At 41.2% G+C, this 132868-nt stretch overlaps 3 protein-coding genes across 8 annotated transcripts; all 3 read left to right on the top strand.

Annotated features, from left to right (window-relative positions):
- Window positions 1-42532: 42532 nt before the first annotated feature.
- Window positions 42533-79900, top strand: CPSF6 (cleavage and polyadenylation specific factor 6). 5 transcript variants are annotated; one of them, XM_084810527.1, is made up of 11 exons: window positions 42533-42611; window positions 46187-46396; window positions 47293-47396; window positions 47963-48108; window positions 50295-50468; window positions 51410-51914; window positions 53615-53707; window positions 54713-54828; window positions 56288-56441; window positions 57139-57331; window positions 79885-79900. In XM_084810527.1, the coding sequence occupies exons 1-10, from the start codon at window positions 42552-42554 to the stop codon at window positions 57326-57328; spliced, it is 1752 nt and encodes a 583-aa protein (XP_084666653.1). In that variant the 5' UTR covers window positions 42533-42551; the 3' UTR covers window positions 57329-57331; window positions 79885-79900. The 5 variants fall into 5 exon arrangements, with proteins under 5 accessions (XP_084666653.1, XP_084666654.1, XP_084666652.1 ...); XM_084810528.1 differs by lacking the exon at window positions 79885-79900 and adding an exon at window positions 68228-72243 and having other exon boundaries at window positions 57142-57331; XM_084810526.1 differs by lacking the exon at window positions 79885-79900 and adding an exon at window positions 68228-70480.
- On the top strand, window positions 77741-84651 carry YEATS4 (YEATS domain containing 4). Its single transcript, XM_084810531.1, has 7 exons — window positions 77741-77965; window positions 79249-79368; window positions 79885-79951; window positions 80040-80134; window positions 81691-81783; window positions 81858-81945; window positions 82638-84651. The coding sequence occupies exons 1-7, from the start codon at window positions 77915-77917 to the stop codon at window positions 82805-82807; spliced, it is 684 nt and encodes a 227-aa protein (XP_084666657.1). The 5' UTR covers window positions 77741-77914; the 3' UTR covers window positions 82808-84651.
- An 8078-nt stretch (window positions 84652-92729) lies between these two features.
- FRS2 (fibroblast growth factor receptor substrate 2) lies at window positions 92730-130766 on the top strand. Of its 2 annotated transcripts, XM_084810521.1 has the most exons (7): window positions 92730-92893; window positions 114609-114705; window positions 116318-116409; window positions 117036-117222; window positions 122651-122809; window positions 123644-123807; window positions 124078-130766. In XM_084810521.1, exons 3-7 carry the CDS (start codon window positions 116344-116346, stop codon window positions 125065-125067), a joined length of 1566 nt encoding a protein of 521 aa, XP_084666647.1. In that variant the 5' UTR covers window positions 92730-92893; window positions 114609-114705; window positions 116318-116343; the 3' UTR covers window positions 125068-130766. The 2 variants fall into 2 exon arrangements, with proteins under 2 accessions (XP_084666647.1, XP_084666646.1); XM_084810520.1 differs by having other exon boundaries at window positions 92730-114705.
- Window positions 130767-132868: the final 2102 nt, after the last annotated feature.

The raw sequence follows: 132868 nt of genomic DNA, 5'->3' as shown, positions 1-132868 counted from the left end.
TCCGCTGGACATTTTCCCACTGATTGCTGGGCAACCTCTGCTGACGAAGCCAAGCAGGCCTAGACCCGCGCGAGCCCCACTCACGACGCCCCGTTCTTTTGCACAGCAATGGCAACAGCGACGCCAGCCAGAGATCACCATTCAGATGAGAGGGGAAAGGAGCGGTACAAGCCATCAATTAAGTGCAATCTATGGGACTGACTTGTGCAGAAGGAGGTAACTTTACGCCAAGGGTGTTGAACCTCTTTCAGCACAAGGGCTGAATTCCAATTCAGAGGAGCTGCGGGGAGAGGGGAGTGCATTCCGGTGGTGGGTGGAGCCACAGGCAAAAGGGGAGGGGCCCAGCATATTTTAGCTTAAAGCGCTTATTCCCAGTAGCTAAGCCTTAGGAGAGCATTTCAACCTTTTAGAATGAAGGGGAAAACTGCACAAATCCGGGAAATCACCCAATGCCCAGTGGTCAGGGAAAAGGAAGCGGGGCAGGGGAAAGGAGGCATAGCCTTCTGGGGAAAGCTGGAAGGCCAGATTAGCAACCCAGGAGGGCCGTATTTGGCCCCCAGGCCTGAGGTTCTGCACCCCTGCTTTATATGTGTGTATGTATGATACCACCCTAATTGCAGAAAGCGAAGAGGATCTCAAGAGCCTCTTGTTGAGGGTGAAAGAGGAGAGTGCAAAAGCTGGTTTGAAACTCAACATTAAAAAAACGAAGATCATGGCATCTGGCCCCATCACTTCCTGGCATATGGAAGGGGAAGAAATGGAAGCAGTGACAGATGTTATTTTCTTGGGCTCCAAGATCACCGCAGACGGTGACTGTAGCCATGGAATTAAAAAGACGCTTGCTCCTTGGGAGGAAAGCTATGGCAAACCTAAACAGCATAGTAAGAAGCAGAGACATCACCCTGCCGACAAAGGTCCGTCTAATCAAAGCTATGGTTTTCCCAGTAGTAATGTATGGCTGTGAGAGCTGGACTATAAGGAAGGCTGAGCGCCAAATAATCGATGGTTTCAAACTGTGGTGCTGGAGAGTCCCCTGGACTGCAAGGAGGTCAAATCAGTCAATCCTAAAGGAAATCAACCCTGAGTGCTCATTGGAAGGACAGATACTGAAGCTGAAGCTCAAATATTTTGGCCACCTAATGCGAAGAGAAAACTCTCTGGAAAAGACCCTGATGCTGGGAAAGACTGAAGGCAAAAGGAGAAGGGGACGGCAGAGGATGAGATGGCTAGTATCACTAACAGCATCATTGTTATTGCAGATGCAATGAATATGGACTTGAGCACGATCCGGGAGAGAGCAGAGGACAAGAAGGCCTGCCATGCTATGGTCCATGGGGTCAAGAAAAGTCGGACACGACTGAACGACTGAACAACAACAAATGTATCTATGTATGTATGAATGTGAAAACATAGGCAAAAATATGCCTCAAATATGGAAACTCTTAGCTTTTACAGCTGCTCACAGTGATTGATTGTGTGGTGGCGGTTGGCTGAGCATGCTCTGCTGACCACCATCCTCAAATCCATCGCATGGCTTGGAGGAAAGTCCCCACAATGGATTTCAGGGTAGCAGTTGTCCAGATGTGTTGAACCAACCCAAACCCTTCACTGGAGCTTGGCAGACTTGGGGAAGATTATGCCAAGCTGTCCCCCTTCACAGCTGAGCCCACTTCTCCAAGAAATCAGCACTCTGCAAGTGATGTCTAGTGTCAAGTTCTTATCACACTGTTCCCAGCTTACCCATTGGTGACTGCACTATCTGTTGAGCCACTGATTTCATGAAGGAATCAGGGGCAGGGAGTTCAGTGTAATCTTTAACCCTCCTCCTCCTCCTCCTCCTTCTTCTGCAAGTGCCTAGCCTAAGCCATCCTACCCTCCCCCTGCAATTTCTGTCCCTGGTCAGCCACCTGTGGGATGACGAAGTTAAGAAATAGGATATAGGTATTTAAAACAAAACAATATTTTTATGGCTCCAAGAATAAACCATCTGGTGCACAATACATTGTGCAAAGAACATGAACACCAATCCTACTTGCATTTCATTGCACAAGAGTGATCACATAATCTCTCTTTTGTTTTCTTCTGGAGTTGTAACACCTGCAAAAATTGAATTTAGAATACTGAGGTATTATTCCTCAGTTGCTAGGAAACTTGGGCGGCAGGGTGCTGTTGCACTCGTGTTCTGCTTCTGGGTTTCCTGTGGGCAGCTGGTCGGACACTGTGTGAACAGAATGCTGGAGTAGACGGACGCTTGGTCTGAAACAGCATGGCTCTTCTTATGTTCGTATTATCATAATAGTATGTTACTGTTGTTCATAGTAGCTCTGAGGCTTAGAAATACTAGCCTAGTATCCAGCAAAGCAAAAATTGCCAGAGTATGGAATTTTCAAAATAAGGCTGTCATCCTATAGTCATTTACCTGGGAGTAGCGGTGCTGGAGAAATCTGCCGCAGACACAAGTGAGGCCAGATTCCAAAGAGTCCGCAGCGGACAGGATGCACTCACCTCCACATCCAGAAGAATTCCCATGGGGCAGCTCTCCAGCTTTCTAAAAAACACGATACACTAATGGCGGCTGCCATTAGCTTATCACAGGAAAATTATGGACATAAATGGTGTATTGTACGTCATTTGCAGCCATAAAGCACTTACTTTTATGTAAATACTGCTGTAAACAGCTGCAATTTAGTTAAAAGTAAGTGCTTTATTGCCACAAATGGTGTAAAATATGACATTTACGGCTGTAATTTTCCTGCATAGGATAATACCACCACCATTAGCATATCATGTTTTTCAGAAAGCTGGAGAGGCGCTCCGCCAATTCTGGTGGACGTGGCAGGGCTCTGGAGGAATCCATGGGGAACCAAGTGGCCCGAATTGCCCCACGGTGGACTCCCCCCAGACCAAACATTGGGGGGTTCATACATCCCTACCTGGGAGTAAGCTCTAGTGAACTCAGTGGAACTTACTTCTGTGTAGAGATTGAGTATGATTGTGCAGCAAGTAATTTTGTTATCCACAGAGACCAGTATGTGTGAGGCTGATTCTCTGTCACCATGTGGTAAGAATAGACAGAATAGAGCCATAGGCTAAGAATGAGGGAGTCTGAAGAAGAGACAAGACAACCCATTGGTCCTGTTTTGCTGGTGGTTGCTATTTCATATCTATAACAGCCTTATGTGGCATAATATAGCAGTAAAAATAAGAGGTAATGCAACAACACCAAAACCCATTCCTGCAATGACCATGGCAAGTCCATCACAACTCACCAATCACAACATTGTTCACTGATGATGTCCTCATATAACCGTGCTAGGGAGCACACCAATCAGCTCTTGGCAACTGCAGAATTCTCCCCATGATGTCATAGAAGAAGGCTGTGCTATTCCACTCCCAACAGACAGACAAGCCCTGTGACCAGTCCGGAGGTGACCTGCGTGGAGAAGCCACAGGAGGAGGGCCTGAGGCCAGCTGTGGGGACTATGCTCCAGTGCAGACAGCTATCAGAAAATGCCACCCAGTCAATGGGTTCACACGACACGACAACCCACCATGGGCAGCCAGCCATGGTGGATTGTCATGTCGTCCATACCCAGCGTGTTTTCCACTGGGTGGCTTATATTTCTGAAACAAGCCACTCAGAGAAGCCATGGCTTGTTGTAGGGTTGTTCATACACAGGGTGGGTTGTGTCATCTGAACCTGGGAGACTGATTTTATGTTAGGTTACCATGATTGGCTACAGAGCTGCTCGGCAAGAACGGAAAAGAAGCCCATGCCACTCTCTCTTCACAATCTCACCAGTGACTGCCCTTCCACTGATGCCAAAATGGCATTTCGAAAGGACCGTCACTCATTCCTGGGCTTTTTATTTTTTGGTGCCTTAAAAATGTGCAATTGGAGTCATTATTATTATTAGTTGTAGTAGTAATTTCTTTTATGTTTCAGCTGTCAAAGGGACCAGTGAAGTAGAGTAGGTAACCTACAAGGAAACTGACAAGACGAGGTTGCATATGGGCTAATTTGCACACAGTTGCAAAAAAAGAAGTAAAAGACAGGAGGGACCCAGTAGGACAATTCAGTAAGGACAAAGAAGTAAGTGCACCAAAAGAGGGGTGGGGGACACACACGACACATACAATATCGCCCTCTTGGCAATGAGATCCTCTTGTCTTTAAGTGTTGAACTGACACTTCTCAGTGTCCTCCACCTTTTCAGAACTTCTCCATTACTGCAAGTGTACAAATTTCCCCTCCATTTATTCCCCAGTCCTAAAATTTGGGCAAATATCCCCAACAGTTAAAAAAACAACAACAACACCCTTAGAGGGTGGCAGAATGGGACAGAGGAAATGGGTTGCTGGCACCAGCAGTACATACACAAACACCCCAATGGGGCCACATTCACTCTGTCCCATGCAGTTGCCTTCTCAGTAACCATAGCAGTAACTACTCCAAAAAAGAGCTGCAAAAGTGGGGGGAATTAATATCTCCTGTTTCTGGAGTAGCTGGAGAGTCAGGGAAGCGAAGTGTTGAAAATGTGGAGGACACTGAGAAGAGTCAGTTTAATACTTAAAAGTGAGAGGATCACATTGCCAACAGGGACATATTGTCCCCACCCCCTTTTGGTGCATTTACTCCTTTGGCTCCCCCCTCCCCATTTTTGGTTCTTCTGAATTGCCCTACTCTGTCCCTCCTTTCTCTTACTATTATTTGTCCCCCAGCCCTTCACAACTGTGCACAAACTAGCCTATATGCAATCTCATCCTGTCATTTTCTTTGTATGTTACCTACTCCACTTCTCCACTCCCTTTGACAGCTGAAACATACAAGGAAATTGACCAGGCAAGACTACACAAGTCGGACAGCCATAAGTGTAGTTGTGAAAGACCGACAATAATTATTAATAATAATAATAATAATAAAAAATTGTGCATTTTGAGGCACTGAAAAATAATAATACAAAATTTGGAGAACAAGAAAGGGTAGCGATCGGAGCATGGAGGGGCAGACAAAACTTCTTTGCCACAAAGTCTCCTGAGATATGTGTTGGAGCCAGCCGGAGGACTGAGGGGGAAGGAGGGGGAGAACAAGCCATGGCAATCCTGATCATCTGTTGGGAATACCATGGGTTGTTCCCTGAACAACCAAACCACTGTGGCTTATTAACAGGGTGGCTTAGTGTGACATGTGAACCTGCACAATATGTGCTCTGCTCCCATCCCGCTCTGTAGTACCTTTTTCAGCAATCACCATTGACCGCTGGTGCTGCTGCTAATGTAGAGGAGAAGTATTCCAGAGTCTAGGAGTGAAGATCCACCTGACTCCTGGGCAGAACTGCTGAGACACCCATTTAACTTATTCTTGCAGCACTTCTATAACAAGGAGGCACTGAGCAGATGTCTGCCTGCAAAAAGCATTATTCTTCAGCTGGCACTTTTTGACTAGTTATTTATGGGGTGGTGTGGGTGTTTTGGTTTGTTTGTTTTAAATAGATTTTAGGTTGGATCCAGACCTAGGCAGGCTTAGAATAGGCCCATTGAAATCAGTGGGGCATAAGTTAGTCATAACTCAAATCTCCCATTGATTTCAACATGTCTGCTCTATGCATGACTAAGTCTAGATCCAACTCTTTATGTTTACTATGTCATTTTAATTTGGCTTCTTTTTTCACCCCCAAACCATCTGATTGCTTTAGATGTTGCCCTCCAGATGTTGGACTCCAACTCTCATCAGTCTTAGCCAGCATGGCTAATAGTCAATGATGATTATAGGAGTTGTAATCTGACAACATCTGGAGGGCCACAGGTTCCTCACCCCTGCCTTAGATTTTGTGTCCCTAAGGGACGGGAATAGTCACATTTAGGAAGAACTGCAGTAAGCTGTTCTGAGCCCATTAGTAGGTTATAAATCTAATAAATGACTGAATAAATATGTGTACTGATGTCTCTGTGAGGGGACAAACATTTTTCAAGGAGAGAGTCACATGCAGAAAAGGAAGAAGAGACACAACAGTGAGCTCACAGTAAGGGTGCACCAAGAACTGCCTAGTAGTTCAGTGCAAAGGAGCATTGGCTTGGCCATAGCTCAGTGGTAGAGCACATGCTTTGCATACTGAAGGTCCCAAGTTCAATAGGGTTCAGAAAACCTCCTGCCTGAAACCCTGGAGAGCAGCTGCCAGTCAGTGTCAACAATACTGAGCTAGATGGACCAATAGTCTGACTCAGTATAAGGCACCTTCCTATGTTCCTCTGGTGATGGGAGACAAGGCAGGATAAAAGTTCACATGGAACCTTTATCCTGCTATTGAGATTGGTTACTCACAGACATTTGCAGGTCCTTTAGATGACATCATCAACTTCCAGGGCATCTCCGGCACTAAATGACATTTATTCCATTTTTTTAAAAGATCGGAGAGAGCTTGAGTTCCGTGAAAAAGCAAAACCCGCAATAAGAGGAGCTAGACCACAGTGCCATCTAGTGGCTATATAATGAAACACATGGAAGACTTGGATAAGGGGGGAAGGGTGGAGCAAGCGTGTGTAAAGGGAGTCTGTCGTGAGCCTGCATTTAAAATGGAAGCAGGGAGCCCCATTTTAAGTGTGGGATTTTAGGCTGGTGTAGAGATGCTCAAGACATGGGAAGGAGTTTGTTCCAGAAGAGATGGTGAGATCACAATTACAACTCTTAGCCTTCCTTTTGGGGGTCCTGTCAGCTAAAATAATATTGGAACAAGTTGGCCAGGCAGAATTCACCATCTGTATCGACTCTCCTTCCCATTGTACTATCACACTTGGAGAATGGCAATGTAAGCTAGGGTGTGTAGACCCAATTTTGCATTGATTAACCCAATAAACATCCTTGGCATTCTTTGGAAAAAGGTTCCCTTCATTCCTTCATGCTCATTCCTCTTAAACTGAACTCATACACAAGAAAAGACAGCCATAAATTCCTTTGCAGCATGTACTATGAGAAAGGCACACAGATTAACACATGACAATGAGGAGCAAACAAATACAAGCAAACAATGTTCCCACACCGATACTCTAATGATCAGAAAAGATAATACTGATAATGGAAGTAGAACTTCTTCATTTCAATCCAGCACTGAACAATTAACTTTTATATTGTGTCATCCTTTGCTGTGGCTGGGATAGTGCTGAAGAAATGACTTGCTACTGAAAGTATCTGGTATTGAGGAAAAAAGTATTTTTTTTCAAATTTTTGGAATGATGGATCGCTATTGTGCCATGTACCAACGAGTTAAGGCAAGCAAATCTGCTTGGAGTTATGTGAATGACACGCACAACACAAAAGGAAGCCTAACAAATCATCCTCCAGATGAACAGCCACAAATGCACAGAGCACAAAGACTTATGTGCATACACTTTGTTCCAAGAAAATAATGTAATGTTGCTAAATCTAGACAAGGAGCTGTTGGAGGGCCATGGGCCATGAGTCACTTAACCTAAACTTGACAGCTTAATATGCACCTGAGTGAGGTGGGAGGGGATCTCTGGGAGGTCATTCTGCCTTTTCCTTGTCTCCTCCCTCTACTTACCTATGGTTTTCCTTCTTCCTCCTGCAAGGGGTGCTGACCATGGGGCCAACCTCAGCCAACTTACCTTGAGATGTAAGTTTGCTATATCCCCAGTAAAAGTGTGTTCCTAACCCACCACTCAAGTGTGTTTTGTCTATGTGGCTACTGACGGGTGGGGGGGGGGCTGATTCGGACTTCAGGAGCTTGAGGAGTTCCACCCTGTCCTTGTGACAGTGAATTTTCTCATCTAATTAATGAAATGTGGTTGGGATGGGAAGAGAGGGCAATCTGCCACACCTGCTTGGCTGGTTAGCAACATGGAGTTAGGTAGACTGCCTGGATAGAACTGCATCTGAAGATCCCAGCACAGTCGCCTGATATGCGGAAGTAAATACTAACAGATGTCTTCCCCAATCCCCAAAGTTGGAGTAAGTTTGGAAGGATCGGCCTGAGTTCAAAAAGTGTGAGAAACATAGAAACACCTGGGTGTGGAGGGCAAACACAGCAACATGGGATGATCCTGGAGAAGATGATGACACCTTACAATCTGGAGGCAAAGGCTGGTTAAGAGAAGTCTATGGGCTTCTGACCTTGCCAGACTCCGGCCCTTTCAACAATTCTGCTGAAGAACTAGCACTGCTTTTCCCAGCAGCAGCACCTGTACCTGCTCTTCCTTTGGATGTGCAAATAGCATTTGCAGAGCCCTTGCAAGATTTCCCAAGAATTGCAATCTATGTCAGTTTCTGTTCTCGAGGCAGGAGGCTTTAATCACTGGTTTCCTGTCATTGGCTTTTGTCTATTGAAACAGTACTATTTCATTATAAAAACAAAGGGAGCATAAAAGCTGGAGAGCCCCAACTTCACATGCAGATGTATGTGTGGGCCTCAGCTCTCAGGACTGCAGCATTTGTCATCATTAGGGTACAATCCTATGCATGTTTAGGCAGAAAAAGGGTCATACAACTCCCATCATGCCCCAGCCAGGACTTTTTTTCTGTCTAAAAATGTGTAGGATTGCACACTTAATTCCTTGAAGTGGGTTTAGGGCACAATCCTATTGGGATAGTTGGTTGCCTCTGAACTTGGAGAACTTGCAGCCAATTATCCAATGCAGGGTGGATAGAGCACAGAGGGGATCCTCTCCTCCACAGTCTGGCCACCCTGAATTTGCAGCTAGACAGCTGATTTTGGCTATCTAGCTGGGGACCTTGGAGCAGGGGGGGAGGCCACGCAGCGCATAGGAAGTGTTGTAAGGATGCTTCCGCGATCTCCTCCCCTCCCTGCCCCTGGGAACACCCCCTTTTCACCCGCTCCATGCTGCAGTTAAGAGCGTGGAGACAGGGAAGAACCGTGCCACCTACAAGGTGGCTGGGGAGGGGGCAGGGAGCACAGTTTCTGGGAACTGAGCTTGGAGCCCTGGCTCCAAGCCTGGTTCCCAGAAACTGAAAAATCCTGTGGCTGTCTAAACATTATCTCACGGCCATAAGAGTGCTCTCCTCATGTAAATGTAAAAGAAACATACCAAAAGCCAAGTGTCTTAAAATTATTTTTACATTGAAATGCACAGTCCAAATGGCTTGAATATATTGAATGCTGCAACTTGTTTACATAATGGATTTTGTTCTTGAATTTTCTGTTCATCAGAAATATTTCTCAACCCCATTTCTTTGTTCTGCTATCTGAAAGTACTCAGTATTGAAATATTTTCGCATGAAGAATGCATGACATATAGTATTTGTAGCTCCAATGTTTCAGTTTAAATATATAGAGAACATTGTGTTTTTTTAGATGTTTTGTTTAATTTTTGTACTCTGTGGGTACATAGAGTAAGTTCCCAATCTAGACAAAACTGAGTCTCATTTATCTCAGGTGAAGAGATAGAACATGGGATTTTAAAGTGTTTTACTTTACCTGCTGCATGACGCTGAAATCCTATGCATATCTACACAGATTACTATTGAGTTTGATAGGATTTACTCCCGGATAAGTGTATATGGGATTGCAGTCTGAATTATGCTTTTACTTTGTTGCTTTGTAGTTAAGACTGGCATTTTATAGATGTTACACAACCATAACCCAGTTAAGTCATCTGGGTGTAAACCAATTTGATCCCTTTGAATTTCATATTGTAGTACCAAACTAACATGAACCATGCCTGAACAAAACTACAATCCATATTGCTACGGCAGGAGTGCAGAACCTCTGGCCCATGGGCCTAATGCATCCCATGGAAGCTTGTGGCACCTTCGTGGGCCCCATTCCTTGGCACTTTAAGCCCCACCCCTCCATAAGCCCTGCTCCTACTAGGGGGTGGGGAGAAAGTGGAGAGGAGTCCCCAAAGCTGTGTATCTGTGTGCAAATGAGAATGTATGAATGTGTGTTTGCTTGTGCGCTCACTAGTACAGCCTCTGGCCCACCATTGGACACCCTTAGGGCCAAAACATTTGTGCACTTCTGACATTCAGCTGCTTTTCCACCAATGTATCGTGGTGTCTCTCTCTCTCACTCCACTATAATTGGAGTATAGGATTGCTCTGCCCGAAAAGATCCCAAATTGTAATGTCATTATCTATGAGAAACTTTTGCTGGTTTCAGAGATTTAAAAAAGTTATTGTCTTCCACTGCAGTCGTTAAAAGTCAGGATAAAAGGAAGCTGTTAAAAAGAAAGCAAAGAGTTTCTCATGCAACCTACTCTAGTGTCATTCAGTTGCTTTTCAGTTAAGTAACGTGTTCATAACTTATCCTAGTACAAACAGCAGGAAGCACCTGATAAGATCAGATCTGATACGTTTTAGGCCCGATTTTTTCCAGGGTGAGATAAGAGGAGAATGACTACCATGGGGACTCCCAAAACTGATCAGTGGCAGGTACTCTAGTGTAGGAACAGCAGAAACCAGCTGGAGGAGAGAGAACCCTTCGTTTTTAATAATTAAGAATCTGCCAACATTTGAATGCATGCAGATTTCACCTCTGTTATTTATTGTGTTTGGGACTGAAGTGTAAGCTGTAAGGTACGACCCAGAAGATCCGGTTTCTGTCAATGACCAGAGCTCCGCTTGCTCACAAAGCTTTGTCTTTCCTGGCAATGGTAATCCGTGTGCTCATTCTCACTGGCGTCACAGACTACTTGTTAAGTACTCCCGCCTCCCCAACAAGCCAGGCATTGTACCTAGTAGAGGTGAGTTCACGCGTTGGAAATTAATGACATTGCAAATTGTGCCACCTTCATAACCCGTTCGCTCTGCATCATAACCTGTATTGAACACAGAGGTGCAGCTCCCCTGCCACTGTCCCCATTGTCTGTGGGCACATCTGTGGGATGCTGATTGGGTGGGAAATACCCGTGCATTTGGCTCTTGCTTACGTGACTGCCTAGTTTACATACGCTCCAGAGTAGGGCCACACCATAGGGAAGCAGTGGACTCCCCCTGCTGCTGTGTGCATATGAGTGGGGCCTGCTGCCACTGTACAGTTACCCTGCCTCTGGACTCCAGACACAGGCACCCACCATGAATCCTGACTCCACGGCTGCAGCTAGGATACCTCATGCAGACGAGCCAGGATTCTCAAAGGACCTGCACAACCCCAAGGAAAGAGATGGGTGTGCAGGGCCTCAAATACCTATGGCCACAAAATGTCTCTCCCCCACCCCTCCCATCCCGCCCAGAATATGATAAAATGATGTACTAACAACCCTTCATTACTCAATAGGCTGTAGCAGTGTGTAGCAGTGTATCCCACATAGGGCACAGAGAACAAAGATACACTGTGCAGCAAGTGAGGGCCCTGTTAGCCTACACATCGCCCAAATCCAGCTAAGCTTACACCATGCACAAAGGAAAGGAATGGAGACTGCAGCCACTTCTGCTAGTGAACAAGTTTGTTTGCCAGCTGCAGTAGCAGCAGCAGCTGCTGCTGCCTTTTCCTATAGCTGACTGTTTTGGGGCTTCCAGGAGGTTCAAATCCCTTTTTGAAGGGAGATCTAGCGAATGCGTGGTTGCAAGAATCCATTGTTACTCTTATCCCCTGACGTAGTCATCTCTGACATAGGAGGCAAGGGAGTTCCATGTGCTTGGGAGTGTGGACTGAGAATGGTGACATCATCATGGCTTTCATGCTGTTGATACATTTTGACTAGTACCTTCTATACATTGCCAAACTGTGGCATTGTACGTATGGAACACTGTGCCTGGTACATGCGCAGAGTTGCCAGGGATGCTGTGAGAGTCTATTGTCTGTTGTCACTGGGGGCTTTTCTGCATGAGGCTTTTAACCCGCACTTTTACCAAAGCTTCTGCTTCCAGATTCTTTGCGGGATTAAGACCAGCTCCTTTACACATGCTTTTTCCAGGGTTTTTCCTTCTCTGCCTTTCTATATGTTCCATTATACAACCACTGGGTGGCACTGTGGTATAGCAGAATTGCACAATTACATGAGGGTGCTATAACGTGATTCATAAAAAATACCACACTTTCCTTGTTAGGAAAAAGCCCTGGAGAATGATGACATCATGTAAAGGGCCCACAAACTACTGTGAGCGAGCAATCACAAGTGCACAATAAACGCCTCCTGTAGAAAGGCTTAATATTGTCTTTTTCCTCTGCAGCTAATCTTGTGTTTTCTACTTTGTTGCTGGGGGAGTGTAGGATTGTGGTTACATTACACTGGCACTAGTGAGTCCATAGGATCAGTCCAACAGCTCTTTCAGGGAAGCTAAAAATGCAAACAGGGCGGAGTGGGGGTGGAGCGGCATGACTAACATGCATTCAGGATGGGTAAACACAATTTATCTGCTTACTACATTTAGCTTAAAAGGAGTACTAGTTTAAAAATTTTGCCCTTCAAAGATCATTTGTTAACGCTTCCCATAAACTTAAATTACAATGTGTGCTGCACATATATAAAAAAGGATAGCTTTACAAGCCATCAATAAAACAAAGAATGTATTTATCCTATGTTTTGGGCATTCTAATTAGTTTAATGACACATAACAGAAAGAACGCACCAAAGGAGAATGCAGAAACAATAACTATAATTGCAATAATTATTGAAGAGTTGCTCATACCTTTTCAAGCTTTAACTAACACCTCAATTTGATCCACACCTTCTCATAATAATATATGCAAACACAACATACTTTATTCCTATTGACTTTTACCATCTCATATAAGTATAAATATATAGAAGAATTTTGGTGCTTGTACAATATTGGTTCCCATCATGCAGTTTAAAAATCCACGTGAGTCAGAAATGAGGGCAGGGTTTGTAGAAAACACAGAGGCACGGGGTTTATTCACACTAAAAATCTAGAACGATACTATGAGCATTAAATTCCCTGTTGGGGTGGGAGATAACTTTGCTTTTCATAATGCTGAGGACATTTTTAAAAAAGGGAATTTTAACCACTTCTGGAATGAGAAAGGGGAATGCTAAACTATACAAATGCTCATGACATGCTCCTCCAGACCTGCCTTCCCCAACCTGGTGCCGTCCAAATGTTTTGGACTATAATTCCCAGCATCCCTGACCATGAGCCATGCTGGCTGGGGTTGATGGGAGTTGAAGTCCAAAACATATGCAGGGCACGAGGTCGGAGAAGGCTGCTTTAGAATACAGCCTCATGTATATTCTCTGTCTGTACTCTGGTTCCCTTTCCTCCCTCCCTCCTCTCTAGATGCATTTTGCAATGATTTCCCCTATGCTTCTCTATCTGCCAATCTCTCTCTCTCTCTCTCTCTCCCCCTCCCTCCCTCCTCCTTAATAGCCTCCATAAGGGTAGCTGTGTGAGTCTCTTGCAGCAAAAACAACTTAAGGGTGCAATCCTCTGCTGCAGATCTGCTGGCTGGGGGGCTACAGCATTTGGTGGAAGCTCCACTATGTCGGTGGGATGACAATGCCACTGCCACACACACACACACACCAGCAGAACACGTCATATATGCCCATGAAATGTGTTGCCAGCAGAGCCATTCTGCTGCTGAAGATATGCTGGTGGAACAACTGAAATGGGTGAGAGTCATGGGTGACACAGGGGGCATCTCTACACCAGCCTAAAATCCTGCATTTGAAATGGGGCTTTCTGCTTCCGTTTTAAATGCAGGATCACAACCAAGGATGCAGACAAGCTGGAGAAGGTTCAGAGGAGGGCAACAAAGGTTATCAGGGGACTGGAAACAAAGCCAGGGAGACTGAAGGAACTGGGCATGTTTAGCCTTGAGAAGAGAAGACTGAGGGGAAAGATGATCGTGCTCTTCAGGTACTTGAAAGCTTCTCACAGAGAGGAAGGCCAGGATCTCTTCTCGATCATCCCAGAATGCAGGACATGGAATAATGGGCTCAAACTACAGGAAGCCAGATTCCAGCTGAACATCAGGAAAAAATTCCTGACTGTTAGAGCAATACGACAATGAAGCCAATTCCCTAGGGAGGTAGTGGGCTCTCCCACACTGGAGACATTCAAGATGAGGCTGGACAGCCATCTGTCGGGGATGCTCTGACTTGGATTCCTGCATTGAGCAGGGGGTTGGACTCGATGGCCTTGTAGACCCCTTCCAACCCTACTATTCTATGATTCTATGACTCCCTTTTTCATGTGCTTCCTTTGCCCCACACCCCCTTCCCCCTCCTTCTCCCTGTATCTGAGTCTTCCATTATCTTGCATTGATCCCACTCCTCTTCTTGCCACTTTTAGTCTTTTCACGGAGGAAACTGAAGCGGAACACAACAGGGTAATTTGATAGCTCATTATCTGCGATCTGTTTAAAAACGTAACAAAGGGCATTTAGTGCAGGAGACGCCTTGAATGATCACGGCGTCATGTAAAGAGCCAATGTTGCGTGGCATGTGTTTGCATTATAAACATGGAGGATACTGAGCCCTATTCATTAATGTGTGCCTCAATAGAAACCATTGCATTTTGAAGAAATACTGCCACAGCACTGACCTGCACATGGAAGGAGCTCTAGGGTATATCCCCACCCCAGGACAAGGACAAAAACACATGAAAACCCAGCAACAACGATCACAAGCTCGATCCCTTCTTTTAACCACTTCCACTTCCTGTTTTAAAGCTAAAGTTGCTTGGCAAGCACAGGATCATTTCTATCGCTGCCCTCTTTTGCCTGCTGAGTGTGCGTTTTCTTGAAAGGTTGCTTTATCTCTCTGCCTCTGTATTTTGCATTGCGGCGTTGTAAATGAATGTATGATATTATATGGTTTTAAATTGCTGTGGTGGGCACACAAATGTCAGCCCATATCACATCATAGTTTTCCAAGTGACCTGTTGAACATAGTCCCAGGGTGGGAAGGTACAGGATGCAGCAAATTTGCTGAAGCCAAGCAGGGCTAGGTCTGGTCAGCACTTGAGGGGAGACTATCTGGACACCCTAGCTCAGCCTTCCCCAACCTGGTGCCCTCCAGATGTTTTGCAATACAGCTCCCAGAATTCCTGACCACTGGCCATGCTGGCTGGGGCTGATGGAAGTAGAAGCCCAACACATCTGGAGGGCACCAGGTTGGGGAAGGCTGCTCTTGGTACACTGGTCTGATTTCTTCTATGATAGAAGAACTGTGAGATAGAAGTGCTTCCTTACTGCCCCTTATGCCCCCCTAGAACAACTGCACAATGCCAATTCCCTTCCTCCCTTCCTTCAAATCCTGGGCCAGCCCTGCCATTAGGTAGAGTGGGGTGGCTGCCTTAGGCAGCAGATTCTGGGGCATGCAGGAGGGCAGCAGTGGCAGCATGCCCACCTGTTCTTCTGCTGCTCCTGGCCATTCCCCTCTGAGGCGGACTGAGCTGTATGTGCTCCACAGCCTGCCCTCCACTGCTCCCCCCGCCCCCGCATCAGCCAGCTTGCTGCTCTCAAGTGCACTGAGGGAATCTGTCCTGTCTCCAGTGTGGAAGTATAATTCAGCTGATAGTCTAGCCAGCTTCAACAAATGTGGAATGTGGGATGGGGTGGGATGGCAGAAGGTGTCATCTTGTCCTTTGCCTCAGGCAACAAAATGTCTTGGGCCAGCCCAGTTCAAATCCTTCTTCAAGACCCAGCCTTTCCATGAGGCCTCTGAGTCAACGCCCTAGTTCAGCCTTCCCTAACCTGGTGCCCTCCAGATCTTTTGGACTACTTCCTGGAATTCCTGACCATTGGCTATGATGGCTAGGGCTGATGGGAGTTGAAGTCCAAAACATCTAGAGGGCACCAGGTTGGGGAGGACTGCCCCCATTATCATGGTATACTGCAAATTAGTGCTTTTCTACATGAGGCATTTACTGCGCACTCGTCATTCCCTGTTCACGGTTGTTTATGGGTTCTTTAGACAATGACGTGACCCTCCAGTTTCGCTTCAGTGTCTAACCAGCATTTATGGTGGGTTTTTTAGAGCAGGGAAAATGCAGGATTTAATTGTGAAAGCAAATAAAGGGCGGGGGGTTCCTCTTGTGCATTTGTGCTGTGCCACACTGCCACCTATAGGTTATGTAGTGGAAAAGCAGGAAAGGAAACATTCCTCATGTAGTGCTCGGATCTCAGTTCTGCGATGAAACCAAAAGGAGATACAGTGGATTAACATCCAATTAACAGCCTTGTGTAGAAAAGCTCTAAGTCTATAACCAAGTCTAAGTGCATATAACTGAAACAATGTTTTATTGATGTACTATGAAATCTGAATTAGTCTCTTCTAATAAAGAAAAAGAAATAAGTGTAATGGTACTTAGGGTGCAAGCCTGTGGGGATAATGGGCCGCCTCTGAACTCAGATGCGGCCGACTATCCAATGCAGGGCAGGTGGAGTGCAAAGGGGATCCTCCCTCCATGTTCTGTTGCCTTGCATTTGTGGCTAGACAGCCGATTTCGACCAACCACGCCTCCTATGAGGCAGCAGGGGAGGGAGCAGGGAGTCAGATTTCTGGGAACTGACCTTGGAGTGCTGGCTCCGAGCTCAGTTCCCAGAAATGGAAAATCCTATGGCTGTCTAGACATACGCATAGGCATAGGATTGCGCCCTAGAAACTAATTATTAAGAAGCATCTTATTATGAAATGGAATAAATAGGCAAAACTCACTTCATCAGATGCTGAGGTGAAACTGGTGAAAGCAAGGTGGAAAAGTCAATTAAAAACTGACTTTGTTAGGATCTACATTGGAGCCCCTTTCGTTTGTGAGGCACCGCTGTGCCGGTATTATTTTTCAGATGCAATTGCTGTTCTGTGGACAAGTGTCAATGAATCTAGCACTACATCTGTGTTTATAACATGATCAAGTGCCACACATCAGTGCAGAGTGATGTAATTGTGGGAGAAGGAGGAGCTTGAAAGATTACGTGAGCAGCGTTGTATCACTTCGTAAAGTAAATGTGTGCAACCTGTCACTTTGTGGGACTTGCACTGAATTAGAAGAGGCAAGGTGTCCTGACCCCCAGCCATTGGACCTTCCAGTGTGCAGCAGAGGATTCTGATGAGGACAAGGCACAGGCAACTTCCTTGGGGATAGGATAACCAGTGCTGTATTCAGGGTCCTTCTGGCCCGAGGACTGAGGGCCTTTCTACATGAAGCTTTTATTGTGTGCTTGTAATTGCTCACTGACAGTAGTCTGCAGGTTCTCTACACAACATCCTCCTCCCCCAGGGCCTCTCCTGTGATTGGCAAACATTATCATGTTTTTTTCCTAACAAGGAAAGTCTGGTATTCTTTAGAATCGGCACAATGAGAGTGTCATGTAATTGCTCAATTCTGCTTTACCACAGCACCATGTAGTGGCTGTATAATGAAACATATAGAAAGGCAGAGAAAGAAAACTCCCAGGAAAAAAAGCATGTGTAAAGGAGCCAATCTAAATCCCGCAAAGAATCTGGAAGCAGAAGCCTTGGTAAAGGTGCGGGATAAAAGCCTCATGTAAAAACTGCCCAAAGCCTCTGTCTCAGAAGATGAGTCCCTGGCAGAACCCCCATCTCCCCAGCTTTGCAGAAGTCACAGAAAGAACCAGGTGAGGATTAAACCTTAGTGTAGACGCAATATCTCACATGCATAAAATTATGCTCTTCCTCCTCTGAGGGATCTTCCAGCAGGGGCATGACAGGTGTTCCTGAAGATTGCCTGTGGTGTGGCAGCACAGGCGATCTCCAAGGCCACCTCCCTGCCAGTGCCAAGGTGCCAAGGCCATTTCCCTGCCAATGCCTTGCTCTCACAAAGGGCCCCTCAGAGAGGGGGGCAGAGCAGCTGCCACTGCCCGCCCTATGCCTCACTCTGAGCAAGGCATTGGGTGGCCAGTGCTCCGGGGAGCTGCTGGGCACTCTCTTGCTGTGGCTGTTGCCAAAGTGAGGGGGAATGGTCATCCACTTATGCCTTACTCAGAGAGATGTACAGGGTGGGCAGTAGCAGCAGCTGCTCCAGGGAACAGCTGCTTTCCTTCTGCAGCATTTATCACAGCAGGAAAGTGGTCTGCAGTCTCACCCAAGCAGGCCCACCCAAGCCGCCTGCCCTATGCCTCACTTTGAGAGGCACAGAGTAGTGGTGGCATCCCAGTGGCAGGGCACGTGGGATCTCCTGCCCTTCCAGATCCACCGCCTGGGGCAGGGGATTCTCCCTGATGAGACCCTCAGAAGGGATGCTTTGCCCAGGCCTGGCATCAGCACCCAGCACTTTTGGGCTGGGCAGCTCCCAGGGCCCAATGGTACTGATGCCTGCCCTGGGCTCCCAGGTGTGGGCTTACCTGGCAGCAGCAAGCAGAGATATGCTTGTGCTTGGCATGTGGAAGTAAAGATGGAACTTTACTATCAGGTGCCTTCCAGGCATGGGTAATGGAGAGGTGTTGTCAGAGCAATGTTGAGACTGGTGGGTGCTGATGGAGTTGCTATGGCTGCTATGGGAGCGGCTGTCACCGTTGCTAGATCCTTTTTCTTCTCAGTGATTATTATGGTGCTTTTGACCTTGACCCTGGGCCGCACAGGATATCAACAAGCTGCAATGGTCTATGCTCCTGTGTATACCTCCTTGAGCTTGCAGGATACTGTGGGATATAAATAACCTTGATATTTGATCACCACTAATAACTGATTTGCAGAACTGACTTAAGGATTTTACATTTACTACAGTTGGAAGGGGAAAGAAATGTACATTGCAAAACCTGGAGACAGCAAGGTGGCTCTACTCATGCCACCATTCCGATTATAATCACACCATCCTATACACAGTGAGACTTACTTCTGAGTAAACATGAATATGATTGCATCGTAAATTATCACATATCGGTACACAAAAATGTGATGTGAAATGGAGGGAGCTATTGATCTATGTGGATCAATGGTCGCCTCTGAGCCTGGGGGCGACCACCTATCCAGTGCAGGGCAGGAGGAGTGGTGAGGAGTGGATCTCCTCCTCATTCTCCCTGCCCGGCTTTCATGGCTAGGCAGCCAATTTTGTCTGTCTAGCCGCGGGACCTCAGACTGCTGGAAGCAGTGGCCGGACGACACATAAGATGGGAGTGGGATGCACTGTATTGCAGTGGTTTCACTCCTACTTGGATGGTCAGCTCCAGACAGTGGTGCTTGGGGAATATTGCTCAGCTCTGTATGGGGTTCCACAGGGGTCAGTTCTGTCCCCCAATGCTGTTTAACATCTATATGAAACCATTGAGTGCGGTCATCGGGAGTTTGGGGGCACATTGTCATCAGTATGCTGATGACATGCAGCTCTATTTCTCCTTTTCGTCTTCTTCAGGTGCTAAATTGGTGCCTGGCTGCAACAATGGACTGGATGAGGGCTAATAAAGTGAAGTTCAATCCAGACAAGACTGAGATGCTGTTGGTGGGTGGTTCTTCTGACCAGATGGAGGGTGCTCAACCTGTTCTGGATGGGGTTGCACTCCCCCTGAAGGAGCAGGTCCGTAGTTTGGGGGTTCTCCTTGAGCCATCTTTGTCACTTGAAGCTCAAATGGCCTCAGTGGCACAGAGTGCCTTCTACCAGCTTTGGTTGGTGGCCCAGCTACGCCCTTATCTGGACAGGGATAACCTGGCTTCAGTTGTCTATGCTCCGGTAATCTCCAAGTTAGATTACTGCAATGCACTCTATGTGAGGCTGCCTTTGAAGATGGTTCAGAAGCTGCAGCTCATGCAAAATGCAGTGACCAGATTGATAACAGGGACCACAAGGTCCGAACATATAAGACCAACTCTGGCCTGCTTGCACTGGCTGCCTGTATGTTTCTGAGCCCAATTCAAGGTGCTGGTTTTAACCTATAAAGCCTTCCACAGCTTGGGACCACAATACCTGACGGAGTGCCTCTTCCGACATGAACCTACCCATATACTACACTCAACATCTAAGGCCCTCCTCCAGCTGCCTACACTGAGGGAAGCTTGGAAGACAGCAACAAGGGAGAGGGCCTTCTTGGTGGTGGCCTCCAAATTGTGGAATTATCTCCCCAACGAGGTCTGCCTGGCATCAACATTGTTATCTTTTCGGCACCAGGTTAAGACCTTTCTCTTCTCCCAGGCATACGGCAGCATATGATAAGTTTTCATTGATCCTGGAATGTCTTATGGTTATGGTTGTTTGCTTTTGAGAGTGTTTGTTTGAAGTTGTCTTAGATATATGTTTCTTTTCTGTATATTGTCTGTTCATGTGTTAGTGTTTGTAATGTAAATGGTTTTAAATCTCTGTATATTGTATTTTTAATGTTTTTAATCTTTGTAAACTGCCCAGAGAGCTTCAGCTATTGGGCGGTATAGAAATGTGAAGAAGAAGAAGAAGAGGAAGAGGAGTTGTACTGGCATTTCTGACCTCCCTGCACCACCCCGCCCCGGGAAATGCCCTGTATTCGCTGCTCCGCAGTGCTTTTATGAGCGTGGGGCCAATCCGTGCTACCTACAAGGTGGTGTGGGAGGGGGTGGGGGTCGGGTCTCTGGGAACTGATCTTGGAGCATGGGCTCCAAGGTCAGTTCCCAGGAAGCGACCTATCCTATGGCCGTCTAGCCACTGACTAGTGGCCATAGGATTGCACCCTTAGTGTATCTGCAAATGTCTGTTTAAATTGTTTGCAGTGCAGTCCCATGAATATATATACTCATAAGTTCTATTGTGCTCAGTGGGACATATTAGATTGCAGTCACTTTTAGTTAACTGTCATACCATCTGCTACGGTTAATGTTAATGTTCGATCACTCCTCAGTGCCTAATATTTCATTGCACTATGGGCTTTTCTACATGAAGGTTTTAATCCGCTGCATCTACCTTTGGTTTTGTCACAGAATTGAGATCCAAGCATTATGTGAAGAGCATTTCCTTTCCTGCTTTTCTGCTATATAGCCTATAGGTGGCACTGTGGTATAGCAGAATAGAATAGAATAGAATAGAATAGAATAGAATAGAATAGAATAGAATAGAATAGAATAGAATAGAATAGAATAGTAGTGGGGTTGGAAGGGGCCTACAAGGCCATCGAGTCCAACCCCCTGCTCAATGCAGGCATCCAAGTCAGAGCATCCGTGACAGATGGCTGTCCAGCCTCGTCTTGAACGCCTCCAGTGTGGGAGAGCCCACCACCTCCCTAGGTAATTGGTTCCATTGTCGTACTGCTCTAACAGTCAGGAAGTTTTTCCTGATGTTCAGCCGGAATCTGGCTTCCTGTAACTTGAGCCCATGATTCCGTGTCCTGCACTCTGGGATGATCAAGAAGAGATCCTGGCCTTCTTCTCTGTGACAACCTTTCAAGTACTTGAAGAGTGCTATCATATCTCCCCTCAGTCTTCTCTTCTGAAGGCTAAACATGCCCAGTTCTTTCAGTCTCTCTTCATAGGGCTTTGTTTCCAGTCCCCTGATCATCTTTGTTGCCCTCCTCTGAACCCTCTCCAGTTTGTCTGCATCCTTCTTAAAGTGTGGTGCCCAGAACTGGACACAGTACTCCAGATGAGGCCTAACCAGTGCATAGTAGAGGAGAACTAATACTTCCCGGGATTTGGAAGCTATGCTTCTATGAATGCAGCCCAAAATAGCATTTGCCTTTTTTGCAGCCACATCACATTGTTGGCTCATATTCAGCTTGTGATCGACAACAATTCCAAGATCATTCTCGCTTGTAGTGTTGTTGAGCCACGTATCCCCCATCTTGTAACTGTGCATTTGGTTTCTTTTTCCTAGGTGCAGAACTTGGCATTTATCCCTATTAAATGTCATTCTGTTGTTTTCTGCCCAGCGCTCCAGTCTACAAATACAAAAGTGGAAAATGTGTGTTATTTCACTTTCATAAATAGTAAAGCATTTTCCCTGCTCTAAAAAAACTCACTGCATGTGCTGTTTAAAAACGCAAGTGAAACTAGACATCATTGTCTAAAGAACCCATAAACAACTGTGAGTAGAGAACAACAAGCATGCAACAAATGCCTTGTGCAGAAAAGCTCTCCACTCAAGTAAGGGTCTTTTTGCTGAGGATGCTTGCCTACAAAAAGTATTTTTTTTCCTAATGTTTATCAATAAAGATAATGCTCATGCAGTGGCAATTGGCAGTTAAAGACCAAAATAACAGAAGTTTCAAATCATGACAGAGTGGAAAAACTCCACCCAAAATTATCATAAAGTCACATGTCCTCCTTAAAATGACAGCTTTTATTTCTTGTAAGGACAATTTCAAGCTGTGCTTTTTAGTTTCCACTGCTTGGAAGAAAGTAGAGAGGGACAGAATGTTGATTTGGCTCAAGTTTGTTTAGGCTTGGGACATTCTTATTATAGGGATGGAGTGGGAAGAGTGGCCATGGGAAAGTCCACATAAAGAATCTTGCAAAGGGGGGGATGGGACAAATCCCCTTAGGAAAACATTACTACTGGAATCATGGAAACTAAACTGAAAAAAAACCTAATTCTCTACAGAGTACAGAAAAAATGACACAGATGGTGTCCATTGAGAATGTTTTCTCATGATGATCATGTTGTCATGATTGATGTTCATGTTGTTTAGCCTCTCTCTTTTTTCCTTTCCTTTCCTTTCCTTTCTTTCTTTTTTTTTTGGGGGGGGTAGTTTGCCCTCTACTGGAAGATATCCACATTATTCTGATGCGGATGTGTGAGATGAATAGCTGGAAGAAATCTTAAGACATTGGATCCAATGTCAGTCATTGAAACCCTCAGTGCTATGTTTTAAACTGGGATGGCCAACTTCCTGAGCAGATGGGGAGTGGGTGGACCATTGCAGGCCGTGACATCATTGTCAGACTTATAGGAGAGGACCTTAGAGTAGGAGAATCAGTAGTTTCAGAGCAGAAGTGGAAGAGTCTGGCCTCAGCTTCCTTTAATACACTCATATTTTCTGCCTTCAACTTCAAGCTGGATGGCTTGTATGCCAGGCTGGGAATTATGGGAGTTGCAATCCAACACACCTGAGGGCACCACGTTGGAGAAGGCTGCTCTAGAACACAGTGGGTGCTTGGTTCTATCTCTTCACTTGGCACAGCAGATCAGCATGTTCTGCAATAAAATTTGAACATGTTTCCATGTAAACAAATGAATGGCAACAAACTCATAGTCTCCTTGAGTGGGAGGCTACATCTGCCTGCCAGATGAAAGAAGCAAAGGTGTGACTGAGCTGGCAGAAGTCTTATTCCCTGCCCTCAGGGAATTGCACATGGAGGAGATACAGTAATTCAGTTGGCATGTTGATTCAACTCCAAAGCGTGCCCTGACCAGAAAGGCTTGGAAATATGCACCCATAAAAATACAAGGCTTTTGTATGAGAATAAATTGTTTATTTATTTTAAAATGGGGGCCACGTTTGGCTGAGGCAGGTTAGATATACAAATATGAAATAAATTTAAGTACTCTTAACTACTAGAAATATAGGAAGTTGTCTTATACCAGGTCCATCTAGATCAGTATTGTCTACTTCAGGGATAGACAGAATAGAGACCTGGATTTTCTGGTGATTTGCAGTAGATCAGCAAGGATTTCTGACTCCCAGTTGTTTAAAAGTAGCAGCAACAAAATGACCCCACCTAAATTATACTGTTGAAGAGAGTAACCAGGGGTGGTTTTGTGTGTGGAAGGTCTATGAGGTCCATTCAGGTCTGGTACTCAAAACAAGTTCCTGGGTTCAGGACTCTTCACTTCTAAGTGTATGTTTTTTGTACTAAGATCTGGTTGGTGGATCCCATGGTACTAGTAAAGTAATCTGTTTCACATGTAACAACAGCCCAGAATATGGGTTTAGTATGGGTTGTCACTGAATTGTGGGCTGTTGTTGAATCATGGTTATCATTACACGCAAACCCTACACTATGATTTAACTATTGGTTGTTAACCATGAACAACCCAGACTTTACAACCCAACAACTAACCCTGAGTTCTCTTCCTGGGTTTTTCATGGTTAATGACCAATAGTTAAACTATAGTGCAGGGTTCACATGTAATGACAACCCACAATTCAACAACAACTCATACTCAACCCATACTCTAGGCTGGTTCAAATGTCACGCTAAGCCACCCTGGAAAATAAGTTACCATGAGTTGGTTGTTTGCTCACCAAATCATGTTACTCCCAACAGATGATTGGGTGCATGATGGCTTGGCATGGCATGCTCCCTGCATGTATCACAGTGTCCTCTGAATAGCAACCTGCATCATACCAGCATTCCTATGGTGGGAAACTTTCCTGGACTCTCTCCCTACTCCAGTTGCTACCCCTTTTTGGAGCACTTACTTCATTCACCACCTTCCCCCCCCCCCCCAGTGCTTTGGAAGTACACAAATGGGATCATAATGTTTTTTTCCTGGTCTTTCGCAAGTATGCAAGAGTGCAGATTCACTTATCCTCTATGTTTTGTCTCATGGTGTCAATTTCCTTGTATGTTACAATTGCCAGGGGAAGTACCAAAGCACACTGGGTAATGTACTAGGAAACTGACAAGGTGAGAATGCACATGGGCTAATCTGCATACACTTGCCAAGGACCAGGAGGAAAATAATACTAATTGAAAGTACGAACCCATTTGCGCAATTTAGAAGCACTGAAAAGGGGGGGGGGCGGGGAAGGGTGAGAGAAATAATTTCTATGAAAAGGAGCACCAAAGGGGGGGTCAATGTTATCCTCTTGCTATTATGCCTTGAACTGACATCTGTCAATGTCCTCCCCCCTTTCTACACTCCCCCAAGTCCCAATGAAGTCAACAACTCCCCCCCCCCGCTGCTTCTTTTAGGATCCATTACTGCTGGAGTTCGTGTTTGTCGCTTCTCTCTGCTACTAGCTGGTGCCGCTGCCATTCTCCCTCATCCCCTGTCAGTGCCCTCGCCCCCCCCCCGCCCCCATGCTCCAAGCCTTTACATTTGCACAAATCTCCCTGAAAGCTTATATATATATATTTTTAACTTAGAAGGTAGCTGAACAGGACAGAGAGAATCAGGGAGATTTGTGGAAATTCGCTGAAGCACACTAAACTCTAACCAGTGGAATGGTTAGATCAGCCTAGCAAGTTCAGCAATTGGGTGCTTGCTTCTGATCTTTGTGACCCTTTATAGAAGAGTACAAAAGACTGGAGAAGAGCATATTTTATGTTACCCTGCCTAGCAATGCCTGTGTAGAGGTTTTTCCACCAGTTCAGCATTTACTATTCAATTAACAAGGTCTCTTGCTCTTCCAGGGTGATGTGAAGTGGTGCTGGTTGAGACACAGTACCCACACAACTGGGAAAGTATAACTGCTGATGGACAATTTGAAATCCTTCAAGGGGGAAAAGTAGTGGGTTTTTTCTGTGCCTTGGCTATTGTGCTAGCATTCCTGAGCTGCTGGAAAACATCAACAGCATTATACTAGATAGTCCTGTTGCCCCTGACATGATCCTGCACTGCAGTCTGGTGTGTAGAACATTTAGTCTCAAAGCAGCTGAAACACATACCTTTCCAGCTAATGCAGAACTGTCCCGCATGTTAGGAGTGTTTTCTGGACACCACGTCAGAAAATGCCATTTGTGTCAGACATTACGGATGGTTTCAACACCTTGTACATTTACAGAGATTGTGGAGCACCAGATAGTGAAGGACTTCTACTTCTACCCTTACTGTACTGTGAACCACTACATGGACAGAACAACAAACATGTCAACATTGGTTATGACAAGCCTCATCACAGTCCAGTCAGTAAGTATCACATTGACACCATCACTGTTGAAATAAAGATGGATCGGAAGAAAAATGTACCATTCCGTTTTAGTAACATGGTTGTGAAGCTGCACTTTTGCCACCAGAGAACCCTACTGCTTAAAAAATGGCTATCCTGAAAATATATGGGGACCCATCCCTTTATAGGAATTATTATAGGGCCCAGGCAAGAAATGCTCTACCAGGGGACCCCTGTTATGTATAGGGCAGGCAGCGGGTGGTGGGATATTCAGCAGCCTTTTCCAAAAAGTGGTCCCCTTTTTGAGAAGAGGCCAGGATATCATTAAACCACAATGAAAGGCAGCTACTTGTAACATTGCTGAAGATGTGGTGGGCCCTGTAACTCAAGCAGTTTTGAGTAGACTGAACTCTCCACCTTGACAAGAGGGGTCAGGCCTTATAGAGAAACCTGTATGAGGGTCAAGAAGCAACAGTAAGAACCAGACATGGAACAACCGATTGGTTCAAAATTGGGAAAGGAGTACGACAAGGCTGCATATTGTCGCCCTGCTTATTTAACTTATATGCAGAGTACATCATGAGAAACGCCGAGTTGGATGAATCACAGGTCGGAATTAAGATTGCCGGGAGAATTATCAACAACCTCAGATATGCAGATGATACCACCCTAATGGCAGAAAGCGAAGAAGATCTAAAGAGCCTCTTGTTGAGGGTGAAAGTGGAGAGTGCAAAAGCTGGTTTGAAACTCAACATTAAAAAAACTAAGATCATGGCATCTGGCCCCACCACTTCCTGGCATATAGAAGGGGAAGAAATGGAAGCAGTGACAGATGTTATTTTCTTGGGCTCCAAGATCACCGCAGATGGTGACTGTAGCCATGAAATTAAAAGACGCTTGCTCCTTGGGAGGAAAGCTATGGCAAACCTAGACAGCATAGTAAGAAGCAGAGACATCACCTTGCTGACAAAGGTCCGCATAATCAAAGCTATGGTTTTCCCAGTAGTAATGTATGGATCATGAAGAGTCGGACACAACTTAACGACTGAACAACAACAACAACATTAGAAGGGAAAGGAGCCTAAAAAGAAAAAGCATCATGGGTGAGACTGAAAGGCCTTCCCTAACCCCTTAAAAGAAAAACTCTCAGAGGAAAGAAATGTCAGAAGTGGAGAGTTGTAAGAAAGAGGAGCATAACTTCAACCAAAAGAGAGATATTTTAAACCACCACCATAGCTTTCCACTGTGACTCTGAAGAATTCACTAAATCTGAACTGGATCTATTCTACATTGGCCCTACATAGACCAATATTGAGGGAATGTTGTTAATCGAGGTTCCCCATTGGCAACCCTGACAGAATCTGCACTGGTAGACTACTGTGGGAAATGGTGAAGACGATACAGATTTAAACAGCATCTTGCTCTATGCATGCTACAAAATTGTCAATGAATATGGAGCAAACCTTGCTAGAGACACAAAAGTAGGGCCATTGAATTCTCCAATAGCCTCCACCTTTAGTTAATTGGATGTGATGTTGGGGAACCGTCTCATAAGCCAGAGTAACAATTGCTATTCTTATAGAGCTTTCATAGAATCTGTGTTGAACCACAGCAGTACAATTCTCTGCTGGGCTATTGGCAAGAATGACAGCCTGTTTCCCACCATGAGACCAGGCCTGGGTGTCACGTCCCAGGCCTCCCCTGGAATAGTGTGCTATCTGCCAGCTTCTTGGCCCACTTGCTCAAGGCCATTCTCAATCCCTGTTAATTGGGAAACAGATAACAGCTGGGTCTGGTGGGAAGCTCCTACCTTTTCTGGACAAAGGTGGCCCCATTGGGGGATGAGCTGGTGATTGGCTAAGGGAAATCTGCCAGTTGCTGGGGTTGGGCCTTAAAAGGAGGTTGAGGGAGAGGCATGGTGTCTCCCTTTGTTATGGTGGGTTAGGACCTGCTGTTGGTTGGATGCTATCCTGGGAGGCCTGTACCTAGGTATGTGAAAGGCTAGGCTAGCTAGTTTGGTTATTTGCTTGGGGGTGCTGTATAGGGGCTCTTTGTGTATGCTTTGGTTTTCCTTGTGAGTTTTCAGCTTTGTAATCCTCTGTACAACCAACCTACCACCCCTAACTCTCCCCTTCCCTCTATCCCTTTCCCTGTACTAAATAGTTATCCAACTCCAAGTTGGTGTGATCCTTTCTGATCAACCTCAGTGCTAAATTGGCCAGAGAGGGCAGTTGCTGGTTGTCTTTTGGGGCTTGAGGCCAGGTTTGGCCTATCCTACCTTGCAGGGATGTTGGGGTTAGCTCCAGTGTTCCTTCATAGCTGTTTTACAAAGATACACCCAGAGAACCTGAATCAGCAGATCTGAGGGGAACAATCAAGGTTTTATTAGAAGAGCAAACCTGGCATCTGAAAGTAAAAAAATAGATCTGTTGGGGCATCTCAACCCCAACCTGTTTTTTTCAAGAAAAGCTGCTGTTAAATGGGGTAGATGTGAAAATTAAACTTGCACATAACAAAGATGTGTTCTGCTTAATGACCGATGATGCATGTAGGCACTACAGACTGCAAATTTTGTCAGCCTCCCTTTTTGCAAAAAAGTTGAGAGACCCCAGGTGTTCACTTAGGCCATGCAGAAGCTCTGAGGACAGCCAGTGCCAACTATCCTGTGGATTGTGTGAGTATGAAAGTGTTTAGCATTCCAAGAGGAAGTCAGTCAAGAGAATCTGTTTTGGGGTCAGTTACCAAAACAGGTAGTTAAAGGCCAGGGGGAGGTTTTCTCTGATGCTGCTGTGGCGTAAAGTCACGAGGGACACATGACATCGTGGCCACTCTGCAGCCACCCCAGAGTTTACCTGTGGGGAAGCTGAATTTTTGCAGGATACTTTTACTCCATTGTTTTTCTTTAGTTTGGCTCCCCTGTGGTTCAGCTGCTGTGTGCCCATCCTTTAAATTGGGTATGATCTGGGCATTCCTTTCATCTGGCCATGCCCTTGGTAACCTAGGTAACCAGAGTAACTCACCTGTCTTTCCAACATGTCAAAGCCCTAGAGCACTGTTTTAAGCCTTCAGAATTGCCCTGCTCTTCCATTTTGCCACTGGGTATAATTAGCCTGTTTTAAGTTACTTAGCTTCTGTGTTGTGTTAAATTACTTCCCTGATGCTGTGTGAAGACACTTCTCAGATGTCTCGTAACTTTGCTTCTCTGTGATGCTTGCAGTAGGGGCTTAAGGGCGTAAGCCCTTATGCAAATAAGGTCTTTACCAGTCTGTCATTGAAGGCAGGGAGAAGCGCCCAGGGGAAGGAGAAAGGGGGGTGGGGTTGGAAGCTATAACTCTGCAACAGTTTGCTGGAATGGGGAGAAATTAAGGGATGGGATGCTCGCAGGGGGAGCCTGCAAATGCTGTACTGGATAATTGGGTTGGTTCTAGCTATTAGAACTGTGAAATAGTTACTATCCATTCATAATAATGTAGTAGCAGGGGGGAGCCTGGATATGGGCTGGGAAATAAGCCATGATCATTTGTTAAGCAGCCACTGCCTGGTTGATGTTGTTCAGTTCTACTCCCCACACCCAAACTAGAAGTATGGTCGTTTCAAGCACTGTGTGACTCATTGAAAACTGGATTTTAAAGGTACAGCACACTCAGCTTTTCTTGCTTTGTGTGTCCCTGATGGACCAAAGCCAATTCCATGAAAATCCGGATAATACCCCAGTGCACTTCTCATTCTGTTGTCGTGAAGATCCCCGCCTGGTGGATAATGATTCGTTTAGCAGGGCGTATAATAAAAACCCACTTAACTTTAAACACTGATATTAATTTACATATAAAAAGCCCACAGCCCCCCAATCCTGTCTTGCTAACTGGCATCTCCAAACCTCACAGCTTTTACCAATTATTTGTTTTATTTTTACAAAATTAGTATTTTCTGTATAAATGTCCTGTGCAAGAATGCATATGAAAGCTCATTACAACCTTTTCTGTACCACTTTTCTTTTCCAAAACTCCTGTTGGCATTTCAGTCAAGGCTGCGTGCTCCCCACCCCCTGCCAAACTTTTGTAATGTAAAGGCTGCCTGATTGGATGAAACCCAAGATTTTTGTAACAAGTTTTACAAAAGAGGTTAGCAAAGGAAAACCTACACCAGTTTTCAAATGAAACATTTTATTCAGAGTCTTGATTTAATGATGTAAGAAAACATTTATAGAATCCGTTTTTCATAACTCTCATTACATGATTTTTAAAAAGGGTGGTCAGAGTCTTTCAAGATTTTTTTTCAAGCTGTTTAAGTGCCTTTTGTGAGCAGCCAACTTTAGTGACCAAGATTAAAACTTTATTAACACATCCTTGTATTAGAACAAGACAATTTAAACTGTATCCTATTAAAGTAACAATATGCAGTGCACTTTTAAAACATATTTTCCCCCATATATTTCACTTTCTAAGAATTATCCTCTTTGACCAGAATAAACATTAATGTGAGGATTGTTGGGGTTTGGATTGTACATCCAATATATTTATCATGTAAATATTGCATTAAGCAGTGCTTCAGAATGTCAAAAACTGCAGCCATCAGAATGGACATTTTCTTGGTGAAGAGTAATGTTTCATTACCTTGTAGCCCTATAATATTTTTCAGGATGGTATGACTTGACTGGTCAGTTGTCAGAGCAGCAGTCTCGAAGAATTTAAGAAAATACTTTCATGGTTTTGTTTTTTAAAATGAAGTATGGCTTTAAAACTGGTCAGAATACCAGTTCTTTAATACCAGGTTGGTAGGTCAATCTCTCACTCACTCACTCTCTCTCTCTCTCTCTCTCTCTCTCTCTCACACACACACACACACACACACACACACGCGGCTGTATTTGAATATTCTCTTGAATATCGGGGATGCATCTGCATTAGTTTCTCCGACTTTTCCAGGATCTTGTGCTGCTGCACTATTTGCATCAGGTTCCTAGAAACTGAAGATGCTCTGTTTTAATATATATATATATATATATATATATATATATATATATATATGTGTGTGTGTGTATATTTAAGCCTCCAATGACCATTTTGCAAGCTTGAGATAGCCCCAAAGCCTCTCCAGGTAGAGGGAAAATTGAACTTTTACCTGTACTACATGGTTCTCTGCTGAAACAGCTTCCAACATGTTGTGCCACATCTGGGAGATCTCGTCCTGTTCCTCAGGTGGACACTTAGGCAGAGGAAAAGTCTGAAAATCAGAAATGATTCTGATATACCATTTTAGGGGGTTAGGTCCCACAACCAGTGGAGGTATGGCTAGATCTGTAGGTCTCGGAGCAGTGCTTGACATCTCTGTTCTCTCTTCAGAACAAGTCTAGGCAAGGAAAGAAATTGCTATCTCTCTCAAATCTGACTGCCCCTGCTTCTCATTGCCTGGTGGGGAAGGGTGTTTCTGGGCGTACAACTCTTCCCGCTGATCAGTGGGATGGGGCATGACTGTACTGGATTCTGGGTCCCTGCTGGGCCAGTCTGGGGAGGGGTTGGAAATGGCCCCAGCAGGGCCATTTCCAGCCCCCACATGTATGTCAGGGATCTAAAACCTCTTCCTACTGGTCCACTGTGATGAGGTGAGTATGTAGAAGGGTCACGTGACCCCACTGGGTCAATCTGGGAGGGGTTGGAAATGATCCCTGTGGGGTAATTTCTGCCCCTGTGTATGGCAGTGCTCTAAAACCTCTTCCTATTTGTCCCCAGTGGCATGATGAGTTCATAGAGGGTGGGGCTAAACCACATGTCACATTTGGAAAAGGGGCAGGGCTCAGAGTTTGATGTGAGGTAGCCTCTTTCACTACTGACATTTAGAAGATTGCTACTGTATCTTCTTTGTATTCATGGCTTACATAACCTATAAATTAATCTACTAATTCACCTTGAATTATATTGGCTACATAACCCACAGACATGTTATTGTTACAGTAACAGTTAATAGTCAATTAATCTTTACAAATTATAGTCTTGCTGTATAATTCATGATTAAGAGGGAAAATCATAAGAAAGGTAACATAATGTGTAAAACGTTAATCTGTCATAGATGGGATTCAGAATCTACCAGAATCCTCCATTCTTCCCATACTCCCCACCCACAAAGAAATGAGTTTGGTTTTTAGCTTACAAAATATCTTTTTATTGCCTACAGGGATGTTGCTATATTTCAATTAGGATGTTTCCATTTCAGCAATGCGAACATAAAACTCCCAAAAAACAAAGATAGCCATGCTCATCCATGAGGAAAAAATCCAAAATCCAGGGGGAAAACCAAAATTCACAGTAAGGCAGTACCTTTATTATGACCAACCAAAATGCCACAAATGTGTGTGCAAGCTTATGAGTTCTCTTCATCAAGCTCTAGGTGATATAATAGGCAGAGGTAGGGGGAGAAAAAGAAAAGTTTCAAAAATTACACTAGATCTTGTGGCCATGAGGTCAACAGTATAGATGCAGTTCAAAATGGTGATTGCAGACTGAATGAGTCACTGGTAGGTGTTGGCAGGTATATCACCTAATGTGGAAAAAACTTATTAAAAGTTGTCTGCAAGTAGTCTCTAAGCAACATTAGCAAATCAACAATATTCCTTACTTATACCCAAATCTATTTGCTCCTTTTCTAAAATAATGCTTTAGTTTCCTATCAGAAATTGCATACCTGAAATTGAGGATGCATTCATAAAAAGTGAGTTGCTACAAATATTTGAAACAAATAATCATATTTTAAGTAAGTATACCTTTCCGTTTGATCAGTTAATCTCCATGGCAGTCTACATAGACAAAAACGCAGCAAAAATTCCAGTAAGAAAGGACAGAGTGGAATAATGTTGCCATTTTTCAGCAGGAGCAGACAGGAAAATGCATAACTGAGGCACAATGGCAGGAACTGTACTTGGGAGATTTGGATGGTATGTTAGGGATGCCACTCCTTTCTCTGCTGCGTACCCTGCACTTCTAGTTGCAGGCCATTTTGTGTCCTGCAAAGCACATTTTATCCCCAATCACAATGTTACTCTAAGCTTAACAAGGAGGGAGAAATCTCACTGAACACAGCAGTGATTAACTTCTGAGTAAACATGTGTATGATCTGGCAGCAAGGCTGTACTCCTCTTACTGGTCCTCAATTGATTTTTATTTATTTTTTATATCAAAATTTTGCTATGCTGGAATAGGAGCAGCATTCTGAAGCTGCACAGGAGCTGCCTATTTTTATTTTTTTAAAAGCAGACAGGGAAACAAAATTGACACACGGCTTGTCAGTTTCAACTGCAGCCTTCCCTACTCTTCTCCCTTCTAAGAAACAGCTTTGGAAACAATGAATCCAAGGTGTCCCTTCAGATTTGAGAAGGGCAGGGGTGGGTGAGTTGAGGATGTAACAAAATTATGCCATGTTCTAGCCTGGTTATGAATCTGATGAGAAAAGTCAAGAGGTTGATTGGAAAAGCCAGTGGGTGAGTTTCCTAGCCAGTGTCGTGGCTACATAATATGTCTTTTGGATTGCTCTGTTAGACTATACTGATGTAAGCTGTATAATAATACTTCATGATCATGCCAGCATAAGAGTTTGTGTTTAACATATCTTTTGGGGAAGGCCATTCATGGTGGTTTGGAAACCAGGGCCTGGAATCAGTAGAGACAATGCTCTACTGATTCCCTTATAAAAGACACTCTGATGTTGGGGTGATACCCCTACATTTCATTAATTACTTACCCAAGCCCTTTTGGACGTATTCCTTCTTCCTTTCAAGGGGAAAAAGGAAAGGTTCCTCCTGTGCAAGCACCGGGTCATTACTGACCCCTAGAGGGACGCTGCTTGCGCTGGCATTTTCATGGCAGACTATAGCGGGGTGGTTTGCCTCTGTTTCACAGTTCACAGCTTTTTCGTTTTTCTCCTAGCAACCTTTTCAACGCCCTTGCCAGAAATTGCAGGATTGGAGCCAAAACAGACTTGAGACATCATATTTGTGAAAAGTTCCATTCTTATGCAACAGTCTCTCACTTGTTGGCTTTGAAAATGCAGGCACCCTGCCTCCACAGAAGAGGTTATGACTTATTCTAACTGATAGACCAAGATGAGCATTTCGCTTCTAGGATTAATGAGCAATTTGTTTCTGGTTCAGCCAGAAGTTCTTCTCTGCTGTAGTATATATAATAGTAGCTAACCCAGGAAAAAGTTTTACATTCTGGTAATTTAGTACTGGCTAGAATTTTTTACTTAGGGTGCTTCTAGATGGGGCTTTTATTCTGTAAATGCCCTGCCTTATTCACAGAATTGTATGGGGGTTCCAGATGACGTTGTCTTCCATTCATAGCCCTCCCATGTTTTCTCACCACTTCTTCTGCCTTTTTTTTTCTTACTGTAGAAAATCCATTAAGAAGAAAAAGAAAGAATAGCTGCATAATGCCTTATAATTGGTACCACTAGGAGCGGCCCATCTGAAAGCACCCCTAAATAAAGAATGCTGGCTTGCAAGAACATGGAAAGCTTAAAAAAAAAGAATTAAACTAATCTGGCCTAGTGAAACACAACAGTGTCATGACACCAGCTCTCAAGCAGAACATCTCTTTGAGCTCTGCTACCAGATATCCCTGAACTAGAGATCTCAGGGATCTATTATAAGGCCATCCCCTTGCTCCTTCACATTTCCATGTATCAACCAGAGCACCCATACACAGCCCAGGATTCCTCACATCTGCCATACACAAATCAGATTATTGTGGAGATAGCATCCAACAAGCCTGCTGGCCATGCTACCTCTTTCTTCTGTTTTGACCACACCTGAAATTGCCCTCTGGCTTATGGGGTGAAGGGAGAACCCCAAACCCTACAGGATGTTACCTTAGTAAGCAACGTACTGCTAGTTGAAGCTCCAGATACTGCTGGGCATCTTTTGGTCTGTCTTTCTCTCTTCCCCCTTCCTTCTAGAGCAAAGTATTAGTGTAAATTGAGTCACCGGACAAGTGGGAGATTAGTCCTTAGGAGTTTAAGTAGGCTGCTAGACTCCAGTTAAGTTTTATTAAACTTAAAGGAAATGGAGAGAAAAAGAACCAGAATATCTATCTAATGATAAATGAGGTAACCGCTACATAAACTGTGCTAAACCACTGTAATGCTGGGTTTCCAACTTGCATGTGAGCACCAGGGGTCCTCATAGATGGTCCAGTAGAGAACAAAAACATAAGAAAATCGCTCCATCTTTATTCTGTATAGTTGGCGGGGGTGGGGTGGAGAGAAGAGTGACAGGTGGAGGGAATCCCTCCAATCAGAAGCTGGCAAAAGGTGTTTGATATAAACCCCCTGTAAGCAGGCAGTTGCCAATTAACACTTGCTGTCACAGGAAGGAGAGGTGAGAATTGGGGAGATAGTTCCCATCGGCCACTGAAACATCTATCAAAAGAAAGATGGCAGGGGTGGGGTGGGGGGAGAATGCTGGGAGGTGCATGCCTGGACTGTCATGTGGAAATGGAGTAGCTAGCCATGGTAGGTCCAGGGATTCTTAAAAGGACACACCTGTTATGGCTTAGGCTGTTCTTCACAATTGTACATCACCATCTGTGTGGTTTGCTCATCTAGTGTATGATATCCAAAGACATGTTTATGCATTACTGCTAACTAGTACTGCCTCTTTCCTGAATATTGACATAATTGTAACTGGACAGAGGTGGCCCTAGGCTAGCTGTCAGCAACTGGTGCTCTAGGCGAGCCACACAATTTGCATCCCCACCCCCAAACCCCAAGGGCAGATCTAGGCTGAGGTTTCTGGTAAACTGGGAAACGTTTTGCTTCTATTTTCCATTCAATTTTTAAAGTGTATTTATTTAAACAGAGGCATAATTATTTAGTTTTTCTGTGCATCCATCCAACCAAAGTTTCTGAGACCAGATAGAGACATGATATTTTCAGAATAGATTTGTACATGACAGCTAGATGATATTTCAGTCTAATTTCAAATAAAAAGGCATTAGGAGAGCAATCCTATGGCAGCTAGACACTGTCTAGCAGGCCATAGGATATGCTCTTTTCCAGGAACCAACCTTGGCACTGCCTCAGGCAGCGTGAAGCCCAATCCTCTGCGCTCGCAAGAGGAGCATGGTATGACTGACAAAGGGCAGGGCTGGGGGGGCATTCTGGGGTGGGGAGAGCGGAGCTGGGTGTATGACAAAAGCCAGTGTGTTGTATGGCAGCTTCCTCACCCAGTCAGGCCTCCTGCCACTAGACAGCTGAAAACGGCTGTCTAGCAAAAAACAGCAAGGCAAAAGAGGCGCAGCGGGAATGATCCCCCCCCATGCCTCTCCTGCCTTGCTTTGAATAGGTGGTCACCTCCGAGTTTGGAGGTGGCCACCTATCTAGTTAGGATTGCGCCCTAAATGTGTTATAATTTTTATTACAAATCCAAAATAATCCATTATGCTATTCTCCTTTAACTGCCAGTACCACCACATCCAATATAGAAAGAAGTAGGACAACTCTTAGAAAACTAAGAACTTTTTAGAATTGTATTTTTTCCTTGAATTTGGCATCCCACTTAACTTGATCCCTTAGGTGACCGCCTAGTTCGCCTATATGGATGGACTGCCCCTGTAACTGGTACTTTCTGGACAATACTATAAAAATACAAAGATACTGTACTCACACTATTACCGGAGCTGCTCTTATTAATCACCCTCATTTTTCTAGTGGAGCTGTAACCTATAGTTTTAACAAGAAACCTATAAAAGATTTCTTGTTAAAACAAATCAGTACATGAGGAAGTCCAGATTTCCTCTAACTCATTTAGGATGTGTTTTCCAAACTACTCTACTGAAGTATGTTAGTGTATTCTAGCCTTGCAGTATTATGTGATTTGGCTGTTTTAGCCTATGTGCAAAGGAACAAATTCCCAAGGATATATATAGCTGGAAGGAAGACTACTATGTTGCAACATACCAAACTGGCCAGTTTTTTAATGAACATTTCAGTCTGACATTTAACTTAAAACATTACATTTGGAGAGGACTCAGTTCCATGTGTTTGCCCTCTGAATGGGTCTTTTTTTCCCCCTGAAGTAATTGAGCAAGTCTCAAAAATATTTATCAAAGCTTACCACTAACTCATTACAGCTTGTTTAAATGGCCACAGGAAGGGAATGTGGAGTGAACCAAAGCTTCTTATTGCACTTGCCCAAATAAATTATCTTCACCACTTAGACTGCTAACCCTAAATGAACTTACACACATTAGCTATAGCAGGACTCATCCAAGTTGCAAACACAAGAAACCACTGAAGTACTGTGGCAGTTCAAGCTCCATAGAACTGAGTGGCGATTCCATCGAGTTCAAAGTCTACAGCTTTGCAGTCTAATTGAGGTGTCTGTGTGACGTTTAAAAAGCAATTTTACTGTTGGTACCACTAGAGGAAGAGCTGGCATAAGATATGTTTATCAGGCTGATTCTACCATAACTTTGGTACTGAGGGTAGGGACTGTCATCTCAAGCTGGTCTGGAGACACTTCGGCTAAAGGGCAGGGTATAAATGCTGTAAATAAAAAAAGGAGTTACTTTCTGAAGTGATCTTTAGAGTGAATACATGGAAAAGCTACTTGCACATTTTCCAGATTTTAAGGATATCTGTTCTAGGGGGAAGGGCACCTCAAAATCCATGCCATCTATGGGCCCACAAGGAACACTGCAGAAATACATGTGTGTAGTTTGCAAATAACAAACTGTTTTTGTTCTCCTAATTCTTGGCACCAAGGGGACTCCATCCTGTGCTTTGGGGCAAATATAGTCCATTAAAGTATCTTAATACACTGAACCTTATTGTCCTACAAAGATAGACCGTGCAAAGATTTTTATAAGAACTCCCTCCCACTTGAGGTTAAATTGCTACCCTTCCTACTTTTCAGAAAGAAGTATATATATTTTGTTGTCCCATTTCTGTTTGATTTTACCTCCCAATTTTAGAGCTTTAAAAAGCTCTAAAACACACACAGATAACACATCATTGTTTTATCTGCTATTTTACTTTATTTTTGTAATTTGAGAAAACAGTTTTAAATTGTTTTAATTGAATTTATTATTATTATTATTGGACAGTATCCTCTTTGACACTACCACTAATGTAAATTATATTGCACTACCTTAAGTGACCTCTGGTGCAATGCCAATGGCACTTGCTGGTGCGACAGGTTTTCCCAGAAAACCCATTACACCAGCATACCCTATTCGTGTTGCACTAGAGGTCACTGATGCCACTGCAATGTAATTTATGTTAGCAGTAGTGTCAAAGAGTATATTGTTCATTCTTATTAGGATTCACTTTGAGAACATTATGAAACAAAAGCAGCATACAAATTGTAAACACATGAACAAACCTCAGGTGAAAATCCCAATGTGCGAAGTAAAATTAAGACCCTGCCTAAGCATTTACCAAAATATCTACAAGCGATCTCTTGAGAGAAAAATCTTTCTTCACAAGAGTCCTTATCTATGATTATGATTTGAAGGATGAAGGAATTGCAGGATTAAGTTTTAATTTGGTCAATTTTACTTTGGCAATAGTGACATCTACTGTAGCAATCGTGTACAACAGGGTAAGCATGGCCTTTTGGGGCCATGGGCACATTCGGCAATTCCATAAACTGTTCTGGGGACCACCACAAAATGGCTGCCGTGGTAAGCATGGCAAAGGACAAGTAACCTGCCCAAATGCCTGAGTACAAGGCAGGGGTGGGATCTGAGCCCCAACACACTGAACAACTCCTTTGAACCTCCAGTTTTCAGCACTAACAAATCTATTTCACAGTAATCCTAGCTGCTGGGAAGAAAATGTGTTAAAGAAAAAAGTGGGAGCAGTATGGCACCTTGGTGGGTGCCAAGAAAGATGTCTGGGGGTGCATTAGTGCCCATCGTAATTTAACAAAGTTAAGAGCACCACTGGTTGAGAGCCTGTTTCATATTTCAAACTGTAACCTTTAATTTCTCTCTCTCTACAGAATAGAAACAATATTAACACAGAAGTAGGATTAGAATAATACTTTACAAAGTACTGAGCAAGCTTCTGAATTTAATACAGTTCTTCTTCAGACTTGTTATTAAGCAAAAAGGATGGGGGGCAGGGGAATACATTGTTGGGCATAGTGGAAAAGTCCCAATTTACAATTGATGAGAGGTAGTGGAGGAAGTATCATGCAGTCTTCATTAAGTTGGCTATGCCAGGTTCAAAAAAGATCTTGGGTTGCACAAAAAGCTATTTGGAAAAAGAAGCAACGACTGCTTGCTTATTTGATTTATTAAACACCCCCCTCCAAGTCTCAGAATGAGGAGGCACTTGAAGAGGGGCTTCTGTGGATGACCTTAAGTCACAGGAAGGTACATGAAGGACAAAGGTACCCATAAACTCATGGGTTCTCACTTTAAAGATATAAAAGCTACTTGGATCTTTAACACTACTAGAAACAAAACATGTCCCTTGTAAGGCAGAGAGAAGTACAGAAAAATGTTGTACTCTTTACTTTAACAAAACTGGAGATTAATTTTAGGTTGGGCAATGTTATTTAGTGGATGGAGGACATGATCTCCCTGCAGGCAAAATCCTGTCATTAGATCCTGGGGGAGAAAGAGAAGGAGCTGGATATTGCCAGAAGCCCTGCTTGTGGGCTTCCTGGAGGCATCTGGTTGACCACTGTGGGAAGCAGGATGCTGGACTAATTTGTTTTAGATTTTACACTGTCTTTATTATATGTATGTATTTTATGGGTTTAAGCTGTGTTTTATGTACTGACTAGAGAGCTTTGCCTATTGGTCAATACAGAAATGCAGTGAAAATACTTAAATTCTACTAAAATAATTTGAATATATGTGATATTTGAATTATAACACATTATTATTAATTTATTAGATGCCTTTCTCTTAAAACAGCAGAATTATTAGAAACATACAAAATATAAAACATCTGAAAACAATTCTAATTAAAATACCAAGGCAAGGCAAGAAACATCCGAGGGCGCAATCCTATGGCCACTAGCCAGCAGCTAGACGGCCATAAAATAGGTCGGTTTCTGGGAACCGACTTCAGAGCCCGAACTCCGAGGTTGGTTCATGCAGAAGCAACCCCCACCTCCTCCCTTGCCACCTCATAGGCAGCGCGGATCAGCCCCCTGTGCCACACTTGTAAGAGCAGTGCGAGCAGCGACACTGGGGCATTCCTGGGGGCAGGCGGAAAAGCCAGTATGACACATCCTATGTGTTTCTTCCAGCTGCTGCTTTGCACTCTGCGATCCCACGGCTAGACAGTCGAAATCGGCTGTCTAGCTGCCAAAGCCAGGCGGGAGGAGTGAGGAGGTGATCTGCTCCTAACCACTCCTCCTGCCCTGCACTGGATAGGTGGTTGCCCCCAGGCTCGGAGGCGACCATAGATCCAGATAGGATTGCTCCCTGAATAACCATAACAAATACAACTGATGCATAACAAGCCTATCACATGTCTTCAAATGCCTAGGAGTAGAAGAAAGTCTTGACCTGAAGCCAAAAAGAACACAATGTTGCGATTATGATCCTCACTGGGATTATAATCCATGACATTACAGCAGAGCACCCTATCCAGAGTAATTTTGTTCAAAAACGTTTGCTCCATTGACTTTAGAGTAAATGTACACAGAATTGAGCTGTGAAGCCATACCATATACATATTTACCAGGGAGTTAATATTGTTGAACTCTGTGAGATTTTCTTATCAGTAAGGATACATAGGATTGACTGTCAGGTTGCAATCCTTTTCACGCTAACCTTTGAGTAAGATGTGTCAAGAATGTGACCTCCAGGTTAACATACAAAGGGTTGGGCAGTACACATTTAAGTCACTTTACTCTAGCCAGTGCCCAAGCATAATTTCAGTGGGCCCAGTACAAATATGTAACACAGCCCCCTACCTCCCCCCCACTACAAAAAGCCTTGTCTGTTTTGAAAAATTGGAGGATTGATTGATGACGTTAGCTTCTTTATCCACCTGTTTAACCTCATGTTTCTCACAGTCTGATTTGTATTTTATAGCCAGACATGGAAACATAGCACATATATATTATACAGAAGTGACAAATGCCCTTCAATAATTTGTAGTGGGGAGTGGGGAGAGAGCTGTGTTGCAGCAAAAACAGCAAAAAGTCTTGTGGTACCTAAAGATTAGCAAATTTATCATGGCATAAACATTCACGGACAGCATCTGATGAAGTGGACAGTAGTCCAGGAAAGCTCATGTCATAATACAATTTAGGGAGCAATCCTGTGGCTGCTAAACAGAGGCTAGACAGCCATAGGACATACTGTTTTCCAGTAACAGACCTCAGAGCCCAGAAAACCGACCCTACCTTACTTCCACGCTGCCTCTGAGGCAGTGCAGAAGAGCCCTGTCCTCTGTGCTCGCAAGAGGAGTGCGGAGTGGCCAGAAAGGGACGTGACTGGGGCCGTTCCGGAGCGGGAGGCTGCTGTATGACACATCCTACGCAGCCTCCCTCCCCACTCCGTGCTCCCCTCTGCGCTTCTCCTGCCCTGCTTTGGCTAGGTGGTTGCCTCCGAGTTCGGAGGCGGCTGCCTATCTAGATAGGATTGCGCCCTAAGTTTTTAAGGTACCACCAAACTCTTTGTTGTTTTTAAATGCTGTTTTGACATTGCTCTCTGTCTGTGGGATCTATAGTCAATTCTTCTACACACGCTGTAGCCCAGAGGCCCAACTCATTTATTGACATACGTTCTCAAGTTTATAAATCCTATCATCAGTGCTGCCTCCTAAAGTCTCAATATCCTTGATTAAAGTTTGTTCCTCCCTCCTGCTGCCTGTCACTGCCACACCCTCTTGGGAATCAGGAGGCATTCAGGCGCCCTAGTTCTTGAGAGCATCACACAAAGGGCTGCATACTGATTCTGTCTCCAGTATTACTGCTGTCTCAAGCAATAAGTCTGAAAGTTTCTTGTACATGTGTTCCCTCCTTCTTTTTATTCTAAGAAAAGGGTCTAGGCCAGCAGCTACCTTCTCAAAATGTTGCTTGCTCTGTTCTAACATTGCCTCTGATTGGCTCGGGCAAACCTCAGAAAATATATGCACCCTACGCACTGACAGGGAAATAAGGGAAGGGTGGATAGCTCAGCGGCAGAGCACCTGCTTTGCATGCAGAAGGTCCCAGATTCAATCCTTGGCATCGCCAGATAGGGCTAGGAAAAGCTCCTGCCAGGAAGCCTGGAGAGCAGTTGCCAGTCAGTGCATAGTTGACCAGCCTTTCCAGCTGATGCTGTCCGTACGTTTTGGACTACAGCCCCCAGCATTCCTGACCACCGGCTATGCTGGCCGGAGTTAAAAGTTCAAAACATCTGGAGGGCACCGGAGCGGGAAAGGCTGTTGCAGGACGATCCTGAGCTAGACGACCTGACCCCGGTATGAGACAGTCTTCCGTCGCCTTAGGCTAGCGCGCTCGAGGAAGTGTATGCCGTCGTCCACCCCCCACCAGGGCCGGGCTTACGGCGCAGGCAGGCCCGTGGTAAAGCGCCCCTTCCCCTGCTGGGACCCTGGCTTCGGCCACTCTGTAGCATGACTGCCCGGCGGGACGTCAGAGCGCGGCTTAGCCTTGCCGCAGAGGGAGAAGGGGGGCGCGACGCGGAAGAAGAGGCGACGTTCGCTGCGCCCCTCACTCCTCGCAGCAGAAACGGACGAGCCCCCGTGGGCGCGGCTACTTGCGCGCTAGCCCTGGGGGCCGTCGCAGTACACAAAAGTTTACCCGCCGGAAGCGCCCGGGTTTGCTCCAGGAAGTGACGTCGCCCAGGCCCCACTCACTCCCCTCCTCTCTGGCGGCGGCTGGCTGCGGCAGCTGTAGTGCCGGGCGGGGCTGGCGGCTGCGGCGGCGGAGGGGAAGGAGGAGGCGGAGGCGCGGAATATGGCGGACGGCGTGGACCACATAGACATCTACGCCGATGTGGGGGAGGAATTTAATCAGGTAGCGGCTCCGCGCCCTCGGCTCCCGCCACGGCCGCGGCGCTCTCCGACTCAGGCGCGGCGCGGCGCGGCGCGGGGCGGGCGGAGGCCTGGCTGGGTTGTGCGCGTACGGGAGGCAGAGGGAGGCTGGCTGGCTGGCTGCGGGCCTCTCAGCGCGGAGGGAAGCCGCCGCCATTGTTGGCTGTGGCGCTCGCTGAGCGCCCCGCGCGAGTTTCCCGCCTGGCGCGTTGAGTGGCCACGGCGAGGGTGCTCGCCGCCCGGCACGGTGGGTGGGTGCGAGAGAGGCTCGTCTTCGAGAGGGAGGGGGCGCGGCCCAGCTCGAGCGCGCGCGTCCCTCTGCGCTCCCGCCTCGTTGCCTTTCTCCCTGTGGCCCCAAGTGCTGGAAAACAATGAACCCGAGACGGCGCTTGCCTCGCAACGTTGCAGCGCTGGTGGTTGCCCGCTCCGTCTTCTCCCTCAGGGCGAGGGAGGCCGCCGCAAACACAGCCGCCGCTTCCCTGGAGGCTGCAGTAGAGGTGCGCGGAGTCTCCCTTCCGCGAACACGCAAAACGTTGTTGATCCCACACGATAATGGCTTTGACGTCCATTGAAAGCGGGGGGGGGGGAGGGAGTAAAATCATTTCCCCCCCAAAGATGATTTGTTTTAATTTCTTTACAAAGAAACTTCGTTCAATGCATGATAATACGCCGTGCACACTTCCCTCTGCTTCAAACATCTTTCCTTGGCTTGTTGTTGTTGAAAAACAAGAAACTCCATTTAATACATTGTCAGAATGCTTTTTAAAAAAAATTCTATCTTTAGTAAAGTTTAGCTTACACAGTATAGCATACTGAAGGCTAAATTGGTGCTTTTGGTACAGGCTTAGAAAAGGGCTTTTATTCCTGTGGAGACTTAAAGGAAGGTGGAAATAGAAAACGTTTTTCTGTTCTGTAACTGTGTGGCCAGTGATAGCAAAGAGCATGTAGTCCACTGAGTATATGACTTAATTCTGAAATATTTAGTTCAGTTGCTATCTTGGCAGCGTATTAGCAATTCATCCATTCTTGGTTTGTTCTCTGATGTCACCTCAGACTACTGTGGAGATTTTGGTAATACTCCTATGAGCAAGAAGAGCCAAACATCTCTACAGTTTGGTGTATTCTCATTTCTGTTTTGAAAGCATTGTTTGCTTTCTTTCATATTTCAGAGATGCTTATCCGACTCTGCTTTTCTCCACTCTTAGTGAGACTGCTAACTTGTATTCCTGGTACATTTTTTTAAAAGTTAGCTGTGAAGCTAATTGTTTTAAAAAATGAAAAGAAACCAAAAGGTTGGATTCTGTTTATGAGACTACAGGATTAGGTAAACTAGTTCTCTAAGCTTGTGGAACTGCTGTTCTCTATTGGGTTGGAAATTAGTCTTTAGAATCTCTGGAAGGGGTTTGTGCTTAGTGAGTGCAGTAACACTTTATTTTTTGCATTTGGTGATGAAATAGGCGTGGGCTTTGAGCTTGTTTTTTGAAGTTCACTGCACCTTTTGTAGCATCTACTTTTCATACGCTCTGTGCAGGTGCTATTGCAGAGATGTTTCTAACAATGAATTCTCATAATCCTCAGCAAACTACAATTCCCAGAATGTAGTTGGGGGAAGGAATGCTAATAAAATTGGTATAAAACTGATACAAGTCTGGATTGTAGATACATTCTTGGAGTAAATGTTCAAAGTTCTATTTCCCTCTTAGTATTTATATTTATAGAACTAGTTATATTTCCTTGGCAACTCTAAATTTTGCTCACCTTTCATCTTTAGGCCTAATGAGGATAGTTCATCAGGAATGTTGTGAGCTCTATTTGCATCAGATGTGTTAATGTGTTTTTAAAGATCACATTGCCTTGGTACATTCTTTTTCTCTTTTTGAAATTTAGTATAATTATTTCTTGTAATGATGCAGCTTTTTATAGATAGCTCTGTTTGGAGAGAATATTATTGAGCCATGGAGACTACATGTCTGGCTCTGTCTTTGTACTAACAATTAAAGTAGCGATTGAGTGAAAGAAGAGAGGAAGCTTGCATTGGGACCATGAGGGAGAAGGTGTGATAGAGCTGTAGGTAGGCAGTTACTCCTGAGTAATGCAGACTTGAAACTAGTTGCTTGCTAGTGGTTAGTAAAGTTGCCTCTGGGTGAGTCCCCCTGCTGCAAGCCCTTTTCTACTTCAAAAGAGCTGCTAGCTTTTTACCATTAGCAGAGAAGCAAGGAGCCCAGTGGAGAGCCTCTGTAGTGCATCTCTGTGCACCATGGTACTGCTTCAGTGTTTCCTACTTAATATTTTTAAGAGCAATTCCTTGCAACATTTGTCTTGGCTATCTATCTGAGTGTCAAGGTCAGTGGAGGCAGCATTTCAGCATCAGTTTTCACTGCAAAAGCATGAAGTAAAATGTTCTATTCTGATTCTATTCTAGTTAACTTGTTAGTCCATTTTGATCACATTGCTTTATATTTATGGCGATTTACCTCTAGCTCTGTGACTCCCGCCTCCTTGTTTTTTTCCAGTGCAGAACAGCCATGGATATTTAATATGTGCTCAGCATTAAAAGTAGCTATAGCTATTTTGAATTTATAAACATCCATAATAATCTGTTAGGAAAATACATCAAATAACAATGCATGATGGCCCTTAGATATGCGATTCTTAGATTGCGCTCTCTGGGACAGAGACAGATATTGAAGAAATTGCTGTAAGTCACCTGTGGGTGGGATAGAAATGAACCACCTAGAGCGCTTTGGCTATTGGGCAGTATAGAAATGAAATAAATAAAATAAAATAAATAGAAATAAAATACGACAACAGTGAAATTAGGTGGCAAAAATGTGTCAATGAAATTGAAACCCACACATCTCTTTCAAACTTATGGCCTTTTGTCTCTCCACTGCATATTGCTTTGAATACTTTGGGGATATTATTCTCCTGGATGCCTTGGCATTTAATTTCATTAAAGCATTTTTGCCACCTAATTTTTGAAGAGTTTAGAACATAGGTATTGGGAGGATCAAGCTTGGCTGCCATCCATAACAGACAGACAAAATAAAGATAATTGGTCTATTATTCTGAAAAAGAATGGAAACAAAAATGCAGTCTGGAGTTTTCATCAACAGTTATGTCCTGTATATGTTATGTAGAATGCATTATTGATTATATCATACCTAATGCACAGGTGTTCAACTATCTATTGATTAAATGTATGTTGTGTATATAACGTGTTGCATTCTTGTTTATATGTTTGTATACTGAATATTTACACCTGATTCATAGGTGCTCAATTATCTACGAATTATTACCAGCCAACATTGATTCTTGTAGTCTTTGTACTTATACAGTATAGGTGTTTTTATGGTCCTTTGATTTGTCCTATTTTGTATCTCTTTGAGGGGCCTCTTCCTCCCCCTTTTTTGACACTTACAGGCTAGGGCAGTATATAAATGCCATAAATCAAAGTAGTAATTTAAGCATCTAGAGAAAAATATGAGTTCACTATTTAAAAGTTCATTATTGCGTTTATTATTTTAGGTTGATATTTATAACTTCTCTTTCTTCTAGGAGGCTGAATATGGTGGGCATGATCAAATAGATCTGTATGACGACGTTATTTCTCCATCTGCCAATAACGGCGATGCTCCAGAGGATCGTGATTATATGGACTCTCTTCCACCATCTGTTGGAGATGATGTAGGCAAAGGATCGGCACCAAATGTTGTCTATACATATACAGGAAAGAGAATTGCATTATATATTGGGAATCTTACTTGGGTAAGTGTTCTGGTAGTTATTGCTGGACTAGTAACATAGGAAGCTGCCTTATACCAAGTCACAGCATTGCTCAACTTAGCTTAATATTGACCGTGTTTGAACAATGTACCACGGCTTATTGTGGGTTACTCAACCCATGATAAGCTGCAGTGCCTGTGGGTTCCAAGTTGCATATGCAACCACTGCTTAGGGATTGTCATGTCATGTGAACCTGGTGAGCGTGGGTTATGTGAGGATTAAACAACCCTCGCATAATACTAAAACAGACCATTGGTTTTGCGAGGGTTGTTTAACCCTCACATGACCCACGCTCACCAGGTTCGCATGACACAACAATCCCCGAGCCAGGGTTGCATATTCAAAATAGCAGCCTCGCATGCCGTAGACTCACTGTGGGTTAAATAACTCGCATGACGTGGCAGCCCCATTGCCTTCACTGACTAGCAGTGGCTCTCCAGGATTTCAAGTGGATCTTTCCCAGCCCTACTGGAGATGGCAAGGATTTAACCTGGGACCTTTTGTGCGCAAAACATGTTCAAACTACTGAACTACTGCCCTTCCTTTTTACTGTAATTAATTGTAAAGTGGTCTTTTGATCTGGTAATCATTACTGTTTACAGCTGGTATTAATTAGCAAAGTATTTGCTTATTTTTGAGACAAACATATGGTCAATTATATTAGCTAGGACTGGGCAGCTTTACAGTAACTTTCAGAAAGCAAAAAGTCAGAGTGTCGATAAATATATCCTTTAATATGGAATATATCATAGATGTCACATGTGGGTAGTGGCGCATTATATTAAGCACTACTCACATGGATGGTGCGGTGGAAAAAGGACCATGCTTTTTTTGCTATTATGTTCAAAAATGAGATGTCAATTATGAATATTTTGCAGTGGACCACAGATGAAGATTTAACTGAAGCAGTTCATTCACTTGGTGTAAATGATATTTTGGAGATAAAATTTTTTGAAAACCGCGCTAATGGCCAGTCTAAGGGGTAAGAATGTGTTTAAATCCAGTATTATCCTCTTTTATCATCAGCATTGTGGTAGGGTGCACAGAACACTGGCATGTTACTTCCCTGGAAAGACGATGCCTAAAAAAATAGGGCATGACAAAGATGAAGAGAGCACAAAGTTTGAGGAAGGAATAGTGACTTTTACTAGAGTAGCCTGTGAAAAATAGCTGAAGCTGTGTTAGTCTAGAAAAGGCATTGCTGAAGAAAATGGTTTTGAGGAGGTTTTAAAAGGTGATAAAGGTGGCTTAAGAGATAGAATGAAAGTTGTTCCAGGAATAGGGTGTGTAGCTAATAGTGAATGCAGGCTACAGTGATGCTGAGTGTAGCTGATCATGACTATTACATTGTATTAGAAGTTGTCTGGGTGCCTTTATTCATTTTCACTATTATGGGTAGCCTGTTCTGGGTTTTTAGAGAGAGGGGAATTAGCGAACAAATTGTTGATAGTGAACTATAGAATTCTTCCATAATATTTCAGTCCATGATTTAGGGGCTTGTTTAGATGATGCAGATTCTCTCCCCTGACCCATCAGTATTTTTTTCAGGTTTGCTCTTGTAGGTGTGGGATCTGAAGCATCTTCCAAAAAACTGATGGATCTTTTACCTAAAAGAGAATTGCATGGACAAAATCCTGTTGTAACTCCATGTAATAAGCAGTTTCTCAGTCAATTTGAATTGCAGTCAAGAAAAAGTAAGTGTTACTCTCAGCTACTTCAGTGAAGTGAAAGGGCACATTTCAGAGGGAAGCATTACAATTTCACAACTGCCAAAGGTTTACATGTTTGACAGGAAATTAAATTCTTAGCATCTGGTGACTGAAGTCTGATTTACTGAAAGAATACCTTCTGATGACCTCAGGATATAAACATGTATTGAACTGGAAGCAGAATATTGTAGAAAGATAAGGACAACAGGCAGCCATTTCCTTGCATGTTACTAACAAGCTTTTTGTGGTACTATTTAACCTTTTCGTGATAGAATAGGCCAATTAACTTGAGATCCTATACATATGAAATACTACCTTGGTACAGCCTCGTGTGTACTGGAGAATTAGTAAAGATTAACATTATTCTCAGTATTCTTCAAAATGTTTTATTTACCATTATATGGGGTTTAGTCCACATAATTCTCAATGAAAGTATTAGCCAGATCAGAAGAGAATTTATGACCTGATTTGAGTTGTGTGTTGATTTGCTTGGAACTCTGAGATAGTAATCTTGAGCAGCTTTGAAGAGGATTGACCAAACATTTTTCCAGATTGTATTATTTAACTACATTTGTGAGAATACTAGAAAGTTTCTGTGCTCTGGTATGCACTCCTGTCTCACCCCTGAGCTCCCTATAGTAAAGGAAGAAGGAGCTAGAAGTGATGGGGTATACTGGTTTCTACCATCAGATCATGACTTTCAGAATTGAGCTTTCCAGCTGGTTTATACTAATGGGCTTGTATATTGCAGTGGTAAGTAATGATCAGGAATTTGCAATATTACACATAATAACTTTTTAATGACAGACAAGAAAAATCAAAAGTATATGTGGGAAGAGGAATCTAGCCATATAACATGAATAATGGGGAATTGTTCTTTAACTGGTTGGTAGCTTTCCCACTAAAGGTGGATTTTATTGCCTGTCTTCTTGAACTGTAGGGTCCCTAGGAATGGACAGTAAGCGGTGTTGTCCTTTGAACTAGTCTAAACTTCTAGTGATCTTTCGGGTGTTATTTATGGGGGAGATTCGAGGTATCTGAACATAAACTTGGAAACAAGTCACCTTAGCATAGCCCCTTGATGCTGTTTTGCATTCTCTAAGGCACCAGTTGTCCATAGAGTCACGCTAAAGGGCGATTATTAAGATAATCATCACAAACAGAGGGTTCAGAGTAGGGATGTTGGAGAAATCTGTCTGGTGGATGAAGCTTTCAGCAGCTCGCCCCCCTGCGCTTACTCACAAACTGGCTCGACTTGATCTGCATCGAGTCGGGCCAGCTCGCGGATTTTCTGTGGGTTTTTTTAAATAAAAAAAAAAATGCAAGATGTGGTTGCAAATTGCGTAATTTGCCCAAATTGTGGCTGTAATTTGCTTAATTTGTGAGAATTGCAGCCATAATTTGCATAATTTGTGCAAATTAAACAAATAACGGCTGCAATTTATGCAAATCCCTCCTGAAAAGTTCCTGGATTCCGGGAAAAGCCTGCAGCTTGGCTGGTGAGTGCAAGCCAGGTGGGCAGCAGGGATCCATCAGGCCCCAAAAGGGCTGGATTTTCTAATAATGGACATCTCTAGTTCAGAGTAACCCTCCTGTTTTTATCTCTGCTGTATAAAATTGAAAGGTGACGCTTTCCACTGCAAGTACTTTGTGATCTATACGTCCAAAAATGTTTTGTAGATCTGACTGACAGACTAAGAAATGTCAGGATACAGAGATCTGTGCAACTATTTCTGCATGTCTGGGGAGGGCTTTGGGATTGTGTTTCTCAAAGAGGCCCCAGAAGCAGTATTTGATATTACATAGGGTCTCTTTTTGAAAGACACACACTTAAAAATCCTACTGGGCGCATGTAAGTCCTTCGGTGCGCCTATAGTAACTCTTCAGATCCTAGTCAAAATGAATATCAGAAACATAAAATAGTATGTAAGAGGATTTTAACTAAGGTATTTATAGTACAATTTGTATCCTGCATTTTCCTTTCCAAATGGAGACGTTCAAAGTGGCTAACAAAAGTGTATAAAACAAAAAGCATTCCCATAAATTAAAATGCAATAAATAAAACAAAATGACACACCAAAGATAAAAACAGCTTAAAACTACACCAAGGTGTTTGAAAGTCCTTGGTAATTCCATGTTGTATATCAAACACTTTTGTTTCACTTTTGCAGCTACGCAGTCAGGCCAGATGTCTGGTGAAGGAAAAGCTGGTCCTCCAGGAGGAGGTTCACGGGCAACATTTCCACCAAGTAACAGAGGGAGGGGTCGTTTTCCAGGTGCCCTTCCTGGAGGGGACAGATTTCCTGGACCAACTGGACCAGGAGGACCCCCACCACCTTTTCCAGGTAAAATGTTTTGCACAGTCTTTTGCTGCCTTTATGTATACTTGGAGGTACAGGAATTTGACTTGCTGGCTTTTTGCTTTGCTCATGGAGTGTAGAATTACCTGATACTGAAATACAGAAATATTTTATACTGCAGTCTTCCCCAACCTAGTGCCCTCTAGATATTTTGGACTTCACCTATCACCCCCAGCCAACAAGGGGTAGGCTGATAGACTGAATACAAAGTTCAGTCAAAGCACATCCACTACAAAATAGTGCTACAATAATTTTTAATGTAATTTTTTCCTATATATAACTGCTGCTACATGGACTCATGGGGGGATACCTACAAATTCCTATGATTGCAGTGATTCATTTTAAAGGTTCCCAATGTGTTTTGTGCATAAGCTCCGTTAGTTTTTTCCCTTGAGGGTGGTCAGATTAGAACAGAAAGAAACTCCTTTTGAGGCAGCCTAAGCTATTGTTTTTTTTCCCCTCAACATAATTTTTTTAGAAACTTAAAGTAGCCTTATGCAGGATCAAGAGGAGATGCTTCATAGTCGCTTGTATATTACTAGAGCCGCTTTCATTAGCATTTGCCTTGAATATCTGCTCAGAATGTATTTTCTGTTACAATTATTTTCACTAGTTTTCCCATTGAGCGTATTCTCAAAACCTGAGCCTTTAGAAGAAAATATTAGGCGCACACAGGAATTGTTTTTTTCTGACTTTTGTATTGCCCACTTGCTGCGGAATATAAATAGCAGCGGTTAATGACACCTCTTAACCATTCCATCATTAGAATGGTCAGATCTTTTGACAACTATGTGGATTCTTTTTTATATGTAATATATGTCAGTAAGCCTTCCCACACTTATTACAAGTTATTCTATAAGTCTTGGAGAAAATCTTGCCAGAAGAAAATTGTAGAAATCTCTACTTCTTTCTTTCTCTCCCTTTAGCTGGACAAACTCCTCCACGTCCACCTCTAGGTCCTCCTGGCCCACCAGGCCCGCCGGGCCCTCCTCCACCTGGCCAGGTTCTACCTCCTCCATTAACTGGTCCTCCTAATCGTGGTGACCGCCCTCCTCCTCCAGTTCTGTTTCCAGGACAGCCCTTTGGTCAACCTCCACTGGGTCCACTTCCCCCTGGCCCTCCACCTCCAGTTCCAGGCTATGGTCCTCCACCAGGTCCTCCACCCCCACAGCAAGGTCCTCCTCCACCTCCAGGCCCTTTCCCCCCTCGCCCCCCTGGTCCACTAGGGCCACCCCTGACACTGGCTCCTCCTCCTCACTTACCTGGGCCACCACCAGGTGCTCCCCCACCAGCCCCACACGTGAATCCAGCTTTCTTCCCCCCACCAGCCAACAGTGGTATACCTACATCAGACAGCCGTGGTCCGCCACCTTCAGACCCATATGGCCGACCTCCACCATATGACAGAGGTGATTATGGGCCACCAGGCAGGTGAGTGTCTTTCTGCATTGAGAGCATATTTATTCCCCTTTAGGAGTCTCAATCCATTCAGGTGGTTTTATCTTTATTTGCTTCAGGGAAGTAAAGTGTTTGTCAGAATGTGAGGATGTCATTAAATTAGCATTTTCAAACCTTTTGAGCTTGCTTCTCTTACAAATTTGTGCCTTATGGGCACCAAAAACCCATCTGTTCTGCAGCAGAGCATGCTGCAGTGTGTATGTAGCTTGCTGCTGTGTACAGAGATCTGTGGAGTAGGGAAGTAATCCAATACTGGCATTAAAAAGCAATATGGAACAAGACTTCTTGTCCTAAAACTACATAACAGGGAAACATCATAAGAACGAAGTAGCAGCTTTTACCAAATTCATTATGAATCAGTCCAGCATCCTTTGCTAAAGGATATTTAATGCACCCATATTTTAGCTGATGAAGGGAGGAAGGGTTCACCTGCCTCAGGATCCTGTTCCTCCTTGGAACTATGTGCTTCCCTTCCTGGTGTTCTGTGACCCAGAAGGGGGGCCTGCTGCACAGTTTGAGAACCAGTGCATTAAAAAGTCTTCCTTTTCCCTTCAGCTACATACTTCTCTGCTTTTTGGTTGACTTGTCCATATGTTTGCACACAAAATATAAGAAATCTCTTTAAAGACATACTAGAATGTTAACCTATCCCTTGCTTTGTGTGTATATTTGTGTAATTTACTTTTTAATGTCTTGCCTCTCAAGATTACTTCACTTGCAAAAAGTTGCAATTTAGTTCCTTAGTAGTATACCACAATGTAAATATTGATATAAATGTCTGTTTTAAGTGGACAAACTTTGAATTGGACTCTGATAAGAAAACCTTCTGTGTATTGGCTTAGTCTGATGTGTTCTCCTTTTCTGTCTACTTGCCTGTGGTTATGGGAAAAAAAAACTATTTGCAACACCTGTGGCCTAGAATAATCTATTCTGACTACTGTGATGGATTCAGACAACCACTTCAGATGGCGAAGAATATGGGGAACTCACTATTGAGTGATTAAAAAAAGAAAAGCGGACACCCACTTGCTGATTAAGTTTTATTCAGAAAGTGGTGAACTACGTCCCATAATGTCACTCACCATACGGGTAACCATGCATAGGTACCCCATGGTGACTACATCAGCCACTACCTCAGTTGTCTAAATCCACCTTTTGTTTTCCAGTCTCATTTGAGAAAATCCTGTTGGCTTGTACCTTTACTGCTACTTTTACTCTGATGCTGTTTGTCTTACGTGCATGTTATACCATCTCTCAATAGTTTATAGATTATGATATATAAAAATCTATTGGCATGTTTTGTGCCTATAAGGGAGGTTTTGTTGGCATAATGATTTGTCAGATAACCTACCTGGACTTTTAGTTAAGCATATCAATTCCAGTTTTGTTCATTTGTTCATGGAATTAATGTCTAAACGTATAAAATTTAAAATGTTATAAAGCAGCATTCTAGAATTTTAGAGCATTGGGCATAATTGCTTGAAAGAATATGCAGAGAACCCATAATAGTAATAAGCTTGTTATCTTTGTATATCAAGATAGTGTTCTAATAGGCAAAGGAGGGCTGAGGGTGGTGAAAGCAGAAGTAGAACCTCTGCACATAATGTCCAATATTTTCATGATGATCAACTACAATCCATAATTATATTTAAATTGTCAATTATATATCATAGGCGTTTCACTGGAAATAACATGTCCATAAGAGAACAATTACATATGCCATTGTATTGGAGACAAACGAAAAATAATACTCAAAACGCAGGGAGGTATGAATTTTTAGACATTTCCTCTTATGCTAAATCAGCTATAGGATCTTGATCCACTTCTTGCTCTTAAGAGGATAGCATTGCTTATTCTGCATTTTCTTTCTACCAGAAGAACTAACACTTGCAAGAAACATTTCTCAAAAGCACGTAAAGCCATATAATGTTACAGTGCTGGAAGGAATATGAAGAACATACAGGCTAACATCACATCATAAGGCATGATTTCCTTTCTAGGTTCCTCAGTCAGATTACATTATCTAGATTAGTACATGCCACAAGCAAAGGGGAGGAGGAAATTGGGTGGTACATCTTCAGACATAGCTAGGAGGGAAAGGCTCTCTTTGTTCTTATTGTCAACCTTCAGAACTTCTGTTTAAAGCAGAGACTGGAATATGCCACAAAGGTCAAGGGGGCACTTGCAGAATACGTTAAGTATATTTCTGAACTAATTTTGCCTTATCAAGCAATTAGTTAAGTGTGTAATTTACTTTTTAATGTCTTGCCTCTCAAGATTAAGCGTGCAACCAGCACATCACACTGCTTGTGTTAAAAGCATGATTGCCATTACAGAACATAGAGCATTCTTAATGCTTGACAACATTTATTCATTATGTTCATTATAACAAATAAGAATTAGAGTATGTGTTGAGGATGAAACTCTCTTTGATAGACTCATGCACAGATTTGGGCAGGCCACAACTCTCACTACCTCATATATGCTTGACAGAAGATTTGTAACCATCTGTTGAAGCTTTCTGAAGATGGAAAGCACTGCATAAGTAGATCAACTAATTGAAGTTTCAACACTAATCACAGAGTTGTTGCTTCTATGATAGTGTACTTTTTTCTCTCTAGCTTGCAGGTTTTGCATTGTAAAAGTGTTGGTTTAGAAAAAGCTTTCTCTTATGTGTTGTTTTGCTTAAGTTTGCATACTAGAGTTGTTAAAACAGTTGCACTGCCTTAACTAGCTGGAGGTAAAAGTTTTGAACTTGTGTGTGTTTGCAGAGAAATAGATGCTGCAAGGACGCCTTTAAGTGAAGCAGAATTTGAAGAAATCATGAATAGAAATAGGGCTATCTCTAGCAGTGCCATTTCAAGAGCTGTATCAGATGCAAGTGCTGGTCAGTATATTTTCTTCAGTGACTGTCCGGTTCCATAATATGTGACATATAAAAACCTCTAGTGCTGGGAAGAATATTATCTTGTCAGAGATAATTGACATGTGAAGGCCATGTCAATACACCATAACCATGTCTGGTCACAATTCAAAGTGTTGGTTATGACCTTTAGGGAGCAATCCTATGGCCACTGGACACTGTCTAGAAGACCATAGGATATGCTCATTTCCGGGAACCGACCTCAAAGCCCACACTCCAATGTTAGTTCCTGGAAAACTGACCTCCCCCCTCATCTGTGCTGCCTTCAAGGCAGCATGGAGAAGCCCCATCCTCTGTGTTTGGAAGAGAAGCACAGAGCAACTGAAAAGGGGTGGGGCTGGGGGCGTTGCGGGGCGGGGAGAGCAGAGCTGTGTGTACGACACATCCAATGTGTTGTACGGCAGCTTCCTCTCCCTGTTGGCCCCCCCCCGCCACTAGACAGCCAAAAACAGCTGTCTAGCGAAAAATAGCAAGGCAGGAGAGGCGTGGAGGGAACAATCCCCCCCCCCATGCCTCTCCTGCCATGCTTTGGATAGGCAGTCGCCTCTGAGTTCGGAGAAGGCCACCTAGGCCTTCTTGATAGGATTGTTCTCTTAAAGCACTACATGGCTTACGGTCATGATACCTAAAGGTCTGTCTGTCCCTATATGAATCTACCTATCTTCTAAATTCATCTGGTATGGCCTTTTTGTGTGTCTTCACCTTCTGAGGTACGGATGTCAGGGGCATGTGAGGAGGACTTTTCTGCTGTGGCACCCCTCCCTGAACATGAAACTCCCTGTCATGGACGGTTCATTTGGCCCCCTCTTTATCAGTGTTCCATCATTTACTAAGGCTTACTCTTTCTGAAAGTTTTTGACCTACCTGCTGCTTTAAAAAGATTTGTGTTTATTAGTCCTTTATTTTTTAATCTGCTCCCTTTTTATCTGCTTTGTTGGTTATTGTTTATAGTTAAATTGTTCTAACTTTAGTTATGAAAGCTGTTTTGTGTGCTTCCTTTTGGAACTGGAAAGGTGGGACACAAGTCTAATAACGTATGCCTAGTTCTTAACAAACAAGATGAGGTAAATCTGGATTGCACCACTTCAGACTGCAGAGGGGGCTCGCATGATGGAATGCTCCTCCACCACAAAATTAGTCCTTCACTGAGAAAATTAGTATGCCAGGGAGAGTGCTAGGTTACAACCCTTCTCCCTGGCATTTAATTTTTTTTTAATGTGGAGGGATATTCCAACATTCCAAAATGGAGGAGCACTCAGTCATACCTAGCCTCCTCCTACAGTCGGAAGTGGTACAGACTGAGCAGAGGTTTACCAGCCCATCTGCTGTTTGTGAAATCTAGGCCTTAGACTACTACAATACATATTGGAACAATTGTAGAAACAACTGGACATCTGTTCATCCACTTTTTTTTAATTTTCAGCGGAGTATGGAAGTGCTATAGAAACCTTGGTGACTGCAATTTCATTAATTAAACAGTCCAAAGTATCTGCTGATGATCGATGCAAAGTACTTATTAGCTCTCTGCAAGACTGCCTCCATGGAATTGAGTCAAAGTCTTATGGTTCTGGGTCAAGGTAAACCTTTTGTATAAAAATGGGTAAAAGTTCTGAATAAAATTCCTGATTGGTGTGAGGGAAAGGTTACTGTAGTGAAGTTGGTGTGGCTCTTGGAAAACCTAAGTTTGTAGAGCTTAATTTCTTGGTTGGGGAAAAAACAGGTGTAATCTGAAGGTTAGTTGCTAACGATATCAAATGTAAGCATTGTTCAACAATCTTTGAGTATCTCATAACCTATTTAAACGATTGAAAAAGCCAATTTAAGTTGCTATAATAAATTTTAGCTGATAACAGTTGATGGTAAGGTTATAGAGTAGGAAATGTTTGAGTGTTTTTTGGAACATCAGCTGGGTTCTGAAATAAATTTATTTAAAGGAGATCATACTACTCTCAGAACAAAACTAAACAATTTAAGAAAATGTCTTAAATTTTCTGAAAGGGTTCCTTGTATAAACCTACACAGTGTGTCAGTTAAAAGGGCAGCACATGATTCCTTGACTGTTTCCTTGCTCTTAAAATAGCATGATCTTAGTGGACTTCTTCCTTCTATAGCTTAGAATTGTAGGGCTGGAGAAAACCCAAAATTCATCATATCTACTTCCTTATACCAAAACAGCAGTCTCCATATCCAAGGCTTTTAACTAATCAAGAACTCTGGGTTTATTGCTACAAAATGATAGTAATTTGGGAGAATTAATTAAGTAATTTCTTTTAGAAGACGTGAGCGATCAAGGGAGAGAGACCACAGCAGATCAAGAGAGAAAAGCCGGCGCCACAAATCTCGTAGCAGAGATCGCCATGATGATTATTACCGGGAAAGAAGCCGTGAACGTGAGAGACATCGTGACCGTGATAGAGACCGTGACAGGGAGCGTGATAGAGAACGAGAGTATCGCCATCGTTAAGAGGTGGGCATATTTGTTCTGGGATAAAGATTTTTAAAACTAATTTTCTTGAAATCGTTTTATAGAATAAATATCTGCACGTAAATTGTATAGCAGTATGCTATACTGAACACATTTCTCATAGTGAGTACAGTCAGGTAAGTATAAATACATAACGTGATTTTTGCAATCCTTTCTCCCCATCCCTTTTTGCTAACTGCATAATCTTTCTCTCTGCCCCCACGCCCCTTTTGATAACTGCATAAATGTCTTGTGGTATGTGTTTTTGTAATATAACAATGGTTTGTGCAACTGTAACTAAAGCAGATCTGTAGGAACTATCTTGGTCTGTCATCGCAGCCCCACCAATAAAGACTTGCTGAAAGGAAAATAAAGTCTTGCAAAAAGGCTTTGTGGTACCATGTAGCAGGGTGGTCTAACCTTTCACCTACAACTCCTGTACAGGTGTACCCTTGTATTATGTCAAAGCTGCTGCAGAGTATAGTTGTTAATTTTGGTGAATGGAGCCCACTAGTGATTTTCCAGATACAACATTGGGCCTTGCTTGCTCTTGCAGAATCCAGCAGCAGTCTTTTTCTGCCCCCCCCCCCTTTCAGGAAAAAGATAAATCCTAGTTGGAGGAGATTTCAGGTAGTTAAAGGTAGAGTAGGTTAGTGGGAGAGCAAGCTGGAATGAGTTCTGGTGGAGAAGTGACTTGTTTGAAAGTACTTTGATCAGCCACTCCCAACCTGATGCCCTCCAGATGTGTTGGACTACAATTTCTAGCATGCCCCAATTAGCATGGCTGGCTGGGGCATGCTGGGAGTTGTGGCCCAACACATCTGGAGGGCACCAGGTTGGGGAAGGACTGAGCAGCCTCAGTAGTTTTGAAGCTGTATATGAGAGAAAAGGGTGTGGGGAAGTAGTGGTTGGGTAGATTGAGGTGGTACTGGGGCAGCTCAGTTCCTGAGGTACATTACCAACTTTAATTTCTAAATGTTTGAATAGGCCCTTACTCTTCCTTTTGGACATAGCAAAGGCAATTAATTACTCTGATTTTCCTGCTCATTTCACAATACAAGAGTTACTGCCTTCTATGTTTGTCTTACCAATGTACAGGCACATGCTGCAATGAATCAGAGAGGTCAGAGGAGAAAAACACTGTCTTAACACCTCTGGGATATAGATCCCACAATCCTGGAAGGACCATCACATTTAGTCTGTAGCACAAGGATGGGGAACTTGTGGCCCTTCAGGTGATGTTGGACTCCAACTCCTATCTCATCTAGCCAGCATAATGAAGTGTCAGAGTTGCGGTCCAACAGCATCGGGCGGGTCGGAGTTTCTCCATCCCTGGTATAGCAGAAAAACCAGCAGAGTCTTATAATATCTTAAATCCTAAAAAATGTATTGTGGCGGAAGATTTCACGGGCTAAGAATCCACTGTTCAGTTGCCCCAATATGCAGGAAACCCTGCCAGTGGTTGGAGGCAATAAGCCCTTATGTGTTTGGGATTTCTTATTCATATGCACAGTGGCTGCCAGAAGGTGACAACTCTGAATTTAACCCTGGAAGTGTTTCTTAATACACATGATACAGTTGCATATCCCATTTAAAGTATCTTGAATTAAATTCTAGCTGTGTTGTATATAATATTTAATATTTGAAAGCCTAGGACCAAGATCCAAAGAATCTAGTTGCGTATGCCAGTGGAAGTTTTGAACACCTGTTTCTTGAACAGCAATCTTCCATGCCACATGGCAAGACCTTTTTGTGACTGAAGGGAGTTACAAAAGCAATTTGTGATATTGTGAAGGTGTTTTCTTTTAAATGGAAAAAAGGTAAAAATACCACTGGCCTTCCCAACTTGTTAGGCTTGCTTAAAATATAGCTTTGGATTCTGGCCTAGGAATTAGATAAGGGGGGAAACCTTATTCAAAAATTTTAAGTTGTACACACAAATCCATACTACTTTGATATTAACTGTTACATCTCATTAAATCCCTTTGACCTAACTAGGTAGTAGAGTGAGCTGTTGATGTTTACACATTCATTTCAAATTGATGCGATACTTATTGAAGTGATGTTTACACACTTTGTGTCTTTGGCGTTTCATAACCAATATGGTGTTCCTGTTTGTTAAACATTTCAATTATACAAGTTGTCTATAGTAAATCCAAGGTTTACTGATTAATTTTTGATCTTAACTGTTAGACAGAATATATTTTCTTTGGTTACAATTAGTGGTGACTTCCCCTTATAATAGCAGTGGAATCTTCCGTTTGGTTGATCTGAGTTCTTATCCTAATCACAGTTATTTGAAACCAATAGGATGTAATTGTATTTAGAAATGAGTATCAGACATATGCAACTAACTTTGCAGTCACATACCAATACACATCTTAGTTTCTAAACATAACATGTGAGGTACCAATCTTTAGCTTCACAATACGTAGGAAGAATTGATTTGCATGAACACCAGAGTATGGGTGTCAAAAGACAATGGAATGTTTACAAACCTAAACGTAGTATTGGGTGTTTTAGAATAGCTACATTTCAAATCGGTGTACTCTTATACACGTATGGATATAAACTAATGGAGTCTAATAAGAAAATAAGCAGTTATTTGCCTTTGTAAAATGGTATAAGATACTACATGTCTGCTGAAAGGAGATACGGTATAAATGGAGTGCTGTGTGTTGATCACATCACTGTAAAACAATCTGTTCTTTAAAATTATCTTTGGTTTCTGTAAAGTAAAACCTGCATTTCTCTTAGATGTATATTTTGGGCAAAGCTTTAAATCTCATGTAATTATACAATCTGTGTTGTATGGAGGTGTGAGAATTTATATACAGGAGGAAGCTCAGGGAGCAAAGACATATTATGTGGTGATTACAGAACAATAAGCTAAATATTCTTAAAATACACTTAGTTTATCAGGTATATTTCACGCCACTTGTTTGAGAGAGAGAACAACTTTCGTTTAAATGTGTGTTGTGCATCAAAAAATTTCAATATGCTATCCCAAGAGTATAGTACCCTAACATTGAAGGGCAAATGTGAGAATTTAAAAACATGATATGATTTTTACCCACATCTATAACTCTTCTAAACTAGATGTTGTAAGTGCTAGCCAGAACTTTTGGCTCTGTTACTATAATTTTAAATGCTGGTTGTGTCTGCTTGTAACTAACAGTTTAAGTATCCTAATTGTGTTTCCAGTGGCGGAGTAGCACAGCTTTATTCTCAGTTATTTAGTGAATTAGTGAATATCAAGGTAGAATATATGAAAGATGCTAAACACATAAATTACTGAATGTTTTTAACATTTCACTGTAAATTTTGTCTACAGTGGAATAGTAACGTATTTTGATGAATCACATTGGGTTGGATCCAAAGTTCCTCTTCCTCTCACACAGAGAGAAACTCTTTCCGATTTAGCGGAAGAGCATTGTGTGAGAATTGTACCCTAAACCCAGAGGAATTCCTCTCTTTGCGCAAGGTCTTGTGTAAGACTTTGCACAAATTAATTCTGAAGACCTTTTTATAGCCTGCTAGACTTCATGTTCTGCAGCCTTCATTTCCTTATTCACGATTTCTTATATTGTAACACAAGTTCTGATGCATTGAGGTACTGCACTGTGGGAAATCTGCACAAGAGTTCATGCAGTAGCACAAATGAGTCTGCTTCTGGTCATAGTTCTTTGGATCCAAGCCATTGTCATTCATACGTAGTGCATTCATAGAAATTGAATGCTCTTTTGAAATCATATGTACCTTTCCAGCCTTCTTGTTTGGTTTTTGAACGGTACACTGACCGATCCCAAAGAAGGTTTTCACATGGTTTTAATGTATTTAAATTTAATCAGTTTTTTTTTTAAAAAAAAATGTGCATTGACAATGTACTTCTGGCTGCTGGGTTATTTTGAGCGTTTTCATAAAATTCTGTATTTTTTTGTTATGTCTTTTGTATATTGTCAATATAAAAGTACAAGAAAACTGTGAATATTTTAGATGTACCTATTTTCTTGTACTGATCTGCTAGAAGTCCTAGAAACTTGTGTGCAAACCACCAGCAGATCATGAGCATGTTTGTGTTGGGCCATACACATACCTAGATCAAACACTGATAGCAACATGAATGTGTAGTAAGGGACCAAGTTATCACAACTGTAGATCATCGCATGTGATGAGCTACGTACTGATTTCATTCTTAATCCTACATAAGTGCTTTTCTTTGTAGGAAATTCTTAATGTTTGAAATTCTCAGACTCTGGTATGTGGATTGAAAATAACATAAATAGCTAATCTGTCATATTTTAGAAGTTTAAATGCTACATATTTTGACTTTGTTATATAAGTGATATAAGTTTTTAAAGTCAAACTAGATTGATACGAATTTTAAAAAAGATGAAGCACACTAACATTGAACCAATATGTATATAGAGTTTCAGCTTCATTTGACATAACATTTATTTGTATTCCGTTCTCAAACCACTATAAGCAAAACCCTTCAAAACTGTAAGAGTAGTTGAGTGCACAGAGCAAAGGGGTCTATGTAACATTTAAAATTTGGCTTGTTTTTTTAAAAAAAATATTTGATAAGTTGTCTCTTCTGTGTATAGAAAGGCTGTGCCGGAAAAAGTATTTAAAAAATTACTGTCTATCTGTTCCTGGGAAGGAACCAATTTCTCATGTTCACACACTTTTTAATGGATGTAGTAGGATGTGTGCACAGTGTGGGAATATGATTGCCTCTCCTGGGCTCAACTTACATTCATGCATGGGACATAATAAAATGGGATCTAGGCATGTAGGCCCATTATGTGGTATCCTAACACTCAAAATCAAGGGGTCACCCTGTTGCAATCCCACTCTCTACAGTGCATAAACTCTATACACATCAGAACATAGGAAGCTGCCTTACATGAAGTCAAACCATTGGTCCATGTACCCAAGTATTGTTAACACTGACTTGCGGTGGCTCTCCAGGGTTTCCGGCATCTCCCCTACCTGGAGATGCTGGGGATTGAACTTGGAACCTTCTGCATACAAAGCCTGTGCTGTCCTGCTGAGCCACAACCCTTCCCCTCCACATTTCCCCATACACACTAAGACATGGGAACAAGGCAGTTATATGTTGTATATCAGATGAATGAGCCTATATTATTTGGAACTTAATTGCTTTACTTTCTGTTCATCATACTAGTAAGTCTAGTTCTCAGATGGATTGCATAGCTGTATTAAACACCTACTTCCATATAATCTAGATAGATGGACACTACTGCTGGGTTAATCAATATTACTGCCTCTCTTTTAAGATGCAATGCTTATTATGAAAAGAAATGAAACATTTAGAGAGGAAGGCTCATTAACAGTCAAAATAGCAACGGTCTCTCCCTTTTATAATCCCAAACCTTTTCCACTATGTTTAAAATCTTTGGGTAACACTACTTTTGAGCATAACATTCATCCTAAGAGGCATGTTGCTCTTTGTATTTGAAACTCTCATTGTAGGAGGTCATGTTTTATGTTCTTTTGCTGTAAAAGTTTATGGTATTGGTTGCACTGGTGCTTTTTGGAGCTGGTAGTTGACAGATTGACTTGATTCGCATGATCAAAATAAGCCATTGTGGCTTATTTAAGCCATGGCTTGTTTCCCCCTCCAATAAGCCATGCTTCCTGGGTTTGAATGACACAGCAAGCCATGTAGGCTAGTGATTATGGAAGGCATGCCCTGCACATGCCACGATTTAAATAAGCTACCGTTTTAAGCCATGCTGGCTTATTTCAATTGCGGCATGTGCAGGGCGCAATTTCCATAATCACCGCCCAGGCTCGGCTTGTTGTGTTGCCCAAACCCAGGAGACATGGCTTGTTGGAGGAGGAAACAACCCTCCAATAACACATGGACTGTTATTGTGCTGTGATTTAAATAAGCAACCATGGGTTATTTTTATTGTGCAAACTGGCCCCTTGAGTTTGCATATAAATACTTCATCATGTAGATATGATTACCTACCAATTTTGGTAAGCTTTTAATTTTATTTCGTGAAAATGTACATTGGCATAATGAATAATAATTCTGTGTATGTTAGTAATTTTTCTGTTAAGCTTGTATTATGAGCTTTATGTCATAATTATTATAATTATGAGTACAACTTGCATAGATCAATAGATGCACAACAAATTGTGTTAAACTGCCTTACCTATTGTGGGATGACTTAATTTTTGGGTGGCAGGGAGTCAAGTGGTTGGGGGTATCTTATTCAGCAAGTCAGCAAGACTGACTTTCTTGCTTCCTGTGGTTTGAGAACTAATTATTTTTTAAAACAAGAAACTCATTCGTATTTTCCATCATGTTGCAGTCTAAGTTCTAGTAGTCTTTGTCATGCCTAAGTGTGAAAATTATAATTTAAAGTATAGTATAACTAAACTGTGAAATTTACAAAAGGAAAAATGGGGTTTAAAGCAAATGCTTAATGAAACAATTTTTGTGTATTGAGTGTTTTTTATCACTATTAAAATTTGAAGTAATGTGATATTCTGACTCTGGTGGCATTCAGCCAAACAAATCCAGGCTTAATAAGCCAGGATATGAACAAGCTCTGTGCAGCTGCACTTGACCCCTTTGCTGCTTTGGTCCTCCCTTCACATGAGCAAGCAAAGAAGCCAGGAAGCAGCTTTCCTTTATGTGTGTACTAGGAACTATGCGTAATAGCTTCCTAACAAGCCAGGATTTGGAAGCTATTTTTTTTCCGTAAGCAACAAGAAGCTGTGGTTAATTGTGTTCATGGCTTCTCTGCTTTCTTATGTGAAGGGAGGAGTGAAGCAGCTGCAAAAGGGCTGCGTGTGGATTTGGTAGTCTGAATTAGGGCTACAAATCTGCAAGCACCAGACAAAACAAGTAAAACTACTATTCTTAGGAGAGTAAATGGAAATACAAACCTGAGTAAAGAAGCTTCAGAAATAGGTAATCTTATCAGGCAGGTTACCAAACTTTCATCTGGAACACGCAACACTAAATTTGTAGATTTTAGGGTGGTGGAGAAACTGAGTAAGAAGAGTAAATTTATGTAGGTATATGCAGCTGGGCCACTGGTTGGATGCATCCCCCCCCCCCAAAGAAAGAATGCTGTTAACTGTTGCGGTTGGACAGAGCTATATGTGAAGTACAGTCGGTTGTATCTAATGTTAGTCCTACTTTGAGTAGACCAATTGAAATGAATGGGACTTAAGTAGTAGGGTCTACTCGAATTGGGACTAACATTGGATGCAACTCATTAGTTGTAGGATGAGAGAGGCCAAAATATAAAAGGCTAGTTGTTGGGGAAAATAGAGTGTACATCTTTTTAATAAAATTGAATTCAGGCCTATGTAGACACAAGTGCAAACAGAATATGATTTCAAGTTGCTGCATTAATGTATGATTGAAAAACAAGGTCTTATGTTTAATGAATATAATACGGATGTTAGTCTTATTTGAGAAGTTTATATAAAGTTCAGTTTACAGTTGCAGACTTTGAGTTTAGATAATAAGGTAAAAGGGAAACTGATGTTCCCGCAGATATAAAAATAAATTAGAGTTTAGGGATTGTGTGTGGACCATAAGATTGCATGTGCCCTTCTCCGCCTTGCACAAATTCCCCCTACCTTTTTGGTATTATATATTTGGTATTATATGAAATCATTGCCAACCCAGGGGGTTCTTCTTAGCTCACTTGGATAGCCTGGTTTAATCTGTTGTCCTTAGCTCACTTGGATAGCCTGGTTTAATCTGTTGTTCTTAAATGAGTTTAGAGCATCAGAAGGATTCATTGACCCAGGTTTGGTACTAAAGGCGATCATGACCAACCTGGTTTTAAAATATAGAACTAACATTGATATAAGAAAAGGAATTGGATGGGAGGATGAGGAGAAGCATGTTATCTCACTCACAGTTCCTAAATCTAGCTTATTTTTTAAATCTTCACGTAAGTGGTTAGTACAAAGAATTGTTTGGGTACTGAAAAGAACAAGGTTTTATTGCTGTTTAGTGAAGTTTTTGCACATTCCTTTGAACAGCTGCAATGATGTCTGACTTTACAACTTGCATCTTAATATTCCTGCAGAGAAAAGTCCACACAAATAATTTGCCTGATAAAGATATCTATAGAAAATGCTTTATAAAAATCCTATTAGAAATGCATGTTTCTAATAGGATTTTTAGAAGGCAGATGTGATATTCTTTTGTGAAGGAAAGAGACCGTCATTAATACCAAGCTCATATTAAAATTCTGAAGTCCTTGGTGCATGCTAATAATTTTAATAGAAATGTTGGAAAACTTCACTGAATAGCAATACTCTTGTTCAGCTATAAACTTACCGGTCTACATCACTGCAAACATATTTCAGTTTATGAACTAATGTTTACAACCTGATACTTTGTACTATACCATTTTGCTACTATCTACAGAATATTGAGAACGTTTGGGTGTAGCTTTTATCAATTATTTTCAATGGAAATCAGTAAGTCTAAATTCACTCATCTATATATGTTGAAATAGTTTTAAAGAACAGAATGTATGTCAACTCCTGATAAGCTCTGGAGACTTTCCACATAATGAGATCTTAAATTTGTTGTATTGAGAGTCTTAAGAATGTGTTTACTGTCTCAGATGAAAGCTGCTTTAGACACATAGTATATCATGGCTCCTACAATGAAATATTTTTTTCCTGTTTAGTATTCCTTTAGAAGTAGATACTTGGTGCCAGTAGAATACTGTGTTGCAAGGGTAAATTCTAATATGCAGTCTTGCAGCTGTCATTTTACTTCTCTGAAATGGAGAGATTCTACACTAATAATTGGTCTTTCAGTTGGCCCTTACTGATGCACAGTTTGCACCTTACTACTAAAACCAGATTGAAAAAAACTAAGGATTTGATTGTGTCAAAAAGCAGAATACCTAGCTAGTGCTGAATATTTGAAATCAAAATTAATGAATCTATCTCCCACTTCTGCATATTAATTACATGAATTATATAACCTAGATATTGTTAAAAGCAGTAAATGCGGGGAGAGGAAAACATCTCACGTTATCTCTACTATCATGAATTTGTTTTCTAATCTGAATAGTGTTAGTAGTAAGAGTGACCTTATGACAGCTGCATACTGTTATGTGTTCTGAAAATTTTTATTCATATGTCTGCATTTGAAATGACTTATCAATATGTATCTTTGCAAAGAGTTTGATTTCAAGTTTTTTTTAAAAGCTTTGGAAATTGATGTGAATTACTGATAACATTGCTTTGTAGTTATTGAAGTTTTACACTTTAATCCTAAGCCTATTTCTTGGAAGCATGTTCAGTTGAGTTCAGTGAGGCTTACTTCTGAGTAAGAGTGCTTAGAGTTGCTCTTTTAACCTATGCATTCTTACTTGATTGTAAGCACTACTGAAATCAGTGGAGCTTGTTTCCAACTAAAGTTGGAATCAGGACATGTATGTGTAAATTTACCCAAGTAATGTTTGTGCATCTACTGTAGTTTTTATATAGATAGCTATGAACTTAATGGCTTGATTTCTAAAACAAGATTTATTAGAGATAGCCCTTTCCACTTCTTTCACCACTTAATGACTATATATCTCTGACATCTTGTTCTTAAGTACATTGCTTAGAAGGGTAGCTCTGCACTTGTTGAACGGACATAATTGCTATAAAAACCTGCTGTGACGTTACCTGCATCTTTAAACATCTGTGTGTATGTCCGCCTGGGAACCTTGATTGGATTGGGGTTCTCTGGTGTACAAACATGAATGTTCAAAAGATGTAGATATGTTATCCACTCTTTACATGTTTTCTGAGACCAATGCCAATAGTACACGCAACAGTAATGTCTATTGAAAAGTATGGAGCCTCCCTAAGTTTCGTTGGCCAGGATCCAAAGAGCTGTGAAATCAGTTCTATTTACTTGAGGGTGATTTTAACATGTGGTTCTTGAACACCAGCCCTCACGTTCACCCCATGCAATGTGGCAAGTTTCTATCCTAAGTGAGGAGAATTTCAAAAGCAGTTTGTGATATAGCATGGAGGCCTGCTCTTCACATTTTTAAAAGATGTAAACCCCTTGGTTTGCCTGAAATAGCACTTGAATCCCAGGCATTGATTTCAGTGCAACTTATTCACATGAAAGCCTTATCCATGGATCTTTCAAAGCAGAAACAGGGCTCCCATGCAAGCAAGGTGCAGCTAGATGAAGATATTAAGGATTTCCTGTTATAAAAGACTGACAGTATTGGAGCTGGTTCAAATATTGCAGAGACAACCACTCATTATGTAACAACTGCTTATAAACATCCTACATGGCAGCCTTAACCAGTTGCAAGCTGGTCAGCTGTGGGTGCCGGCCATGTACTGAACTGAGCCATACTCTCCTCACTTTCCCACATTTGTGTTCATATGAATCTGCTCTTAGCTGCCTGGCTTCCATTATTTATCCAGCTTTGAGCATGAACAAGTGGCCCATATCCATTCAACATATTGGTAATTTATCTTGAAATAAAGTTATGGATTACAATTTGAGTTCTATCCAGCTGTCACGTAACTAGTTTATTATGTTTTTACAAATTTGATGGCTAAAACAATGTAACAAATCAATCTGGCTGCTGCATTATCCTTTATGTGACAAAACTAGCTTTTCATAGTTGTCAGTGATTAAATTAGACTTTTCTACATTGCTGTAAATCATTCTAAAACTATCAAATTGTAGTTTGGATGATTTTCAAGCATGTAGCTGCTGTCTCCACTTTCTTGTGTTAGTTTTTCATTATGCTGAAGTAGATTTGAAGTGCACGATTTGTGTATGTATAGTTAAACCAACCATTTTTGCTTGCTGTGGGACCTAGCAAAATCTACATCACAAATTTTGACACATTACAGCTGAAGGAAGAGGAACGCCTCACCAGACAAGAAACTTCGTGGAAAGAGGCTTGTCCAGCAGTTTGCTTCTTGTGATCGAACAGAGCCTGTAAAGATTCATGGATAAAATGAACAGGAATAGATCTGAATAAGGCAAATCTGCATACATGGTAACCAGTAGCTCTCTTACCTTTTTATGTTGCTTAGCTGTTTTATTTGAAGGAACCTGTGTGATTTAAAACGTATAGCTTTTTGCAACTTTATTACTGGTTATATACATTTGACAATTAAAATGTGCAAGCAATTGGAAAAAGTCAAGTAAATGCTTGTTTTTATAGTAGTTGGTTCTTGTTTAAATGTTACAATGATGTATGTAAAGAGCACCAATTTGATTACAATAGATGTAGTGTTGTAATAAACTGTTTAATGGGGCTGATGTGTAAAGCTGTTCAAGTTATTTGATGTTTACACCTCAGGGAGCGTCTTGTGTTCAGTAATATTTAATGGTGTTAAAAAAATGTCTCTTAACAAACCATTGCATATTTTTTTGCATATGCATCAACTTGTTGTATTTGGTGAATGAATAGCAGTTGTGTCCAACACTTGATGTTGATACTAGAATAGTGGTTACATCATAAATTTGTAGCCAATTTTTTGCATAGATGGCTTGTGAATTTGCTGAAAGGTGTGTAAAACTGTAAAAACTGTAGATTAACATTATGTGATCCAAATAGACTAAACTTGCTTTGGAGAAGATGAAATCCGAAAATGAGTTCTAGTGTACTGAAGCCTGTCTATTGCAATATGCAACACTAATGCTATACTTTATTAAAACATATAACTGGAAACATAATTGGCCACTTTCAAATGCTGCTGCAGTGATTACAGTTTCTTTAGTGCTTATGTTATGTCCTGCCTCCAGAGCCCTAGGTGCTTTGTACATAGATGTATGTAAGTTAAAAGTGACTAAAAACAAACTTTCCACTAAAAAAACAACAACAATGTTTCAAATAAGTGTCTTTAAGCAGCAAAACTGACTCATGTAAAGAGAGGAAGCACATGCACACCATTTGTGTAACTAATATAGTAATTTGCCTTAACAAGTAGATGGAGATTTAATGTACTCCACAAACTAAAGAAAGTAGATTTTACACATAAGTTGGATAAATACATTGCTTGCTTTGTAAACAAGTTTAATTTAAAAAGACTTTTCCAGATTTTACTAGTACCTCCCTAGTTGCTATTTATTTCAAAACTATTACGGTTTAAAATGTTTGCTCAAACAATTCCCCAGATTTTGTAGGAATTGACCCTTGAATGAGTGGTAAAATCTTATATACGAAGCATTATAACATGTGATATTACTTGGGATATAAATTTAGTCGGACATGAAATTAAACGAAGACCACTTTACACATTTTACAGTATCAAACCTGAACTTGCCACCAAGTAAACACTGGCAGGGAACGATTACCTGGCTTCCTAGTCAGTGTATAATGTGTTTGCAAAACATGTTTGTTGCATCCACACTTGTTCAAGTTTACATATAAAACATCTTAAGTGTATAACTATGAAGGCATAATGCATCAAGAAGCTCTTGTGCAGCAATCTATACTCAGTTACCTGGGAATTAAGTTTGTTGAACTTTGTGGGGCTACTTCTGAGTAGACATGTGTAGGATGGGGCTATTAGTTTAGACTTATTCAGGTATTCTAAACCTGAATAGGGGAAACACACAAGGGGAGGGATAATCAGTGTTCTGGATCATGTGGAGAGCCCCACAGATAGGGGAGGCTTTCCACTTCAGACTGTCGTCCTCCACGAGCAGAGGGCAACAAAATGTGACAAGGGACAGAGGCGGGGCTGAAGCACTCCCTCCCCTTGCAAGTTTATGCTATTGCGGTTTAGAACTCTTGAATAGGGCTTTAATGTTTTGCTGAACATGGAAGCACTCAAGTTATTGGCTTGGGTCCAGGCATAGTTATGCTTCGATTAGGGCCAGTGAAATCAGTGGGATATACTTAAGTTAAGTCATGCCTAACTTAAGTCCCACTGATTTCAGCTGGTCTACTCTAAGCATGACTAAGTCTGGAGTCAAATCATTTTCTCAGAAAGCTGTATCAAGTATAACTAAAGATTTATATAGTTCAGAGAATCAACTTGTTATTTCTAACCAATATATCTTGAATTGCGTGTAATTGAAGTTGTGTGGGTGTGTTAACAAACTATTTGTGGTGAATATTAATGACTATTTAATATAAAAGGTGCCTCTTTAATTTTTGTACACTGAAAGTTCTCTCATGACATTCCTGCTTTGTTAATAGGTTTTGCTGATCTATCATATTACTTATATGAACTTTTTGACTTCCTTTGAGAATATAATTTTGGGCTGTTTTATACAGTTGGTTATGCAAGGATGACAATTCCAAAATTCACTTTAGCCTCTGACTGTATATACTGAATGTAAGGTTCAGAAGTTGAAGTGAATTGAAGCAAAATATCAGGAATTTCTGGTTCATATGAATTTTTCACCCTGGAATAAGTGATCATGTAAGCATTGGGGTTGTTTCTTGTGTAGAGGTGAATAGGAGTGCCAGGGGAAAACAATTTGTTAATGACTGACGATAATCAGGAAATGAGATGTTGCTGATATACTTTGGAATTGCTTGTGCATGTTGGGTAGTTGTCCCAACCCCAAGAAGTCCAGTATAGAATTACTTTTAATTAGCTGGGGTGTGGACAGGGAATTTGGATAAAATTGTATTGGAAATAACAAGAGCTGAAGGAACAGCAGGTAAGTTAGATGTGCATATGGATAAAAGTTTTTATTTCAATAATTTCAAATATTCAGTAACCAAAATGAAAATAATTTAAAACCATAATTTAGCTTTCTGTAACTTAACATTTTACCACTGAACAATGGATATATTGTGTATAAATTATCTTACATTTTCTCCTCAAGATTTCCATTGCTGGCAATGGTTCTGCCAAAAATCACAATATGAATGATTTTTGATAACTTTTTGATATGTGTGGGCTGAACATTTCTAACTTGTGGGGTACTAACTAGTCTGAATAGTTGTCTTGCAACATTTATTTTCTCAAGCAAGAACTTTTTCCATTTTCTCAATACAATTTTTTAATGAACTCCAAAGATATTTACACAAAGAAGATGAATAAATTCCACTTGTGTTAAGCTTTAGAAAGAAATCTGTATATTATCTCCAGACCAGTAAATATGATGAGCTTGCTCAGGAGATATTGTGTAAACCCACCAGATAGTAAACTAAAATCTGGGTAGTGTCTGGGTTCCTACTGAAGTGGTCTTAGGTGACTGTACGTAATCTGCTTCTGTTAGGGAAATGTAAATAATGTGCAAGAAGGTACTTGATATTCTGTATATAGGCTTTCAAAGTAAAAGTGATAGCATTTTAGGGCTTTTCTCCCCCCAAAACATTGAACAGTTACTTGATTAGTGCCCTGATCCTGGATATTTGTGCTGACATCTGACTTGCAGTGACACTGTAACATAAGTTTGTAATGTTGTGTACAGTTGTAGAAGTGTTACTTCTGATACCAACCAGAGATTAAACTGGTGCAGCAAATGTGAAGACCTTTTATTAGGTAGACTTGCTTCCATTACATTGAGCTGCTAATAATATTAGCCAGAGAGCTTCTGGAAAAAGTATTTTTAGACAAAGCAGTTTTTAATCAAGTACTGAAAAAAAATACTGCCTTTTGTTCTCATTTTCATTTTTTAAATGTTACACTAATAACTTGTATCAGATGTCAGACCTGATAGCTGGCCTGCTAAGCAAATATTGCAGTGGGCATATGATGCATGATACTTATGTTTAGTCTTCTGAGCAGTTTTGAGAGTGAACATCTTGATTAGTTTGAGTGTGTGTGTTAAGAATACTTTTGATCATTGTCTGTTCGTGTTTAGTTGCATACTTGAGTCTCGTTTTCCCCATCAATATGAACTGCAGGTTTTAAATGTATGTATTGCCTTTAGTTTAAAAACACACTTGTAAATACTGGGCAATGTTTCATTTCTCACTCGTGTACAGTTTGAGCATACTTCCCGAGTTTTATATATAGAATTTTGCTAGTAACATTGTTTACTTGTTTGGTGTAGAATAATGTGAAGAACATTCAGCCTTAAAACGCAGCTTTTAATGTTACAGCATTAAACATTCTGTGTAAAATATACACCACTAATATTTCAACTGCTTGTCAAATCATTTTTGAAAGTTGAGAAAGAATTTAGTGGAAAAAAATGTGAAGTTCTTTGAAAATAAGAACAATCATCTGGTTTTGAGGAGAGAGGAAGCAACAGCAAGGATTGATTTAACATTACATAGCTAATTTAAGAGCAAAATATTTTAAAAAACATGTTAGGAGTACTTTATATATTGAACTTTGGTGCTCCTTATAGTGTGTGTGTGGGTGTGCAGGTGTGAGAATTCATGCACATATGTTCATTTCCCCATCTAATCTCAAGCTGCTTTCTCTTTGCAGTTGGAAGTTCTTAGTTTAAATTTTTAAAATGCCATTGTGCTCATATTAACAAATCATAGAAGCATAGAATAGTAGGGTTGGAAGGGGCCTACAAGGCCATCGAGTGTCACTTGTACGTTTTTTAAATGGCTGAGTAGTAGTTTCTTGAACCAAAATTGCTTGATCCAGTTGAAAGTCTTGACAGTGTAACCATCATCATACTTTCTCAGTGGGTTGGATCCTGAGAAAATCGAGCAGAATTCCACTCAAGTAACAGCTTTCCTTGCTTTTTCCTCCCACTACAGTGTCCTGTGCTCCCCCAGAAGCCACTTCTGAAGGTTGATGGACCTTCAAACAGTGTTGGATGGGGCACAGGGGGCTCCAGCAGTATGAGGAAATAAGAGGAATCTGGGGCTGCCTTATGTGAGCTGAAGTGTTTCTCTGCATGTGAAAGACATCTGTTTCCAAACCCTTGTTTTTAGGGTCTAGGTCAGGGGTAGGTGACTTGTGTCTCAGATGTTTTGGCCTACAACTCCCATTATTCCTAGCCAGCATAGCCAATGGTGAGGGATGATTGGAGTTGTAGGCCAAAATGTCTGGATGCCACAAGTTGCCCACCCCATGTCTAGATATTGGCCACAATATATTCTGTTGATCCTGTTTCTCTCACCTGAGAAATGTGGGTCCAGAGGCGCATTCCACATCCAAATTCTTTTTGATTGTAGTGGATGATAACCCAGTGCTAGGAAGATGATCCAGTGCTAAGGTTCTGGTCGGTTCTGGACCTATATTATACCTTATAATCAAATAATCTTACATCAAATAATGACAGGTAGAAGATTTCTCAGTTTTTTCACATCAAATTTGAGTCAGTTTTTCATTCTAGTAATTGAAGATCATGTTAAGCATAATTTTCCAAACTTTCGGCTGAAATAGTGACCTTAGCCACCACTGAGAGTTGCAAAGGGTTGGGAACCCTTTTCCTATGAAGGACTGTTGACTCACAAGGGAAACTCAGTTGTGTGTTGCCGGGTGTGTGTGTGTGCAGCCATTGTTGGGCGGAGCCGGAGCCAAAAGTGAGCAGAGTTTGCAGTATTGCATAGCTCTCTCTTTCTGCCACCCACCCCTTCTCTACCCTCCTACTTTCAAAGTGCACACACTCACTCTCATCCCCCCCACACGTGTGCACGCACACACGAGGAGGAAGCAATTCCCAGAGGGGTAGCCTAGACAGCAAGAGTAATCTCACAGTGTCCAGATAGCTAGATGATGCTGAGGGCAGCATGAAATTAGACCAAGGGCTGCAGGTTCCCCACCCCAGTTGTAGTACACAGTTATTTTCCTTTAAAGTGAAGCTTGATCAAATACTACAACACTAAGTTATAGCAGTGTAACTATATCACAGCATTCTATATCAATAGGTTTGGCATAATTTGGAGGCCTGCTTGTTTTCTGTGATAGATTAACTTTCTAAATGTAATGCAATGAACTACGTTTATGCATTGCAATTTATTGCATTTAAAATGAGAAGATTTAAAATTAATTTTTGTCAGTTTTTTTTTAGTGCCTGTGGAACAAACTGCTTCCCCTTAGAGGTTGCCCAAATGTTTACACGCAAATAATGAATAATAGCATTTTGTATACCCCGAACACAGTTGCTACATTATAGGTTTTTAATCCTTTGGTGTGTGACCAACTCAGTTTTTTAAATGGGTAATGGCTTTCTAATACCTGGCAGCTTAAAGAACATCATGCTAGTGCTGACTTTCTGGACACTTAAAATGTCTTCACAAGGTAAGGGGGGTGTCCTATCACATTTACATATGTGATTTTATTAATGACCAAACCTCTCTCTAAACTTGGTTTGTCAAAACTTCTTTCACTTCAATACTTTTTAATTGCTTTGATTTTATTAATTCCCTTTCTTTCCAGTCTTTAGGTGACTGTTAGAAATTTGCTATCCAACCATTTGTTGGTCTTTAAACTGCAAAAGAAGTTACCTTGTATTGGAGAAAAATAAACTGCATTTTTATGAAAGCTTAAGTCTACCTTGTATTCTTTTGTTGCTAAGTGTGGCTTTTTTGAAATTAAGGTATACAGTTATAATACATAGAGATTGTGAAATGTGCTCTTTGCGCCATGCTCTTATTTGAAATGAAAAGTGATAGATATTGAACGAAGTATCTTCAGAGATATAAAATTAAAGTTAACACTTGATTGTACCTGCTTAAATTGGTGACAGCCTTTGTCAGTGGTTGCTGCTGTGTAAAGGCATGAAGCATTGTTACTCTTCTGTGTACACACCTGGTCCTCTAAATAGTTATCTGGAGTTATTATTTTGCTGCCGTTATTTTGTGATCTTGTTCTCTGCTGCTTTGGATTGTGCAATTGCATCAGGTGGAGAAACAGAATCCAGTTTCATTCCAACAGCCCTCAGTGACCACCCAATAGCCTTTGTTCCCTTCTGCATACATCCTCTCTTGGTTACTTGGGCTTTGTGGCTTCCCACTCATTTTTAAAAGCTGCTATAAGCTATGCCTGCTTTCCTCATCACCCCTCTTCTGGCCTTTCCTCTCTCCCCTAGAAGATCCCATCAATTGTTCTTGTAACCATTCTCAATCTGCCAGTTCCTGACTTCTAGCACCACCTTCCTCTAATGACTCCTTGCATGTCTGGGAAAAGGAGGAGCAGACATGCACAAGATGGAAATTTACTATGTTCTAATTTAAATGATAGAATGGAAAGACCTCTTCAACTACCAAACAGTGGAACGGTTTCCTCAGAAGTTCAGTTTGCGCCCTGGGGTGGGGTGGGGGAGCTACTCCTGCAAGTTAAACAACATCAAGCAAACTGGACAGAAGGCTAAATCTCACATATACAGAGGAGCAAATGGCATAAAAACTGTATTGTTTCATTTGTATATGTATACTTTTATGATCGTGAGCTACCTTAGGGGCCTCTTAAGGCCTGAAAGGTAGGGTATAAATTGTTTTATGAATATAGTCTGCCCCAGTACCAAATATAAATGCAAACAACCATTTATAACTTCTCGTAAGAACTGCCTCCAGACTGCCAGCAAGGGTAGTGATGGTAAACAAGAAAATAGCTTTTGCTTTCTTTTAAGGCTGATGAGCTACATCGACCATAGTAAACATGCGGGCAGGTGGGCTATTAAATCTTACTAGGTCTTATAAGCATAATTATATTTGTGACCACTAATCTAATTTTTGCCTAAGAAATTACAGAAAATGCACAAGGCAAAAATAATGCTGCATGTGCAGCTAATAAAACAGTTGATTTGGTTTCAGCACCTGGTTTGCCTCGTACAGTGTTGGTGAAATCTTCGGTAGTGAAGCTGGGTGTGCACAACCTCTCAAAGGCTGTGCATACCCAGTATCATATTTCCACTGTAGGAAGTACTTTTCTTTCCTGCCCTCTGACTAGATTTTATAGAAGCAAGCATGAAATGTGTTCCCTGGAATCCAATAAAGGCAGGTACCTCAGAGAGGAGATATCGGCATGCTTTGGGAACTTCCAAGGTTTGTAGAAGTACAACAAATCTTTATTGGGGGGGGGAGTCCCTCCCAAATATTGAGCATATACAGTGGCCATAGAATGCTGAATAGAATGAAATGGAATATCCTGGAAGAGGGGCATAGCTGATGAATACTGAACAAGAGTACACCACACTGCAATGCTTTGCTGCAGGTCCCTCTTGGCTAGTATAACTGGAAGTTCCACTGTTCCTTAATTTTATCTTTTCCTCCAGTTAGAAAGTATGGCAGTCTCAAGGCCTTACTAAGATTTACATTAGGTTTATATTTTATTGCAGCATAAGTTGCCACATCGGGTTATTTATTTTATCTTACTACATTGCTATACCACCCACAGGAGGAAGGATTTCAGAACTCATGGCTTGTGGATATGTCTGATGTACTTTCAAAATATATCTTTCCCCTTAGACAGAATGTATAGTTTCACATTTAGATGATGAATGGGGTGATTTGGAGTTTGAGACGTGACAAACCTTTCAGTAGATGCACAATAGTGTCAGTCATTTAGCCATAAATGGAAACAGTCACAAATGGAGTTCTTAAGAGTGCCTCCTGAGGAAAGAGCACTGCACTCCGCTTGAAATATTTCATTCAAGTGAAGATAGCCTACTCCCTATGTGAGTTAGCCCCATGGATTAGAAAGAAAGCTTTCTCATGGGATAGCATTCTATCACACAGCCACCTGAAATGAAGACAGCTGCCAAGTGTTACTCATAACAGGCTACAATCCTATATTTTGTTAGCTGAATTTCTATCCTGTTCTTCCAAGGAGCTCAGGGCAACATGCAAGGTTTTTCGCCTATCCCATTTTATCTTAACCTCCTGAGGTAGGTTAGGCTGAGAGGCTATCGCTGCCCTAAGGTCATTATGAAACTTGGTGACTTAGGGTTTGATGCTGGGACTCCCCGGCAATGGCTTGCGCGCACACACTTGGAATAAGCCCATTGTGCTCAGACGTATACTCCCCAGTTAGGCGTGCACGGGGGTCAAGGCTATTGCAAGCCCTGGCACGCTACAGCCTTCAGCCGAGTGGGTGCATGTCCTGTTATTCAGTGGAATGTGTTGAACTCACGTAGGACACAAGTAAATTTAAGAGCGTGGGGTGCGTGAACCAGTGTGGCGGGGAAACGGAGGTGATGTGACGTTCAGTGCTAAGCATGTCTACTCGGAAGTAAATCTCGCTAAATAAGTCTGCACAGGATTGCAGTGTTACCCTTTTTGTTCATATTTACCGCCACAGAAAATGCTGGGTTCACATATTAGATCATTGTTCGCAGTCAAGCCTGCGCTTTTATCAGAAGCTAGCGGTAACCTCCGTCCCACTCGCTCAACCCCCCCCCCATTTTTTTCACCTCCGGGTTACGAGGCCGTGGGAAACCACGTGCCGCAGATAACTCTCCTTTGTGGTGAAGATGAAAGGCGCCAAGCCTAGACCGGGCTAAACTGAGGTCTTCTCACCGGAAGCTGTTACGCGCAGGCCAGCCGCGGGAGGGTGATGGGCTCTACTGAAGAGCGGCGTAAGGAGCGGAGCCCTGCTTAGCGCGTCGTCTCACGCGGCGGCTTCTGAGGCGAGCGGGGCGCATGGGGGAGTCCTTGCCGTAGCTCGGCCTAGCTGCTCTAGAGCGGCGCGAGGAGCCTTCCCTTCCGGTGCAATATGTTCAAGAGAATGGCTGAGTTCGGGCCTGACTCCGGGGGGAGAGTGAAGGTGCGAGAACCGTTGGGGGGCGGGGGGGACGCACGCACGCACGCACAATGGAGGGGGCGGGGCTTGCTGTGGGCTTCCTACGATGCCGTGCCACCTTCCTACCGGTAACGTATGAGTGGCGGGGAGATTCCGAAGTTCGGGCGGGGGTGGGAGAGGGGAGAGTTTATGGGGCGGGCTGTGCTTTCGTGACAGAGAACCGGCTTTGCGTTGCGCTGTTAGATTGCACACTTCTTTGGGATCAAGCCGCGTTGAACTGTGGGATTTCTGATTGGCTGCGCTGCCAGTCTGTATGCTACCTCCAGTGTCAGAATGCCCACGGGGACCACGACCGGTTTAGTGCCGTTGCACTGGTGTCCTACATGTGGGTTTCTCACCAGCATCTGGCTGGCCACTGTGTGATCAGAATGCTGGACTAGATGGACCTTGATCTGTTCCAGCACGGCCCTTATGTTCTTCTATAACGCCAGAGCCCGTTATTTTTGTTGGTTCATTACATTTCTGGCCTCCCTTTTTTTTCCATCATGGAACTCGTCAGTTCCGTTTAGAGCCCCAAGCAGCCCCCCATCTAGGGACTGACTTGACCTAGCCATGCTTAGCAATAACTTGAGCCCTATTTCAGAACTGACAGGGTTGTGGTTTTTGTTTTTACTAACAGCGTCTCAGCTTTTTGGTGGATTTTTGAAAATGTATTCTAATTTGAATTTAAGAAAAAATGGACACTTCTGGTTGTATTCAGCCTTCGTTATATATCCTTGGGGTAGACCATTTGAAATTAATGAGACAGGTTAGTCATGACGAACGTAAGTTCCGTTATTTCAGTGGGTCTGCCCTAAGTATGATTAAGTCTGGATCCAGCCCTTTATGTTTACACATGGACTGTTCTGAATTCCCAAAACAAACAAACACACAAAAAATTTAGGATTTTAAGTGTGAAAACCAAATGAGAGAAGGGTGTTACAAATGGAAAACAAAGTAAACAGTTTCAAACCTTTAATAATTGAAATTGCAATGAATATTTCCAATCTTGTGCTACGTATAGCTTGGTATTCTTAGGTTATTTTAGTATGCATTTAACTTTCCTTACGCCCCTAGTACTGAAGAAAGAAATCACTCTGACTCAGGGTCTTAATTCCCTGTGTGTGTGTGTATAAAGCGGGGGGGGGGGGAATATAATGAAAGACAGAACTATAATCAGCTTTAATGTGCTGGAAAACTTGCTTATCTGAAAAGTGACCATTTTCTGGGGGGAAAAAATGTATGTCTTTTCTTTTACCTGCTCAAAGGGTGTGACTATTGTGAAACCTATAGTTTATGGGAATGTTGCACGCTATTTTGGGAAGAAACGAGAAGAAGATGGACACACACATCAGTGGACTGTTTATGTTAAGCCTTACAGAAATGAGGTAGGCAAAATTATTCTCAAATAAGAATTATACAAAATCCACAAGAGTTTTCTGCCCTATCCTGAACACTTATAGTGTTCTAAATCTTTAACTAGGGTAAGTATGTGTGCACTTCCAGACCAGAAACTCTCTCTACAGTAGAAAACAAAATGGTGATCACATAGGAAAAAGGTATAGGGAACACCCTTGGAAAGATTGTAATCTAAGAAAACGGGCTAGTTGGAATCCCTCTTTAGCGGGAATCTGAAGTGCCTTTATGTGGAATGCACTTCACTACTTGGTAAATATAGTCAGTATTGGATGCTTGTTTCAGAAAGCATATCGGGAAAATCAGATTAGAGATCACGTAAATGTTTGATTTATTTATTATGTTGCAAGAGGCAGCAGTTTAAACTGCTAATGCACTCTAAACAAATTTGTGGTAGGTTGTGAGGTAAGGGGGTTAGAAGAGAACAATGAAATGGTGTAAAGTATATCACTAAATGTGTAAGTAATTGCTGGCTATATTTGTTCTAGGATATGTCTGCTTATGTAAAGAAAATCCAGTTCAAGTTGCATGAAAGCTATGGTAATCCACTGAGAGGTATGGTTTAAAAGGTTTTTTTAGTAGTTACAGCACTTTAATTACTTCGCAAAGATTATGAGGTTTACATTCCTTTTTTCTATTTTAGTTGTAACTAAACCACCATATGAAATCACTGAAACAGGTTGGGGTGAATTTGAAATCATCATCAAGATATTTTTTATTGATCCTAATGAAAGACCTGTAAGTATTCCTTCTAGCACACAGCAAAGTTCTTCTTTTATATTTGATTAAGTGAAGAAGCCAAACTCTGTTTCAGATAAGCTATAGCATATCAGGTATTATAGGCATTGCTAGAGTCCATTGAGAAGCATGCCTTTGTGTTAAAAAAAAATGCTTGTTGTGGTGTAGTTTCTCCTATAATGCTGCTATGATGAGAGAAACGGGGCCTGCTTAAATTATGCATTTTAAGCCAGTGTATGAGAGTTTGACCTCCCGAATTTGTCTGATAAGCATCAGCAGTGTACACATGCTTATTTGGTTTGTATAACAAACCATAGCTTTCTAAATACTGACTTGATTATTTGTTTTGCGTTGGATCCAGAGTTCATGTGAGTGGAACCTGCTTGTGGAATGCTCCTGCTGGAGGAAGGGGGGAGGAGATTTTTTCCAGTTCCTCCTTCCCCCTGCAGTCCCTCCCTGTACTACTTTGAAGGGTTGAGGGACTGGGACACTGTGGGAGATGCCACAGGGTACTGCAGGAGGAAGGGAAAATTGGTAAACATCACTTCCAGCAGGAGCCTCCACAGAATCCTTCCATGAATAGAATGGACACTTTGGATCCCACCATAATCTGAATATTTTAAGAGGTGATATATATAGCACTATTTCCAGACAAGGGTCTGGGAGGTGCTGGGTTTTTAAAAAAATGTTGCATTCCCCCTATAAAACAGTTTTGTGATTTTGAGTTGCATTTAGAAATAAGTATAAGAGCAAGTATAATTGAAGGACAAGTGGTTGAAAATAGAGCACTGTGCTTTGCCTGTATTGTTTCCCAGATGAGCACTGTGCTAGGGACAAACTTCTCAGTACACCTAAAAAGTAAGGGTGTATATGCTAATCTATGCACACTGTCAATTATGAACATGACGTGATATCAGAATTGTGGGTCATCTGTGATAAACTGGAATTTTGAAAGAAAAACTTGGAAAGGTGCATCCGTTATTGGATCAACTATAGTTGGAGAAAAGCTTGCAAGCTTTGTGTCTATACAGAAGTTGATCCATTTAGGCTGCAACCCTATTCATGCTTACCTGGGAGTAAGTCCTGTTGAACTCAGTGGGGCTTACTTCTGAGTAGACATGTATAGAACTGCAGCCTTAGATACTTTGCCTGTTCTATGGGATCAACAAAACAATACTGTATGCCAGATTACCGGGAACCTAGTACATATCCTTACCAAAGGTCACTGAGGCTGGAATCCTATACATACATATGAGGAAATAAGCTCCATTGAGTATCATAGTGGGTCTTACTTTGGAAGAAGCATGCATAGGATTGTGCTTGGAGTGTGCATCAGAATTTGGTACAGACAGTAAAGGACACTGGTACAATTCTACGGCAAGTGGTCTGTAATTCACCAGTTAATTCAGTTCATTAGATCCTGCCTCGATACAGTAAATTACTCTCTCTGAATTTTTTTTATTATAACTGTTGTCCTAGCTTGCAGAAAGTTAGGATATTCAGTTCCTGTTTCAGTATATTTTTTATATTTGTAAAGAATTCTTTCTTTTGCACAGGTGACCCTATATCACTTGCTGAAGCTGTTTCAGTCTGACACAAATGCAATCTTGGGGAAGAAAACCGTAGTTTCTGAATTTTATGATGAGATGGTAAGAAAACAGAATATTATCAAAAAACTGTTCATCTTAGCAAAGAATAGACATTTATTACTTTTCTTCTTTAGATTTTTCAGGATCCTACTGCTATGATGCAGCAACTGCTGACTACATCTCGTCAGTTAACACTTGGTGCTTATAAGCATGAAACAGAGTGTAAGTGTTGAACTGAAAGATTCAAATACTACATTTTAATTTTAGATGAATTAGAACTTGATCTTAAATACACTGTTGCCATTATTTTGAGGATAAAAGTCTGGATCCATAACTTTATATGAAGTTGTGCTTATTATATGACTTGTCCACAACTTAGTTTTATATTTTACATGAGATATATTTTCAAAAAAGGGTTCACTTAACCATTTAAGTTTATTTTCATAGTATAATGGCTATTGCAATAAACTTGGCGAAATTGGTGTTGCATGCTAGCAAATCTTGAAATGCAATATAAGGAAACTCTTGTTACTAAGAATGATAGCATTTAAGCAGCATGTGGCTTCTTCCTACCCAAAGTGAAAAACAATCCAATAAAAAAGTTCTCACAACCAGTCTATTAAATATATATATATATATATATAGAGAGAGAGAGAGAGAGAGAGAGAGAACATTCTAGATTCTGAAGTTATGACTCTTATGCTGGAGTTAGTCTTAAATTATTCTTTTGGAATTGTGTGTTAGAAAAAAAGCTTATCAAACAAGAACACATCTGCATGGGCTATCTTAATCTTTCTGATTGAAAAGAAAATATAATAGATCAGTAGGGCTCATTTTTTTCTAAATATTCTAAGATACTTTGAAGTAATGTTGACTTAGCAATATATTACCAAAAATATATTCCTTTCTCTTAGTTGCGAATGTAGAAGTAAAAACCCGCGAGAAGCTGGAAGCTGCTAAGAAGAAAACCAGTTTTGAGATTGCTGAACTTAAAGAAAGATTAAAAGCAAGTCGTGAAACTATTAACTGCTTGAAAAATGAAATCAGGAAACTTGAGGATGATGATCAGTCCAAAGATATATAACTTGGACCTACACAGACTAAAAATGAAACCTATTTTGATCATGAAACTGATAATATATCCCCTAAGATTTTGTAGAAACAACTGCATATAAGTGAGTTCCAGAGGGGTTTTTTGAGGGGGATGACATTCAGTATGTGCCATTTCACTAATTAAACATTTTAAAAATAAAGATTATTTTCATAGTTTAAATTGCAATTGTCTTCCATCTTTCTTTAAATTGTGTGGTTCTCTATTAAAAAATTAGGTTTTTCTCTCCTCAAAATTGTATTTGAGGGAGACTGACTGGGTTCACATGATTGCTTGTCATGGCTTATTAAAGCTATGAGCAGCCATGGGGTCCATGAGCGCCTTCCTGAATATTCAAGCACAGCTTGTCATGTTGTCCTAACCTAGAGACGGTGGGTTATGCAAGGGTTAAGCAATCATTGCAGAAGCCATGGCCTGTTTTAAGGTCATATGAGAGTTGTTTAACCTCGCATAATCCATGGTCCCTGGGTTTTGATGACATGACAAGCTGCAGCTTGAATATTCAAAATGGCTGCTTGCCTGCACTGCAACCCACCATGGCTTAAGTTTACTGAGCCTTATGTGAAACCCCACCATAACATTGGTGTCAAATGTTTCGTAAAAGTTATATTTGCTCATTTGATAAGCATTCATTAATCTAGATAGGAGGAAAATCTTTGTTGCACAGATAGATAAAGTAAGTCTATTGTGACTTGCCTCTGCTTCTAGACTTACCAGGATCCTTTGATAAAGCTGCTGTTGGGCAAAACAGAATTACTGGTGGATTTTACATTGACAAATTATAAAGCTGATCATGGTCCTAAGTGAATTGGGACTGTAGCTATGAATAAAAGTACTGTATACAAGTAGTTTCCTATATCTATATTTCTTTAATACTAGAGCATATGATTGCATACAAACAGCAAGTTCTGTTTATCACAAATTATAATGCAAGATTTAACATTGGCTGGCAATATACAATTTGATTTGAACATAAGAGACCAATCCTATGGCTGCTAGACACTCTCTAGAGGGCCATAGGATTTTTCAGTTTCTGGGATCCAGTGTCAGAGCCAGGACTCCAAGCACGATTCCCAGAAACTCACTCCCCGCCCCCTCATAGCCAGTGTGGTTCTCTGCACCAGCTATGTCTCCATGCTCAGAAACAGAATGCAGAGACGGCGAAAAGGGGGCAGTCCTGGGGGTGGGGAGGAGGAGACCATGGAGGCCGCTTTATGCAGCTTCCTATGCGCCATGTGGCCTCCTTCCCTCCCCTTCCCCAAAGCTGCTGCTAGACAACCGAAATCAGCCGTCTAGCCAAAAATACAGGGCGGCCAGAGCATGGAGGCAAGAATCGCCTCTGCTCCGGCTGCCCTGCATTGGATACTCAGCAGCCTCCAACTTCGAAGGCTGCCAACTATCTCAGTAGGATTCCGCCCTAATTCTATTATTTAATCTCTTTAGTAAAAGATTTGAGAACTGTACTAATGCCTTCCACTAAGTTTGAAGAAACTGGCAAATTTCTAATATTTTGCACAGTATGAGTAAAAAAACAACATTCATGTGCATAGGTAAGCACAAGGTAGCTCTGTAAGTGGACCGCAGGCCCATTTTAGGTAGACTACATAGTGTCTGCTGATTGCTAGAACTCTTGCAAAGAACGTTGGACTGGGTGGACCTTGATCTGATTAGCAAGGCACAGGATCACAATGCCAAGGTTCTACTTAATAGAAGCCAGGGGAAACCATTTTTATATGGTGGACTATATAATATCTTGGTACCATGTACAAATTGTTGTGACTTCTAGAATTAAACTCGGATTGTCTTCCCTGTTGTGTACATTTGTGTAATTTTTCCAATGCCACTATATATTCCATAAACTGGTCTTTCTAAGGAGGTCCTTTTGGGGGGCTGCAGTTCATATAGTCTACTAGCTTTTAATTGTAGCATTTCTTGAAGAGAGAAGTAGGGAAAGAGAATCCTTCCTAATATTAATGGCCCAAAATGAGGCACCAGAAAAGAGACTCTTTTTTCCCAAAAGGCAAAGTTCCAATTAGGAGAAAAATAACTTAACTGAATTCTCTTGTGTCAGAAGCAATTTTATTTTAGTGAAGTAGAAGTTTGAGCCAAATTGTAGATTAGCCAAGTTAGAAGAAGAGATCAGAAGTGGGAAGGAGTTCAGTAGTACAAAGTTATTATCAGCTGGGTTCAAAGCTGGTAGCAGTTTTCTTACTGAATCAGTTTCTGATCTAGCTTGCAGCATGTTTCTATTTTAGGGCACAATCCAAGCATGTTTAGACAGAAAAAAGTCCTACAACTCCCAGGGTGTCACTGGGAGTTGTAGGACTTTTTTCTGTCTAAACATGCTTGGATTGCACCCTTAGTAACTTCGGCTTTTATATCAAACACCTTGTCTAAAACTAGTTAGCTTTTAAAGAAGTAGATCTAATTTATCTTTGAAAAAATTGACTACTCTGGTGTAATCTACATTTATTGAAGCCATGCAGTAGACACATCTTAAACATGCTGTTTATATATTGTGCACTAGGTGGCAGTTGTGTACAATATCATCCTGCTGTTCTTCCTTATTAACATGAATTGAACTTTGACAAGGAGGGTGAAAGTTCTCCCAAGGTCCATAATAAAATGGGTTCTAGTTAACATCTAGTACATTACAAAATCTTAAAGTGATAATATGCTATGACCACTGGCTGCTGGTCAGTTCTAGTAAAAGAAAATAAAGAGCTTGAGCAACAAAATAACCTGGCCATTTCAGACTTGTCAAAAATAAAAATAGCTGCCAAGAGTTGAAGTACTCTTGAATGGAGAACCCTATTTTAGTGCTAAAGCTTATAGATGGTTACAATGCAATGCATAATAGTAATATCTATAGGATCATTGGTGATTAAGCCTAACGGCTGCTTTGCAAAGCTAGTTGTTCATAGGATTACATAGGATTAAGATCATGGGACCAAGTACTAACATGAGGTACCTTTGGTGTGGCACTGATGGAACTGAATCCTAGCCAGAGGTTATGGTATAATAGCGATCCTTGGTATTCCTGTACTAGCACTTTCCCACTCAGCTGAGCCATAGGAGGGACTAAATTGTGTATGGGTAGCTGAAAGAACTGCCAGCATCCCCCGATACTAATCCCATCTGCTGTTTGTTGGTCTTGGAGTTAGAGATAGCAATTCAACTGTTGTAACAGGCAGGGAGCAAGATAACATGGCAATTCCACAGCAAAAATGAATTAAAAAGATTCAGCTTGGCAGCTTGTAGCTTGGCTTTTCATTCTGACCCTGTAGACAGGATGTAGAAGTATGTCTCTAAAAACAATGGGGCATACTTCCAAATAACATATTTAGCGATTGTCATTTTTGCAACATTCTATAGTTTGGGGTTAGTAAGTTGATTTACAGACATACATAATTTCTTAGAGTAAATAAAGAAGAGGGAATGTTTGTGTGTGGGAGAATGGATTGTTTTCTTTAAAAATATAACTGGATTGTAAAAAACCTGTCATGAACATCATTAGGAAAACAATTTTGTGTTCTGTTCTTTCCCCTGCCTGCCTTACTCACTAAAATTCAAAGCTAATGCAAAGGATTAACTGTTTGGTGGGAGGCGATAGTCCATATTGGAATGGAGAACTAGTAATGACTGCAGAGTGTTCAAAACTGTATGCTGTGAAGGGCCAGATAAGTGATGTCCGATCATCTAAATATTTAGCTAATACTTTCAGTTTTCTCTTAGAACAATCCTATCATGCTAACGATATCTTGGGCAGTCTAACCTACAAAACAGTATTTGGGTTTGTGTATTCTCATGCATTGCATGAGCTAGAACATCCCAGCTATAGCCCTAGTTCAGCCTACTTCTTTCTTTGCATAACTAAGCTGTAACTCTAGTGTACAAAGCCCTAAACAACTTGGGACCAGGGTACATGAGAGAGAGCTTTCTTCCTTACCAACCTGTCTGGTCACTGAGGTCATCAGAGGTCATGTTTCTGGTGGAAAATTCAAGCCCCTCAGTCAATGTTAGGGTGGAGAGGTAATAGAGAGGGAATTAGAGAGGCTTCCTAAATGGGCAAGGCCTTTGAGAGCAATATAATTGCTGGAAGCCCTGCAGATACTTTTTATCTCTTAACATTTTACTTTGACATAGAGTTGCTGTGTTTTTAGGTGTGACCCCAAGTTTTGGTGGTTGCCCTTCCTCCTTTGGATATCTGGAAAAAGGAATTAAATCTCTTGGTGAGCCAGTAGTAGCTAGAAAGAAGGGTGTTTGTTTTATTTATATGAACATGTGTTCATATAAACATGAACATATGTGCAAATGCATGCACACACAATGGCTAAAAAGAAAGGGGCTGATGGTTTTTAACCAGGCCTGTCTGGTTTGAACAGCTTGTGTTAGTATGGTTAGCAGGCAGCAGCCTATTTCCTCCTCTGAGCCATCACTGGAGGTCAGTGGAGAAAACACTCTTCGTTCCTTGGGCCAAAAGACTGCCCCCTAGTATAGTATGCTTAAATAGCAGTATGGCCTTCGAAATGATTTAACAGCTTTGAGTAAGTATACTTTTCCAAAGTTATTGCCATCCAATTTTAGATGGAGGATGTCAGAATACCCTTGGAGTTATCTGCTAGCGCATCTGAGGAGATGGGGAAAGTCAGGATTTACTGCACTACTCATTTTGTTGCCCAATAATGGAAATAGGAGGAAGAAATTTGGCCCCAAGTTCTTTAAGGGACAGAACATGGGTCAAGCTTACCAAAAAATAGATTTGCTTCTGAATAATACCAAATTAGCCAGGAAATGGCTACTTTAGTACTATTCCTAGCCAAAACAAGACAAAATGTTGGGTGGGACATGAATTTTAATATGGATACAGTGTTTGAGTTGCGAATTTATCTGGATTGGAAGCAGCCTTGGTATTGGCCTCAGGGAATCTAATGCAGGATCAGCAGTTTTGCTGCCTGTTAATTTTAGTAGTCTGCTTGTTTCCAATATCTGTATATTTATAGTTAAATAAAAATATTACAAATCAGTGTTTTTCTACACTCCAGCACTCTCTTGGGAAATAAGACCCTGTAGTGTTGGCCCTGGATTTCTCTTCATCACTCAAGCAAGGGGTGAATGCTCATTACTGGTGACAATGTAGCACTATTCTTTCCTTGGTGAGAAACTGACAGTGAGCTGGTGAATGCGTCAAGATGGAGTCAATAATACCATACCCGAAAGAAATCTTAACAATAAGCCCAGCAGAAAACAGAGGCTTTCAAGTGACAGTTTAACTAGGACCTTAAAGGAAGAAGTGTGCAGCCTCCAGTTTCCTTCACATGAAGTGCGAGCTTTGATCTGCAGACAAAACTTCTCAACCAGATTTCATCTAGGAAAACACTGTTGTGGATGAGATACACTAACACTGAAAGGAGGTTATTACATAATCAGTGATAGGTATCTCACAGCTGAATTATCTGTTCAGGTAATATATGATAATAAAATCCCTTGTATATTAGTATAATTTATAACTGGGAAAAATAGTTGTGGAGAAATGTCAATAGGCTGCACTATTGTAACAGAGCAGCAACTATACATTTGAATGGCACATTCTGGGGTGAAAACACTGTATTTTCTTTCATAATAGGAAACATTGCCAGTGCATATATACTATTCGGAATAGTCTATTGTTTTGGTTCCACAGCACATATGGGATTCCTAGGTTGCACACTGGGGAGTAAGCTCCATATTTACTAGGGAGTACATAACACAAGTGGGATTTACTGCATAAGACTCACACTGCTAGTTACAGATGATAGGGAAAATGTTCAAAAGTCTTTGAAGAAATGTAGATCCCAAATCTTTCCCAAGGGGAAGATTAACCATTATGATGAGCTTCTGCTGGGCTTTAAAAATCTGGCTGTTCTGGTAGGCATTTGGGGGTGGGTCAGGGTTTTTTAGAGCAGTGTTTTGGGAAGGTTTTGTTCAGTTGATTATGTAAATTTGTTATTAGTATTGTACGCTGCCTAGAGTAGCCAGGGAGCCGGCCAGATGGGTGGCTAATAAATAAAATGATAAGAGTGGACTTCTGGGAAAAGCAGCAGTACAGTAATCAAGCATCTTGGTGTCTGTCATTGCATATCTGGCTTTTCCTACTCCCTTCCCTGGGTTCTTTTAAACTTTTACACAGGTCCTAGATAGGGTGCCATTTATCATATGCAGGAAGAGCAATGCCTGTATTCATATCTGTCTAGAGGTATCCTGGCCAGCTTAAAGAGTAGAATAGTCACAATCTTAGTACTATGGTAAATGTCAGATATGGAACACTACCTGCTTTCTCATTTAGCTGTAGGAACGTACTTTTGCCTGTGAAAGTTCTGGCAGAGGAAAGTGGTGAAAAGATCAGAGATGTGTGAGGTCTAGAATGGAGGCAGACGGTGCTTATGCTCTTTTAAATGCAGCCCTGTTTTTCATGTGCAAAAGTGCCTGGCTCAGAAATGACCCCCTGCAAGGGATTGTGGGAAATTATCTGGTGAGGAATGAGACTTACTCCAGCTAACTAAAGGAGAACATGGGAAAGAATAAGGAACAATTTATTTAACAGATATATTCCACTGTGTAAAAACAAGTTATACTGCTTGACTGCTCTTTAGACTACAGGGCTGGCTACTTTCTAAAACAATATGGGTCACAGGTGAAAATATGTAGTCTATGCAGTCTAATCTCCATGACAAAAGCACCACACAATAGCAGTTCTTTCTTATAAGAGTGCAAGGACTGGAATAATAAGGGCATGACAGGTCAAGATTGAGATGCCTTGGGAGAAAGAGAAGCTAATGCAGACCCCAGCAACAGATATGTGAGCAATTTAATGCTGCGATGCAAAGCATGCTTACTTAGAAGTAATTCTTACTTACTAGACCTAATTCTGGGTAAACATGGTTAGGATCAGAATGTAAGGGAAGAAACCTAAGCAGACTACCCACTTGCTGGATATTTGGTTCCAGCCAAATTAAAAGAAAAAATACTTCACTAGAAAATTAGCTTTAAAACAAGAGATGACAATCTACGACAAACAGATTTATACTTGTTGTAATACAACTAATTCATAATAATCCATAGCTAGCTGCAGAATGGAATGGAGTAGGATTTAGTCCAGTTGCATTAAAATTATAAAGGGTGCAACCCTACACATGTTTAGACAGGAAAAAGTCCTACACTCCCAGCATTCTCCATGGCTGGCTGGGGAATGCTGGGAGTTGTAGGACTTTTTTTTTCTGCCTAAACATGCATAGGATTGCATGTTAAGAATCTTGTGTGAAGACTAGCTACATCTCAATTACTAAATTTGAAGCTAACCATTCCTTGAATATTGTATTTTGGTAAATATTAAATGAGCATGCCTACTTAAAATGGCATTATCCTTCAATAATGTGGGTATTACAAATTTTCTGCTAATCAACTTCAAGCAACAGTATTAGACATGTCCTTGGAACTCAAATCCAACTATATTACAATCTGGCTATTTCCTAATCATTTTCCTTCATGTAGTTTATGAATGAGAGTAGGGGAAAGTAATCTGGGGATTGGAAACATAGCTAAGAAGTCACTTTTTTATTGAACAAACTAGACTAATATCATGCGAGCTTTTACATTAATTGTTTTGACCCTACTCATAAGATTCAGGTTACATAATGTTCTAGAGGCATAGCAGTTAAACAAAATGCAGAAAGTATTAAGAGTATCATAACCAGATTATAGGGCATTTCTTGATAGGATTCTTGAACCTGGCGCACAGATAAGGTAAAGCAGAAATAATTATGGGCACAGACCAGCCAGTTAAGCCCTTCTGCAGCCATATCCAGTGCATGTTTTCCCAGTAGGAAGTCCCACTGTATTCAAAGTTTTAGGACTTGTAACCATATCTGTGCTTGCTTGGGAATAAACGCCATTGAACTCAATGGGACTTAGTTTTGAATCAGCCTGTATGGGACCAGGTTCCACATCTCAATGATATAGCTGGCAGAGTTAGTATCAGTAAAACTGGAAATAAATGTGGATAGAAGGTAAAGAGTAGGTAATTAGGTTTTTCTGTTTTATTTATGAAATGATTTAAACACTGCTTTTCTGTCAGTGGGTTGTATCCAATGTTAGTCTAATGTAAATCTCCTTCATTTCATGGGTCTACTCTAAATAGGATTAATGTTTGATAGAACCCAATGACCTTTAAGGTGACTCACCATTACAGCCTTAAAAAATAATCCATCAATAAAAACCAAATATTAAAAACAGAATAACAGAAGATCAAATCACAACAACAAAATGTTACCATGGCACAATCAATTAAGACCAAAAGCTTTCTTTATAAGCCATGATTTGGTTGCTTGTTGAAAAGTGACCAATGAGCTAGACATGTGAACCTCTTTAGATAGGGCATCAAAATGGGCACTGCTATTATGTATTTATTATTTATTTAAAATAGGTGTATGTCTCTGTTGCTGAATGCGGTGTGTGAACAGGTTCATGTGGAACAAAACAGTCCGTACAGCACAAATGAGCAGTGGGGCTGCTCTCTCTGTGGCTTGCCACACAGTGAATGGCAGTGGGGGACTAGTGATCTGCATTGGGATGGCTGGGAGTTGGGGAGGTTCTGGAGGTTCCCCTCCCGCAGCGATCCCATCATCTCATCTCAGAGGGATGGGTTGGATGGGGATGATTGTGTGTTAGATGTGTATATCTGTGCATGTTGGCCCCTGACCCATCACTGGATGTGGCCCTTGGGTTCAAAAAGGTTACCCACCCCTGCCTTACAGTTTCCTGACCCCAGGCCATTTTGGACTCAAGTGGGCAACTTGCAATCCTTCAGATGCTGTTGGAATGCAAGTCCCATTAGCCCTAGCCACCATAACCAATGGTGGGGATGATGGGAGTTGCAGTCTGATATCATCTGGAGGGCCACAAGTTGCCCACCTCTGATTTTGGGCCTTAGAGATTAAATCCAGAACTCTGAATTGGGCCTGGGAGCAATTTGGTAACCAGTGCAGGCAGCTGAACCAACATCGAGGAAATATGATTAGAACACTTTACATCAAGCAATGATCTGTTTAACATAGAGAAAATCTGTTTAACATAAAGAAATCTTTGAAGCATCTCAGAGATTAACAGATATGCAGAACAATCCCAGGTGCATGTTTTCTTGGAAGCAAGTCCCACTGTGTTCAAAGGGCTTTGCTCCCGTGTAAGTATGCATAGGATTGCATGCATATTGTGGCCTACACTTTTATGGATTAGATCCCACTTCATCAGATGTAAAATAATATATATTGATGTGGCTAAAACTAGGTTACCTGTTGAGTTTCTGGTGGGTTGTTTATAATCGTTGTTGTAGTAAAATAGGAGGTGAAGTGCAGCCCTCCCGTTTTCCCCCTTAAGATCGATTGCCTAAACAGAGTGGACACGTGAAGACAAGCAGGTTGCTACAATCCACCAACCACGGAAGCTAGAACACTCGCATTTAAGCCGCTTTTCGACTCTCCTATACATGCCTACTCAGAAGTAAGCCCCATTGCGTTCAGTGGGACTTACGCACAGGTAAGTTCTTATTTCGATTCTATTGATATACAACCAAGAGGGCACTTCAGTGTTTCGCAGAGGCTGGCCTCTACCCCCATCCCCCCATGTCCCCCCCCCCGTGTTGTGATTTCTAAGCGTTGAAAATCCCCCACACAAATCAGGCGTTGCATGGCAACGGCGAAAGGTGGCGCCCTCGAAAGCGGGTTGGAGGCAACGCTTCCCTCCCCCGGTCGGTCTCTCCTTCTCTTCCCCGCCCGCGGGGTGGGGCGAGGAGCCCGAGCACAGGGAAGGCCAGCACCCCCCCCCCCATCTCCCTCTCACGCCGCTCTCCTCCCGTGCCCCGGAAGGAGTTGCCCGCTTGGCCTCGGAAGTTCTCCTGGGCACAGTCCGGCCCAGAGCGAGGCCTGGCTGCCGCTCTCGGGACTGGAGCTCAGGCTAGAGCGGGCAGGGAAGGACTCCGGGCTGCTGTGTCCGGCCACCCGCAGGCGGCTTGGCCTCATGAAGGAGGTGAGCGGAGACTCTTCCCTAGCGTCGCCGCCGCCGGGTCTTCTACTTCTCCGGGCCGGGCGCCTCCGCTCCGTGGGGTTCCCCTTCGGTCTACAGTCGCTTTCTCGGCCTGGCTTGAGGGCTGCGACCAGCAAACGGGAGACGGCGAACTGAGGGGACCGCTCCTTTTTTCGGTGGGATGGGCGACATTTGGGAGGCGAAGGAAAGCGAGGCGCCCCTCTCCCCTTTCTCTTTTTCCCAGCAGTGGATAGGGAAGCCCCCCATGGAGGCTCTTGAGAAGAACGGGTCGGTTGCTGCTGTTAGCTACAGATGCCGGGACGGGGCTCGGGAGGGAGCGGGCGGTGTGAAGGACGGCTGAGCTGTCTTGGCGGAGGGTGTGTTTGGTGTGTTGAACGTACAACGTTTCTGTTGATGGGCGGCGGTGGCGGTGGAAGAGGACAGATGTCAGGAAACGTCCGCCCTGTGGTTTCGGCTGGGCAGCTCCCTTGGCTTTCAGCTGGACAGTTTGCCCCGGGGGCTGCGTCCCAAAGTGTGCTTACGTTAAACGCTTCTGCGGCAGGAGTAAGTGGTGTCTCGAGCCCAGTTTGGTGTCTTTCTCCGTGCAAGTTCCTGGTAGAGATGTAGGATTGGATCCAGAGTTAGGCAGGTGCAAATGGGCTGGCGGAGGTAGACTTGCTCCCCTCCCCATGGCAAACCGTCCTAAAATGGTACGCAGAGAGTTGGGGTGGGGGTACTCTAGAAGGTGTGTGTGTGTGTGTGTGAGAGAGAGAGAGAGAGAGAGAAATCCCTGAAAATCAGATAGAGATACTTCCCCTGAGCAAGACTCCAGCCACCGAAGGTGTCTCTGCCTATTTTTTAAAAACAATAATCTTGACAGGTTGGTTTTCAGGGACTTCTAAGGAGAGACGTGATTTGGCCAAGGTGAGTTTTACAATACTTTAAACTAGTAGCTATTTTGCTGTTGCGGGAGGAGGGAGTGACCCTTTTTCATCAAGACAGTATAGCCTTGCAATTAGGAATGGGGATTGGGGGAGGGAAACAACGACTGGTGTATATGACCAAAGTTTCTCTAACAGGAGAATTGCTGTAATTGATTCAAACAATATGGGACCAAACCTCTCAAATTTCTTGTAGGCCAGCAGAATTCAAAGGCTGTCTGAGAGTGGCATTTTCTGTACATTAGACATTCTGTACATTATGTGGTGCTGTCCTGAAGTAATTATTTTAAGTAGATATATTAAATAGCTTACTGGACCTATAATCTTAGTGTTTTGAATAGTGTCTTTCATTTGTATGTGTTTCTATGTCTCCATTATGTCTCTTGCAAAACCAGTACTGAAGTGACTCTACGTGAGCTTTCAGGCTAGTAAGGCCCATCCTAATGAGTTAATGAAACCATTCAATCAGGCTTTTAGAGTATGGCCTTAATAAATAATGTATGTCAAAAGCAGTGAAGGGTTGCTTCTCACTCAAACAAGTTTTAATGGGGTTTAAACAAAATAATTGTATTTATTCATTTTATCCTGCTTTTCAGACAAAGCAGCTCACACCATTCAAAAAATAAGAGACAGGCCATGCCTTCAGGTGTACAAATTTTAAAAGACAAGACACAGAAGGGAAGGGGAAAAGTAGAAAGAGGCAGAAGGGAAATTAGTTGAAATGCCAGAACACAGTGGTGAGTTGTCATTAAATGTTTCATATCCAGTTGCGGTTAGGTTTGTTTTCCTTTGTGGATATTCTTGGTTTTATAGAGGTAGCCCATCTACCCTGTGGAAGAAGCTAGATTTTGCTACCCTTCACTTCTGCATTCCTCCTGGCAGTTGAATGTGGGCAATTCATAGAAAATGTTCTGTGCTCTGATAAAAGTTTCTGGTAACACGTTATAGAACAAATGTCTTGTTCACATAGGCCAAGGATGAATTAGCCTGGCACTGCGTAATTCATGTACGCTTGTTGGATTACTGAGATGAGCAACAATAAATAGCTGGCATTATAGATTAAATCATTACACCTGTATTCTTGGTGTCCATATAACCTGAATCCTGGATTTAGTGTTATAAAAATAGACAAGTAGTTGACAGAGCTATGCAGTACTGAAAACAATACACATTTTATTCCGGATGAAATAAGTTAGGTGGGTCCCACATGTACAATTATCAGTTAAGTCTCCTTTATAAAGTAGGTAATGCTGCAGTCCTATCTCACTTATTGAAGAGTAAGTCCCATTGAACTCAGTGGAACTTACTTCTGAGTAAACATCACATGTATAGGATTGTGCTGTAAGTTAGCTACAAAGTTTGATCTTTTAAGCAACTATTGGATGAGCAACTTGTGGCCCTCCAGATGTTTTGGCCTACAACTTCCAACATCCTTCACCATTGGCTATGCTGGCTTGGGCTGATGGGAGCTGTAGGCCAAAACATCTGGAGGGCCACAAGTTGCCCACCCTAGTCTACATTAAAGGTTGGATCCAGACTTAGGGCAGTATGCAGTTGGGGCCTTCCCCATGCGGCCAGGCCCGGTCCACAAGCTGCCCCTACGCTTGCACAATGCAATATAGCATTTCTGGGGACAAGCCCTGGAATGAGTGGAAATGCTCATTTCTGGAAAGGGGAAGGTTGCCAAAGCCCTGCCCTTTTCAGAAACAAGTGTTTCTGCTTGTTTCGGGGCTTGCCCCCAGAAGCGCTATATCAAGTTGCGCAAGCAGCAGGGCTCGCTTTCGGACTGGGCTGGAGGGGCTGGCTGCGTGCAGAAGGCCCCAATTGGATACTGCCCTTAGGGTGCAATCCTATGCATATTTAGACAGAAAAAAGTCCTACAACTCCCAGCATGCCTAGAGTAGACTCATTGAAATCAGTGACTGACTTAAGGAAAGGTGCAGGTTTAAGTAAAGATGATAAAATATTTCCAGGGATTATTATAACGTTTTCAGATGACCTGTTCTGAGGATGAGTGCACCAAATTTAAACATTGTAAAGTCAGAGATGTTACATTAAGTGATAAACACTGAATTCTTGGAATGGTGGATGAATACCTGGCAGTCTGGAACTTGTGCAGCCAGGATAATACAAGTTTCTGCTGATTCACACCTGTAAAAGGGCTCTTTTCTTATGCCACTATGATTAACAAACCAAAGAGGCAAGATCTTGGTGACAGTCTCTGGGAGAAGTTGGAAGCTGTTTCAAAGTTCATGGTAGTTTTCAGTTTGCCAAGTTGGACTCAGTGAATTATGTTCCTCACAACTGGCTAAAATGTGCTTTATTCTTGTTTTTTAGTCTTCATAAAACTGTAAGTAAAACACAAGTTCAAAATTGAAATTACATTAATAAAATTATTGAATGAGAGTATTTAGTCTTCTGTTTTGGAAATACATGATGGATTTATACAAATATTTCTGTATTTGAAATGCTCCTCATTTAAATCATTTTTATTTCGTATTGAATTGAGCATTTTATATATATATATTTTATTTGAACTACTCAAAATGTGAATTTTGCCCAGCTCTGGTCATCAGAATGAGTTGGAAAGTCTTTGCCCTGGCAAAAGAAATAAAAATAAAATATTATTTGACATAATTTGGGTTGCACTCAGTGTAGCATTCAAGCAAGGATGCTTGCACAAGGGGAATGTTCCATCCGTCCTCTCCACTACAGCTCCCTGTGCCCCCAAAGAGACTCTCCTTCAGGTTGGGTGACTTTCAGGTAAGGCCTGGGTTGTGGGAGAGAGTATCAAGCCAGCCCCCCCCCCCCCCCGGCTTCATTCCCCACATCTTAGGACTTTCCTGAGGGTGTCCCAGTACTCGGGAGATGCTTGCCAGGGGGCTGCAGTAGGGTGAAGGGGTAGGGAATTCCTCTTGTACGAGCATCCTTGAGCACGTGCTGCTTTGGACAGAACTCTTTTTCAATAAGTAGTTTGGACTTGTGGTGTGCTCAATCTAGATGTATACATAATAGAATGTAGGTTATAAAAATAAAAGTTGGGGGCTGTGAAAAACCATGTGTGAGGATAAGCAATTGAGAAATCCCCCCTCCCCCTTTCTCGTGCTTGGGGTGGGGGGAAGACAAATGTATCATGACGTGGTTGATTTTGCTGTCTGTTGCTGTAGCTGAGTAGTTAGGGAACTGCTCTGTGGAGCTTGCAGTATCGGTTCACATCCTGTGAGCTCCCTCTCTTTTGCCCTGGACATTCCTGTTTTCCCCAGGCATGCAGAAGATGAGTGGGGGCATGTTCCCCTACCCTGATAGTCTGAGCTCAAGCTCCGGTCTGCTGCTTCCCAACCCTGTGCCCTGTGGAGTGAGTCACTGAAGGCTGCTGTCATCCATGTGTATCTGTATCTGCATGTTCTGGCCTCTCCCCTTTCAAAAGAGTTTTTCCCTCCCTGGGTGGGTCTTGCACCCTTGTCCCAGGATGGTTGTTTGTGCTTTCTGCAGGCATCCTGCCCAGATAGCTATGTGGGTGGTGTGTTGTATGTCTTCTCCTTCCTTCCCTTTGTGTTGTGCTCATAAAACAGTTTTTGTGTGGACCATAAGGGGATTCGAACCCTTGCTTGTAGTGTGTGTTGAAATGCAGGGGGTGTGGTAGGGCCATGTCTCCTTTGTCATGAGTTCATTGACTCCCTCTGTGTGTGGGTGTCAGCATAGTCCCTGATTGGAGGGCATTGGCAGTGTTTCCAGGGTCACTGGGTGGGGGGTGTCTTTCATCTTTACACTGTGTTTATATTTTCTGGTGGTGCTTTTTTTTCTCTTCCCCTCCTGGGCTAAAGATGCATTAGATACAGTGGCCATTCTGCCACTGTAGTGGCAGTGTATCTCTGGTCCCAGCCTAGTATTAGTATAGGATGGCTCTGCCCATGTAACATTAAGTGCATAAAAGATTCTTGTTACTTCCCTTTAGTAACAGTTAAAATCAGACTTCACATGGAATGGATTTATTCTGTTTCTGTGGGGTACTAATGCCATGAAGTGTTTACTGACTTTCCTTGGTCAGTGAGACAGAGATGTCATTCAGTAATCTAGCCAGCTTCAGAGATGGAAGAAGAAATATTAGAGGGAGAAAAACTGCCTATTCTTTTGAGAAATACCCAATTTGGTTGTATGTAAATATCATAAATAAATTTATAAGATGTTTAATGGATAATTATCTAGCTTTTGCTGCATTAATGTTATGGCTGTATCTACCACTGGGCACACTTTTAGTTAATGGCAGGCTGATTGTTTAGTAGTACAGGGGAGTGAAACAGATTGGATTGCAGAACAGTTGTTTTTCAAACATGCCTAATTTTTGAATATTTGCAACTTGATGTACGTTTTTACCATTCATTGAATGTACTCTCTCTCACACAATGCTGGTGGGGGAGAGAGAGAGAAGAGAGCTTCTAGATCAGTAGTGATGGCCTGTCTAGGATTTTTTTGTTTGCTGAACAGGTTTTATCTTGAGAAGGTGGTGTGTGAGCCTGTCAGGGCTAATTATGGAGGTCAGGGCATATTAGTCTTTGTGACCTGTGAAAATGTTAAGAGTTCTAATTGTATTTTGTATTATCAGGGTTTTGGTACACAGTTGCTCACTGGGTTTATTAGCCAAGCCAAAAACTGTTGTCTCTTGCTCTTGTCTATGCTGGTTTGGCTGCTGTATGACCAAACAACAGCCAGAGAAGCTTTCCGCTTTCCTTTCTCACTGGAAAGTGAGAAAGGAAAGTGAGGCCCAGAGATTGCCTTTTAAGCCACTATGTGGCTGAGATGCTCTGACCACCTTAGCAGTGAAGTGGCCACACAACCACTGACCTTTCTCCCAGCCTTGGAGCTGGGGAATGGGCAGGGATTGCTGCCCACCACTGCAGCTCCAAGGTAGGGATGAAGGTAGCTCATCATGTCAGATGGCAGTGGCATGTTTGCTATGGTGAGCCTAGCGAGTGAAAACATGTGAGTCTGCATGCTAGTTTTTCTTAGTTGTTCCTTCTGCCATTAAAATAGATGTTTTGTAGTATATGTGTACAATTCGTAAAGATTTGGAGAAAGAATTAAGATTTCCAGATACTTAGTTTGAGAGAATTCTCTGAGCCAGAGTAAAGGCTTTTTGGACTATGGCCAGAGTTAAGAGGCTGTCTGGACAGAAAACACTCTCTCTTCTTCCCCCTTCTTCAAACAGGATGTTCACAGAAAAGGACAGTTCAGTTGAGAATTTTGGTAATAAACCTTAAATCACAATAACTGACCAATTGGGCACTGGATCGTGTTAATCTGCAATGTTACAAAAATCTAATAAACATATCTTTAACTGTGAAGAAGCCCCTATTAAAGGAATGCTAAGATGTGTGTGATTTATCTAGGGAAAAAAAGAGTCCTAAAATTGCTTTTAAAACATTGAGTTCTCCCAGGGGAAAAAGGAAGTGTAAACTTACCAGTTATTATGAGGCATGCAAATTAGCAAATATTGGGGATAGGATTAATGATACTGGAGTAGAATATTATGGACTGGAGGAACTGAATCCATATTTTAAAAATGTATTATAGTTTCATATAGGCTTTTAAGTAACCCATGTGTAAAAGCAGTTTTGGGGGTCTGTGTTAGTTACAAACATGAATTAGCATCTGGCCTTCCTCCACTTACACCTTGCTATTATAATGAATACATTCATAATAAAGATATTTTGGGAGTTCTATTGGGAAATGAGGTATTTAAGTAAAGGTGCAATCCTATGGGAATAGGCGGCTGCCTCCGAACTCGGAGGCAACCACCTATCCAGTGCAGGGCAGGAGAAGCATGGAGGGGATCATTCCCTCCACCCTCCTGCCTTGCATTTGCGGCTAGACAGCCTGCTCCGGAACACCCTGTTTTGGCCGCTCTGTGCTTGTCTTCTGAGTGCGGAATGTGGGGTTGTTCTGGCAGCGCGGAAAGGGGGGGAGGTCAGTTCTCCGGGAACTAACCTCAGAGCATGGGCTCCGAGGTCGGTTCCCAGAAAACCACATATCCTATGGCCGTCTAGCCGCTGTCTAGCAGCCATAGGATTGCTCCCTCCACGATTTAATGGAAAGCAGGATCTGTATATCTTTTGAGCAGATTTTAGAAGTTGAATCCCTATAAACCTAGGCTTTTTCAGTTTTTCGGATTAAACATTCTATTTATATTATGATAAAAACATATGATCCAGTTCAGGAGTTATTACAGATAGGATAAATCTTTCTATATCCCTCTACCAAAGGTTTAATAAGTAAGATTTAATGATTAAAATATACAAAATACTGGTCATGTGATTTATAAGCATAAATGGGCAAAAGATCTGGGGAGAAGCATATCCAAAGAAGTCTGGAACTAAATAGGAGAAAATGTAGGAAAGCATTCGTAGTCATTAACTTAAAACAGAATTTTATTAAAAACCTTACATCAGAGACATTTTATTCCATATAAGACTAAAATATGGGATAGTACAAGATAAATGGTTGTGATATAATCACTCAGGTGCTGATTACTTGCATATTTTCTGGATATATCCTTAGATTAAAGTTTATTGGAGATCTTTATTATTTTATATGGACAAATAACTGGATACAAATTCCCTAGTGATCCTTCAGTGATTTCATTAAATTATTTAAAAGGTGAGGTGGAGGATGATGATAAAGTAGAAATGATTTTTAATTTACTGACAGCAGCTAAAATGTCTATTGCCTTTTATTGGTAAAAATGTTCCTCCCCCTTTGATTGGCTTTTAGAATCTGGGATATAGCTAATATATTGAGTTATTATATACATTCCTAAGAAAAAACCAGACCTTTGAAGAGAAGTTGTTTAAAAAATGATGTTTATTTTAATATTTAATGCAAGTATTTTAGGAGCATATATTTTATATGTGTACACTGGTAACTGCAAAATAAAGATAAATTAATTTTTTAATTACTTTTGCTATCAAAGTATAAATGTTTACATTTAACAGGCCCCAGATAAGTACATTTCTAGATTTCAAGTGCAATGTGATTAAAAGAGGATGGGGAAAAACCCTTTTCAGACAAACCCTATTCTTGACATAACCCTAATGGTAATGGTGAAATGCCATGTGTAGGCTGCCGTTTCCATAAATATTTCACTTGTACTATAGGTAATTAGCATGGCAATGTTTTTAAGAACTGGGCTTGCCGCAAAGCCTCCATCCTTAATAGGATAGTCTATAACTATGTATGAAAAGCTTTTGGCACAACTGACAACCATACCCAAGGGATGCCATTATGCAGCCCAGCTGTATGTTAACATAGGGCTAAAATTTAAACCTGGTATCATTGAGTGCCCTTTTTTGTACCACTCATGGAATCTTAGTGATTTCTCTGTGCACCTTTAAGAAACTTCTGTGTGTGTGTGTTCTTTAAAAATCAACAGGTATTTTTAAACACTTTTAGCATAGTGGTAGTTGGCTTATTTATCCTGCAAAAGCCATAGCCCAAAGTAATGATTACTGTTCATGACATAATTTACTTGTTATGCTTTTTCCTGCTGTGAATTCAACTTGGGTTATTTATTTTTAATAACATCTGTGGCAGCTTTGTTACTAAATAAGCCTTGTTGGCCCCACCAGTGTGACTACCCTATTCACCTGGTCATGTCATAAGAGTCTGGATGGTGGGTAGACACATTTTCAAAACCCTGCTTAGCTATGAGGCTCACTGGGTGACTCTGGAACAGTTACTCTCTTTCAGTCTAACCTACTTCATAGGGTCATTGTGAGGGGGCTGCTGTATATGCTGCTCTGAGTTCATTGGAGGAATAACAGGCAAACATTGTTATAAATAAGCTAGTAATCAACAAACAACAAAGGAAACCTACCTAAAAATCTGATGGTGATATACGATTTTTAATTAGCCATATTAGTGTAACACCTTTATTCTTCAGTTCTCTGATACAACAAATGAAGTTGATTTTGTTCAGATCATGGTTATGCTGTTTTCCAGCACAGTCTCATCCGTTTTTATTCAGAAGATAGTACTACTGTGTTCAGTGGCAATAATCCCAGGTTGTGTGCCTAGGACTGTGTTGTTGATTTTCTTCAGCACTGCTAAGGCTGTGTGTGTCTATGTATGAATCTGGAGATTATAGTTTTATAGTTTAATTCAAGAATAATCTTTAGTAACAGTTTAAGTTTTTAATGAAAGCTACATAAAAGGTACACTAGAGTTCAAACAGCATGTTCTCAAAGAGATCTGCAGAGGATAATTTTGTCTGTCTTTGTCATACTTTCCTACAAAAGAGATACATTACATTATTATGAAAGCATTTCTAGGTGAGACAGATAAGCTGATCAACATTCACAGTAGGTGCACAGCTCTTCGTTGGTTGCCTTTCAGTGTATTTAGAGTCCTGAGAATCTTATCTTTTTTATAAAAAAAACCCCAAATACTTCTAGTGCTCATGATGGTAGAGTTATCTGCTCTTGCAGGTTTTATCTGTGACAAGCCTGAGGTGGGTGAACTTTGGTGCCATGCAATTTTATTTATCCCTCCCTTGCAGTAATATCACTCTTGCTCTTAGCATCATCACATTCTATTGTGGGTGCATGAGGCATGCACGGTAGAGACCAAAAACCCAAACCACAGACCTTAAAAAGCAACTCAGAACAGGAGTTTGGCAAATTAAATGCAATTATGCAAAAGAGGCATTCCTAGGAATGCCTAGTTAATGTTTTCCCTTGCAGATTCTTTTTTTTTTTTTTCAGTACACAGTGTGTAACTATCTTCACTATATGTACCCTAAGCGTACTGTTTGTTCAAGACAAGTTGTTTCTTGCATGTCTGTTACAGAGTTAACCTTTCACACAGCTGGCATGATCAATGTTTTAAACAGATAAGTCAAAGAAGGACCCCTGTGCTATGTAGAGGTGTGGATGTAGGAGATGGGATAGTTATGTAGTTAATGTGAGTGAGAAAGCAAGTGAATAAGTAATTAGAACTGATAATTTTCATGGAGCACAGTTTGTGCTGGTACCAGAGCTGGAGGTCTCTGGATTTTGCACTTAATTCCTGTTTGCAAACAGATTTGCATACTGTCTGAGCCAGCTATGACAAAGGTGGATTTTTGGTGTTACTTTCTTTATGTATAGGAGGAAGCAGGAAATTGGTATACTGAGTGCCTATTCATGCAATTTACAAGACCAGGATGAGAAGGAATTCAGCCACACCATGCTAGTTGATATACTTATGGTGAAAAACTATGTCTTAATTGACTGACAAGCCATAATTGACTCACAATGAAGTGGTAGAAATACAAAAACACAAAAACAAAACCAACCTTACAACAGAATATGTTTTTTAATGTGATATAATAACTGTGAAGGTTAGTTCACACACTTGCCAAACAGGCAATCTCCTAACCTGGTGGAGCATAGTGGCTATAGGTTGCTTCCCTAATTGCATGTGATAGCGAGGGGTGCACAAGGTTACTGCACCACCAAGTGGAGAGATTGCCCATGGTTTGAACAACCTATGGGTTATCGTGCATGAGTGGGAGAGAGCGAGCACGCTGCCCCCTGCGTACCCGACACTCCTGCTTTTACTCAACAACCCACAGCTGGCTCCTTCATAGGTTGTTGAGTGTGACACCCGAACCCAGACCAATAGATTGTTTAGCGGCTAAACAACCCAGCAGTTAACCAATTGTTGTTACATGCAAACCAGGTCACTGTCTAGGTGGGTTTGTCAACTTACCATAAGAGTACCGAGAGAGCTACCCTTTTAGATATTGCCATGCTCAAAGCCAAAGCCTAGAACCAAGCTGTTTCCTACAGGTAGACCCCTTTTCTAATGTTCATAACACAATAACTATGTGGCTGTTGTTAGAAGTAGATCTCTGTTCTCTGATTCCTCAGCATGCTCTGCATGCACAGCTTCAAAACTTCTTTTCACCTTTGCCTGGTCACCTTGCCCTTGAATGAGATGAAATTGCAAGGTAGATACTACACATGTGCAGCCATGCTAGTGGCTGGAAGGAAAAAAGGATAAGGCTATTCAAAATCATTGCTAGCTAAGTGGACAGGAAGGAGTAGAGAGCCTTGTCAGACTCTTAAGGTAGACCTACATTATACGTTTAAACTAGTTTCAGCCCTGCTTAACTGCTAGAACACTGCACTAAGAATATGAAGCTTGTGTCTAAGAATGTAAAACCTTTTTCTAGCTGTGATCATCTAAAGGATTATGCAGGATGCAATACCTTGCTCCTAAACACATTATGTGGAAGTTTGTCCTCTTAATTTCAATAATGTCATATATTTAGGATTGGAGATGTAAGGATCAAGTAAATTGTAAGGGCCTATTTAAAAATGTGTGTGCTCCACTCTAATTACTTTTCTTTTTTTTGTAATGTTGCGTCACATTATAATAGAATGAAAGGATTGTTTTGTGTAAAATGGTATCGAACCACAGCTTTGTGGGTATTGGTAAGAGGCTGAACCCTTAAAATGCATTTCCACAGGTAGTTGAATATTAATAGATGTATCAAGTGCTTGTATCATATAATTGTAGTTAAAGTTTTTAAAATTCGTAAATAGATAGAAGCCATTCAAGTTGTATCTGATGCCTTTAAGATGAATTGATATATGCGTTGCTTTGTAGGACTGTTGTGGATATAATTTGAAAATCAGTTCCCCAGAGTTTCATCTGGTGGCAATCTTTGGAAACCTCTAACTGAATTAATAGTAAGAGAGCTGGGTGAAAATATGCTTCAAAGGAGCTGCAAGCTAGTATTTTGTGTTTTCATAATGCATTTAATTCGAACTGTTGGTGCTAGGCATTGCTTCCTAGTGAGTAATCCTCTCAGCTGATAGGTAGACTTCATTCCTTGAAGCTACACAAGAGGAGCTTAGATGCCAATTTTCCCCAAAGATGTGGCAGGCTTTCTGGTAAGGGTGAAAATCAATTTGTCTCCTCCCCTTTCCTGGCTATTAGAGATTCAGACAGACAACATAGTAATGGCTGTCTATGAGTATTCCTTGGTATTTGTGTGTCTCTTGATGAACAGGGTTAGGGAACTTTACAGTGGCTGCATCCACGCTTTGGAGCTCCTTCCTTAGGGAAGCCTGCTTAGCCCCCTCTTTGATGTCCTTCTACTGTTAGGCAAAAGGTCCTTTACTCAGATGACTTCACTTTTTATCTATGTCTAACCTTAATATGTTTCAAAGTTGTCACTGTTGCTGGTTCTGATTGTACCTGCTCTTTTGTATTTTATTGGTACTGACTTACTGTTTTACTGTATACTTATGATCACTATTTGTAGGAAGGCAAAATATAAATGAAAATTTTAGAAAATGCTTGTCACAGTCACCAAGTGTCCCTCCATACCCACCCATTCCAGCTTAGATTTCGGGAGGAGGGGGCTGTGTTTCAGAGTCACTGTGAGTGCCCTGCCCCTCTCCTACAAAGGAGAGGCAGCGTTGGTGGCAAATTCACATTTTGTGGAGCCTTAATTAGGGTGATCTACATGGAGGAGGCTGAGTGGCAGGAGCTAGGGGCAGGCAAATGTCCATATGTCTGTGAGTGTTCCAGGAAATGTCTTGGAGCTAATGCTGTCATTCAGTTAAAGCATTTGAAATTGCACACTTTGGATGTCAGAAGGGACTTTACAAGGTTTATCCATAGAAGCAGGAATTTTCAACAGAGTTCTGCTTTATCTGTAAATAACATACGGGACACTGGAGGCCAGGGTAGGAAAGGCTGACTTTCCTCTGTTGCTATATAGATAAAGGCCAATCATTTTGAAGGCCTACAAGGTATTTGGCGGTGCTCTGTCCCGTTCAGGTGATATTGGACACTAGTGGGGTGGTAGTAACTACTCACATCATTGTAGTCCAACAAGATTTAACTCACTAGTTTTTTCACAGGTTGTGAAAATTTTCCACAACCTGTGAAAAAAATTGTGAAAATTTTTGTGACCCAGAGAATTCTGGGTCACAAGAAAATACAGATTGGCCCAAAAGTAGGTATGCAGTTGTTTAGAATGTTGATGGGAGCGGGAGAGAATGTGTGAGTAGAAGATGTGTGGGTGGAGTCAGAATGACAGTTGGGAAGAGGGAGTGACAGTTAAATCAGTTAAGTGTAGAGAGTGAGGGGAGTGAGGCCCTTAAGTAGGTATACAGTTGATTAGTTGTTTAGTTGTTTTTTTTTTACTGATATTGTGAATGATGGGAGCAAACTTGAGTCAAGAACAAAGAAAGTGGATTCTAAAGCAGTACTGGAAGACTGAAAATTCTCTCCCCCTCCCATCAATATTCTAAACAACTGTATACCTACTTTTGGGCCACCCTGTATATTTGTGAGAGCTGATATATGTTTTATGTCTTTCTAATCAGTACTACTTTGGCATGGTAATCCTGTCAAGGAGAGGTTCTGGCACCAGCAGTGAAAATAAAGAACCAGTTCCAATCCTGTGAATCTTCATTTGTTGCTGGATGCCATTCTAATCCTCCTGTGAAGAGCAACAGATCCTAAATGTAATATAGATCTTCAGATTATAAGTCACTTTATTTCAGAGCATGTTTAGTTCACGTTCAGCAGTTCATTATCTAGTGTCCATGTACCAGGCACCAGGGGAAATGAGCTGAAGGTGCTTTCTGCAATGGGAGATTTTCAGTGAATAATCCATTATTGCCTTGTTGGATCAAAGTTTTACTGAGATGTTACTTGTCTGGGCTCCAAAGGAGGAAGGGTGGGTGTGCTACCTAGCCTAGGCTTAAGGAGCTTTAAGACTGCCTCCTGTTGGTCGATCAGGAGAACTAACCTTTGGGGAATGGTGGCTGGCAACAAAAAGTGTCTTGCAGATAAATAAGGACTCAGGTCTCCATTTAGGAAAAAAGGTCATTTCATCTCATTATAGTTCCAGCAGCCTTTTTTGGGGGCGGGGAATTGCCTTGAAAAAATGGGCAAGAAATGAATTTTACTTAAAGTGTCAAAATCTTAGGACCTCTCAATGTGCAGAATGAAGGCACTCTCCTGCAAGAGAAAATACCAGTGGCCAGTGGAATGTAATGGCATCTCCTTTGCCCTTGTAGGAATTAGTTTTTCTCTCAACAGTATGTGTATTGAATATTCTCCATACAGAAAAATGTACTAGTTTTGACTGCTGTGATTTAAATTGGATATGACACAAATGACTGGATGGAAGGAGAAGGATGTCTGTGATGTGCAGTAAGATTAGGGGATTGGAAACAAGAAAACAGTGTTTGGTTGTTTTGCATGATTTTAAATTAAATAAGGTCCAATATAAGTCTGCCACTACTTCTTTATGCATGTTGCAATAATAATCATACCTGCTTCACTCAATACTAATATTTACAAGTTTCTGTCACTTCTAATTCAGATTATTCCTTGCTTGCTTTTCCTTATTGGCTGCCTTGGTGGTCAAGGTTAGTATGCAAATACTGTAAGCTATAAGAACACTCAGCATTAAGATTACCTCTTGCTAGGTGTGAATCTCCTCCCCCACCCCCACCCTAAATGTGCTGTTAAAACACTTCACATTCAAGAAAACATGTTGCTAGAAAATAGAAATTTGGCAGTGCCTACTCTGGTAGATGTTAATGTTCTGTGCATTTCTTTTGTTTGTTTTCCAAATGGCATACATGTGCTTAGTTGATACTAGTCTGATAAGATCTTCCTCAACCCTTGTCTACTGCTGTTAAGGGACAGCCCCCCTCAGGCTTAAAAAGTTGGCCATCTTTGTTGCTCTGGCCTTGCTTTCTTCCAGTTGGCCTCTGCTGAGGAGAGATTATTCTACTGTGAATATACATCAGGTTGAATCATTCAGTCACTCTCTAGTAAGAATGTAGCAGAATTGCCTGTCTTCAGAGGAAGGCACAGAACAGTGGGCAGTGGGCAGGCTCCTTTGAAAACGGGTAGTTCTTAATTTTTGCACACCCTGCAAGGAAACCTTTTTGATTGTAAGAGTGAAGTGTACCTCTAATTTTAATTCTTGGCTATCAGAAATGTGTGAACTATTGCAGAAGGCTTCCATTCATGTGTAAGCGCTATATAGGTTTATAGTTGTAGCAACATATTTACAGCAGTCTGTACTATAGATTTATAAGGAAGACAACAGGATCTCTGACGTGTACATAAAATGTACGAATTAAAAATGCTTTCCCTTCTCTCCTTCCATGTCCTTAACACTTAAGTACTTTTAAAAGGTTACATTAAGTCTGTATTGCTAGAAATTAAAAATGTGTGTATAAAGAAGTTGAATACTTTAAGTTAATTATAAGCCAAAATAGTACATATATTAAAAATCATAAATGGGTTTGAAAATGGAAAGCAGCAACTCCTTGGGAATTGAGAGAATCTTATTCCCAACTGGTTGAACAAACACTTCAGTTGCCAGCTAGGGCTGACTTTAAATGGACCAGCTGCCTGTGTCAGCAGCATAGGGTTACCAGGGTAACTGTGGCTGTTTAAAGAAGAATGTAGCTGAGAGGGCAAGTTTTTGATCTGTGAGTTGAGGGAAGGAATTTGATGTGATCATGCATCAGCTTTGCTAATCACACACACTCAAGCACTTAAAGCTATGTGGGCGGTGTGTAGCAACTCACAATTCTGTTGAAGCTTGTGTTGGGCTTCCAGTTACTTCATTTTCTTAGGAGCCAAAGCAACTGGAGTTTATCATGAAAAATTCTTCATTTTTGGTTTTGCCCCATAGTGTTGAGGAATTCATGGCTATATTTGAAACGATGACGTTTAATTTGCAGTTGCGGAGATAATGAATATCTTCAGCCTCTGGATTTTCATGACTTACCTTTCATAATGACAAGGAATATTCGGATCCATCTACATATAACACTTCTTCCCTCTGAATGGTAAATTTAGCCCTGTGGGTATTTTATATTACTGGCCATTCTTGTTCTCCAAATTACTCAGTTTTCTTAATGACTAATTCAAAAAGTTAATTTAAAAAAATCCGAAATGGATTTTTGCTCCAGTTTTTTCTTTTTTTCTATTGGGGAAAAAAAAATAGGTGGGCAACGAGAGGCCTTGACTGCTGCGGGTGTCCAAGTCTCAACATTCCTCACAAACAAAACTGCCACTCAGGTGTTTGGAGGTCTGGGAAGAGTGAGATTGTGACTGGGAGGAGATGTGTGGGAATGACCCTTTCTGTGCGCTGTCCTCTCCATGTAAATTCTGCAGGCTGGCCAGAGTGTGATTTGGGATGGAGAGGAAAATGCAGAGAGAGAGTTATCCTGGAGTGCCATCCTCCCCATTTAAAACATGCACCTCCCCTTCCTGCCCAGCTGATTGGTGTTGGAAAAAGCACCAATCAGTGGGTCAGCATAATGCCATTTCAGTGTGCAGGGAGGAAAGTTTAAACTAATGCACTGTATGTGCATGTGCTGTCTGTTGGTGTGTTCTTATTCCTGTTCCTTTTCCTCCATTTAAGCTTGGAAAGTGAGAAACCTAGCTGGATATAATGGAGAAACAGCCTGCCTTGTGCATGAGGATAGGTAGTAATTTAAATAAAATTAGCAGGCTGGAAAATAAATTTCTCTGTAGCTGAGAGAGGCATGATGTTGTGGGGAAAGGCATCCTGTAAAGCAGACTTCCCCAACCTGGTACCCTCAAGATGTTTTGTATTATAACTTCCACCAGCCCTAGCCAGCATGGCCAATAGTCAGGGATGATAGGAGTTGTAGTCCAAAGCATCTGGTGGTTGGGGAAAGCTGTTGTAAAGGACTGGAGTAGCTAGGTCATATAGGAAAGACCTCTTTGAGGGTAAACAGATGGATCCAAAAAGTCAAGCAGTTTGTAACTGGTCCCTTAAAACGCTAAGTCTGAAGAAACAGCAGCAGCATACATATGTACGTATTTTGAACAGCGAGATCCTCAGAATTAAATAGGTGATATATTTTATATTAAAAATTCAAGGCATTTGAGGAGCAAATCATTTTGAGCTTGTGGCAAAATATATAAGGTGAATAAATGTTTCATTGGTTTGTGAAATGATTCTTTCCCCCCAACCCATACGTTGCATGTAAACTTAAATCTGTTACAAAGCAACTATCTAAAAAAGGATCATCGGTCTTTGCAAACCATACTTTCGCAGCATTAGATGAATATTGAGATGAATATTGTTGAGATGAATATTGTGTTAATGGATATTTAAACATTATTTTCAGATTAGATGGATTAGTACTCTGGAGCATTTGGAGATGTGATTTTAAAAATAAGAGATGGTAGTAGGGGCCAATCTGTTTGTGGCAAGTTATGACTAAATACTTTGTATGAAGGAGTGATGCGGGATTTGTGAAAATGAGTTGAATAATCATTTGAAGAATAGCTGTATATTGTTGTGAAGTCAGCAGAGATTTTAGTTTTGGAGGAGTAATCATTAAGTGAGATTTCTAAAAGGTTCCAAACTTATCACCAGTAAGTTGCTTCATGATTTCAGCTTTCTTCCTTCAAAAAGTTTGATTTTCCCCTCAAATAGGCAAGTTCAACTAAAATACAGGGTTCTTTATCAGCTGTTTCAACGATTAAACTGTGATGTTAAGGTTGGGGAACAAGGTCTTGCCTCTTCTGAGACCTTTAATATTACTGGTATTTGAAGAATGTGTTCATAAAGTTCCAAATTGGATGTAGTTTATTTCATGTTATGAAAACAGGCAGCTGTGGCATTTCATTTTGAAGCTCAGCAAAAACTTTATTGTGTAGACTTTTCTTAATTTTTGCATTGCTCATTTAGGCAATATGTGTGCTGGTACAAGAAAATTGTACCATTCACTAATTAAATATTAAAATCTTTATATAGGCTAAGGGTTTTTGTGCTTTTGCTAGCTCTCCTGATACAAGAAACCAGTGTTTAAAAATTGGTAGATCTAATGCTGCCCTAGTAGGTTTGTTCAGTTCATGTATACCTCTTGGCTTTAAATAATGAAGTGTCTGAGAAACAAAATCTTTAATATCGATATTCAGTGCACTGGTGGTTAACTCCTTGTCTGTTGGCTAGATTTTGGCCCTGTGAGATGTGGCTGGATTAAGATTCCTTAAGTCAAACATCTGCTGATTTGGTCTTGATTGGCATCAATTGCTAGAACCAGGAATATGCTCTCAATGTTTATTTTTCCCTTCCTTTAGCCCCTGAATATTTGGGAGTCCAAATATTAAATACTAAATACTCATAGTGCAATCCTATGCATGTCTACTCAGAAGTAAGTATTGTTGAATTCAATGGGACTTATTCCCAGGTAAGTGTGTATAGGATTTGTACCCTAAATAAGTTATTTCCTCTATTAAGATTATAGGGCAAAAGTTGTTTCTGTTCTGGGTGAATGAGAAGGCACTCAGTCTATATATATTGAAATGCTTTGTTAGCCACTGAAATGATGCTCTTGAGGCATCATCTTTCTGATTGGTATGAAAAGTAAGACCTGGTTCGCACATAACATTAACCCATGGTTTATTTAACTCATGGTTTACCCATGATTTGTTGCCCTACCCAGGGTTTGTCTGGCAGATGATTGAACAAACTGCAGTTTGTTTTCTTAATCCCTGGGTTGTTTATCTCCTCCTCTGTCTGCTCCCTCCCTGTATCCCAAATGCCTTCGCATTGCTGTAATAGTGGCATGTAGAGCAGCTGGGTTTTTTTACCATTCTCACCTACCATTCTGTAGCCTGGTGAAACAACCCACAGTTCTGGGTTCACACATAATGACAACCCATGGTTTAAACAAGCCAGAGTTCATAACCCAACAGTAAACCATGGGTTCTCTTTCTGGGTTGTTTGTGGTTAACAGATCATGGTTTGTTAGTGCAGCTGGGTTCGCACATCAAAACAACCCAGAATTCAACAACCCATGGGTTAAATAAACCATTGGTTAGACCTGTGAACCAAGTCTAATTGTGTGGTCACTACTCATCACAGCTAAAATGTGAAATTGTTATTTTTTAAATAGGAGAGCTACTATTTGAATATGACGATCTGACTGTTGCTGATTTTTGTTAGCATACGTGGTATCTTTGCTGTTATGGTGTATCTGTGCTGTTATAGACGTAATGTTCTATTACAGCTTAGGTTACAACCAAAAGAACATGCAAACCTTGTTCTATAAATTTTAGACCTAGAATGTCTGAGGCATTTAAAGTGTATGTCCTTGGAAGAAAAATGTGAAGCCGGATTTGCAGGGTGAGGGGGGAAATAAACATTCTATAAACATTTATTTATTCTATAAATAAACAGAAATCCATTTACTGTTCTTACAATTTACATAAAGGTTTGTTCTAAAGTGTAGTAGCCTCTCCCTATTTAAATAGAACATTAATTCCTTCAACACATTTCTTGAAAAATGGAACACCATTTTTCCTGGATCTTGAGATCACATACCTGAACTTTTGCTCACAGAGTACTCCTGGTAACCATAGCAGGGGAGTTGATTTTCATCGGTTCCCCCTGGGGGACTTAGCAGCACAGAATGGGAGGTTTTACCATGAGCTGAATGGAAAATCTGCAAAACTTGTTCTCACCCATCCACCTGCGGGAGCTTCCCTCCATTGATCAAAGGCCCTTCCATAAACAGCAAGCCTTCCATTTGTGGAATGGCAACTTAAGATCCAAGCCTATGCTATCTTTTAAAATTAATACTGTTCTATACAAATCTAATCAAACCACTCATTCATTTGCTATCTCTCCACCACCATCTCAGTGGTTAGGCTGACTGAGAAATACTCCTAGCCTTTTTGCCAGTTGCAGATTTATCCTCCTGATTAGGGGTGTAACAGTGGATTCAGGAATTCTCCAAAATGAAGAACCTGATTATCCAGGCGTCAGCCTACTAAATTTGCACCTTGTCATAGGATAAAACTACAAAAAGTGCATACAGTGCTCAATCTGCATTATTATTGATTAAGTTACCTCTCATGAAATAGGATTTGCTTTTAAAATCCATGATAACTATTTTCCATATTCTGTAATTTCTGTTGTTCTACAGCAAATAAAGCTATCAGCTTGTTCAACAAATGTTTTAAGAAAGGTTTGGCTGTGAAAATGGGACCCTCTTATGGATTTCTACTTTGGTTACAAAGAAGGCAAAAATTATGTTCTTCTGTATATGGTGGTCTTAAAGACTTTTCTCTAGAGTTGAGAGATCAGATGTGTGAGCTGTGTAAAAACAAAACTCACCAAAGCAATTATATCTGTGTGTAAGCTTAGAGAAAACAAATTGAGCCTTCCCAATGCAGTTTAATTATGTAAGACGAAAAGAATGCCCAGTGGCAATGAATTCTTAACTTTAAGAAAAAGTAATGTTTTATACAATACATATAATTGAACAGCTTTTTTAGCAAGGTATTTCGTACTCATAACAGTCACTATATAATAAGAGCCAGGTCCTGATCTTATGAATTTGGTCCATGTGTGCTGACATTATTTTTATTACAGACCTCAGTAGAGCTACCTGATTTTTATTTGCATGGCATTGAAAAGAGTTGACCCAAGCATTTGTCTAAATAAAAACAGATTGGGGTGCTTCTAGGCAAGACTTTTATTGTTGCATTGCCCTGCCACATTAACAGAATTTTACAAGGGGTTCAGATGACATCATCTTCCACTTGTAATTCTCCCGTGTTTTCCCACCACTGCTTCCATCTTTTTTCTTATTATGGAAAAGCTGTTAAGGAAGAAAAGACAGAATAGCTGCACAATGCCTTTTGTTTGGTTGCTCTAGGAGCCCTCTGTCTGGAAGCATCCTAGATTGCACAAATTAAGGTGGGGCTCAGTACTTGAAGCAGGAACAAAAATGCTGAACAGAGCTATGGATAGATACCACACCACTGATTTTTGGTACTCTTGGAGGATAACATCATAGAAGACTGCTCTTTCCATGAAAAACTGGACTTGATGAATATTAATATTTCTTCTTCAGGTTTGTTTTACCAGAAGGCTTTCATTTCATGAAATCATACTGTTTCTCCCTGCCCCTTTAATAGCAGCAATCTGGTGCCATCTAGAAGTTGTTGAGCTCCAACTCCCATCAACCCCAGCCAGGATGGCCAGTGGTCAGAGATTATGGGAATTCAAGTCTAAAACATCTGGAGGTCACCTACATATATTGCTACCTACTCCTGATCTGATGTTTGTATGTGTAATACTATGACAAATTAAAAAGTGTAGTGAAAGGGACATGCTTCTGTTCTTTTCGTGTGTGTGTGTGTGTGTATTAAAATCTATCTGGGAGAAGCTGGCATGTTGCAACATTGATCATGTGGTGTATTTTCTGAGGAAATTTCAGAAATTCACAAGACCTCTTCCTTCCCCCTAGGTGGGAGCAAGATATTTGACAAACACAAGTTTGGGATGACTACCAAGATAAGCAACAGGTGGTAAAAATAAGGGTAAAAATGTATTTCCTTTATGAAGAAACCATTTTATTATACAACATGAGTTAAATGGCAAAAATCTGTTGCATGACAGATAGGTTCCATTAAGCAGTATTAGAATTTGAAGACCAAACTTTCCCTCTGCCAATACTGCAGAATGCTAGTATTGATCTATCTATGCCTGCTTGCTTTCAGAGAAGGAGATCAAGGGCCACCCTCAAATGAATGACAGTATAGAAGGGCAGCATCTTATGACCATTCTGTGTATGCACACTTATGCTCTACAGACATCCCTCATTTAAACTGTTTCACATACTAAATAGAAATGTTTCTATTTAAAACACCTTTCTTGGGTGTCGATTATATTTTATGTTTAAAACTTTGATTTCTAGGTCACGTGTCTTCGTGGAAGGGCAACATGATGTTTTGAAGTATGACAGAAATACTGATGCTGTGCCAGAGGCTAGGAATATTAATGGCCAAATCTAGGTGAGTGCATTTGTATTTGGCCAGATGTTCCTTTTCACCAGGTTCTGAAATCTTTTCTTGAATGGGTTCAAATGATAACTATAATATAAATGTCATTAATAAAGCTCTCTTCCTGAAAGTAGCTTGGCAGAAACAAATAGCTTTTACCCCAAAATATTGGAGCTTCCTTTTTCCCAGTAATTATTTACTGGCAAAAAAAACCCTTTCTTAAGGTACTGGTATCGCTAATTGGCTCAAAGGTGGTGGTTCTCTAACTCTGGGTGGTGTTGCGCTCTGCATTAAGGACCTTGGGTGTGCTCTTAGATCTGACCTTTACTTTAGATGAGGGGTGCAGAGCCTCAGGCCTGGGGGATAAATCCAGCCCTCCTGGGGTCCCAATCCAGCCCTTTGGGGTTCCCCAGATGTCCATGCCCCCTTCCTCTGGCCCTACCCCCTTTCCCCCGACCACCAATCATTTGGTGGTTTCCCAGCTTTTGTGGAGTTTTTTCCCATTCTAAAAGGCTGAAATGCCTCTCCTAAAGCTTAGTTACTGGCAGTAACAGCTTTAAGGTAAAATATGCTCATATTTTTTGTATTTTGGTCCCGCCTGTTTTGCCTTTGGCCCTGCCTACCTCTGGAATGTAGCCCCCAAAAGCTTCTCCAAAATGTAATTGGTCATTCGGGCTGAATGTTTCAGAACCCCTGCTTTAAACGCTCCAGTGGCGTCTGTAGCACAAAGCACCTTTTGCCAACAAGTAAGGGAGGCACCAACCCTTGACTTGAACCCCAGATGACAAAAGTCTATTGAGACTTGATTCTTAAGTTATAACTTAACTATAACTGCTATATTGAATTTAATCAAAGTGTTTAAACTGTGTTGCTTCTGCTTTTATGTTTTTAAGGCATTGAATTTTAGAAGAACGTTATTATTCTGCTGCTTTTTGTTGTGTTTTGTATGCTGCTTTGAATATTTTTAATATTCAAACTGGCTCTTCAATTTTTTAAAAATAAACGAGTTTTTTTCAACTGAAAACCATCACTGCCTAATGAGTACCTTCATTGTGAGGTGTATTTAGGACAAGATATATCTATCTACATTATTGCTCTTAACTTCAGTTACTTTTGGCTCCTTTCTAGGCTATAGCATGTCCACTAATTTTACAGTTTTAAAAGAGTAAATAGTAATTAATAGTATTTCAACTTGGAATGTTGAATGGATAGTTTAAACCAGTCTTCAGATGCCTTGTACTACAACTCCCATAATTCCCAGCCAATGGCCATGGTGGCTGGGAATTATGGGAGTTGCAGTCTGAACACATGTAAAGAGCGCCAGGTTGGGGAAGGCTGGTTTATACTTTGAGGTTGTTGTTCCATTACTGTAACACAGTAGTTTTGAAACTTTGATGGTTGTTAATTTTTCAGTCTTTTAGTTTCCTTAATATTAATGATGCTAACTGTTGTTAAACAAAGTACTGCAGTTTTCAATCATGCATGCTTATATTCTATCCACATATGTATATAATTTCTTACCTCTGCCAGTGTTCCAAGGAACTATAAGCAACCTGTATGCCATTTACATGTATTACATTCATCTCTCTTTTTAAAAAAAATGTTCTCTTTTCTTTGGCTTTAGCAATCACATGGTCTTTTAAAGAAGTCATGGGTAGCTGTTGTAGCTGTCCAGATAAAGAAACAGTCCCTGATAACCATCGAAACAAATTCAAGGTAAAATTCTATGTGGGATTTTGTCACTTTGGGTGTGAAGTTCTGATTTTGGGATGGCAAGGAAGGCACAAAAATTGTAAAGGTTGCCTTGGAGTTGATTTTTTAACTTGACTTAGTTTTCAAGGTTGGTATGTTTGTCAACAAACTAATCCAAAGTATTTGTGTTACAAATATTGTAGGATTCCTCTATGATTACTACAGAGACAGCCTGGATTTTTCTCTTCTCATAGCATTATGAGCCTAAATACAGACGACAAAATTAACCACCACATAATTGGGAGAAAACACTAGTAGCCAGCCTGAAATGTCTTGCGGGAGGTGGGAGGTATATGTGGCCTGTACATCCCTGATATCACTCTAGGGAGAAAATAAAATACATTTGAACTCTGCATTGTCCCTCAGAGCCATGCCAAATTTATTTGTTTATTATATAGGGTTTTTGTATAATGTAGTTGCTCAGTTGAATTTGGTAAGGTACATGGCTGTGATTAATGAATTGAATAATAAGAATAAAAACTTTATTAGGTCAAAGACCAGCTCAAAGATTAATGAATTGTAAGTAGTTACGTTCCTGCTGCTTGCCTTAAAAGCATTAGATTTTGATTTTCTAAAAAATTGTTTTATAGGTTATTAATGTGGATGATGATGGGAATGAATTGGGTTCTGGTATAATGGAACTTACAGACACAGAACTAATCTTGTATACCCGTAAACGGGACTCTGTCAAATGGCATTACCTCTGTCTGCGCCGTTACGGCTACGATTCCAATCTCTTCTCATTTGAAAGTGGTCGAAGATGTCAGACTGGTCCAGGTATGTATAATAGCCTCTTATTTCATAAGTCTGCTAAGTTGAATTAAGGTGCAAAGTAAGGGTGTGGATGCCATGTTGGTCCCAGAGAAGACCTAGAATAGATAGATGTTATTAGTCACTGGACCAGCATTTTCAAGCATCCTTAGTAGGTCTCAGTTAAAAGAGAAAACCTACATCTTTATCAAAGTCAGCTTGATACTTTCTACCTCCTAGAAATCAGAGTAGGGATTTTTTCAGATCACCAAATAAGAAGTTTAGAATGGCATGTGCTCATCTGATACTTCCATCGTTATATGCTGGTAAGACCTCTAACTAGCTCATATTTCAGGAAATGGTGGTGTGCTGGATTATAATTATATGCTTTTCTTTTAGCATGTCAGTAACAGTATAAAACAGAGCCACTTGGGATCACACAAGGGATTTGCACTAGCTCTGTAGTTTTTTACTTTGAACAGCTGCCCACATTGCCGTATTTTTGAGATAACCCTCAGATCCTAAAGCACTTTTGCCCTGCAGTGTGGAAGGCGGCTGTTGAAGGAAAGACAGGTCTAAAGCCCCTTTGGGCGCAGGAAACTGAGTTCATGATTTTGTGGGATGCTGGATTATATTTATATGCATTTATTTTAGCATGTCAGAAAATAACCAATTATTTACTGGATAAATTGCAGTACTTGTGCCAAAAGCTTGGATAGATAGTAAGTATTTATTGGCTGAAATATTTATTTGATGAAATAGCCTGTATTTTGGTTCGATAACAGATCTCCAAGACTGCTGACAGTAATGTATCATAGAATCATAGAATAGTATCATAGAATAGTAGGGTTGGAAGGGGCCTACAAGGCCATCCAGTCCAACCCCCTGCTCAATGCAGGAATCTAAGTCAAAGCATCCCTGACAGATGGCTGTCCAGCTTCATCTTGAATGCCTCCAGTGTTGGAGAGCCCACTACCTCCCTAGGTAATTGGTTCCATTGTCGTACTGCTCTAACAGTCAGGAAGTTTTTCCTGCTGTTCAGCCAGAATCTGGCTTCCTGTAACTTGAGCCTATTATTCCATGTCCTGCACTCTAGGATGATCGAGAAGAGATCCTGGCCTTCCTCCCTGTGACAGCCTTTCAAATACTTGAAGAGCACTGTCATACCTCCCCTCAGTCTTCTCTTCTCAAGGCTAAATATACCCAGTTCTTTCAGTCTTTCTTCATAGGGCTTTGTTTCCAGTCCCCTGATCATCTTTGTATAATAATGTATAATTTGTATAATAATAATTTAATAATGGAATATTAACACAGAGGGAGGCAGTTGGATCATTGGGATAACTGAAGGAGGATAGAGGCTGTATAGTAGCGGGGTGAGCAGTCCTATGGCCCCTAGACAGAGTCTGTTTTGGATTCCTGGATCTGAGGCTGGAGACAGCATTCCGATCTTGGCTCCCCTCACAGCCAGCCAGGAGAGAACCACGTCGGCTGCCTCTACAAGCTCGCAAAGGTGAGCTCAGAGAGGAGGGAAAGGGGGTGGTTCTGTGGATGGGGAGGGGAGGAGACTGGGGTGGCCAGCTTACAAAGAATCCTCCAGGTGCCTGAGGCTCCTTCCCTCCCACTCTGCAAAGCCCCAGATAGCCGGGCAAAATCACCCATCTAGTGAAAATGCAGGGTGAGAGAATCATGGAGGTGACTATTGCCTCCGTGTGCCTCCCACCTTGCATAGGATGCCTGTCAGTCAGCCTCCGAATTCAGAGGCTGATGGGCATCTGGAAAGGATTACACCCTAAATGCTTTTTTATTGTTCACTATGTAAGATGTTGGGCAGAGATCCATACTTGAACCAGTTTTTGGGTGGGTGGGAGGGGGAACTGAAGAACTCGGTCACATAAAAGTGACAAGAGATGAAGAATTGACAAAAATGAAAAGCCATCAGATATGGATAGCATACCCCAAAAATTCTTAAAGAGATCAAATGTGAAATTATTTTCTAATGAAAAAATAGCAGCTTATCACTAAAATTGCTCTCCTTGCTGGAGGAGTCAAAGGAAGTAAATGTAACACATTTTAAAAGGGATCCAAGGAAATTAAAGTCTTCTTAAATTAACTTCTATCCCAGGAAAATTAAGGCTTGACTTATTAAACACATAGACCAAAAAAATATGACTGAGGAAGAATTGGCATGGCTTCTGCAAAGGAAAGTACTGCCTTGCAAAACCTTAAGAACTGCTTCAAGTGTGTCAACAAACATGTAGACAATCCAGTGAACGTTATAAAAGCTTTTGATAAAAGTCGTTCCCCAAAGGCTAATGAGTAAACTAACCAGCCATGGAATAACAAGAGAAATCATCTTCTGAACTGGTAATTCTGGCCACTTACCATGCTGGCTGGAGTCTATGGGAGTTGTAGTCTAAAACATTTGGAGGACGGCAGGTTGCCTACCCCTAGGTTAATGAATACAAGACAAAGGGTGGGAATAAGTGGACAGTTTTCACAGTGGAAATAAGAAGCAATGATGTCCCCCAAATACCTTGATTAGGACCAGTGCTATTTAACTTGGTTATAAATGATCTAAAGTCAAGGTGAAGTAAACCAAGATGGCAGCTGGCACCAAATTATTTAACATGGTGAAAATCCAAGCAGACAAGTTCCAAAAACATTAAGTTGGCGAATGGGCAACATATTGGCAAAGGAGAATCAATATAAGTTGATGCACTATCAACTCAGTGGCAGGGGAAAAAGCATTTTCCTGTCAATGGCTAGTCATTTATTTATATAAATCTGTGGTGTGGCCATATTTGGAAAACTCTGTAAAGTTCTGTTTGCCTCATCTTAAAAAGGGTATCATAGAACTAGAAAAGGTACAGAAAATGGTAAACAACATGACCAGAAGGTTAGAGCACCTGCTCTATGAGGAAAGGCAAAAGCATTTTAGACTTTTTAGTTTAGAAAAAGGACCATTAAGTGGGGAAATGACAGAAGGTTATAAAATTATGCATGATGAGAAGGAAGTGAATAGAAAAAATATTCTTCCCTCTTTTACTATGATAGAACTCTAGCAATAGATTCAGAAAATGGTTCTTCACAAAATGCATAAGTAATTTATGGAATTTGCTGCTACAAAATGTGGTCAGTGGCTTTAGATGGCTTTAAGATGAGATTAGACAACTTCATGGAGGATAGGTCTGTCAATGCCTATTAGCCATGATAGTTAATTGGTGCCTCCATGTTAAGAGGTAAGATGCCTCTGTATCCCAGTTGCTGGGGTCAAATAGCCGGGAAAAGCAATTGCTTTCATGCCTTGTTTATTGCTTGAGTCATGGAACTCACATGCCTTTCATAAATCATATCACAGCTCTAACATCTCTGACATTGCTCTTGTGTGGATAAGGGATATAAACTGTAAATACGTTTATATCCTCAAAAGTGCAGTATCATTTTTACTTATATGTTTCTTAAATTAAATTATAACACAGTACGCAAAGGGAATTTTTCAATCATTCCTTTAGGAACCCAGTTATCCATTAGTATTTGCAAGCAAGTGCATGTACTTGGAGGCACCTATTTACCAACTTTTTTAGATTTTCTTTTCATGGTATGAAATGCAGCAGAAATGAAATGTGTTTTATATGACTTGTCTTGTGTAACTACCAAAAATTATCCTTTTTATCTCCAGCCTATTGTATAAGCAGCAATGTTTTCCTGCTTGTGTGAGAGGTTTGTGTTTGTGTGTTTTATTAAGTATTGCTAGATTTAATAGCTATCGTAAAGAGAACATTTCAACGGAAATAGCTTAATATTCAAGTGCTTGCCAATAGTGTATATTTAAGCTACCCAAGCATTATATACCACAGCTGCACAATGTCATCGCCAGCTGTTGATCTGTGAGAGCATTTTCAAAGGTCATATCAGTTAGAACCATAATTTTTAAAATGCAAAGCTAGCCTCCCTAAGGAAAAGAAGGACATTACCAAATGGCAATGCAAAAACTACAGTACATGTTGCACTTGGCCACCCCTAGTTTACAGAATAAAAGTACAACTTGTGGCCCTCAGAGGCTGCCTCGGGTGTACTGCCACCCAAATCTCCCCCCCGCTGGCACATGCTCCCATGCTTGCTGCACAGGATTTGCTAGCACAATACTCATACAGCTTGTGTAGCAGCAAAACCAGGCTTCTACCAGCCTACCAATCAGCTGTTTGGCAGGCTGGCAGGAGCCAGATTCTGCTGCAAAACTGGGGTATGAAGAGAGTCATCCCCATTCCCCCCCCCCCATCCCAGCGAGTTGGATCATGATTGCCGAGAGGAGAAGGAATAGGTTTTGACCTTGCCCTCTTCCCAGGTATCATGACCCAAGCTACTGGGGTGGAAGTTGGGGGAGGAAGTATATATGTGTGTGTATGGGGAGGAAGTATGCTTCTTTGAGTGTGCCCTGGGTGATTCCAGAGGCTTGAAATTGGCCCCTGGAGCCCCCAAAGTTGTCCATCCCTTATGTAAGCATTCACAAGTACATAGACCCTGTGGGTTTCAAGATTATAGATCTGCGTTTCTTGAAGCAGGTATAAACAACTTGCTTTAGGGAAACTAAGTACCTTCCCAATAAGTTCAGTTCATGGTTGTCCCCCTACCCACCTCATTTGAAGTGAGGTTCGGATGACATAGAGCCAATAGACTAGAATCGTCAGGTTTCACAATTTGTTACCACACTTAATTGCATTGGCTGAAATAGAGTAGCATATACTAGTTTTAATATGTTAGGTAAGCTAAAGCTCAGCAATAGGAAAAACACACACTTTTTAACAAGAATGTCAACTTTAACTTAATGCTTTCAATGGAAGAATAATCCAAAGCCGCAACTGCACTGGTTCTCTCTTTGCTGATCATGGTAAGTTGGGCTCCCCCTGCTGTTGAAAGGCAAAGTGGAACAATACTAGAGGGAAATCCATGGTATTGTCTGCTTTGTTTTTGTGTCTATCCTTGAGTCCAAAACCAAATTGACTTTGTCTGTTATACCCAAATCTGTCTTAAAGTCCTTCATCCCTTAACCTTTACATGAACCTGGACTTTGTACCCTGTGTCAAATCCTTTTTACCTTTTTGTGCAGGAATTTTACATTGATTCTGTTACAGTAATTGAGCAGAAAACCTGAAATAACTTTGCTGCAGCAAAACTGTGTTCTCACAGGGGATTACTGCTTACCAAGACAGTTTTGTTTCCTGAAGTGCATACCAAATTTTTTCTCTTAGGTTCTTTTATTTTTATTCACTTTACCTTTTGTTTAAATGTGTGATTGTAAGGGATTAAAACTTTTTTTTAAAAGCTTTAACTTAATTAAATTTGATAGACCTCTTTCATTAACAGGTATACGCTTAAATGGACTGTACCAACGTCTATTATTGAAAGCATACATTTTCCATTAAAAAGGTATCTAACAGATTATGTGTTGTTGTAGGAATATTTGCATTCAAGTGTGCCCGTGCAGAAGAACTGTTTAATATGTTGCAAGAGATCATGCAGAATAATAGTATAAATGTGGTAGAAGAGCCAGTAGTAGAAAGGAATCCACATCAAACAGAGATGGAAGTTCCAAGAACACCCCGCACACCTACCAGTAAGTTTATTTCTCCAAAGTGTTGAGTGTGAAACTTTTAAAATTCATTTTTATTGTAAAATTTCAACAAAACAAAAAGAGGAAAATTTTAAAAATTGTAGCTTCATAGATTTGAATCTATCAATTTCAATGCATGCATATGAAATGTATGCGTGCATGTGTGAAAATGTGGCTTTCTAAGAATTATACATCAACTTCAGCAAAAGCAGACCAAATATTCATATAAGTATCCATTCACAAGTGGTGTTTATATATCACCCATGCAAATGTTGAAAACATTGTTAGGTCCTCAATCCATTACATTATAGGAGGTGAGCATTTATCCCTCCAACATTGCAATATCAGTCTTTTAGCTATCAGAAGGGTGCAGAGAATCCATTTGCGCTGACCGTAAGTTAACTTCCAGGAAGCAGGTAGATCATTTAAGAGGACATGTACATCAGTAAATATTAAAGAGTGTTCCAATACAAGGTTTATCCGTATAATAGCCTCTTCTCAAAAAAGAGGCAACTATTGGGCATTACCAAAACATATAGTTAAAAGAAGCACAAACCTCATCTGCAAAGATATCTGGCTCAGAACTTCACATTCTTTCATAATCAGCTACTGCTGATCGTGCAGCACCAGTGAATTTGGATGTTGTACAGTTGAAGTGAAATCCTTGACCAGAAAGTTAACAACGAAGCAAAAGTGGCTAAAAAGACACAGTGGTGGTATGCAGGGAATTGTCACCACAGAATGACTTTTAAAATTTGGACATTGCTGATCACATTTTCCAAAGAGAAGGCTAGCATTTTAATGCCAACGAGATAACTGGATTTTCTTTTTAATCAGCACCTGGGTTGAGTGGGCAGAGTTTACCTAATGGGTATCCAAGGTATCCCTCCTATGGAGATGCTTCATCACATCCCTCCAGCAGGCACCCTTCTGTAGGAAGTACACGTCTTCCTTCAGTAGGTGAAGAGTCAACGCATCCTTTGCTTGTAGCAGAGGAACAAGTAAGTTAGTTTGAATTTTACTTCATAGTATTGAAATTCCAATCTAATTCTATTGTATTCAGTCATGATTCCATAAAATTATACTGAAATGGTTAACACTCTTGTTTTCTATGGCGGAAGTGCTCCAAAACTGATTTCTTGTCTGAATATGTGTTCATGGTACCATATACCAGGATATGGCAAACATGTGGTCATGAACAAAAAGGGAATGTGCAAAGTGTAAGGTAACTATGTGATACTGCAGTTGACATTTGACTCTGTCGTTTGCAGGTCCATACATATGTGAATACAACTGGTGTACAGGAGGAAAGGAAAAACAGGCCAAGTGTGCGTACACCTCTGGAACGAAAGGTTTCCAATGCAGAAATGAGCAAGGCGAGAGAAGATGAAACTTGTAATGATGAGAGAGATGCCCAGGTTGTACTAGAACCTGAAGGAGTCAAATTTGTTTTGGGCCCAACGCCTGTCCAGAGACAGTTAATGGAAAAAGAAAAACTGGAATCAAGTGGGAACAGTACTCAAGCTAGTGGGAACAGCACTGAAACTAGTGGTAGCAGTACTCAAGCTAGTGGGAGTAGTAACAATGAATGGGACACTGGGTACGACAGTGATGAACGCAAAGAGGTTTCTGCTGGCAACAAACTAGCATATGAAAATGTAAATAGATTGTCCATCCCTAGTGCCCCAGGGCTCAGGAGAGGTCGCCTGATATCATCTAGTACCTCTGATACCCAGAATATCAACAATTCAGCTCAGAGGAGAACTGCATTGCTAAATTATGAAAATCTGCCATCTTTGCCTCCAGTTTGGGAAGCTCACAAGCTAAGTAAAGAGGAGGATGACAGTTTAGGACCAAAGACACCTTCTCTGAATGGCTATCACAATAATCTAGATCCCATGCATAATTATGTCAATACAGAGAACGTAACAGTGCCATCAAGTGCTCACAAAGTAGAATATGCAAGACGTCGGGACTGTACCCCAACAGTCTTTAATTTTGATATTAGGCGACCAAGTTCAGAACACAGGCAGCTCAATTATATACAGGTTGATTTGGAAGGTGGCAGTGACTCTGACAACCCTCAGACTCCAAAAACTCCTACCACTCCACTTCCACAGACTCCAACCAGGCGCACAGAGCTGTATGCTGTGATAGACATTGAAAGAACAGCTGCTATGTCAAGCTTGCAAAAAGCACTGCCACGAGACGACGGTACTTCTAGAAAAACTAGACATAACAGTACTGACCTGCCTATGTGAGCCTGGAAAGCATTGGTTAAATCATTTGCACCTTTGTGAAGTTTTCTTTTTTTTTATTGAATGAGTGCTCTGTTTTGATCTTTAAATGCTATCACCTTTCATAGATTGATAGATTTTTCTGAATACTTCATGTGCTTGTTTAAAGGGAATTTAAGGTAGAAAGATTTTTAAATAACACTATCATTTTACAGTTGTAGTAACAGCTTTTGGACAGCATTTCCATCTTTTTATAGTGCCTATTTCATTGACTGAAAGTTGTAGTAACACACCAATTTTTACAGACTGGCCACATGCCTAAAATCACTTGAAGGTATTATGACACTTTTATGCCTCCTAAGACTTGCATTACTCACAGATCAGTATAATCTCTCATAGTGCATGTCTGTAGATTCACATATTCCAGTTGAATGTATGGCTTCATGTAGCGTAAATGAGAGAGATTCTGGTCGGTCTGACTGAGTCAAAACATGGTATAAATTCCTTTGTCTAGCATGTGTGTACTAAATGACTTCGTGGGACATAAACCGGTGCTTAATTGATGGGAGAGGACTGACAGGCAACTGTCATTCTCCAAAACCCTCCCAGTAGGTGCAGCTTCCTATGGTACTGAAGAGTGCATGTCTATTAATAACCAATTAGTACATTTCAAATTTTAATACTGAATATAATGCCATTATTTAAGAGTAGCTGGCTTGGGAGGGAGAAAAACTGATGGAAATTGGTAGCGTCATAAACTTATATTAGAGTGTCATTTAGCACTTGGCTTAAGTTTTAAAACAGTCCATGAACTAATGACCAGATGCACTTTAACACCACCAACCATGCATTCAGCAGCTGTTAACTGAAAAACATGCTATGTTGTCAGATCCATTTGCATTTCAGAATAAGCCTGTACTGTAATTCTAGGATTTGTTTTTGCTCTGTCAAATTGAAAGTAACAGTGACTTACACAAAAAAACAAGGTATACAATTTAGGGGGGAAAGGAGATATACCTGGATAAATTTGTACCTTTTGGCAAGTTGGGATGGCTGATATTAAAGGACTTACTATGATGCTGTATGGCTAAAGGGCTATAAATTGTTTGGCAAGAAAGGATGGGATTCTTGGTATACACTGGGGCTGTTCTGGCCCTTACTTTGGGTTGGAGCCCCTGGGACCCATCCCTCTCCCAAAACTGATCTTGGAGATAGATCCTTTGGAGCAACGTTCCATGCAGTGTGAGGGGATGCAGCCAGAAGGGAAAAAAATCAGCACTCCTCCCTTGCACATGCAGAAGCACTACCCACTAATGCACAGGGCTCTTTGAATTCCAGGCTATATGGTAGATTTGTTTTTTTCAGACCATCTTGAGAGAAGAGCTTCAGGCTTGACTTGTCACTGTTGCCATGTGAGAGGTCACCTCAGAGTTCTCTTTTCATCAGTGTTCCCTTTCATCAGAGTCTGAAATCAGCTGATTACCAAGTGGCAGCTTCAAGTTTTTCTGTACAATTGTACAGATACCTACACACTAGAATTTGTGATGTAATTCACTACTACATTTTATCTGTGGTGGAATCTTTATACCTTTTAGTTCTGTAAAATGTCGGTTCCATTCCTTGCCTTTCATTTGCTCCTCCACCTCTCCTCCACAATTTTTGTGTTGCAAACTGTTAATTTTGTACATAGTCTTTGTTCATTGTATTTTGTATGTTCCATCTTGTTCAATTTCCATATTGCCATTGAAAAGCATTTTGGAGGTGCATTGATAATATTGTCACTTATCAGGCCTCCTTTATTACTTCCCTAAATGGAAAGATGCATTATAGATGTTTGAGAACAAAAAGGGTTGTGGCACCTTAAGAGGGACATGTTGAGACATGAGCTTTCATGTTTGCTTATTCCAGAAGAAAACAACTGTGGTCTAATGTAGAAATCAGAATGCAGGGTTTCATACATTGTATGGTTTACCAATACTAGTCAGTAATGTAGTTCCGTAAGTAATAGGGTTCTTGCGTTCTGTGAGATGGAGATCCCAGTCCTTAGCATCTACATTAAAATATCTGCCTAAAATACCAAGCATAACATCCTTTCCATGCTGCCATAATGCACTTTTTGTGATATTGTGCTGACAGCGCTGTCAGTTTGTTCCATCTTAAAGGTTGTTTGCTGGCACAGCAAGTCTTAGGAACGGAGTAGCTACTGAATGTGTACAGAATCTCTGAAAGTAATATCTGTGGATATATGAACGTAACCCTTTTGTCGATGGTTGATAGCTTAACTACTGCTGAATATTCCCAGTACATCTGGCATCTGCTGATTTACCTGATAGTCTATTCATGAGTCCCTCAGAGTCACAATAAAGAAACTAGCAGTGCAGTTCATAGAAGCACAGACTAGCTGAACCTACAAGTGCAAAGGAAGTAATAGCCGTTATAAGCTAGTGTGATTAATGTGGAGATCTTAACCATTTCTATACGTTTTGAAGACATGGGAGAAAACAGTGTTTTTGGCTCTTTTTTCCAGGGAAAGGGGAGCAAAAGAAAACAGAAATAATGGGGGAAATTGAAATATGAGAAATTTAGTTTCTTACCAGACCTAACTACTTTAAGAACATGAAATGTATAGAGTATAATGTAGCATGCAATGGTACTGTTTGGTATATTTATGAAATTTAAAATTATAAATATCTTTATTTAAACAGTCACACATCTGTCCAGTGTTATGATGCAGCAGCTTGCAGCTCCATGTCTAAGGCTGCTATTCTATACCTACTTATCTAGGAGTAAGTTCTGTTGAACTCAATGGCACTTACTTCTGAGTAGGCATGTATAGGATTGTATCGTAAGGTACTTAACTATATTTTAATTGTCACCAGTTGGGAAACAGGGGAAATGAAAATTGAAACTATCAATATCATAGTAAACAACATATTTTTTTAAAGTATAAGGGCTTAAAAATTGTATGTAGATCAAAGCATTATCATGCAGACAGGGCACTCATATTTTAGAGCACTGGTGCACACAACCATTTTGGCTTTGAGTGCTGCATGGGATGCTGGTTTGGGGGCTGCATGCGTGCGCGTGCGCGTGCACACACACACACACACACACACACACACCAGTAGTCCTGATACACATAGCTCTTTCCTTGCTGCTAGCAGCAGTGGGGAAAAGGTGCTCTACAGGATCACTGGGAGAGGGAATGGGGGCCTTCTCTCCACCCCTTCCCCAGCAATCCTCATACAAATTGCTCTTTCCAGTGAGGAAAGAGAGCTCTTTATGAGGACCTCTGGGGGGGGGGGGGGGGAGTTCAGCAGTGGTTAGTGAGGTCAGGGTACCCTTGGGAGGCCACAAGTTATGTACGCCTGTTTTAGAGAGTTCTGAAAATAATCATTCCTGTAATGTAATTAAGGTGTTGCAATATACTTGGACGTTCAGTTAAACTTTGTAATAATACGCCATATTTGGAATGCAGTCCTATGCACACTTAATTGGGAACAAGTACCATTGAATTTGGTGTGACTTGCTTCTGAGTAAACATGAATAGGAGAAGGCTCAAGTGTTCATAGTAACTGTTGAGAAAATTAGCTATCCCAAGCCCATATTTATTTTATTTATATCCCATATGATCTCAGTAAATGTATAATTGAAAATATTAGCATAATGCACGCCTATTTCTCTAATCAGCGTCTAAAGGATCCATAACTTCAGATTCTGAACTTCCATTTCAAGCTTAATGGGCTTCAGAATGGGACCAAATTTCTGCATGTGTTCTGTATTTTGCTACTTTTGAAAGTACTTTTGCAGCATCAAATCTGAGTGTTGCTTATTTAATAATCTAAACATAGTAGCAATGCTATCATTAGTAACAGTGTGAACTGGCTGTGTAGGAATATTTTAAAATTTTAAAAATGCTTTTAAAAGTGGTCCCCCCTTTCTGAATGAAAAAATATTGTATAAGTTTGGTTTGCCTCCCCACTCCCAAAGAAACCCCTTCCATATTTTCACTAGAAAAAATGGAAAAAATATTATTTCTTAGGAGAAAAATGTGTATGTTTCATTTTTTTTTCCTCTGGGATTTCACATCTCCAGATACATGCCCCTGAATACTGCACAAAACTATGCAAGAGATAAAAAGATATTAAAAAGCTATGCGTCTTCCAGCAACAGTTGAGTGCCCCCCCTCCCGCTAAGCCTAAGAAAACCTATCCTAGCATTCTTAACCCAAAGTCGACAACCAGATGCAGGACAAGAGCATAATAGCAGCCTTTCGCTCCTGTTTCCCACCAACTGGTATTCAGAGGCATGCTGGCTCTGATATTGGAGGAAATATATAACCTATCCTTGTTTTGAGTTTTTATGTGAAGAACACCCTGAACAGAAGCTGCTTTTCTAGTCAATTTTGTCTTGGAAATTTTAAAGGTTCTGATTGCGATATTTTTAAGAAGTTTGGTTAGTACTGACACTCTCTAAAAGCAACTATAAACAGAATATAACAGAACAATATGGAAGCACCTTCTTCTATACAATGTACTGTAGCAAACTGAATCCTGACTGGCAGTATTCCATGCTGTTAAGCTCCAGAACCTTGCTTGAGCAAAACGGCTATTCCAAAGTGTACAGTACAGTGTAATAACAAAGAGGATGTGACCAGGTCTTATGTGCTTGTACACCACCTACTTGCATGTATGTTGGAAAGTAATTAGGTTCTTTCTCATTTTCTGTCAACTGAAGTAGCTTTTATGGTTTCACCTCTGCCTCTTCAGTGGGACAGGCAAGCGTGTCTAATTAGCTGCTATCAAATGACAAGATATGCACTTTAGTGGAGACTCGTCAACATTGTGATAAATGCATAATTTGCAGGTTTGGTTCTTTTACTTTTGTCATCAGTATTAATACTTGCATTGGACTTGCAATGTGCTTAGCAGGAGAGCACTGAACATATACCTTTTGAGGAAATAACTAGCATAATGGTGAAATTTCCTCCGCAATATCCTGCAAAAAGTTGCAATACCCCTTCAGTTAGTTATACTATTGATTCATATTTCTATATAGAAACATGCCCTAAAAGAATGCAAGACATACTTCTCTGGTGCCCTCATGTTTTAACCTTAGCTGTAAAATTACCCCATCATTTCAATATTGCAGAAAAGTACAATGTATATGCAAATGTTGCTTCATTTGAAGCCTTTACAGTTCAATTGTTTTTGTAGTGAGAAGTACAGAACAAGATATGATAGCTCACCATACTTGCAAAAATAAAGCTTCACCAGACTTATTCACTAATGGGTATGTATGTGCAATGTTATTCTATCTTCAGTTACTTCTGTAAAATCATAGATCTAGCTCCCTTGGATTTTTCATCCTCAGGGCTGTATGTATGTGTCAACATAAACTAAATTATCTTATGCCAATCAAATTTGCATATAAATATTTTGCATGTTATCCTTCGAAGGTACATGTTCCCTAAGAGAACTGTATTTCAGCAAATAGTGGCAGAATAGAAAGAAAGGGCTAAGTAGGCAGGTTTGAGGCTAGCTAGGTGGATGCAGGTGTGAGGAACAAAGAGCTGTGTCAGGCATGGAAACTGTGTTCCTAGATCACAGGAAGTCCTTCTGAGCCACTCTAATTTGAGATTTTACCAGAGAGTGGTCATGTACTTAAAAGCTTTATTTCTGCTACCAAACTGGCTTTTTAAAGGGGAAAAAAAAAAGCTGGAATGGATTCCTAGGACACCATATTTCTGTGCCAAATGCCACCTTTTATGCTTGTGTAGTAATCTTACAGACACACTGACTATCACCTACACAGGACAGGCTATTGAGATGATCAGCTTGATGAGTTCAGTTTAATTGTATTCTACCAAAATATGAGTTAAGAGACAATATTGCTACCTTTTTGTAATTCTATTGATTCTCAGTCAAGTTGTGCTGATTTATGCTAAAGGTTTGACAAAATTGGTCAGGTCTAGTGCAGATGATAAGTAGGAGCGGTATCAATGTTGCTCATATTGTCTGCGTTAGATTGCTGCAAGCCTGTGTCGGCAACAGTATTTGTTTAAAACAATCTACCACGGACATATGCTAAGCAGGTGCAGTCAGTGACGTGTCACATGAGCTCTGTGGTGGTGCTCAGCTTTCTGGGTTGCTTGCACAAAACCACGCATTAAGGAGGTACAGGCATTTTGCATGATAGGTCCATACTGAGTCTTAATTTTTTTCCCTCTTTGTGGTCATTATTCCACTCCTCATTCTCTATCAGTTTTTAAAATTATTTTTTAACAATGCGCTACTGTATCCGTTTATTAACAGACAAAATTAATAAAACTTCTAATAGAAGCAGAGAATTTGGGTACTGTATGATCCTGGCAGAATCTGACTACTGTGTGATTCCAGAAATCAGCTATATATTTTTCCATCTCAAGGTTGTTTTGTAATCCTTTCTTTCACTCCCCACATCCCCATTTTTTAAAGCTTACTTTAAAGATACTGGATTTTTCTGCAATGTGCTGAAGGTAGAAAGTCTGTGGGTACAATTGTATAAATTCTGGAAGGAGGAATCATGTACAGGAAGCTTGCTAAGATTTATTTCTGGGCCTGCAAAGGAAGGTGAAATGAAATGCGAAATAGTGAGTGCTGGTACATACACAGCATAATAGCGCACAGATTATACAAAGTTCATTTGTTACACAGATCATAGAATAGTAGGGTTGGAAGGGGCCTATAAGACGATTGAGTCCAACCCCCAGGATAAGATAGAAACATTTGGCTTGGAATTTCACTTGTCACTGGTGCTGTTTCTTCCACTGTGCTGAGGGTCAGTTTTCAATAGTACAGAAGGTTTTGACAATATTTGATGATAAGCAAATTGATAGACTAGACCTGAGCAGTATTGCATGTGATCTCACTTTACAGTGATTAATTTGTGAATTTTGTTAGGGATTTAGACTCTCATTTTTTTTATTCATATAGTTACGTAAATCCCTTTTCCCCATTTCTAGAAAGTTTATTCCTTTTAACTTTACCAAGGAAAGGTTGAAGCAGACACCTAGCCCTTTTAAATCCCAAAACACAAAGCTTTTATTTCTTTTAAAAAGATTTTACAAAAGCAAATTATGTAACCCTAAATTATCTTTAGATGTCTAGAATTAGTAATATTGCCTGAACAAACATTCTGAGATTATATTGCTCTTTCTATTACTGGAGCTAGGCAATCAGTTTAATATTTTTTATGCATGTCACCATTTGCTAGGCTTTCACTTTCTCTGTGAATAACAGTGCATTCACATCTGACAGTATTTGCAGAGTAAAAGCAGAATGTTCAGTTACTGTATTTAATGTTAGTTCTCTCTTAACTCTAGTGTGACCAGAGGCTTAACAGCACCTGACCACCCTATTTCACATTCCAATTCCACGTATGGGTAGACACACACACATGCTCACTCTGCCAAGATATTTAAAAGAACTGTTTGTTTCAAGGTGTATATGCCCCCTAAAAGCATAACTTCAGCTTACATTTTTCTATAGTCATAAAACACTATTTTTGGATAATGCATACCAGTGTTAACTTATCAAATCTAATGAACGGAATCACTCTGACCACAGTCATTAAAGGTCTTCACAATTATTTGCTCTAGAGGTATGTCCAAGATGTTTTTTCAAGTGTTTTGTTGGATTGCTGTGTTAAAACACTGGGTTGAATCCTGAAAACCACAAGCGGAAGGAAAAGGGCTTCAAGGAAAAGGGCTTCTCCCCCAGCACCCTGTGAAAACCTATGGGATGGGATGGGGCGAGGAAGGTTGCTGGCCGAGGTATCTTGTGTG

Source organism: Heloderma suspectum, chromosome 7 (genome assembly GCF_057233095.1).
Source record: "Heloderma suspectum isolate Gila_16-S chromosome 7, 16-S_ref, whole genome shotgun sequence".
NCBI classification, from domain to species: domain Eukaryota; kingdom Metazoa; phylum Chordata; class Lepidosauria; order Squamata; family Helodermatidae; genus Heloderma; species Heloderma suspectum.
Note: the sequence above shows the minus strand (reverse complement) of the source record. Positions and strands in the feature narration are given on the sequence as shown.

Excerpts from the sequence above, each read along its gene's own strand:
- CPSF6 (XM_084810527.1), top strand. The coding sequence starts at position 42,552 with ATGGCGGACGGCGTGGACCACATAGACATCTACGCCGATGTGGGGGAG. Across the intron at positions 46,397-47,292 it reads ATATTGGGAATCTTACTTGG|TGGACCACAGATGAAGATTT; the intron begins GTAAGTGTTCTG and ends AATATTTTGCAG. Across the intron at positions 51,915-53,614 it reads GATTATGGGCCACCAGGCAG|GCGTTTCACTGGAAATAACA; the intron begins GTGAGTGTCTTT and ends TATATATCATAG.
- YEATS4 (XM_084810531.1), top strand. The coding sequence starts at position 77,915 with ATGTTCAAGAGAATGGCTGAGTTCGGGCCTGACTCCGGGGGGAGAGTG. Across the intron at positions 79,369-79,884 it reads TTAAGCCTTACAGAAATGAG|GATATGTCTGCTTATGTAAA; the intron begins GTAGGCAAAATT and ends TATTTGTTCTAG. Across the intron at positions 81,946-82,637 it reads TTATAAGCATGAAACAGAGT|TTGCGAATGTAGAAGTAAAA; the intron begins GTAAGTGTTGAA and ends CCTTTCTCTTAG.
- FRS2 (XM_084810521.1), top strand. The coding sequence starts at position 116,344 with ATGGGTAGCTGTTGTAGCTGTCCAGATAAAGAAACAGTCCCTGATAAC. Across the intron at positions 122,810-123,643 it reads AACACCCCGCACACCTACCA|CACCTGGGTTGAGTGGGCAG; the intron begins GTAAGTTTATTT and ends CTTTTTAATCAG. Across the intron at positions 123,808-124,077 it reads TGCTTGTAGCAGAGGAACAA|GTCCATACATATGTGAATAC; the intron begins GTAAGTTAGTTT and ends TGTCGTTTGCAG.